The sequence below is a fragment of the Centropristis striata genome, chromosome 1, assembly GCF_030273125.1.
Source record: "Centropristis striata isolate RG_2023a ecotype Rhode Island chromosome 1, C.striata_1.0, whole genome shotgun sequence".
NCBI lineage: Eukaryota > Metazoa > Chordata > Actinopteri > Perciformes > Serranidae > Centropristis > Centropristis striata.
In genome coordinates, this window is record NC_081517.1 from 27,971,757 (window position 1) to 28,098,871 (window position 127,115).

The window sequence follows — 127,115 nt, forward strand, 5'->3', positions numbered from 1 at the left end:
TACTGCAACAGGGCTAGTAAATTTGCCTCCAACCTCCATAGTATTTATCTTGTTCAGAAAAGTTTGTTAGAACTGCCACATTTTCAAAACGACTAGATCCTTCTGCTCCCCTTTTCCAAAAACTCGAGATAATGACAATTTATCATGATCCCTGTGGGAATTTTCCACTCCTTTAACTCCTCCTCCTGCTCAATCAGCCACAAACCTGAAACTCATTCGGCTCCACACCTGAAGCTCATTGCTACCCTCTATTTAAGCCTGTCAGTTCCTCTGCCCCATTGCCAGATTTTAGCTAGTGCTCCTGCCTCCTCTGCATCCTGCATTTGATGACTTGTTGGATTTTTGACCTTTGCCTGCTACCTGTTATTGACCTGCCTGATGTTTCTGTACCTTTGCCTGGAACTTTGCTTTTTGTCTTAAGTAAAGCCTTTTTGCCTAACTCCTGCCTCTGCCTACCTTCTGTGTTTGGGTCCGCCCTGATCCGTGACACAATTTTTCAGAGCAATATATACCAAATATGCATTTTTTTTGCAACGTTTCCAAATTCTATTCCTAAACCTTGTTAGAATAATTTGAATATTATACTTGTTGAAAATGAAATGTTACTGTCTTCCTCTCTTTTTCCTCTTTGTGATTTTTCTCCCAACAGTCATCACAGGTCACTATGCATGCGTAATTCACTAAACCTTGATAATGTCTATCTCTATGCATTAATATTAATCAGGTAATATGATTTTGATACATTGATTGTGTTTGTGTGTTAATATTGATGTAGAAAACTATGATTACTTTAATTACATATATTCCATTTGCTTAAACTAATTAAGATTCTATAATCACAAAAAATAGTATTGTCTGTCTTATATTTTTTAACCTTTAAAAGAACATGTAGATATTGAAGAATAGTTGGCTCTTGTTATATTTCTGTAGGTCATAACAAGGCAGTATGTTCGTCATAACAAGTTTGTTAGCAGGCCACAAGGCCTTGTCCTGGGCTGCAGTGATTGTTATGCCCAGGTGGCCTGATGTGTGACGGTATGAAAGAAGACTGGCGAATCAGCGATCAAGAGGGCGGGACTTCCTGGAGAAAATCGACCAGCAGTTTTGTAAACAATTGTAAGGTTATTTTAATGGGTTCCAGGGAGAGAGTCGTGGTTCAGACTTCACTGAAACACGTCTGTTTGTATTCAGGGACATGAGTTTTGAGCCCGGAGATTCTCTGAATATTTCCATGTCAACTCACAATTTACATAAGTACAATACTAGACAACTGACAAGATTTCACCCTCCTCACTATCGTGTTACCCTTGGTGGCTGCTCTGATGGCTCAGGTCACTAAGTAGCACACACACTCATACACAGGCTCGCAAGCATACGCATTCCTACACTTTGTTTTATTTTACTTTTAATATAATTTTGCTTCATTTTTATGTGTAACTATTTTCTTTTTCTATTTCATAGTTACTTGTTTTTAATGTAACTTGTAAATTTGAATATAGGTAGGCCCTGTATACGCCCTTTTGGGTTTCTTGCTGTTAACTTGCACCTTCCTTTTGTTATTTCTTTATCCTTTTCTTTTTGTCTTATTATTGTGCAAAATAAAAAAAACGTCAAACTTAGCTACAGACATAGCTCTTAAAACCAAAACTCTTTCAACATCATAACTATGCACCAGACTTTGTATTATTATTCTATTTGCATGCACATGGACAACTTGTATGCTTAAATCTGCAAGAGAATGTATGACTCTATTGCTGACATATAAAAGATAGACAATAACATAGACCCACATAATATATCCTTGTAGCCTGATTCATCAGTAAATATCCTCATCAATGTATCTGTTGTTTTCGGCTTACCTTTCTCCTGTTAAGTGTCTTCAACAGCAGCATTTTATCTCTCTGAGAGAGTGTGGAGACAGTGTTGTTTGGCAACAAGGAAGTTCCGGCTCACCGGATTTACAGGTACAACCAAACAGCACAGACAATCTTTCGACAACTTTTGTTCAAATGCGCCAGACCTGATGTGGATCTTATCTTGCATGTGATGTTTAAACAGTATTTAGTGAGATAAACTGTTTTACATTTTTAAATTCATACAGTATTTGTATTTCTTGGGTATAAATGAAATCCTTGCTCCTCACTGAATCTGTCATTTCATTTGCTCGCACTATTAGAGGCAGGTCCCACATGACGTAATATCAGTATATCCTGTTTGGCAGCTTGCTCGTGTTTAAACAAAGAAAGGTATGACGTGGGATTGCAAAACTTGAAAAACAAGGACATTTTTCACTCTGGAACAGGTTAATAACAGCTCTCCCTCTCACATAAAAAACACAACTTCAGCATGGTGCTGCTCAGGATGTGGTAAGTTATAAATACCTGTCACAACTTTACTTTTTTCAAAATATAATGTGCTTTCTTGCCTTTTTAACTTTGCAGATTGGAGTGAAAAGTCAAGTAAGTAGCTAAGCACTTAATAACTTGTATGTATATATATAACTAAATATGTAGTTCCACAGTTTATTTTATTTAGGTCAAATGGATTTACAGTAGAGCTTGGTATATAATATCATATGACCAGAGGTGTAGTGGTAGTTGATTGTAACTACTTGAGGGGACTGTACTGCTACATAGAAGGGTAGCTTAACAAGCAGTGGGTATACTCTCCTTTACATTACAATTACTTTTTGGCTGATAGGTGGGTATACTGTAAACTGCCAGAAAAGAGGTGGGTGCATATACCTTCCACTACACCACCGGATATGATGAATTTTAAAGGGAAAGTCACAATCCACTAATGAGGAAGATTAAACGTATTCATTATTTCATATATTTTTATGAAATGCCACAGCACAGTGGTCAGTGTCAGTACTTAAAGGGCAATGCAGGCTTTTTTTCATCACCTGCACAACCTCACGTTACGGATCTATTATTGCCCTCATCCTGGCAGAGTAGGGGATTTCCATGTTGATTCCAGGGAAGCCAAGAAATAAAAAATTGTTTCTCATGAAACCATATTCACTCTGATATCAGTTCTTCTGGGTTAACAACAGATTTCTTGTGTTCCAGATGCACTATGCCATCCTGGGAAAGGCGAGAATGTCAGAGAAAAACTGTATGTGCATGTGCTGTTACTTCTCTTGTTCTTCTGGTGGGACTGCTGCTGTTTGTTGTCATATATCTGACGCTCAGCTGGCAGGATATCAGTGAAGAGGTATTTAAGACTTAGAGTATTATTTACCACTTTGTATTTGACATAACACAAAATTAATCTAGAGGACTTAAAATACCATTAAGGGAGTTATTGTATATTTGTTTATTAGTACAAATTGGGTTTAAAAAAAATCAAATTTTTCTCATTTTTAAGTAAGATACCAGTCAAATGTTTAAGAACACCCCCCTTTTTTATTTGAATTGAACATTTCAGTCAGTCAAACAAGCAAACAAAAAAGTTAATAGAAAACAGGCCTTTTACAGGCATTAATGCCATTAATTTTTTTTCTGTGCTTTATTTCAAAGTACAGTAAGACATTACATCATTTCAATTTTTAGTAATAACTAGAAATATGGAGGTGTTCTGAAGCTTTTGACTGGTAGTGTAATTCAAAAAGTCAAACAAACAGTACAAAAGGCTCCAGCTTATTATTGTTCATTAGTGTACATCTCCATCTACTGGATACATACTGAACAACATGTTTCTCTTTATTTCACCACTTGCAGGATCTGACTCCTGACCTGAATGATGACTGCAGAGCCAAAGCTTCAGTTGTGACTGATAAAGCTATAGTGCAGAAATGGGACACCAGCATGAACTTCAGTCAAGCCTGGAGCAACGCAGAGCAAAAAGCCAGAGAGCCTGCACACAAGTATATAGAGAAACATCATTCTGCAGCCATATACATGTACACAGAGATTATGCTGCCACTTGCCAAGAAAAGCCTTGAAAATGCAGACAGAAGTGGAAAGCGACTTAAAGAGACATTTGAGCATCGTTCCCTTTATCGTTCCCTAAGTGAAGCCATTCAGATTCTGAAACACAGCCAGGTGACGTGTCATAGTACACATTACAGAACAGAGACATTTTTACATCTGAGCACCACTATCAATCTGATTCGATTCAGCACCTTTATATTAGGCTCTGACGGGTGGAACTTTACAAGAAATGCTTCATGTTTTGAAGTATACACATGTTTCGGTGCTGACATAACACATTACTCAGCGTTAAAACTAAACAGCCAGGTGCTGATTCCTCCCTATGAGGTTTTCAAAGTCACAGACACAGAGACACATTCACAGAGGTGTAAAGTTGTCTACAGACTGAAGAGCAACCTGAACTGTGTTTATGATAGAGAGAGCAATATGTTGCATCCAATATCTGCATTGCCAATGGTTGGATTTTGGCTTATTTTTGTCATCGTATGTATGATTATTGTAGCTCTTTTGCTCCCCTTTGTCATTGTGAAGGTGTTAGAAAACCATAAGAAAACAGATGTTTACCGTGCCAGCCCTCACTACCCTGCTGTCATTTAAAGGGCAAGCTCATTTAAGAAGATTTACAGTTTGCAGCAGTAAAACTCTGGCCCAGAGCAGGCTTTCCAAATTTGAATTATTCATCCACAAATTCCATACTTGCAGTGTATACATTAAAGATTTTTTTTCCATAACATCATGATGCAATATTTACAAATGGTGTTGGTCCACATGCCAGACTTAAATCCCATGCTGTAATAAAGTGCTCTGTTCATTCATAACATTCATCTATACATAACAACTCACCTAGTAACAATGTTAGGTGTGATCTGAGGAATACAATGGCCCTAAAAAAGGAACAAAAATAAATAATTTTCACTGTTATCATAATGGAACATAATTCATATGTAGTATGGGAATGGAATGGGGGAAACAGGTAATTAAGGAGTATAAAAAAAGTCAAAACATACCTGCCTAAACAGCAATACATAATAATCTTAGTTTTAATTGATACATTTTGTCAAAATTTTGGTGGTTCATTAAACATGATCTTACAAGTAAGATGTCACAACCACAATGTTAATTAAATTGGCAAATTAGACCAGCGAATGAAAACCAATTCTGAAGAATGACCTTGAGGAATATGGATGGCATGTATGGAACTGTCACTGTCTAAATATCAGAAAACGTTTTGAAAACATGTCAACATGTTATCATCCCATTCATTCATATTCATTTACAGTCACAAGCATTAATCAGTGTGATGATCCTAAGTCAAAATGAGGTGTTTCTAAAATCTGTTAGTTTGGATTCACTTGTATTTATACTGGCAGTGTAGACTTTGAACTAGAGCTGTTAATGGCTTAAATATTTAGTTCAATAGTTTATTGCAAATGTATCACACATTTTTTTTTATTACCTTTAAAGCAGAGATTTCATGTACTTAAAGTGACAGGTACTAAAATTGAATGTTTCAGACAGAGGGTGAATAAAGGTATCAGACAGAAAAAATAATGTGTGAGTGTAAACATGCCAAAATAAGAGTATAAACCTGAAAATGAGCATAATTATGTTATTAAATGTCTTTAACCAGTTCTTTCCAGTTACCCTACGACTTCAGGCAAAGGCTCATCATGGCACTACCTGTGTTAAAACAATTAGTGACAAATGCATCGACCCCTTATCTTTGACAGCCTAGTGTGAACACATTTTAATGACCAGGTGCATTAGCACAGTTATTGGTGACACTTAATGTGAGTTCAAATGCAGTTGTCCCTGTCTGACCAAATAGACCAACCCGGAAAGGTTTAAACACTGTTTTAACTGCTCCAACTTGAATAAGAATTCATCTGTATATTTAAATAAATACAGCTAACAAGGCAGATGAAGCTGGGCTGCTTCTGTCAGAGGGTTCAATAGGTTGATGACAGCACAACTTGATACCAAAATAAATAATTAAACTTGAATACTGGGCTTCCTCAGAATTACTGAAAATGCTCAACCAATGTTTGGCACATTGTCACTGTTTACTGATAACCAAGGAATGATATGATGTGATGAATCTCACACACACCCTTCACAACCCCTTAAAGTAGATTCAACTTAAATCCTATATGCTACAGCACAGTGGTTAGTTCCGGTAGGCTCCTTAAGGGGAGCTGCTTTTTGTTGTTGTTAATGAGTCACACCAGGGCAGATACAGAGTGACTCATTTTGCTATCAGAAAGGCCCAAACCTGTGTCAACTTCCTAGACACCGCCCTTGATTCCAGGGAAGCCAAAATGAAAAACATTTCTCATGAAACCATTATCAATGATCTCAGCTCTTCTCTTCTCGATGCCTCTATGCCCATTGCTATTTTGTAGGCAAGAGACAAGGCTTTGAATTTGATGTGTGCTGTGAGCGGGAGCCAGTGCAGAGAGATGAGGAGCGGAGTGACATGTGCTGTCCTGGGCTGGTTGAAGACCAGACGTGCAGCCAGGAGAGGCTGCAGAGAGGTCTAGCAACAAAAGAGCTGATGATTGACCAGCTGCTCGAGCCAGACGCAGTGATTCTGTTACAGGCAGGAGTGCAAAATGAAGTCTTTCCATTTTAAAATCAGTCAGTTTGGATTCACTTGTCTCTATACTGGCTGTGTGGACTGTGAGTGTGTTTGAATTAGGGCTGTTAATGGATTAAATTATGTAGTTGCATTTGCTATAGTTCATTGCAAATGTATCACACAGTTTTCTGTTTAAAATGTACAATTAAAGGAGATCTTTTAATTATTTAAAGAGACTGGCACTAAAATTGAGTGTTTCAGACAAAGGAGGTATATATATTTATATCATAGATAATTATAACAAATGTATATAATAAATAATATAATAATTAGATCGATTACAGTTATTACAAAATTCAGCTGCTCGTCTGTTGACAAAGACCAGAAAGAGAGCTCATATTACACCTATTTTAAAGTTTCCTCATTGGCTGCCTGTGCGCTTCAGAATTGATTTTAAGATTATTCTACTGGTTTATAAATCTCTTAATGGTCTTATCCAGCCTCTGATTTACTTTTATCCTATGAACCCTCGAGGACCCTCAGGTCTTCTGGGAATGGCCTTTTAATAATACCAAAAGTTAGAACTAAAACCTTACGGTGAGGCGTCGTTTTGTCACTGTGGTCCACGTTTGCAGAACAGCCTCCCTGAAGACCTGAGGGCCTCAGAGACTGTTCATATTTTTAAGAGCAAACTTAAGACTTATCTTTTTAATTTGGCTTTTACTTGAACCATTTTTCAATATTTTTTTGCTCATGCATCTTCGTGTTACATCCTCTCTTTTATTTATTTATTTGCTAATATTTATTAGTCTATTATATATATGTATATATATATATATATATATATGATCATGCTCTACTTTTTAATTATTTATTTAATCTAGCCTTTTCACTTTTTATTGCTATTATTATTTACTTTTTTTTAATTTTATAATACCTTACTTTATTTTGATTTATTTTGTCTAATTACTTTCTAACCTGCCTGCTACCAGTGTTTCCTCACTGCTCCACGTTGAGATGGAGGGTCAGGAGTGGAGGGTTGGGGATGGGCGGAGGGTCTTTGCTTGTTTCTATGTTGTTTTATTATTATTATTATTATTATTATTATTATTATTATTATTATTATTTTCTCCTTTTTATGTGAAGCACTTTGTGTTATATTTCTTTCGTATGAAAAGTGCTTGACAAATAAAGTCTGATTCATTGATGATAAAGGTATATTCAGACAGACAGTTTGAAAAATAATGATGTTTTTGAACATGAGCATAAACATGTTTAAGTAGAAACCTGAAATAAGACCAACTGAGTAATGTAAACTTACAAGCTTATCTTAGACACAATTGCACAGAGAGATTTCACAATGACTTGTTGATTGAGTAGGACAGGACTCAAATAACAAGGTGTGAGGTGAAAGAATCTTGGCCACAAACAGTGGATAGTTTGTCTTCTTGACTATGCTGTTTTAGTCTGGGTACAGTGACTCACACTACATATATCAAAGAAATGTCAGCCACAAAATATGCTGGTAAGCAGGATGATGCCATTGTGCATGTATTTGAATCAGTGTGATCATTTGAGATGATAATCAAATGAACATAGGACCGACTGCACCCACATTTCGCAGAATGTTGTTTTGTGTGACTTTATATGCCCCAGAACTAAATATATCAATAGCAAGTAGTATTGAAACATTTACAGTCAAACTATAGTTGCACCTGATCATTTTTGTAGCCAATTTTAGAAAAAAATGACTGTAGGTTTTGGTCGCAGCCAGTCACCACAAGCTTTCTTTGATTTGATGTGATGTCTGATTGGCCCACTACCACAGCAGCTACAACCCATACAGTCTGTGGTGTGGTGAAGCCAAGCATGTGTATTTGATGGAGTTGACAGCTCAGTGTGTAATGTTTTCATTTAAAAGTAATTTGGATGCGAAGGAATGGTGGGGGTGTTATTTGTAGCTGAATGTTTCCATTTACATGATGGATATCAAATGTAAAAAAGACAAGATTTTCAAGGAAGTACACTTCTGATATCTGAATCAGCGGTACAGGTATAAGTACTGGTATCACCATTTTGTAAGCAATGCCCAGCCCTACTCTTTACTCACTGACCTTTTGTCAATGTTAGACAGGACTTCCCTGACAAGGTTCCTTTGAAAATATTCAGATAACTACGTCAATAAGACGATGACATGACAGATGAACAGATAAACCGTCAAACAATGTATCAGCACTGATTATATCAAGCCCGTTGGAACAAGGCATATGCTACAGCATAGTTGAAGGTGGATATGGCTGCCATTTGCCACGTAGCAACAGCAATGTTAATCAACAAACATATCTCATTATACGAAGACTTCATTATAACAGGTGGATTCCTTTGTTCCTCTGACTTATTATGAAGACGCTCTGCACCAACACTTTCAGTCTGGGAATGTTTTTAATACACTTTACAGGCTGACCACAGTGTACAGTCATGGTAAAAATTATCAGACCACCCTTCTTTTCTTCAATTTCTTGTTCATTTTAATGCCTGGTACAACTAAAGGTACATTTGTTTGGACAAATAATGATGACAACAAAAATAGCTCATCAGAGTTTAATTTAAGAGCTGATATCTAGCCATTTTCCATGGTTTTCTTGATAATGATTGTTGTTATTATCAAGAAAACCATGGAAAATGGCTAGATATCAGCTCTTAAATTAAACTCAAATGAGCTATTTTTTGTTGTTACCATACAACCTTTAGTTGTACCAGGCATTAAAATGAAAAGAAATTGAAGACAAAAAGTGGTCTAATAATTTTTCCATGTCTGTATATGTGATTGAGCTGTCAGTGAGTTGTGATTCTGTGTCCTTGATGGAAACAGTATTGCCATCTCTTCCAGCATATAAACCTTAATATTCTTGTTCATGAAAAACTCTTGTCACATGGGTTCTGGAGGAAGCCAGGATACCTTTTCCCCATGCTTCCAGTCTTTATGCTAAGCTAGGCTAAACATGCCCTGACTCCAGCTCAGAAACTAATGCAGAGACATGTTAAACTAGTTATTTACTGGAACCAAATTGCTCATAGAGTACTAAATGTTTAGCTACGTGACAGAGGGATCCATCCCTCACACATGCCTCATGCATGCATTAATGAAAAAGCATGCAGGGTATGTGGGAGTTCTTTTGTGAAACCATTCTTCAGCTCAATTGCTCAAGACGGACCTAACTATAAGAGGAAGGAATGAGGGCACACACTCACTGTCTCTCAGCACACACGCTCGCACACACACATTCAGATAACACAGGAAACACACAGGTCTACACACAATATAATCTGCCTGAGTGTAAACATAAAATACTGACATAGGAAGAGTGAAGCGGTGCCAGTATCTGACTGGCTGCTAAAGAGCAGAGTCCACACAGGTAAGAGTGTGTAAAATTTATTTAAATTGTTAATTGTGAATTTTATCTTAAAATTGAATTGATTATTGCACAATCCTTTCTCTAGTAATATTGATTTTTTTTTTTTTAAATAAAATGTTAGTCTTTTAAATTACGTCAAACATTGATTTAAAAATATTAACATAGTAAGAGATGCTTTTAAAGACATTTTTTTTTAACTGTAAAAAAGTAAGAATACAGTACATTAAATAAAATGAGCAAGACATGAGATACTTTTTCTCTTAATTTTTTTGGATTACATAGAAATTGAGAAAATATTTTCATCTGTGACTGAACAATATTTACCATGTCCATTACAGCCCTGAAACTAAACTGAATTTAAAATCCTACAACAGGAGCACATTCTTTCATAAATGCTCGTGTAGCACTAATGATATCTATTTTCTGTTAGTACTGTATTTGTTGTAAAGAAAAATAAAGCCAGCTTATTTTTTCTCCCTCCTGCTCTGTGTATTGGTTTGTTTTTCTCTGTTTTCCTCAGGTGTTTTCACTTGCCACTTGTTGCCTCGTTACACCTGGTGTCCTGCCAGTAACCTCTTTGTGACTTAACTTGTTTTTCAGTTTGTAACAACCCGTTGTGGAATTACTGCACAGTGGGACAGATAGACTACCTGCTTCCATTCAGTTTTGGTTTTTTTTGTGTGTGAGCAACAGCAACACCAAATCAAAACGTGACAACGGAGAGTTGAACACGGACAGAAAGAAAAGAGTTCGGACAGTATCCACCTAAAATTCATCATCCTCCTGTTCATCCTCCATCATGGCTGCAAGACAGACAGGCATGTTGCTGTTGGCAGTGATCCTCTCCCTGATAGGCCTCATTCACAGCTTCCAGCCACTCTTCTCGTTTGATGGGAACTCCACCACTCACCGTGAAATTACAGAAAGGGCGGTCCTCAGGAAGACAGCTGAGGTCTGCAGAGACATTGCGGCCTCTGAGGGACGGGACTTCAGCCTGACTGTGAGTTAAAAAGCCCTGATGAAGCAGATAAACTCCATATCTGTGTTCTATATCTATTATATGTTTTAAAACAAGAACAAGTGATATTTTTTCAATTAAGATATTGACCTCTATTATTGCTACAGATACTATTTAGTCCTTTAATAACTGTATGATGCTGGAACATAAGACGCTGAATAATATAGATTTTTGAAACATGCAGTCAGTTATTCGCCATGTCTTTGTCTTCAGATTGATGACAGCCTGTCAGCTGACAAGGTCCAAAGGGCCTGTTCCTCTTCAGGTAGCTCTATCCTCTCTACTGTCATGTTCCAAACGTCCATCGCCAACATGTACTTCAGCAACGCGAAAGTGGACGTGGTCTTTGCGCTGAGTGAGGAGCACCACTTTGATGATGAGACCTTCCAGGGAGGACGGGATGTCATCACACAAGGTGCACACAAAACACAACACATCCAAATAACTATATATATATATATATATATACACACAAAAGCCACAACCCCGATTCCAAAACAGTTGGGATGCTGTGTGAAACGCAAATAAAAACAGAATTCTTTCATTTCAAATAATCTCAAATGTATATATTTACAAGAACAAAATTGTTTCAGTTTGAATATTTAATATTTATCTTTTAGTTGAATATATATTGCAAAGGATTAGCAAATTATGAGATTCTTTTTTTTGGGATCACATTTCTTTTTTTACATTTGGTTAAAGATGAGCAAGTGGCAACGTACTGTTACTGTTCCATGATTTTGGTCATATCTTTTAGGAATAGTAACGTTCAGTGGTGCTGAATTAGGAAATCTACACTAAATACACAAACTGCACAAAACAATTTAGCCAGCTGGTGGGGAGAATATATTGTGCTGCAATAGTTTGAAAATGTGTAGCTTCTATACATGTGAATCGTCTGATAATAAATATCCTCTGCTCAGTGCCAGGGGTAGCAAAAGTCAGTGTGTAGTACAGTATAATTTCCCATTTTGCAGTGCAAAGTGAAGCTTCTGTTTGCACCTAACTCTGTTTTCTATTCTGTTGCTTGCAGGTGTGTCTGCTGTGAAGGCCAGTGTGAAGCTGGAGAACTTTGTCGCAGGGAGGTGGACTCTTGGACGAGTCTGTCACACCCTACAGGTGGGATTTATCATACTTTCACTGGTGTCATTATGGATTAAAAGAAAAGCAATAATGTAAATATTTCATTTTCTGTACATTAAGGATTTCTACAGCCACAGTAACTGGGTGGAGCTGGGGAATAAAGCTCCTTACAGCACTCTGATCATACCAGACCAACCTCTTGAGAACCTGGCAGGTAGGATAATGCCATCTATGGTTAGAGTGCGTGCTTTCAGCAGCAGCTCTTGTCCTGCTGCATGGTCACACTGCCTTTATACACTTGACTGAAAAATCACACTGGGCACATTGTCAGTTTATCTGTCATCTGTCAGTTAACAAACATCCACCCTGCCATGGCATGCATGTGTACACATATAAATCCATACCTGAAAACAAGTACAATGTGACTCAATACTCAGCACTGACCTACAGCCTAGTAACCACACAGAACATGCTTTGTTTTTTCAAACTAAACTACCTCACATTTTTGGTTCATATTCAACATTCTAGAGGCATTTCTTAATTTTAAACCTAACTTATCACCGATACCCATAACCCACTGTTTACCTGTAGCCTAATATAACAAGGGGAAACTTACACCTGTAATAATAGAATAGATACCCATTAGTTAAAATACAGTTTAAGCCCTTTGTGAGATCTTCAATTGTTACCTGCTCATTCCAAATCTTTGATAATGGACGTGGCACAGAAAAGAGGACTCAAATGCACGACTAAGATCTGATTCCAATAATCAAAAGGCATTTATTCAAAAGTGAGGTCGGTACACAGGCAGGGAGTCAAACAGGCAGAGGTATCCAAAAACCACAAGCAAAAAGGCAGAATCCAAAGACGAGCAAGGTATCAAAAAACAACAGCAAGACTCTGACTGTGAAGAATGCTGATAAGTGAACTATCAAGAACAATGAACTGGCAACAAGACACAAAGGGGGTTATGTACAGGCCTAATGGGGAGTGATGGGAAACAGGTGTGGGAGATACAATCAGGGATCACAGACGAGGAGGGGGCGTGGCAGACAAGAACCTGAAACTGAGACAGGGTTGAGTGATCAAAATAAAACAGGAAAGACAAGACATGGGACATAAAGGAAAATAAAATATTAAACAGACAGTGAAATTATAAAAATTTTCACATCTAATTACCTAGCACCACCTACATAATTAATTGATGCTTACTGTGGTGGTACACCATTAGTACAAAAGGTTACACTCCTGAGTAATTATATTGTACATTGTGGACTACAATCAGAAGTGTTAATTACATATTTCTCTGTAGTTTTAAGGAACGTAATGTGTAAAACAATGTGCTTGTAAAATTTATATATTTTATTAAGAAATAACCATGCCAGGTTTAAACTTTTTTTGTTGCATTTCCTGCAGATCTTAGTACTCCAACCTGCAGAAACTGTACAGGAGGAAACTGTGACAACAATCTTCTGCCTGACCTGCTGCAGCAGGGGCTTCTCACATCAGGCTACTTCAACATCTTCTCCTCCGCAAAACCTGCAGGTTACTTTCAGGAACCATCTCCATTTTTGTTGTGTTCTACTTTAAGTATTTAGCGAACAGATGTCGGTAACATAAACATATTCTCTCTGCTTTAAGGGAAATGCAGCCACGGTGGCGCATTCGACCGGACAAGCAGGCAGGACCCAGTTGGGGGCATCAGTAAAGACGACGTTGGGTCCAGTCATGGTTCACTTCACCACAAAGCAGCTGATCTGGCTGTGAATGCCACAATTGAGCTACTGGAAGACGTCAGAGTAGCTGTCGGAGACAAGAACTTCCTACGGTAGGAGCCACTCACACTTGAGCCACTGCCACTGTTGGGTGAATGTAGGGTGGATGGAGACCCCCCACAAAATATGCAAACAAATATACAGTCATGGAAAAAATATTAGACCACTGTTTTCTTCAATTTCTTGTTTATTTTAATGCCTGGTACAACTAAAGGTACATTTGTTTGGACAAATATAATGATCACAACAAAAATAGCGAGATAGAGTTTAATTTAAGAGCTGATATCTAGAAATTTTCCATGGTTTTCTTGGTAATAAAATCGTTATCAAGAAAACCATGGAAAATGTCTAGGTATCACCTCTTATATTAAACTTTTATGAGCTATTTTTGTTGTTTATCATTATATTTGTCCAAACAAATGTACCTTTAGTTGTACCAGACATTAAAATGAAGAACAAGAAACTGAAGAAAACAAGGATGGTCTAATATTTTTTCCACGACCGTAGATTAGCTTTACCCAGGACAGCTGGATGTCTTTGTGGATGATTTTGTTGCAAATCATAAAAACATGCCTAATCTAAAAACTTTATGCACAAGGTCAAATAATCTTTGATCACTCCCAGATGAAGTACCCATGATCAGCTCGAAATGGTAATTATGTTTTGTCTCTGCAATGTTCCTGCAGATTGATGGGCCTCTCCCAATCCACTGTGCTGTGTTTTGTCATCGACACCACTGGCAGTATGAGTGATGACATAGCCGAGGCTAAGCGAGTTTCCTTTGAAATCATTGACAGTAAGAGGGGAACCCAGCAGGAGCCCTCTGCCTACATATTGGTACCTTTCAATGACCCAGGTACAGACATGTTTGTAGTTTATGAGAGAAGACTGTTAATGTTTGGGTAGAATTCAGTAGCATCAGCTATACCTGTCACATCTTACAATTAAACTATGTGTAGTGCCACTGTGACAATTAGGAAAAAGTTTTTCTACTGTTGTATACGTCCTGTGTCTACTTTGGCAACAGTTGTCATAGTAAAATGTATGATAAAGTGAGTAAGTTTTAACTGTTTATATTCTGTTTCCAGGTTTTGGTCCTCTGATTTTGACAACCAATGCAGACGTCTTCAAAGACAACATCAACAAGCTGTCTGCAAGTGGAGGAGGAGACATCCCAGAGTTGTGCTTGTCTGGACTGCAGGTGTTGACAAAAATATTTTCCTCTGTTGTTTTCTTGGCATCATTAGTATATAACAAAGTTGTGCAGACCAACAAAACAATATCATTCACTGATCAAAATGAATTATTGTCCAGCTATACTTTAATCAAGGTAAGGTAAGGTAAGGTAAAACTTTATGTCCCCAAGGGGCAATTTGGTTTACAGACAGTAGTCTGTAAAGGAAAAATACAAATACACACAAGTGTATCCAAATATTGCTCATTGCACGGCATAATGTCGTGACATCATTGCAATAGCAATAGCAGCAATAGCAGATGGGACAAAGGAGAACCTGTATTGGTGCAGCATTTAGGGAGACTAAGCCTTCGCTCTGAAGGAAACAGCTGGAACTTGACATGCAAGAGGTGAAGAGTCAAAAACAATGGTCCGAGCCTTAGTCAAGTCAAGTCAATTTTATTTATATAGCCCAAAAGCACAATTCACAGATTTGCCTCAAAGGGCTTTACAGACTGTACATGGTACGACACCCTCTGTCCTTAGACCCTCACAGCGGCCAGGGAAAAACTCATCAAAAACCCTTTTAACAGGGAAAAAGAAGAAGAAACCTCAGGGAGAGCGACAGAGGAGGGATCCATCTCCCAGGAAGGACAGACGTGCAATAGATGTCATTGCACAGGGCAGATGAACAGAGTAGAAAAGAGAAGATAGAGGTTGAAGGGAGGATAGATAGAGGGAGGGAGGATAGAGGGGAAGAGAGACGGAGAGAAGCAGCCTTGAAAATGAGCCTTTCTTTGTATATCTGCTCAAGATTTTTAAGGCAAACACCAGTTATCTTACAGCACAGCCTGACCATTTTTTCCAGTTTGTTTTTGAGATGTCCAAACTTAGGTCAAGGTATTAAAGAACTATAGGGGGGAAACTGTTGTGCTGGGACTCTTCACCCGTGAGCGTACTCCGGTTAGGGAATAAGGACACCGTTTTGACTTTTTCTTCTTTATCTTTCTTAGCAGCAGGTCAGTACACACACATTATTGAATACATGCTGATTCTAAGGACAGATTAATAGGGTGTATTTGCTGGTCACAAAGGGAATTTATAACACAAGGTTTGTTATGTTGTTTTTCGTTGACTTTAAAAATAATAATAATAATAATCTTGTCCTGTCTACAATTGACAGCTTGCCCTGACTGCTGCTCCACCCTCCTCTGAGATCTTCGTCTTCACGGATGCTCCAGCTAAAGATGCTCATCTGAAAAGCACCATCACTGCTCTCATAGAAAGCAGTAAGTCAGTGGTAAGAGGCGAGTCTTGGACATATTTACTCTACAAATGTCAGTGCAATCCATACAGAAATGATAGAATATCCTCAAAAAAGTATGGACATGTATCCAGGTCTAATATAAGATCTAAAAGCATGATTTTCTTATCTTTTTATGCTCTAGGTAAATTTCATGTTGACAGATGTCCTAGCCAGTCGACGGCGCCGCAGGTCAGGTCAGTCATCAGCTGGGTCATCACGTGCCATGAGCCAGGCAGATGCCCAGCTGTACCGTGACCTAGCCCAAGCCTCTGGAGGACAGGCCATTGAGGTCACCAAGTCAGACCTCTCTATTGCTACAAGTGTAATAGAGGATTCAACAGCCAGTGCTGTGGTAAGAAGGCTAACAAGTAAATATCCTACCAGACTGAAGATGGTACAGTACAGTATTTGTAGTTTCTTCTCCTTTTATCTTTCAGGTGACAGTGTTTCAGAGAGTGAAGAATCCTGGAAAGCCTGATAATTTTACATTCACTGTGGATGGATCACTAAGGAACATGACTCTCTACGTCACAGGAACACCATCTCTCACCTTCAGTCTGACCAGCCCCACAGGTTATTGCTAATGTCCTTTAAATGAAGTCTGATTTTCAGATGCCATCTGACTTCTACTCCTCAATCTACTAGTGAAATATCTTAACATGTTTCTCTCTGTTCCAGGTATATCTCAGAGTTCCAGTCAGTCAAGTGGTCCTCTGGCATCCTCCACCACAGCAGGAAACCTACGTCGTTCAAGCCTCAACGCTGAAAATCAAACAGGATCATGGGAAATCAGTGTTAACTCAAATGACCCCTACTCAGTCAAGGTCACAGGTCAGTAATAAGATAGAGATCACATACAGCAAGTGACAGTTAAATGAGATTTTTCAAAAGATTTTATTAAGCAGGTCTTAGTCTAGTACAATTGTCTTTGCCATTAACCTGTTTTGATCTAATGATCTGTTTTGTGTGTGTGTGTGTGTGTGTGTGTGTGTGTGTGTGTGTGAGAATATCAGGTCAAAGTTCAGTGAACTTCATTTTTAACCTTGTGGAAGCTCACGAAGGAGCCCATGGGGACTTCAGTCTGAAGGAGGGACGTCCTCTTTCAGGTCAGACACTTTCATAATTATTCTCATCTTCATTATTACAGTTTGTTCAAATGCAATATTTAGTCTTTTTATTCTTCATTGCCCTCAAGACTCATCATCTGCCTTCAAAATCGTCTTTTACAGCCCCAAAATTGTCAATATTCCAACTCATCAACACTATTGTGTCTCATGCAGAATCTCTCAATCTTCTTCAGAGCTTTCACAGTGATATTCATCTAGTTTCCCCTTTCTCCCTTGTCACAACTTCCAGGTGGTAATGCCAGCCTCTTGGTCTCTGTGACAGGAAGTGACACAGTGAAGGTCACAGAGGTCACTCTGTATGACAGCTCAGGGCCAACAGAGGTCAACGGGTCACTGCAGGCATGTCACCATCACACTTAATGAACTTAAATGACCATACCCAGTAGCTAAAGTGTATATTTAACTTAACATTTTACACTGGAATACTTTTACATTTTCTACTTTAAAGGTAACCATTGATTGAAGTTGATATAACTATACTCTCTGGCAGCTGATCCCTTATATCGTCAACACTGTAATATCCTTAAATCCATAAAGAGTTTAAGCTAAAATATATGTTTTATCAGTTTACATTACATGGCTGCCACAGAGTAATATTTCACTAGTTGTGGTATACTGTAGACCAGGGGTGGGCAACTGGAGGCCTGGGGGCCAGATACGGCCCGCACCATCACTTGAAGTAGCCCTCAGTACAACTACATGCGTTTGAGCATGAAATCTTAAAAGTGCAGTGTAAAAATGCACAAAATTACTTCTTGCAATTTATGTTGGTCTGCTGTTCTTGCACTGAAAAAACCCCCACAGTAAGTGGTTATTTTTTATTTGCTTCAAATCTTTTGTATTTCTATTTATACTGTTATACATGCATTTGAGGATGAAATATGTTAAGTTACTACACTGTAAGCAAATTTAAAATAGCAGTTTGATCATATCTGGTTAAGTGCATGGTCCTATATGTGGCCCTATGGTAGTGTTCATGAAAAATTGTGGCCCCCTCCAGCATTTAAGTTGCCCATCCCTGCTGTAGACGTTTATAATATTGTATGCAATAAATGAGATTGCAGGCAAAGAGTAATACATTTTACAAACTGTTGTCATTCTGACTATTTCACTCTCTTACCTTTATTTCTATTGTTCGCAGTCGGTAGGTAGTGGTTCCTTCCTGGTGACCTTCATTGGAGTCCCTGCAGGGGAATTTGTGGTTCGCCTGAAAGGAGAGGACAGCGGCTCCACCTCCAGGAAAACATCAACCGGCTTCCAGAGACAGGCCTCCACACAGATGAAGACCTCCAGCATCTCTGTCACTGTGAGCCCAATCACTTTTTTGAAAAAAAAAAAAAAAAAAAGTGTACTTAGAGCTGCTAGCATGCTTTGTTTTATTCTCTTCACCCTTCTTTTGTCATCGGCCATCGACAATCACTTCTTATATTGAGATATTTTTATATCATTGTTGGTTAACTGGAAACATAAACATAAACAGGACCGAGCATAAGGCCTGACCTTGTTTTTCATCATATTACTTGTAATTTCTAGCTTCTTCCGTGCGTCTTTGCACTCAAGGCTACCATTATACAGGCAAATGTCCATAATTTAATTAATAAGATATGTATAACTGTATTTCTCTTATTACTCACCTCACTTTTTCAGACCCAAGCCAACACCACCAGCATAGAGCCAGGCTCCTCCATCTCCATCCCTTTCACAGTCGCCACAACCACCAACGGAGTTGTTAACGACTCTGCAACCGGGACGTTCACAGTATCAGCCAACAATGACCGCAGCTATGATTTGACCTCACCCAGCACCATCTCCGTAGAAGCTGGCAGTGAAGGCAAAGCCAATGGTACCGTGACCTTGACAGTACCAGACAGTGCTGCTTCAGGAACAGATGTGACTCTTACTATTGCCGCAGAAAACGCTGCTGCCACTGACAGCAACTATGTTCTCCTCAGACTGTCTATAGCGGCCAAGGTAGGGGGAAAAACTCATGTACTGTCGTTTGGTGTGCAATAAAAGGGAGCAGGTGGTGGTACGGTTAAAAAAATTAGGGACTGGAGAAAAGTTTTAATGGCAAAAAGTACTGTAGGCTATATGCAACATTTTCCAACATAAATACATCACTGTTAGGTCACTTGTAATTAAGAATGTGTTGACAATATGATACATGTTAATGTTGTTACAGGGGTTACGATCAATATATTGCCTTTTTTATCACAATATATTGTTTTTTATAACTCTTCGTACACAAAAAGTTGACTTTAATGCAATCAGAAAAGTAGGATCTGTATGTATGCATGTATCACAGACCCTATAACATCCAATATCAACATTTGGTGCAATCTGTTGCAATCAGATACAAATTGTTGCATGTATAGTTGGGTCATAAACCTCAATTCCGTGACCATTCTCTGGCTAATATGTTTTGACGACTGATTTGACTTCTATACACCCTTTATAAAAAATTTAGCCCCCATGTCCCTCGCAAAAATGTCGGCATTTTTTGCTAGAGGGCCAAATCCAAAATGGCCGCCGGCATCATCTTAAAAAAGTATTTAAAAAGCATTGTTTTCATCAGAGCACCAACAGTTATGTATGAATACACTTTTTGTGGCAAATTGACCATGAGGATTGTGATTCTGACATCATTTTGAGATTTAGACATCATCTTGGCCCTGAAATCCAAGATGGCTGCCATCTGGTAGAGGAAAAATCATAATTTCTAATACACAAATTTATTTTTTAACCAGAGCACCTAGAATGATGCATGAAGATACTTTTTGTGGTAAATTGACCATAAGGATTGTGATTTTGACATAATTTTGACATTAAGACATTGTTCTGACCCCAAAACCCAAGATGGCCAACAGCTGGGAGGGGAAAAATGTAAAGTTTAGAAGAAGATTAGTCCGAATCAGAGCATTCTGCCTCACTAGACTCTAAACTCTGAGTTTTGATTCTGGGTGCTTCTTTGACTCTGGAGCACAGCACCAGACACATTTAGTTTTGTCATGGATCGGCCCTAGGCTTGATCTCAGACGTTTGGAAGCTGGAGCCACAGGTGGGGAACAAACATCAGACATAGATGAAGACTGACGTTGGCTTTCGTCAAAGTCTTCTTTTCTCTGTCTTTTGTTGGCTTGCTCCAGCTTTTTGGCGTTTGAAAATGTCAACATACATGCATTATGAACACATTGTCCAATGGGACCTTTATCCCAATCAACAGTTGTGTAGACATCTCCATACTTGTCTAGACCCTTCCATAGCAGGGCCTTTTTCTTTAGATTTGCCCACCTCTCCATTGAGATAATTGAATCAGTGTCTTTATCACAAAGCCTGCCACACAGAAGAACACATGGAATGCCTGGCATGTTTGCAATTGTCAATTCACTTTGCCGTCAGAACAGAAATGAATAAGTGAGAGTGAGAATAAAGTGAGTGATGATATGATTGTAGTGGGTGGGGTTTAAAAGAACCTTCGAGAATTTAGTCAAACAAATTACATTATAAGACGACCTTGTGAAATTGCTGTTTATTTAAAATATATAAATAAAATGTACTTTATTATTTATTGTATTAATTTATAATACAATATTATGTATTTAAAAATGAAATATTACATAAAACATTTTTAAAACGTAATTCATGAAATGACACCTTCATACATTCTATAACCATTACACATTCAGTGGCATGTTTCAGTAGCCTGGTCCTACCAAACTCTTGTACATATTTCATAATGTACAGAGAGTCCGGCCACTTTCCATTGCCAAGCGTTAACTTCCTTGAATGCGGGTACTCTGTTGAAGTTTAAAACTATTGGATCTGCCCAGAGCCACTCTGGATCTGCCATAACCAATCGCTAACATCGTTCTTATTTTAGCGAATGCTAACATCGTTCTTAGCTACTCCCCCTGTTCACTGATTGGATCTGCAAATTTTTGGCCGAAGAAAACCTGTGAATATACCACAGACACAGACAACGTACTGAAGGGGGAAATGAAAATTGAGAGGAAGTACGTAGGAGGGCAGAGCCACTCTGTACCTTGTCAGTGCTAGGGAAGTTATTCACTTGCTAGTTTGTCATGAAAAAAGTAAGCAAGTTACAACAGGTTTTGCTAGGTTTAGTGCTAGCAAGACCTCTCGTTAGCAATGTTAGCAAGTTTGTTATTAACACTCTTGTAGTTCGAAGCTAGTAATAAGTGCTCTTTGGCTTCTTTACAATGTTATTGTGATAGCTATGTTGGCTAGCTTGCTACTTAAGTTCCACGAGTGTCAGGATTGTCCAGGATTTGTAAGACATTTAGCGATAGTTGACTAGCTGTACTTTGCTCATTAGCATTCTCACTCTCACTCACTAATATCTGTCTTTCCGCTGTATGCAGTGGAGCCCGCAGTGGTTAACAGCATTTCTCTGGTTCATGTGATGGTGCATACCTTTGTATGCTACAGATGTAGTTGCAAACATACTGAATTGGTCCTTTTTCCAGCTCTCGACAACTAGCTTCTATGATCGTGAGCATACCAATTCCTCCATGGTGGGGCTTTAATATCAGAATTACAATTCTTATGGTCAATTTTACCAAAAATAGTGTCTTCATGCATTATTCTAGGTGCTCTGATTAAAAAGTAAATTTGTATATTAGAAATGATGTTCTCGCTCTACCAGATGGCAGCCATCTTGGATTTCAAAGCCAAGATGATGCCTAAATCTCAAAATGATGTCAGAATCACAATCCTCATGGTCAATTTCCCACAAAAAGTGTATTCATACATAACTGTAGGTGCTCTGGTAAAAATAATACTTTTAAAATACTTTTTCAAGATGATGCCGGCGGCCATTTTGGATTTGGCCCTCTAGCAAAAAATGCCGACATTTTTGCGAGGGACATGGGGGCTAAATTTTTTATAAAGGGTGTATAGAAGTCAAATCAGTCGTCAAAACATATTAGCCAGAGAATGGTCATGGAATTGAGGTTTATGACCCAACTAGTAAGCTATTAATTAAAGATCAACACAGTGGTTTTGAGAACCAATACAGTACTTAATATGCCAAAACTCAAATGAATCAATATTTTCTTACACTCCCATAATGCCAAAAGTAAAATGAGAGCAGAGGAGAGATGCCTGGTTCCCTATGATCCCCATGATTCTGGAATAATGACATTTCTGTTTTGGCCATTTATTTCCTTTGATTTGATGGTGTTATTGATGCTTTTTGGTGACAGTATGTTTAATGTGTTTAGGTTTGTCATTATAGTGGAGTGGCTAAGTGATATAATCGTTCAGTTTATGATACAAGCGTGAAAATTGGCATGAACACTCTCCATGGGTCACTTAACAAGAAAATTGTCCGAGACATTTGAAATTTTAAGATGGCGGCCATTTTTCAAGATGGTCGACACCTTAGTGAAGCAGTTAAGTGATATAATGGTTTATTTGGTGATACAAGCATACAAATTGGCATGAGCAGGCTCTGTTGGTCACTTGACAATAAGCCACCCACAGTTACTTGAAATTCCAAGATGGCGGCCGTTTTTCAAGATGGCCGACACCTTAGTGGAGCAGTTAAGTGATATAATGGTTTATTTGGTGATACAAGCATACAAATTGGCATGTTAAAATACCATTCAGTTAGTTTTTTACTCTGATTCCTTCTGTTTTTCTAACTGATTTTTGTTCTGCCCCATTGCTGCCTTATTTTTTCATCTCTCCCACCTCGTGTTTCTGTGTCTCCAGGTGGTAGACATCACCCGTCCAACATGCCAGGGTGCCAGTTCATCCACCAGCTGTCCGTCCTCTTCTTCGCTCTGTTCTTCCTCCCAGTGGCAGTTCATCGCTAATCTCACTGACGGCACGAATGGAACTGGCATCGAGAGCGTCACCATCCGCAAAGGCAATGGTACACTCAATACAAGCACAGTGATTGGGGCAGGGGGTGAGAACATTACAGTGGCTTCCTACAGCGCCTCCTGCTGTTCACAGGATGTCGAGCTGACTGCTGTGGACAAAGTAGGAAATGTGGGGACATGTACAGGACAAGCTAGAGCTCTTACCACAGCTGCCCCTGTGACTACAGCTGCAGTTACCACAACCAACTCCACCACCTCTGGAGGGCACACTTTGAGCATGTCACACTGTCTCTGGATCGGTGTTGCAGTTTCTCTCCTTTGGAAGTAAAAGGGATAAATGGAAATTACTCTGTGAATGTGGGATTTTAGTACATAAATCAAGGGTTCCTCGGAAAGTCTTTGATAGCTTTCATTTTTTCATCAGGTGTATTTGAATTCAATTTTCACTGCACAAAAAAAGACTAAACACAGTAAAGCTATCAGTAATAACTAGATGCCATATTAAACTTCACAAAAATATTTTTTTTTTTAAATGGGGAGTATATGTAGAGCCTTAATATATAGTCTGATTTCTTATCATGTATATCTTGGTGGGACATTTGAGAAACATGTTTGTACTAAGGGGATATTCAATGTAAAGAGAAGGAAGCAATGTTAACTAACGTCTAATATTCAGAATTATTTAAACTTCTTGGTTTACAATGGTATGTAGATTTCTTCATCTATAATTTACTTTGATGGCAATATTTTAACTCATAGCAGCCTGTCAGCATTCAGATTGCAGTGCAGTGTTAGACCTGGTCTGTCAGTAACCTCTGTGTGCTTGACAACTGCGTATCTGTTTCCAGCAACCCATTGTGGAATTTAGACTGATCACATTACCCCAACAAAAATCTGAAAATTGTTGTCCCTTACCCTTTTGCCTTCAAATTTACTTTCTTTAATTCATACACGTGTTATGATATGTAGTGATGGGCGGACTGGTTATTTCAACAAAATCAATTCATTTGAGTTAAACATGTAATTTTTCATTTTTCAATTTCTCCATGATATGTTACTACAACTACTCCTGGTACTACAAATACTTCTTGAATTACAACTCCCCCAGTAATTACAGCTGCAGCTGACACAACATCCACTGGAGGGCGCACTTTGAACCTATCACACTGTATCTGGATCAGTGGTAAAGTTTCTCTCCTTTGGATATTGAAGAAACAAATGGTAATATTTTTTTCCTTGTATGGAATTACCCTAAGTAATCTCTGAGTTGTCTTAGTAGTCTTTGTTTATAAGTAAATTATCTTTGTACTTCTTCCACTATTGACTGATTGTATGATTTTACACTTCAGTATGAAACTTTATCCACAGAAACATCCAACTGAAAACAAAAAGGCATTCAGAAAAGCATCAATAGTCTTTGATTTAAATAGTGTTCTTCTCATAATAGTTGGGTCATAAACCTCAATTCCGTGACCATTCTCTGGCTAATATGTTTTGACGACTGATTTGACTTCTATACACCCTTTATAAAAAATTTAGCCCCCATGTCCCTCGCAAAAATGTCGGCATTTTTTGCTAGAGGGCCAAATCCAAAATGGCCGCCGGCATCATCTTAAAAAAGTATTTAAAAAGCATTGTTTTCATCAGAGCACCAACAGTTATGTATGAATACACTTTTTGTGGCAAATTGACCATGAGGATTGTGATTCTGACATCATTTTGAGATTTAGACATCATCTTGGCCCTGAAATCCAAGATGGCTGCCATCTGGTAGAGGAAAAATCATAATTTCTAATACACAAATTTATTTTTTAACCAGAGCACCTAGAATGATGCATGAAGATACTTTTTGTGGTAAATTGACCATAAGGATTGTGATTTTGACATAATTTTGACATTAAGACATTGTTCTGACCCCAAAACCCAAGATGGCCAACAGCTGGGAGGGGAAAAATGTAAAGTTTAGAAGAAGATTAGTCCGAATCAGAGCATTCTGCCTCACTAGACTCTAGACTCTGAGTTTTGATTCTGGGTGCTTCTTTGACTCTGGAGCACAGCACCAGACACATTTAGTTTTGTCATGGATCGGCCCTAGGCTTGATCTCAGACGATTGGAAGCTGGAGCCACAGGTGGGGAACAAACATCAGACATAGATGAAGACTGACGTTGGCTTTCGTCAAAGTCTTCTTTTCTCTGTCTTTTGTTGGCTTGCTCCAGCTTTTTGGCGTTTGAAAATGTCAACATACATGCATTATGAACACATTGTCCAATGGGACCTTTATCCCAATCGACAGTTGTGTAGACATCTCCATACTTGTCTAGACCCTTCCATAGCAGGGCCTTTTTCTTTAGATTTGCCCACCTCTCCATTGAGATAATTGAATCAGTGTCTTTATCACAAAGCCTGCCACACAGAAGAACACATGGAATGCCTGGCATGTTTGCAATTGTCAATTCACTTTGCCGTCAGAACAGAAATTAATAAGCGAGAGTGAGAATGAAGTGAGTGATGATATGATTGTAATGGGTGGGGTTTAAAAGAACCTTCGAGAATTTAGTCAAACAAATTACATTATAAGACGACCTTGTGAAATTGCTGTTTATTTAAAATATATAAATAAAATGTACTTTATTATTTATTGTATTAATTTATAATACAATATTATGTATTTAAAAATGAAATATTATATAAAACATTTTTAAAACGTAATTCATGAAATGACACCTTCATACATTCTATAACCATTACACATTCAGTGGCATGTTTCAGTTACCTGGTCCTACCAAACTCTAGTACATTTCATAATGTACAGAGAGTCCGGCCACTTTCCATTGCCAAGCGTTAACTTCCTTGAATGCGGGTACTCTGTTGAAGTTTAACACTATTGGATCTGCCCAGAGCCACTCTGGATCTGCCATAACCAATCGCTAACATTGTTTTTATTTTAGCCAATGCTAACATCGTTCTTAGCTACTCCCTCTGTTCACTGATTGGATCTGCAAGTTTTGGCCGAAGAAAACCTGTGAATATACCACAGACACAGACAACGTACTGAAGGGGGAAATGAAAATTGAGCGGAAGTACGTAGGAGGGCAGAGCCACTCTGGATCTGCCATAACCAATCGCTAACATCGTTCTTATTTTAGCGAACGCTAACATCGTTCTAAGCTACTCCACCTGTTCACTGATTGGATCTGCAAATTTTTGGCCGAAGAAAACCTGTGAATATACCACAGACACAGACAACATACTGAAGGGGGAAATGAAAATTGAGCGGAAGTATGTAGTAGGGCAGAGCCAGGCTAATGTTTCATTCACTTGATTGTTTCCACGATATATGATGTTTCCACGATATTCAATTTTTTTTAGATGTACCTGTACATTTTTGCTCTCCCGGATGGTGGCCATTTTAGTCTTTGGAATCAAAATAATGTCTTAATGTGACACTATGGAACAATTTTACCTTGTCAGTGCTAGGGAAGTTATTCACTTGCTAGTTTGTCATGAAAAAAGTAAGCAAGTTACAACAGGTTTTGCTAGGTTTAGTGCTAGCAAGACCTCTCGTTAGCAATGTTAGCAAGTTTGTTATTAACACTCTTGTAGTTCGATGCTAGTAATAAGTGCTCTTTGGCTTCTTTACAATGTTATTGTGATAGCTATGTTGGCTAGCTTGCTACTTAAGTTCCACGAGTGTCAGGATAGTCCAGGATTTGTAAGACATTTAGCGATAGTTGACTAGCTGTACTTTGCTCATTAGCATTCTCACTCTCACTCACTAATATCTGTCTTTCCGCTGTATGCAGTGGAGCCAGCAGTGGTTAACAGCATTTCTCTGGTTCAGGTGATTGTGCATACCTTTGTAGGCTACAGATGTAGTTGCAAACATACTGAATTGGTCCTTTTTCCAGCTCTCGACAACTAGCTTCTATGATCGTGAGCATAAATAAAGTAAATTTGTATATTAGAAATTATGTTCTCGCTCTACCAGATCGCGGCCATCTTGGATTTCAAAGCCAAGATGATGCCTAAATCTCAAAATGATGTCAGAATCACAATCCTCATGGTCAATTTGCCACAAAAAGTGTATCCATACATAACTGTAGGTGCTCTGGTAAAAATAATACTTTTAAAATACTTTTTCAAGATGATGCCGGCGGCCATTTTGGATTTGGCCCTCTAGCAAAAAATGCCGACATTTTTGCGAGGGACATGGGGGCTACATTTTTTATAAAGGGTGTATAGAAGTCAAATCAGTTGTCAAAACATATTAGCCAGAGAATGGTCACGGAATTGAGGTTTATGACCCAACTATAATGGTTGAACCAGATGCATGCTGAGTCAGGATCCCCATCAGCTGGTGGTAAAGAGGACAAGTATAAGATTTTCAGCTGCACAGTGTGGTTTTCATGGATAAAACAATAATATGGGCTTATGTGAAACATGTGTGGTGAACATTAAGAATAACAACAATGTTGCAATAGCTAGTAAAGTTTATTTGTCGATTTCAGAAAAAGTAAAACAATAATTACAACAAAGAGCTAAATTAACCTCAAAGGGAAGTAAAAATATAACAAATACAATAATAGATAAAGTGGAAGAACTAAGAGCGACTTCCAGCAGCCGAACACGAATGGCACTTCTGGGCCCTGTTACATACAGCAGGATTAATGTAGAAAGCTGGATGAGCCAAAAGCCACACCTGATCTCCAACACGGAGTGAAGTACAGCTTACTCAGTGATCCTGGTTGCTGAGACAGGTCCCAGTTATCAGGAAACAGCACAACAGCCTGGCCGAATGCCATCTGCATAAGGGGGAGGGGAGGAGGAGCGAAAAGCTTGGTCCTTTTTTCCGAAGAAAGAATGTGAAACTAATTTAGATTTTCCTTCAAATAATACAGCAACCACAAATTCAAAGTACAGCAGGTTTACTAAAAAAAAAAAAAAACAACAGAAAAGCCAATCACCTCTCAATTACCATGGCAAGTCAACGTCAAAGCAGCCACCCCACTAAAAAGAAAAGCTTCATTTTGTTTTACAACGTGTACAAATAATTTTGCCCTGCAAGGTCACCAAAAGCAACTGGAGAGTCAAAGTGCACCACTACAATGAGGAATCTTAATACTCAAGTGAGAAGAGTAAACGTAACGGAATTCAGTATCATCAATTAGATGACAATGACTTCATAGATAAAGACATATCAAAACAAACCTTTAATTCATGTCTGTGGAGACGTCATCCCTATCGCAACACTAAAGAATATCCTTCTGTCTGTCTGAAATCTTTGAGCACATTCATGTCACATCAGAAATGCAATGTAAGAAACCTACTATATCAGTCATTAACAACAGTATTTACAATACCTAATGTTACTCTTTTAAACAGAGCAGAGATTAACAATTGGATATTATTTTGCATTATCTTTAATAGCCCGTGGTAGATCAAACATATCCCTGGATCTCTGTGTTCCTGACAAGAGAGATGGTCATGACCAGAGTTGTGAGAATGTATAATCGATACATAATAGATCGATACAGAGGGCCAGTAACTGGTATATAACATTTTATCCTCAAAAGGCAAAGACAAAAGCTACAGTTACAGATAAATAGCTACAGTTGTTTTGTTTTTTAACAAAAGCAAGTGAGAAACTGTACATAATATTAACAATATTTTATGGCAAGACCACTGAGGACTCTCCTCAAACTGCTCCCTCCAAAGTCGCTATGTTGTATTATAGAACTTTGGTCCAACAAACCTAACAAGACTGTTATGTAACACATTTCTTCATTGTCCAATAAGGTGTCAAAGACTGGAAAGTGCAAAATGCATTTGCGCTGTAAAATTAGAAGTAGCTGGTATGAATAGGGAAACAATGTACAAAATGTACTAATTTACTAAAATATAACAAGATGTTAGCCCTGATACTTGAGTCTGATGATGCAGTTTGATCTGATTATCTAGTAGTTCAGCGACTGTATTACGGGGCTGCAGCCCAATTTAATTCTTGTTTAAATGCAACATTTGAGATGGAAATCAGGCAAAGAAATGCAATGAAATTCTGTGTTTCTATTGATGAAATATCAGAGATTTTGGTTTACTCACATGTAGGTGACGATACAATAGTTGCATGCAGAGGCACTGAGTTGAAAGAGTTGGTAGGCCTATATTCTCTGTGCATGCTCACGTTTCACTCAAAATCTGCTTTTTCTATTATACAAAATTAGTACAGAGCTTCGAAAGTTGGCATTCATTTTTTTTCTCATACAGTTGCATCACCAAATATACTGTACTGATCCATTCATTTACAATATATACATATATACTTCACATAATATGTATATATGTTCCATGCAGCATATAAAAACCCTTTCTTTGAGTAATATTAAGTGGAAAAGGGTGGTTCAAAGAATAACTTGCTGTCTGTATTTATTTCTCCTTTTGGGCTTTAGATGATAACTAGCAGCCCCAGCACAAATAAAGGGGCACTGCAAAGGATGTTCCCATTCCCAAATCATTTCCTGCACTCACCAAAGCACTTGCTCAGTATCAACCAGCACTGGCAAAGTTAAAAGTATCAGCACTTTTGCAAACACGATGCAGCTAACAAAGAACATACTCAAGTCAGCTTGATGCATGTGCCCTTGTCCTCAAATTAAGCTTCGAGTTGTCATTACCTCTACTGTGCACAAAGATCAGTCAATGCTTAAAAACTCCCCAAAATGGCATTGTTCCTATGTATGACAATAAAGTGATTTGCTGATTGGATAAAATTGGATCACGTTTATGTCACATGAGAAGTCCAGCATTAGTTTCAGGCAACATTTACATAGTTTTTTTTGTTGTTGTACTGACCTCTCAGTCAACTTGAGTAGGATATATGCAGTAATAAACTTCAACAAATCTAATTTTAGAATCATTTAACTGTCATGCTAAAACCGCAAGTGCAGATATAACAACAGCTTAAGGTACAACGTTACGTTGCTAATATGCAAACGCTCCAAGGTTACTGCTGTGTAAACATTCCAAGGGTTAAGTAGACTGGTAATGTACATACAATAGTAGCTGTATTGTAATATCTGTGGAGGTATAAAATGTGGCTGTTTGGCAATAAGCAGGGAGAGAAAGGTACAGTAATATCCCTGCTTTCGGAGTGTGAGCCAGGTAGAGTTGGGGAGACCTGAGGTGTAAACTCTGATTGTACTGATCTTGCATGTGTTTTATTATTGGGAGTTTGGGGGAGAAAGGATGGGTGCAATCTGATCCGTAGGACAGTTTGGACGGCTTAGAAAATAGGTGCTAAGTGGTTCTGCTGTGAAGATATTTGACTTTCTGGTGTGTTGTACTTTTACATATTAGGTCTACTGTGCTACTCTAGGATGTGTCATTGATTTTAATTTCTAATTTAATACAGACAGCCGAAAAAATAACAATATTTGTCAGGCATTAATTTACGCACGTTTTCGAAAACTAATATACACCACTGGCTCTGTGGTGCTAAGGCAACTACTTCATAGTTCAACGGCTTCAAAGCAATCAGCTCGTCTGATTAAAAGAAACATAACTAAGGTAAGAATAATTTATTCATATAACAAAGAACTGCTGCTCAACAAAAAATATTTACGGATGTAATTTGTTTTGATTAGACATCACAGGTGGCTGTTATAATAGATGAGACGTGTGGCTGGCTAGACTCACAGGAAGAGGATGTCAGCCACATCAGGGTGGCTAAGCCTACAGCTGCCTGGATGGTATCTGTGACACTGATGTAGACTTCTATTGTGATTGTGACCGCTGTGTGTCCAGGATTATGGCAAATCATTGGATATGGCTAGAGAACTTGAATGTCTGGCCACTGGTGTTTCGAGGTTAGGCTAGTCTGGTTGGGCTACTAAGACAATGGGGGAATAAGTAAAGCACGGGGTGGGGAAGATCCCAAGGTCCCTCTACTGCTCGTCCATCTCAGCAATATCCGAGCTGGAGGAGAGAGGTGTGGATGATTGGACATGGTTTGAAACTGGTAGTGGGCTCACATTAGAGCCCTGGGGGACACCACTTGGGTCAGGGTCAGGAAGGGTCAGGGTTTCTGGAGCAGACTTTTTGCGGGGTCGGTCTTTGGGGACAGAGAGGGACTCGGGTGCATCAGTGCACATGGGGGTAGAGGGCGCGCTGGCAGGGCCGGTGAGGGAACAAGAGGACAAGGGCGTCTGGCTGATGGAGATCGATGGTGGAAAAATCCCGATCTTCTGGTTGGTGGCCTCCTGGATGGCGCGCTCAAACTCTCTCACCTCATCCATTGTCATGTCTGGATTGTAAAAACATCAATTGAAACCAATGAAAGGAAGAACTTGGAAGACATTTTTTTTTCTACTGTTAAAGACACTTTTAGAGAACAAAAGGCTAAAACTGTAGCTTTCCATAACTTCAAGTCATTAGAGCCACAGGCATACCCAGAAAAACACACTATCAGAAGAAGGTTGAAAAGAACATATTCTTGTTCGCTCACATTTGGGCTGCACTATTAATCAAAATCTTATCAAAATCACATGAGCAATACAAATGGCAGATTTATGACTAGAAATACTTGACACAGAATGCACAGCTGCATCTCAAACTTCAGGTTTCCCTTAAAAAGAAAATTTGGGAGGGGTAGAGAGGAAAAGGTTAAAAAGTCAAAATTCCATTCTGATTTAAGTTTCGTGGTGCTGCAGGAATGTCCAGCCTACAAGTTGTATTTTACAGACTTTGTTTTGTAGACATAGTTTTACTAGACACCAAAAGAAATCACCACGACCATTTTAAACTATTTCATCAATACAAATGCGAATATTGATGCAAAAACATTAATTCCCTCCAACGTTGTGAATTATTAAAAATAATTGCAATTAGTGAGCAAAGGTTGCATGATTTGGAAAAAAAATACATTTGTCTTGTTTTATTTACCGAAATTATTCTAGTGTTGCCTTATGTTTACTAGATACCTTTTCAAATCTTTAAAGAATCTTGGCAGACTTGAATTATCTTATTCTTGACAGTTAATGTATGCATTGTTTGACTCAATGTAGGACAGAATGAGTGGATGTATGTTGACAGTTAAATGCAGCTGTGACAACAGTCACCAACGGGTCAAGTATGAGACAGAGCTGGGGCAATGAGGTAAAGAAACAATGAAAAGGACACATACACTTGCTTTGTCATGGATCTCTATGTCATCCAGTGAAGATGGGTTTGTTGTGGAATGCTCTTGCTGCTCATCCCAAACTTTAATGTTGGTTTTCTCATGCATTTGTCTCTCGTAATCCCGTACGTCATCCAAAGTCATATCTGGAAGAGGGGGAGGGGTGGAACGAGGGTCGAAATGCTGTTTACTCCTCTAAAATGGCGCTCGAGTTGACAAACAAGCGGGGAAGGAGAGGGTTAGGTGGAAAAGGTGCATTCCATTGGTGAGTATGGTGTTTTTTGTGATTAGAGCTTTTGAAAGTGAAAGCTTTAGAGGTCAAAGTGCTAGCTTCCCCCGAGCCGGAGAGTTTACAGGAGACAGCCAGACAAATCCGAGCCACACCAGGAAGGAGAAAGGAAGGTCAAGGACGTTTCAAGATTAAGGAAAAGCCTGAATAATCCACACCCAAAGAAGAGGTTGGATCATTGGAAGCACAAGGAAGTAACACTCTATTCTCAGAGTAAAATCATTTGACAGGTGCAAAGATTTAGGGAGTGTTTTCAAGCATCCAAGGAGTTGTGGTATAAAGGTTAGTGGTTATAGAGAGGAGGGGAGAGGAGTATGTTTCACGGCAAAGATAATGGGCTTGTTATCTTTACGCCCTGCGGCTATGGAAAAAACTCAACAGCTGAGAGTAAATGTGTTGCAGCCACTTATGGCTGCAAACAGAGCTGCCTCTTGTGAAACCAGACTCTCAGAGAAACAGACAAAGGCAGTTTTCATGTTTCAGTAAGAGCATCATTCTTTTTTTTTTTCCCTTCATGAAATTGCAAGTTTAGTTCACAAGCATAAATAAGTATTATTTTCTTGTTACTTTATATTTGGGTTTAATATGAAATAAAGTAAAAACAGTTTACTGGAGTCTCAATAAAATGTTTAAATGAATTTTTCCAACATGAAACATGAAAGACTGCAGTTTATCGTGCAGGTGTCATTTGAAACAAACACGACACAGCAGTCAAGTGTTTGCCATTAGTGGTGATACCAAGAGGAGTATCCATGCTGTAGGAGAACAAGCAGGGCTGGCAGTGACAGGGTTAGATGCAGTTGGAATGATTCTCCATGCAAACTGACAGACACAGATATTACACAACAGTGCAAACATTTCAAATAATAGTAGTAACATTACACTTTAAGAAGGGCTGTAAATCTAAGATACAAAACATAAAAGTACATAAAAGTCTTATAAACTATTTATGTTCACATATGCAGATGTTCACAAAAACAAATATAAGAGATTGCTTTCATTTAATTATTAAACAAGGAATCTGTATGTGTGTTCATCCATCGTACTTAATACTTGTGGGGTATATTTGAAACCATATTTGGTGGACGAGTCGATATCCAGTGACCATGGACCATGTGGAGCCATTTGGCCAATAGGTGGTGCTATAGTAGCATCACCTCACTACAAAGGAGGGAAATTCTGTCTGTCAGTCTTTCTGCGTATGTATGTATGTATGTATGTATGTATGTATGTATGTATGTATGTATGTATGACTTTCTTCCATATTATCCAATCATCCCATTAACTTCAAACTTGGTATGTAATGTGTATTGCTGAGGATCCATGGATGTTTATTGGATACAGGGTTTTTGATCTGCGGTTCTTGAGATCGGTGCAAGCAGCACTTCCAAGGGCCAAAAACGGTCCTGTCCAAACGGGCAGTCCACTAGTCTATGAATTTGTATCAAAAAAATGAATCTTACTGTGTAGGCAATGCATTCATGATGACTTGGTAAGGGTAAATAGCTGATGGCACGAAAGTTGAAATGTGCCAATGAATGTAAATTAGTGTTTACTGTAGAAAAGGGCTGATAGACCTACCAATCCACTCATCCACCCAGGCAAATGCCTGTCTGTGTCCCAGCAGCAGCACATCCCGAACCACCTGTAACACAACACAATGACAGGAAGAAAGTTACTTGTGCAACTTCTTTTTATCACTTCATTAAATAAACACAATAGAGAATTGCATATTTTACATTATATCGTTATAATAATCATTACATGATCATTAAAATGCATATAAAAAGTATTCACCCCCCTTGGATGTTTCACCCTTTTGTTTTTTCCTTTTACACTTGAAATCATGGTCAATATAATTTGGCTTTTTTGACAAGAATTTGCAAAGAAAAACATCTTTAATATCAATTTGAAAACAAAATAACGTCAATTAATTAATTGCCGTTATTTTGTTTAAATCTGTTTTCACTTTGATATTAAAAACGTTTTTTCTTTTTTGCAAATTCTTGGTAAAAAAAGCCAAATTATATTGACCATGATTCCATGTGTAAAAGCAAAAAAAGGGTGAAACATCCAAGGGGGGTGAATACTTTTATAGGCAGTGTATATCAGAAGTAAAGATTTATTTCTGCAACTTAAACCAAAGGTTGAAATGAATGTATGACCAAAGTGAAATATCATTAGCATTAACCCCACAAGCGACCTCTCACCTTGTGTACGAACTGCTCCACACGTGTCTGCAGACCCCACACCTCAAACTTGACGGTGACCAGTTTGTACGAGCACATGATGGGATCCTGGGTGTCCCTCCAGCCCTCCTGAAGAATCCCTCGTGATGTCTTATCTGACTTAAAATATCGCAAGTCCTGTGAAGGGAGGGGCAGTTAAAAACACACGCACATTTAATATTACAATAATTAACCCAAACCTTCAGGCATGGTTGTTTCTGCACCCCAGTGGAGAGGCGTGAGGGAGAGCCTTAAATTAGATGCCTGACTGAATGCAAGTATTAAATACCATTTGCATTAAATTAACCCCTCTGGTCCCCTTGGAGGATCTTAATACAGACTCATTAGCGTAGAAGCAATCTGTTTTTACTCGCTCTCACACTTAAGACTTGGAAGTATGAAAGGCTTTTAGACTCCAGACGAATGCTGTGAGGTAAATAAAGCAGCAAATGCTAATGTGCACTTGCTTATAGGCCTTAGTGTTTGTGCCTTAAAATCAAATTTAACAGTAACAGTAGTAATAATAATATCCAATAACTTTCAAACTTGAGATGACTGGATATAAAACACTTTAGACAGAGAGAAAAATATCTGAGTAAGATCACAACATGACACAAACTGAGATCATACATTGTTTTATTAGTATTATAGAGCATTTCCAGATTCAACACTACACTCACACCTCTCCAATAGTGTTAATTCTCAGTAGCCATGCGCATCTACACACTCACACCTCCACAAGCTCACCTCAGACTCTTTATAGTAGCGCTCAGGGATCTCATCGTAGGCGATGTCGACGAAACAAACCTCCCTCTCCTGATCCTTCAGCTCTGTGTCAAAGATCTGAAAGCAGAACAGATCGGTTTGCCAACGCTCGCCACAACTCGGCCTGCCAATCAGAGTAGCCTCTCCACAAGTAAAAATAAACCTCGGAAATGTTCCTGGTTACATCATCACATATGTTCCTGTGTGAACCTGCCTTTCTGCTAGACTCTAAAGTTGGAAATTATTCATACTGTTACTAACGCTCGACTGTGCATCTTGTCCCTCTCTGTCCCCTTGTCGCTCAGCCAAACACGACACACATGTTGTACTTGCTAACACAACCATCAGGTGGTGCTCTGTGCCCATGTCTTATATTTGTCACGGTGCCAAATGACACAGTGCTGATTGTAATTACTGGGTCATATGTTGATAAGACAAATTTGCAACTTTCTTACTTCCTTCTGAGTTTTTATGAAAGTTCTTATTATAACTTATTATTTCTCATGCTGCTGATTATATGGACCTTCTTACTACAATAAATCAAGTATGAATGCATATGCTCTTACGTAAATGAATATATATATTTCGCAATTCATCAATTCATCCATACATATGCGGCCTAATTATATTCTCACACACATACAGTCTCATGTGAGCGTACTGGGACAGAGCTCACTGCAGTGTCTGCTGTATAGCTGCAAGGGGAAGTGTGTGTGTGTGTGTGTGTGTGTGTGTGTGTGTGTGCGTGTATGTGTGTGCGTGTTTGCATTTAAAGTGAGGTTAAAGGCCACCAGCTTCATTTAAGAGATTTATCTTTAATTTAACTATGTAAAGCGAGGCTGCTGAAAGATTAAAAAATGAATGGAAAAAAATCTGATCCCTGCTGTACTTTCACACATTGTGAGCTGTAAATGTATTATTACAATAAGGGCTCATTTTAGACTAACATGTCTCAAAAAATGTATTAATCATTTGGTGTATAAAAAATAAATCTGTCATCCCAGTTTCTCAGTGTCCCAGGTTATGTCCAAAAAAATGTAGTTTACTATGATATAAAACATAGAATGCATGAAATCTCCATATCTTAACAGCATTTTGTGCCATTTTCCCCCCAAAAAATATATTTAAAAAAAGTATGCAGTTACTTTTCTGTCCATTGAACAATCTATTAGACGAAAACATTTGTTGTAGCTCAAATCACAACAGGAGTCTGAAGATGAAAAAAAAATCTTGAAATCCTTCTCTTCTCCTTCTGCCCTCCAAGGGTGCATTCTGTCATTTACAGTGTGGATGAGTGTTGCTGGCACAATAAGGGTGATATGTCAGCATGCATGAGTGCAGCCAAGCGACAGGAATGGAGACTGGGATGAAGAGGGAGAGAGGGAAAGGAGCAGAGGTGGATGAGAGGAGAAACTGAGGAATTAAACAAAGAAAAGGAGATGCAGCAGGAGGAGGGGGTTTGCAGGAGCAAGATAGTGTGTAATAAGAGGAGAGGGATGGAGTCACAGGCAGAGAGAGGGGATCAGAGAAGAGGAGCGGGGGGGGGGGGGGGGTGGCTGGTGAATGCAGAGACTGGAAGAGAGGTGGGGGGAGTCAAACGACAGGGAGGAACGGTTATAAAATGAGAGGGAAAACATGGGTTTGTGTAATTAGAAGGGTCCTTGGTTTATTGATGCATTTCCAAACAAAGTAAAATGGAGTTTGATGTAAATTATCCAAGGTTTAAACAATAGACCATATTACACTGCAACTGGAAAAAACTTAAGTAACATTTTATTACTTATTACGCAAAAATAACTCCAATAGACGCAAGTTATGTGTTAATTAAGGGGTAAAAAAGACACAATGAGTTGCCATGTTGTACCAAGACAGAGGGAGAGGAGAGAGGAACAAAGAGAAAGTGGTTGGCAGAGTGAGAGGGTAAACAAAAGAGAAGGACAACAAAAGACGAGGAGAAAATGAACCACAAAGAGAGGACAACACGTTGGCACCCTATGAATGACAGCATTCCCAAGTACCAATCAGTGACACATACGTACATGTAAATGTAGCACCCCTTAAGGCCATTCAGTGTCATTTTAAGAAATCCAGACATAACATAACCCAAAAAGGATTAAAAAAAAAAATAATCCAACACATAAAAATGTTGGCAAACCCACAGACTATATACCCTGAGCTACAACCCAATTTAATGCTATGCTAATACTATGCGCTATTCTAGTGTGCTTGCCAGAATTTGTTGGTACACTTCATCTAATCAGTTTTCCACTGTGAATACACGACTAAACAAAGCACAGGCAGACAGTATGTGGTCACTACAGTGCACAGCAAGGCATGTGTCCTAAAATGCTCTGCAGCTAGAGCCTCTGAAAGCTGATAGTAATCCCTATCTAAATAAAATATTTCATTGGACTGCATTTTATTATCCTCAAAAGGGAAAATACACAGAAAGCAGACCAGGGTCACCCATGGCATGTATAAGAGATATTCATCAAATTAAATTCAAATAGATATTTTTTGTGTGAATAAAAACATGAGGGCAAAGTGCATTTGAAAAGTATATATATATATATATATATATATATATACAGGAGGAATGCACTATATTCTGATGAGGAACCTCTTCCCATTTAATACAATTTAAAAAATGTGGGTGGTCTTACAGGTGCATCTCTACGGAAGCTCTAAACGGCCATGCATTCATATATTCAAGACGACATATGTTTTGTTGGAAAACAAATGAAATTAACTTGTTATCACGAGAAAAAGCATAGGGGAAAAAATATATGAATGCATGGCCATTGAGGGCTTCCGTACATCTCAATAAATTAGAATATCATAGAAAAGTTTATTTATGTCAGTATTTCAATTCAATTACACACAGAATGAAACATTTCATGTCTTAATTTATTTAATTTCTTCTAATTATAATGATTATGGCTTACACTTAATCAAGACCTAAAATTCAGTGTGTCAAAAAAAATGTAATATTACAAAAGACCAATTTTAAAAAGTAAGTTTAATATGGAAATATTGGCCTCTGAAAAGTATGTCCATCTATGTGCACTCAATACTTAGTTGGGGCTATTTTAATTACTGGAAATGGACTTTTCCATGATATTCTAATTTATTGAGATGCACCTGTATTTCCGGTCTGGTGTCTGAGCTTAATGCGGTTTGATTTTACGTGAACTGGCTGAAGCTGCATTGGTCATTTGACATGTTCTGCCAAATTAAAAAGCAGCCTACATCAGCAACCTGTGCCAGCGAAGTCATGGTGCTTAATCCAACTTGTATTTACAGTGTTTTCCACACATAGACCTGGGCGCACTGAGAGCTGCCTAAAATATTTAGCAAGCCATTTCAGCATTTTCATTTTTGTTATCTATCAGTGCGGTGCACATGAAGCACTTTGTGATTTTTTTATGGGTGACAAAACAAAGTGACAGAGTCAGTGTGCAAATATCAAAACATATTTGACAAAAGAGGTAATCATGTACAATTTTCATGACTCAAAAGTAGCCCGTCTTGATTGGACTGACTGAAATAGCTGTAAACATCACAAATCAATGATATTTGTGCAGTACTGGTAATTGATGCCACAGAATCTGCCTTCCCTCCATCTGGAAAGCAGATGTATCAAGTCTTGTGCAAACAGGGTATTGGACCTCAGTGTACGTCACTGGAAAGGCAACTTTTCAGGTGTAGTGTTTTGACATGATCCCCTTTTGTTATAATAGCTCGTAATAGTCTCTAATTTGGGCGTGGATTATGATTCAGTTTTGCACACACACACACACACACACACACACACACACACACACACACACACACACACACACACACACACACACACACACAGACACAGACACAGACACAGACACAGACACAGACACAGCGAGCAGTGAATGTGTCCTCTGCATTTAACCAAACCAGTAAACACACCATGCTAGAAACATACCACTGCGTCCAGAGAGCAGTGGTATCTACCCTGGGCGCAGGGGTTATGTGCCTTGCTCAAGGGCACTTCAGTCCTTGACCTGTCAGTCCTGATAGGATTCGAACCTGCGACCCTCCAGTTACAAGCCCAATTTTTGATTCTCTTCCTCCAACCTCTAGGCCAATGACCAATAAAATATAAAAAAGCAGTGAAGTAGTAAAGAGTGGGAGTTGGAAAAGGACAATACCGCAAAACAAAAGAGGAAGAATGAAACATGCACTTTCCCATTCTGCCTGCTGTGTAGTTCAGGAGTCCTTGGAGAGATTGCAAGAGCAACATGTGCCTGAGGACACATGCTAAAGCTTAATGTGTGAGGGTGTGTGTGGGTAAGAGTGTCAGCGCATACGCATGTGTGTCTGACACTGGATAGTGCTGTGGAATTTAGCATGTCATGTAATGTTGCTGCAGCCTCCATACAAACCGTGCATGATGTCCACTCACACACCCACTCATTTCCTTTTCACACATCCAAGATTTTCCTCCCTCTCTTGCACCATTCCTTCCTTTTCATTCCTCCATCTTTGAATCCTTTCCACTCAGTAAGTCTGTCCTTTTGCTGTTCTTTCTTTTCCAACTGATACACAGTGTCAGGACACTGCAGGTGGCCAGATGTATGTTATGCCATCAACGTGGAAAAACATGACATTTGCTCAGCGAGTATGTTGTTATGTAAAACACAGCTGCACTCATATCTTTTCACAACATTCTTTATGGCAAGTGCACTTCACATACTCATGAATTGGTTATACAATGTCATGAAACATGCAAAGCTTCTTGTTTGTTTGCCCTGAAGATGTTGGACAAAAGACTGCAGCAGAATCATTGAATCATTGTGTGTGTAGACGGTGAAATTTATGTGCCACTCTTATATCTCTGCTCACATCTAAACCAAATTACACACACAAACACATGTTTATGCAACAGAACTGTGATTCGTCTCAGTTTTTATCCATTAGTGTATTCGCTGTAGGCGACTTCTGTTACATTTAATAAAAAAGTATTTGATTTGTCGCCTTGTCACGTCAAACCAACTAAGCATCAGTCTAAAGCATCACTGCATATTTAATGCAAAGAGACAGTCTGTCCATTTCTGTCCTCCTCTGCACTTTGTGGGTACAAGTATGAACGACTCAGAGACACATCAAAAAGACACTTTAGGGAAGTTGGAAGCCATTTCTCACCAGATCAAGGAAAATTTATAGTAAAATATGAAGACACGGCAACATTTAAAGGATGGTTAGATTTTTTAAAGGGATGTTGTAGTTGTAATTTTGATAAACAGGCACCATAGACTAGGGATGTGCGTTTGGAAGGAACCTGCTAACTCGAGCATCGTTAACGATCAAGTAATTGAGTAAGCGCTACATGCATAAATGGGCAAAATAAAAGATATATATACAGTACTATGCAAAAGCCTGTTTTGATAACGGACACTTTTTATTTTGAAAGGAGGAAAAGAGACTTCCTGTCGATCGTAAAACTAACGCACTTAAGATTAAATTAAAGATAACATCAAGGAGTTCAATTTTTTATGTTTCAGCCCCTGAAGAGGCATGAGGTTAGTTTTGACAGTAATCTTTAATATTTAAGTGTTTGTTGTTTAAATAAGTTTTGGATTAAATTAAACCTAGTAATTCATGCTAGCAAGGTTTGATACAGTAAGCTAGTATTTCTCAAATTAATCCTCTTTCGTATTTCTGTGTGATTTATAATTGTTATTGCAATTTTCAGTTTGCAAACTGTAGCTTTATCCAACTTGATTAATCAGCTCATTGGCTTATTCATGTACGGCCGCAGAACTAACGATCGGCCGTGTTTCAGTTCAGTGAGTACTGATATGCAGTCATAGATAAAATTAAAATAAAAAAATATGCCGATTGATTAAATATTTCATGTAATCAACCAAATTCTTTACGATCAGTAATCAATCATTGATCCCTTTTTCCCATCCCTACTATAGACACAGAAGCTAAGTAATGTACTGCTGTGGACGGTGGCAGCAGCAACACATTTTAGCCACCTTGAAAAAAATAATATCATTAAGTAAACACTAATTAGAATATTTTCACTCCTTACTTACCTTGCAATCAGCCAACCCTTTACAAAAGGGAACTGAAGTCATTAGCTGTGGCCACCAGACTCCTTTGTCAAAAACAGTAAGTTTTCTTTGCAGAACACACAAGTCGCTGGTCCACTGCTGTCTTAATCAGTAAGTTTGTTTGTGCTATTGTGTGACTTTTGTAATTTAAAGGTGATTTTGGATCCAAAGTCTCACACTAACACAAACTAACTAACTATAGGCAGCGGTAGACCTGAAACTCCTGTGTCCTGTGAGGCTAAATTACTGTTTTTGTCAATGGAGTCTGGAGGCTTTAAAGAGAGAATAGATAACAACTTCAGTTCCTTGTCAGAAAGCAGAGAAAGTATCAAGGTGAAGCTGTGAAAATATTCCAAATATAGTGTAAACTTAATCTGATAATGATTTTTATGGGGGTGGGCCTTGCTTTAGGTGCTTCTGCCTCCGTCCTCAGCACTACATTGCTTCGCTTACGTGTCTGTACTCCTGCCTGCTTTTCCAGGTGATGTGACTGCCATCTACATTAGGTAATACACTGACTATGGATAAGTACCCCGTACAACCCTACTTCAAAAAACTCCGAACTATCCCTTTAACATGCTGGCCGCCCACCATGATATATTTAAAGCAATGTGTTTGTTGCACACTACCCTACCATTCTTCTTCCTCTCTGTCCAAGCAGTGGCAGCCTTTCATTTGATGACTAATGCTCCTATAAACTGGAGAGTGGAATAAAATATAGAGAGAAAGAAAGTGAGGAGGCTAACAGCCCAAATGAAATTAGCTGTCCAACAAGTGGAGTGGTTTTTGGCAGACTCTCAAGGCGCATAGTATAGTTGGCATTATGATCCGACGTGATTGCAAATGAGGGTCTGTGTGCTGCCAAATCTGCCCGGATGGGTTTATTCATGTTGCCTTCGCAGAGGTCTTGTTTTCCACCATATGTCTGCTATGAGATATTTTGTGTTTAAACTGCCTATTTTGCTGTACAGATTTCTGTATAAGGAGAGAAGACAGGCAACAGATTTATATTAAGCTGACAGATTAAATCGGAGTTAGGGCCTGACTGATTAACTGACTGCGCTGATAAAGGCTTATTGCAGCAGTATCTGTATCAGCGCATGGATCCATCCCTCCTCCTGGACAGACGGACATTGTATGTACTCATATCACACTCCATTTCAGAGTGTACCATTTTGAAACAGACCACCCCCCCAACCACTCAAAGCTCTTATCACACATATACTCACATTGTCATTGCATCCTTTGTTGTCCTCGTATTTTGTTTCTATGTGGATGGAGAACTTAGGCAGGAATGAGCACTGTGGTAAAGAGAGACAAATATGTGAAACGTCGTTGTAATTGTTGTTAAATTGCCTGTTTCAAAACATTTAAATAGCATTTAAAGAGTCTGTCCTGCATAAAGTTAACAGTCCTTCCTGCTGAGGATATTTTACGTCTCAACTTTAGTTTATGGCAAACAGCTGTCAAAACAGGGCAACTTATGCTGCATGTCCACTGCATTTCCACAGATCCACTTTCCACAGGTTTGAATCGAATCTGGTACTTTTTCTGCTACCTGCTCTGTCAAAGTTTAGAGCGAGCTCAGCTGATACTAGAGGGTGGAGTTAAAAAACCCCAGACCAATGAATGATCAGAGAAAATCTGCATTATAGCACAGCCTTTAATCTCTAAATAACCAAGGTACCATCAATAGCAGCACAGTATTTTTATTCACAATGGCAGCCCCCAAAACTACGCTGTACAATTGACGGAGTACAGATGTTTCTCTGTTTGGTTTCAGATTAAAAGGATTCAGCAAGTGTCACGTTTGAGATGATGTCATGGCAGTTTCACGTAGTGGTGCCATGACATTCAGCTGAGCCGTACCATGCAGTGGAAACACGGCATTAGTAATACAATTTGCTGTAACCTCTTTAAAAGTACTGTATAATTTAACACTGACTGTCAAAGTTGCTGTTTTTTGTTTAGTGTCTCTTTCTCTTTCTATGTTCTTCCTATTGTATAATGCAGAACAAAAGTCCAGGCTGTAATAACGCAGTTTGTCAATTTCTATCTCCTTGTCAAAGTTAACAAAAGCCAATACAATTATTCATACAAGTCTTTTTGCTAAAAACTAATCTTGTATCTACACTGACTCATACATGAACACAAAACGCCTCCACGCATATAGAGACATTATCGAGCATTCTGTCGCGGCAACAATGTTGTTGTTCCCCTCTTGTCCCTGCACCCTAAACTGGCGTGACTCACACTGTCGACATTTCTCACTCTGCACAACAGAAGCCTTATAGCTGAGCCTAATGGTATGCACGTGTGTCTTAAAAATGTGCCGATGCTTCATGTGTTTCAAGTGTTAATCGCTGTCACATAGGCAGTTGTGCTTATTAGCAAAGACACGCTCACTGCCGTGTGTGTGTCTGTGAGGGCCGAAGTTGTTTTGATCACTGCAGACATGGAAGATGCAAGTTTTAACAAACCTTATCCGTGTACGAAAAAAACGCAAGATGTTCGAAACAGCAGCAGAGTAAACTTCTGCAACCAGCCTTATAGCTTCTATACGGAGTAAACCACAACTCTTTATAATGTAAATGTTTGTGTATTTGCATAATCTAGCATATTACAAGCTGTCAGATCAGTCAGTTAGTATGACATTTCGTAGCTCAATCATGGTTTAATCCAATCAATAAGCTAAAGAGGGTGGCTTTTGATTAAAGCTGCACCAATCAATCTTTTACTTAAGCAATGGCTATGTTAAATGTGAAAGGGCTCATTTGTCGTGATAAACCCACAGATCGAGAATGATCACCCAACTTTGCTGTCTTCCTCAACTCTACACAACATGTTTCAGCTTATTGTCTTGGTTTTATGAACCTCATCTTTACTGTTTTGATTTACTGTAACCTTGTTATTTACTTAACTCTAGCCTCAGCAGGCAGCTGTGTCCAGCAAAATAAGCTCTGATAAACTCACTGTATACAACTTGCCCAGGCCCTCATGGCAAGTTAGCAAATGTAGTGGAGAATTTAGCAGCTAAAGAACTAAAGAATGATAACATATTCTTTAGGAGTTGTGAATATGTAACTTAAATTTGGTGAGTCGCCAGAGTGGCAACTCCAAGTAAAAAACAAAGTTTTATGGATTCTTTTAGATGTGTAAAGAAGTGCTTGTTTGCAAGCCTGTTGTCATAACACGTAAACGCAATTATTGTCAGTGTTGCAATTTTGCGTTGCTAAAATAATTCAACACTCAAAAGAATGTTCAATGCCACGATAATAGCACTAGATTTAATTCCCTTTTTAATATCTTACTTTTAGAAAATGTACCCTCAAAAGGTTTCACGATAAAATAGAAAAAGTAGCGTTCCAGTAGTATTTTCCATTCTAAACAACAATGCTGATGCATGGCCTGTGCATTTTGTGTGCATTCATAATTGTAATAGGCCATGATTCTCAATTTTGAAGACATATCTGATGATCAGAGGTATCCTTTAGTGTTTTTCACTCAGTGTGGCATCTGGTGTACCGTAATAAAGTCATGCAGTGTAACATGGAAGATACTTACTGTGTATTCTACAGATCAGGGCGTTGGGTGACACAGACGGGTCAGAGCGGAAACACAACACAGGAGAAACACAGTTAGTTATGTAGCTTATTCAAATTTTCCACAGCATGAAAGGAAATGATAAGGCCATGATGTAGATCAAATGTGTGAAACATAGAGGAAGTACTTAGTAACTTTCACAAATCTCACATCATCTGCTCCTTAGTGACTTTTTCTTCTACATTCTCTAATTTGCTTGCATCAAAAAGAAATTCCTTTTATCTGTACCCTTCAGCTTGTAACACTTCTCCCTTAGATCAGGATCATAAAAGCATCACAGAAATGTGTCCTGGGCACTGCAGCTCTGATCGTTGCACTTGTGACTACTGGTTGTTTGTAATGCCAGTGATATATGAAGCAAAGCTTATTCCACTGCTGCACTCATTGCAAGCTGGCGTGGATAAAAAGCATTTGCTTCACGGAAAAAACTGTAAACTTCGGCTTGGACATGTTTATATGTCAAACTGCTTTCTCACACCATGACTTCCTGTTAGACTCAAACACTGAAAAACAGAAAGCTGAGATTGTGTGACAGATGTGTCAGTTTTAAGGGCTCTTGTGACTTGACTGTATCACCTTTTAGAGTTTAAATTGATACTTTATTGATCCATTTTGTTGTCTTTAGAGGTCATTGATTTTTCACATTTAATTTACATTTTGCTTAAATTGCTATAACATCACTTATTTCCAAAGATGCTGCATCCAGCTCAGGATCCACGTGATAAAACCCTCACATGTCCTTCAGACATTGCATTTGGAGTCGTTGAAAAGTGAGCATTAAAGCTTCCTGAATTATATAAAACATGTCTGATGATGCACTGGAACATTGGTAAAAGCTCTTTCCTCTTAAAAATGTGTTAAGATGCAGTGGATATGAGCAATTTTCAACCATGTGCTAGAAATGTCTCTTCCTCTTCTTGTGACTTGAAAGCTCATACTTTCTTTTCACACGCTACTTTGACTTGCTAAAAACATACAGTAAAGCCTTTTTTAGCAAGTGCTTAGTGCTGAGTAAACTGTGTCTTGACTGACACTTTCAGCATACTGAAGCCTGTTGAGAAGCTGATCTTAAAGAAAGTGGTTGTGCTTCTTGTGATTGCTGTTCTACACTATTCAACACTAGGGTTGCCAAATTCTTAACATTTTCGAAGAAATTTCTCTGAGAATTAACTGAAGAATTTATTGGATGTAACGGGACTAAACCGGGAATTTACAAAATTGAAGGCTGGCCCTTAACAGGGAACTTAGATATAGTTAGGGAAAATATATTTTAGCATAGTCTTGACTAAAACAACCAGATTTCATGTTCATGTTCAAGTTCACTTTCGTCCCCTTAATGAGGCCACGCCCCCTACATGCACTGTGCATTCTTCAATCATGTGTTTAACTTAACAATTTAATTTTTGAATGGGTCTGGTTGGGGGTGAGTAATATTTACCTAAACATTCATGTTTTTGTTGTTCAGTGAAATAATTGATTGTTCAATAAAATAATTAAAACTTGATGAAGTTCCACTTGCAAATAAATCTGTTGAAATGTCATGTTTTTTACTTGTATTATTTTGCATGGATGTCTTATGACCAAACAAATATAGATATGTTAAAGTTAATTTAAAATACCCCCAATTTCCAGTAAATTCCCATTCCCATGGAAAGTTTCCATTTTGGAATATTTCCAAAATTCTCCAGCTTAATTCCCATGGAAAGTTTCTGGAAAGTTTCTGGAAATTTTCCACCCTGTTGCAACCCTCTTCCATACTGTGCTGGAGTGTCACAGTATGGCTTTCTAATGGTTTCATCAGATAACTGGATTTGATATGATGTGATTTTGAGTGTTAGGCCTATGCGCAGTAATGGTCATTAAAAAAACAACAACACAAGACTGATTAGCTGCCATTCCAACACATTTACTTTACATGCTCACCTGTTATGGTGTGAGGATAGTAGTTCCATGCTTTCTCCGTCACGTAGAAGATTTTAGGAACCACTGCTCGAGCCCAGCTGGGTAATTTACTGCAGAGAGACATTGAGACAGACAGAGACAGATGAGGAGAAAGAGCTTGTACCAGCGAGGGAGGGATGGGGGGAGAAATTGCTTCCGTTATCGCAGCAATCATGAAAAACTTGTTCCACTTGTGAAGGGAAAATCGCATCACAGTAAAAGAAAATTGAAACTGAGGGATGGTATGAAGAGAAAGCTTCCAAAAACTCTTATTCAGGGAAGATGCTACAGGAGACCAAACACATATTTCTCTGCACACCAGGCTATCTCCATGGTTACTAAAGACTTTCAAAATCTTCCTCCAGACACATTTGAAAGTATTGAAACATACTCTGCTATGATTAGTATTTGTTTAACATGGTTTTCCCACTTAAAAAGTAAAAAAACAAAAATAAATTGGCAACTAGCAGATGTAAAAGAATGGTAATCTATTATTTGTTTGTATGTTGTTGTAAACATAGATGTGTAAGAAAAACTGAATACAGCGTTGGAAGCGGGGCCCTGTTCATTCCGATGAAAGTTTTTTCAGTGGCAAATGAAGCCTAACTAGTTCGACTTTGATATTTAAAATTACACAGATCTTCTGTAGCTGCCTTACTATGGGCAAGGAAGAGCAAGCAAACGTTCCTTTTCTCTTCACCGCTCGGTCTCATGAATCTGGATCTGATGAAAAGTGAACGTTTCAACTTTTAGGGCCTAATGATTAAAATAATGGCTATATAAGTGTACATATTGCAAAGTTGATTTGCCTAAGAAAATGTATCTGCTCATTTACAGACATCACTTTCACAATATGAGTAGGCCCGTCATGAAAACAAATTTTTGACAATATAGTTTCCCAGAAACTATGACAATAAACGATATTATCTTTGAGTACATCCTTTTCCACAGCAATGAATTTTTAAATCTCAAGAATATTGAACATTCAAATTGAAATGTTGAAAAGAAATATTTAAACATCCTTGATAAATGAAACATAAATAAACTACACTTAAAACAAATAAAATAGACTCTCAGGCTCTGTTAACAGAAATTGCACTGATATAAGTATTATATTTTTATATATTCTAAATAATATATAAACAGCTGTTTGGGAGATTCTTTGGCAATTCCAACAGTCTGTCAAACATTTGCAGTATTACTAAAAAAGCACAAAAGTCTGCGTTATAACGCGTCCACTATGAGAGTGGCATGGCTCATTTAAGAGGCAGGACAGTGTATGTGTGTGTGGAGTGAGTGGAAGAGCAAGAAAGAGCGAGTGGGTGATTCTGGTGACAGTAAATGCAGCGGGGGGCTCTCAATGTCCAGCCGGGGCTTTTGTTCTCAGCTGAGTGGGACGGTCATGTTTTAAAAGTACTTCTTGGTTCGTTGTATTGCCAGTTTGCGTTGCTACTGTTCTCATACAGGCAGGTTGACGTCGAATCCAGAAAAAAATATTTTGTCCAGGTTATAGATCGAGCATTAAGTTAATATAGTAATTATTGTGGCAGGCCTAAATATGAGTCTATGGTAAAAAAGTATTTTTGGGCTCCATGACATCAAGTTATTGTGTGAAAGCTTGCCGTTGTTCCTAGGGGGCTTTTTCTTAATTGGCAATGGCTGTCACAGTGTAAATAGTTGTGAAGCAATATCTGCTTACACTGCTGCTCATGTCTTGTATCATATAAAAACACCATATGGACATGTTTAAAAAGGTTTTTAAAAATCAACTTTTATTGGAGGGTATTTGAGGGCATTTTGAACCAACTTCAACTAGAGATATAAAAACAAAACAATGGGTGGTGGGGGCGGAGTTATGTGATGGACTATTTCTTCGCCGGGTGCAGGAACTTCCTGGAGTATTTACCATACAGATATGAGAGTAAAAAACACAAAAGCAAATAATCATATTTCCAAATGTTAAACCTTTACTTTAGTTGCAACCCCAGACTGGAGAGTTCTCATACCACTTTTCAACCAAAGCAGTTCCAGGGGAAGATTTGGAGCTGCTGACTAGTCTTTAACCAGTTCTTAATTTTTCGACAGACAAAGAACCGGCTCTCGGTCAGGAAAACTGGTTCCAGAGCGACACCAAGCCTTTGCTGGTCTTGAAGCACAAACCACTTACGTCAAGGGCTGGGGGCGGTGTTATCGTGACCAACAAGACCAAGTAAAAGGTGAATCATTCATTTTATTTTATTTGTTTAATCACAATGTGCAATGAGTTCTTTTTGCAGACTGAACCTCTCGATCATCTACCAGGAGCTCATAGATTTACAGTATATTGCTAATTAGAGCTGGGCGATATATCAATATAAAAGATATATCAATATATTTTTAAATGTCATATGAAATAAGATCATATCGCATATATCGATATAGTTAAAAAAATGTTATTTTATATATAAATGCTGCCCTTACTAGGGTTTGTCATATTTACTTCTTTTGTAATGTTTGTTATTCTTTTGTCGTATAAATATATTTATTTCAGAAAAAGATTGGCCTATTTCATTTCACAGGCTATTTTTATTTAAGATGTTTTTTTTATTTAAATGGCACTTTATGGAGCTTTGATTTGAAAAAAATGTACTCCTGTTATACAGTATTTATGTTCACTTAAATAAAAAGTTTCAATAAAACTACTTGTGACATGTAATATTTGGCTTTGACTTTCACTGAATATTTGCTCTCACTTTGTGATATACATCATATATCGATATTCTGCCTAAATATATCGGTATATGACTTTCGGTCCACATCGTCCAGCCCTATTGCTAATATGTGCACTTTGTGAGTAACGCTTGACATTCTCTCATCTTGAACTCTGAACTGACTGTAATTGTTGCTATGCAGAGAACTTATTTATGAGACGCGTCAAACATAGAAGTCGATAGGCTTTCATACAGCCTGCCTTCATCACTGCTTCCTTTGATTGACGTGGAAAACAATTTCTTAAGGAGGACAAAAATGGCGCCCACAGCATCGTGACGGCTGTGAATAAAAACAGCCATCGACTATCACATTGTGTGAACGTTGGCAGGCTCTCTCACACACTCCCCCCCCCCCCCCTCTCTCACACTCTCCCTCCCAACAAAAGAGACTGACACTCCTCCTACACCTCCATCTGTTGATTTCTCCCATTCCCTCCTTGTTCTTTTAAATATATTTGCCAATGGCTGCTACAACAAGGGGGAGGGTGGGGGCCCACGTTGCCAATCGTCCAAGCTTGGTGGGTGGCTGCTCGGAGTTTTAATGCCAAAGCCTGTGTTTGTATTTAGAAAAAATTAATAAAGAACACCCCAGTTTAGTTGAACACAACCAAGGGAACGCAACACTTTATTCAATCACAAAACCAACCATCCCCTCTCCGCTCTTAATGAAAGTTATTGACAGAACAGGCGTGGAATCGATGTTTAGGTCGGATGGGACCAGGCCAAATAGTGAAGTACAGCACAAGGCAGATTGTGAGAGCTAATGGGGCGGTTGAAGCGTGACAGAATGAGTCCAGATTGACATCCCTGCTGGCAAATTAGAGCTAAATGTTGAGTTTTTGTAGAGCCAGATGGATGGCCAGTTGAATGGGGCAGAACAGTGGTTAGTTATGGTAACATCCTATTAATCAATATAACCTTATCTGATTTGATTTTGCAGAACTTGATTTAATTTCACGGCTATTAGTTTAATTCACCGAAATCCATCTCACATTTTTCTGATACTGCAGCTTTTTCTCAGTTTTTTTGTGCTTTTCTTTTTTTTTTTTAAATCTCCGAATAAACACAGGTTGTATGGGACTGTCCATGTGTTTATTTTGCTTCCCTTACTGAATATAAAAAAAAAATCTTAATAACTAACCACTTTTCACTTTTCAAGACAGGACCGAAGCATCGCTTTGAATTCCAGCTAATGTAACCCTGAGAAATGAACATTTTACCCAGTCACTCTGGAAAGGTCAGTGTTTTGTGTTCTTTCAACGAAGCTGTGGATGTAAATGGATTATTTCTTTATAATAACATTATTAAAACTCCCCCCACGGGTAAAGAGAGCTGTAAGTAAGCTGCTGTTGCAATCTTGTTCCAAAAAACAAACAAAGGAATGCATTGTGGAAATAATTAACTGGTCTGAAGCACTAACAAAAGCACAATAGAAACTTGGACAACAGTCTAAGCTTGTCTGGAAGGTTATCACGGTATTGTCTGTTCAACACTTCGCTATCAAAGCATTGAGCAACTGTAAAAAAAATATAGTTTTTTTGTGAATTGAGCAAGTTGTTAAAGTGTTCCATTTTAATTCCTAATCCTTTTATTAAATACATTGCAAATCGCGTGCAAATACCTGAATGGAAGCCCAACTTATCTCCGTTTGCTCCCTCTGCCTTCTCCCACTTCTCTCCTCTGAAACGCAGAGCCGTGCTTACTCAGCATAATTAGTTCCCTGGCATAGCGAATGCTGACGCAGTTATTTGTGCTTAAACAAATGGCCTACAGCATCTCTGTCCCCCCTCTGTTCTCTCCCTCACTTATCCTTATTTTTTAATTCTCATTCCCGCTGTCATTTTCTTTTCTTTACACATTCTCCATCCTGTTCTCTGCCATCTCTCTTTGACTCGTGTGTGTGTGTGTGTGTGTGTGTGTGTGTGTGTGTGTGTGTGTGTGTATGGGATCACATGTGTATCTGCATGCGCAAACACACCTATCAGTCCACACAGAGGCCCATGGGATGCAGTGTAAAGAACCAGTATTGGGTGATATAGAACTGTGATGGATACGTGACTCAGGGGACCTGCTTGTAGCGTAGAGCATGTGTGCATTTGTGTGTTTGCCAACTTTTCCATCCTCATTAAATGACTCAATGTAATCTTAGCCAGTTGATAAGCAGATACACTATACTTTGTACTTCAGGTTTTTCCAGCTTTGAGTACAGTCATGGCTAAGGATGCAATTTTAGCTGACTTTTTCTTTGAGTAAGAAAGTTCAGAAAAAAAACTTTAGTATCAGCGATTAAAGTACCAATTGTTACTCAGCCCACTGCTGTAGTGTTTCAGTCCTGCACTCCCCGGAGATAGTGGTTTTGTGATGCCTTATATCTTGACTTTATTGTTTGAATTTCTGCTGGCTGGGCTCTTTTCTTTAACTGTCCAGCCATGGTGGGTTATGTTGTTCTATCCACCTTCACTTAAGAGACCATATTGCAGGATCACTCCAGCCGGGATCAACCAAACTGGTCAAGTGTTAAGGTAGATATTAGGTAGGTTCAGCTCTGAGGAGACAGAGTCTTTGTCCTGTATTTTACGCAACAAGACCTCCAACCTAAACGACAGAATAGACCGTTTGTCAATATCACCCATAATGACCCATATGAGCGTTTGTCAAAATAACCCATGTGGACGTTTCAAGGCTCACGGTACCGTGGTGCTTTCCAAAAGTAGCACACACGTCATTATACATACACGTAAAGTTCGGGTTGTAAAAAAGGCTGGAGGTATGGTGAATTTAGGCTACAAAAAAACAGTGACCTAAGTTTAGGGCAAAAAGGGGCGTTCCCGGTGGCACACCTGGTAGAGCGCGTACCACAGAGGCCCAGTCCTTGTAAGCGGGCGGCCCGGGTTCGAATCTGGCTCGGAGCCCTTTCCCGCATGTCTTCCCCTCTGTCTCCCCCTTTCACTCTCAATATCTCTCCTATCAATAAAAGCTACAAAATGCCCAAAAAAATGTCTTTAAAAAAAAAAAAGTTCCTGGTTAGGTGTTATGCTGGTAAATGCTGGAAGTGAGTTACGAAGGTGACGTAAGCAATGTAAGCAATGCAAGTTATGTTAAAAAAAACAGAATTAACAAAGCATGACCCATGGAAATTATGTAAAAAACTGAAGTTATGTAAAAAATTGTTTATCTTCTGTTTTCACACGGGACACCCTATAATCCTGGGAGAAAGTTTGTCTGTTCGACCCATCCACCCTGCCTCCCTGCTGCCCCGATTGTGATATTGGCCATTTAAACTCCAAATCGCTGTCGATTATTACTACTCCGTCCGCAAAATGTGAATCGTATTTTGCTGCCTGTACAAACACCCTATATTGGCGTTTTGGGGGGGAGACCAGTCTCATTTTACGTCATCAACTACACAGTCTCTCATTGGTCATTTATGCGGTCAACTATGTTGTGGCCTGTGATAGACCTGAGTACATTTAAGAAAGACATCAAATTTAGAAAGTTTTATTGACAGTCTTAACCAAATTTGTGTTAAATAAAGAGTACAATAGAGTGCAACTCCACACATAATTTAACCAATAATTTAAAGTTCAACAGTCATCGTTCCACTGACCTGTTGAGGTAGACTCGTTTCTCTGTGAACTGTCCTTGGCCGTGTGCTGGGTCTTCATATGGTTCGTTCTGGACGACCTCCACTCCTTCCCCTCTGTCACTCTGCTCATGGCTGTGTTTACTGATCATGTACAGCTGCCCAATCCGGTACTGGAAGATAAAACACACAGACAGGATAAGTTCACAGGTTATTGTCTGACAGCAATCACTTTAAGAAACTTACAGCATACCCTTGAAACACTAGTGTAACAAGCTTGGGGCATGCTGCAGTCAGTTGTTTTCTCAATCAAGTTTTCCAAACTTTACATTGAAATTTAAGTATTCAAGTATTGAGTTACCACCACAGCCTTCATGAAAATCTCAAGAGGTGTCATGTAACTATGGGAAGTCACCTAAATACAGGTAGAAATGGAACACAGTAGACTGTAACATCAATAAATGTTTAGACAAATATTAAATGTGAATGTATGTATTGTTAAACTGTGCATTTAAGGCCTTTAGATGCAATTCTAAAAATGAAATTGGGTCTGAAGTAAATCTGTATGCAGCTTCAACTGAAAAAATAACACCCTGTCTAATTATCATCAAAAACGTCCCACTTGGATTTCCTCATTTTTTTATCAGAACAATACTTGCTTATTAGTCATTAAGCAAAATCATAAGAGGAACACCATGGAATTCAATCCAAAGCTAATGTGATGCACTGAAGCAAAATTGTTTTAATATTTTTAGTTTTCTTTCCTGAGTACATTTCTGCCTTCTAATGATAAATACTGAAAGATCTAAAGCAGTGCCTCAGGTTCAATAATATGCATTCACTTGAATATAAATGGTGGTGTCTTTAATTATGAATATACTATTAATGTGTCAGTACTACCTTGAAACTTTAAACTACTTCAACAGTAGGCCGACAGAATATGGGAAGCTGTACTCGCCAACACAGTAAAAAGCAGATGTTTGCTTGACCATAAATTGCCTGTCTGCTTGGCCCTTTGTCAACACTCATTGTTTATTTATTGCCTTATTTTCCAGACTTAGTTGAGAAAAAGGTCAGAAAACAAAGCAAAGTCATGTCAGCGCCTGCAGCAATAATGCTTCTTCCATGAAAGGCCAGACGTACAGTTGATTTGTGGCGAAGCGACTTCTGAATTAATGACCAAAACTCTGTGGCATTTGTACATATTGGATGTGTTCAGTTAATTAAATACACTGGCCATGCAATAACAGCCTTTAGTTTAAAATGCCCTGCAGCATGTTCACTTAATGCAAGCGATAGAGTGGATTGACTGATTTGAAGGCGGCACGTCTGTGATCTTTATTCTTTGTGTTCTAAATCCAAAGCTTCTGTTGGAGACAAAAGACCCAGAAACAAGTAAGAAAGATATGAGAATGTATGAAGGGTTTCAAAGAAGGAGAAAAGGAGCCGACTGGGAGTGAGAGATGGATCAAAGGAGGGCAACTTGAGGAGTTTTAATGAGAAGGAGGGGCTAAAATTGAATAAAAGACACAAAGAGAAGACACAACGTTCCATTTTTGACTACAGATCGTTACTGAGAGAGAAAAATGAGGCGTGATGGTTTGATGATGGCCTGTGACGCTCATAATCCTTTTATCTGTGAACAGGCTGTGAACGAGTGAAGCTTCACTGCTCAGTCACCATGTGTTCTTTTCCCTTTGTCCTCCACATGTGTGCTTCAGTTTAAAACGGAATTTCATTAGTGAGCGTACAGGACCTTAGTAATGAAGGAGAACTATAACAACCACATTCCCCGAGATTCTGCATCTCTTTTTCCCTGACCTTTACCTGTCACGGCTGTTGGCTGAGCTGTGAAATGCTGTCAGGGGAAAATGTACGGTGCTCACACAAAATAGCTCCCAGAGGAGGGGCTCAAAATGGTGTCAGCACCTGGTGCAAATCTTTGATGGATACACAGATTTTACAGATATGTGCTAAAATAAATGAAACAATTACGCAAGTCGTTAGAGCAGCACGTGGAAGGATGCACGACCACACAGCTAGAACAGATACTATCATGGGGAATTGGCCTATATACACGGTTGCCCATACAGTTGGAATAATTTTGATTTTAGACACAATCCTCTGTTAATTGTGGTTTAATTTTCATTGTGATACATCTGGAAGAGATTGATAAAGTTTTGAGACTTTATACATTTTATCTGTCAAGAATAAAGCACATTGTCAAATATTTTATTCCAAATTCATAAGCAACTGTGAATTATGGCTCCTACATTTTAAAGGTATGATATGCAGGAATTTCCTAAAAACAACAATGTTTAGGCCTAAAGAAAAATAAAAACCTCTCAATTATGACTTATTACCCACTAAAAATGTGAGGCTGTGACTGACACCATTTTTTACTGTTACTGTTTTACTAGGACATTTCTGCACATCACCCTTTGGGCACCAAGCTATTTAAATAATGGACACAGCCAGAAAAAAAGGAAATATAGCTAGGCAAAATGCCAAGCAGACAAAGCTAGTTCTAAATTGAGAGTAAATCTGGGGTTTGCTTTCACTTTTTATTGAGCTGGGAAGGAGGGGTCAAGTTTGAATGTTTACAAACAGTAAGCGACAATTCCTGCATAGTATGCCTTTAATACTTTCATGACAATGTTCGATGCTACATGAAGTAAAAAATAGCTGATTTCCAGCTGAATGAAGCTGAATAATTAAAAAAATGTCCAGCTACATTAACAAAGCAATGCTGTAAAGTCTGTTAATTATGTCCGGTGGAGGAAACACAAACATTCCCCAGCAATACATCCCCAAACATCTGCCTCATTATGTACACAATCTATGCTTTAAAGGTCACAAACCCAGCTGCAGCCCTTTGGCTCCGTGTCCTCTATACTGATGTAGACGAGTTGCACTGTGAAACTTTGAAAGGGCAAATAATGCGATGACTCACTTCCTCTGTATCTGTTTGCACCAAGGCCGCTGCTCTCTAGACAATGGTCTACGTGTAAGATATGCAGTGTCAAAAAAGGACACACACATGAAGAAACACACAAAAAGAATACCAGACCTATGAAAAGGTTGTCTGAGTACAAAATTCCCCGACTAGAAAGACAGACACAGCAGTAGGTTAAGATCAGAGACAAACAGATGACGCTAACATTATTGTTTTGGCTTTTGTTTTGCAGGTGTAGTGCTATAAATTACAGCGATGTACCATTGTACCATTTCCTTCCTGTTTTGGCCACTTGGGGGCAGCAGAAACAAGCTGTAAAAACAACACGAACATAATATTTATTAGTCAATACAGCTGATATTGCCTTCTTGTTAGCAAACAGTTGCATATTTACATCAAGCCCATAGGAAGAGTGCCGGGCATTGTTGCTGATTTGACATATCGGCGAAACAGTGGAATTACAATTTCCAGGTGCATCACGTGATGCCGTTGGACTCAGAAATACTTTTCTGATAGACGAAGAATAAGTATGTAGAAGAAACATCTGTAAATCAACAGATCACCCATCACAACCCCTAAGAAATGACTCGTTTTACTCTCAAAATGTGATCCATTCGGTCCAGTAACATTTGGAAAGTCTAGAAGAGCCGTAACAATAAATAGCTTTATTCACATTAAAGTTATCAGAGCGCTAAACTGGAAGTAACCCCCTCAGCCAGCAGAAGTCTTTAGTGTGCAAGTCCTGTGGGCCCAATAGAAGAGCAACAGAAGATCTGGCTATTTTTTTTTACGAATGGACGGCAACATTTTTTGGCATCATGCGCCACTGAGCAACTTTCATAGGGAATAAGCTGACCCCACCTCCAACCATGTATCCAGTTATCTATACATCCATGATCTTCCTGTTCAGCAGATATGTAGCAACATAAACTTTCATTTGGAGTCGTGTTTTTGCTCATCTTATGAATCCTATATTCATTTTACCAACTCCTTAGGGAAATGTTTAACTCTTTAGCTGCAAAATGTGCCACTATGTTCATGCAGCTAACTGCTAACTTTGTTTGTTTGTTGCTTGGTACTGTTTGCTTCCTTCCTCCAACAATGAGCTCAAAGATGCCACAAAGCGTTGTAAGTGAACTGAAGTCAAGTGATTGTTAGACCAAAGTCCTTGTGGGTTTATCCATCACTACATGCAACCCTTTCAGTTACAAGAAGTCATGTCATCCATTGTTAATACAAACATGTTAATCATGGTTAACTTGTGCTTAAAATATTCTTAATCAACTTGAACACCAGTGGAGCAGAACCAAGCAGACACTAAAAAGTTCAGTAGCAGTTCAGTGAGTGCAGTGTAGCGGAGGGTTGTCATGTTGCAAGATTATGAAATGCATCAAGCAAAAGGACATTTTCTGCACTTGTGGCACACCTAAAGGAAATTTTGAGTGTCGGCAGCATCAGCTGAGAAATGACCCGTACACAGTGCAAGGCTCTGTGCAGCACAGCCAGTAGTGCAGTACTGAAATTAATGACCAATCTCCATGTGTTATCTAACACCGATACAAGGGTAGCCTGTTTGTCTTTTAATGGTTGAGTTTAATACTGCCAGTTATGTGTTCACTGTTGAGACAGTTCAGAGTCAGTCACAATAAATAAATTATCGAGACTGTCAAGAAAATCAGCACTGAGAATGTACACGCTTTCAAATATGTACGAATTCAAACATGGCCGAGCTGTATTAGAAAAACTTATGTAATGCAGAAAAAAAGGCCTGATGAAACATATATGAGCTGAAGTTATTACATTACCACTACACAGTGTACTGTAACAGCCAAAACACATTGCATAACATGTTCTTTTAGCATCACCTTCTGTTGATTCAGTCTCTTTTCTACTCAATGGCGGCAGCACCAGCTCCATTAATAAAAGTTCACCTTTTCATTGAAGTCTCGAAAGCAAAGGCAGCATTTCTAAAAACAGCTCTGGATGGTGGTGAGCGAGAGCCTGCCAGGTTAAGAGCTACTGTAAATAATGCAGATGCTCTCCACTCCTCTTCCTCATGCCACATAGGAAATGAGGGAGGTGAGTGGGGTGGATTTAAAGACACCGAGGCAGAGGACAAACTGCGGGGGGAGATTAACAGGAAGTAGAAGAAGGATATTTTGAGTCCTTTGCTAATGAGTGAGGACACAGTTGCAGAAAATGAGAGAAAGGCACAGAAGGACGGACATAAGGCTGGATATACAGGGTTATAGAGGCAGTAAAGAGTGACATCAGAATAATTTAATGTCCGTTTAGACAAGAGATGTCCTTTTAAATCTGCTTCGTCATCTATGAGCTGTAGCGCTCATCATTTTCTAAAAATATCAAGGACGTGCATACATTATCTCAACCTCTTATGAGGGCCAATGTGATTATCTGAAATGTTTGAGGACACCATGATGAATGTGCTTGACCGTGAACAGGATAATATGCCGCGGCATATTAGGGAAGGTTTTTCACAACAACAAATAAAAGCCTGTACTGACTAGTTGAATGACCCTGTTATTTTCCCCCTCGTTGAAGCAGAACAGGCAATCACTTCAGAGAACGCAGCAGCACTAAAGTACTACTTGCTCTGTCTCTTGTCTGGATTCTTCACAGTGTGATCGATCATTCAACTACATGACGCAGCCAGCACAAAGAGGCCAGGACTTGCCTCGTCTTTATTCGATTTGTCTGATGACGAGGCACTTTGGTTTGTTTTTGCTCATTAATCAGAAGCAATAAACTAGAGTGTGTTGTCATCATCCCTCCCTATTACACGGTCCTGTCTGGTCTAGGTCATAGACATCCAAAATCCACTGCTGCATTCTGTGGATTGGCTGATTTAAGGGACAATCTACAATTGTTTGTTGCTGAAGCATTTACCTACAACCACTCCCAGGCTTGGTGTTGGCCACCCAATAACAGGGGTTTGATGCAAGGGTACAGATGATTCCGGCCCAATGCCCAGGGGGCCCAAGGAAACGTCTGCGGTGGTCACTGTCTCATGAAACTATGTACGTCTTAAACCAATACTTTTCTGAAAACATACAGTGCTTAACACATTTATTTGACCAGTAGTTTATGCCACAGCTGTCCTGAATTAGCAGCAATGGTAATTACCAAAATCAATCACCGAAACGATATATTTTTAATGCTAAAATATAATTATTATTGTTATCCATGAACTTTCAAATGTACTTTTTTTTTTTTACCCAAAAAACTGTTAAAATAGTAAAGCACGTTATTATTTCTTGATTAAGATGTCAAATCATAGTTACTTACTTGCATTCCTGAACAGGAAAAATTAGTTTTAGTGGTTGAATGTTTTGCTTGATTCATTTCTGACTTCTCAGAGAAGCCCAGTGAGCCAGCTCAAATTTGAGTATAAAAAGGTGAATTTAGTTCGTTATTTACCAAATACATAACAATAATATTTTAGTTTCAAACAAGCTCTTGAAAGATTTCTAAAATATTCATGTTTTCTTGTTTTTATGACAGGTGGTCTAATACATTTGTTAAGCACTTTAAATCGGACGAGGTCAGATAAAAATCACCTTACCACTCTTTACCTTCAGCTCTACTGTGTGCAGCACATCATTCATGATGGAGCTGGGTGGAGCCGTGAGCTTTTGCCGACAGTTTGAGGATCCAATGGATTTTTAGAGATTTATTCACAAGCTTCTAATACTTTTAATTATCTGTGGGTTGTTGCAGATATTCAACTACTACTGGTGACCCAAAAGGGTAGTGATTTGTGAAAAATAAAAATGATAAAATATGGAGATAAGAGGTTTCCGCTCAACAGTGATAATATATAATATATAATAATAAGCCATCAATTTGGCTTATCTCAGTAAGTGATTACAAACACTTTCCTTAAAGGGAACTGCTGTGTGACAAATTGTTTTTCTGCATCTTTGCCCTTGGTGTATTCATATTGCACAAATAGAACAAAAGGCATTTTGACAGCCTGTTATTCTGCCAGGTTAGAGCTTTATAGCCGTGAGTCTTAACACACTGGATTTCATTTTCTTCAAATAAATGTATTCTTTTGGGGTGACATCTTTTGTTCATTCTGTACCATACAGGCCTTCGAAACTTCAACAGTCTGTTGTTTATCAGTCAACATTTGCTCTTTTTGTAGAAAGTAGTTTTCTGCTTTTCACATCAATGGAAACCTTTGTTATATGTCGCACCTGCCTCAAACTGTAACGAGACTCATGACTTCATGAGAGATTCGTTCAAATTGCAGAAAGAAGATTTTTGCATCATTTTTGCAACTGCCCACTGAATAAAGAAATGCTCCAGATTTCAAATACACCACCCTAGGCAAAAAAATTATGGCAAAAATGCCAGTAAGTGTTTGACCTACCAAGTTCATATCAAAATCTCTGGATAGTTTAATAGTAAAATAAATGAATACAAGTATGTATTTGCATTCAGCATGTGGTACTCACCCTTAAAAAAAAAAAGCCTGATGATGCACTCAATCAGTTGTGTCTGATCAAATTTCAATTATTCACACTTCAATTTTTCAATCCATTACATTTCCATCTTGTTTTTTTTTCTGCCAACCTGAAGTGTTTCTCTGTAATGGAACAGGCCTTGGCCAACCAAGAAGAAAGTGTTTGATTTACTGCAACAAGCCCTTCAGCCCAAATAGTTCCATTCATTAACAAAAAAGAAAGAAAAAAAGAAAAGAAAGGTTGTAGAACTGCTCACATTTCTAAGGGCTTAAAAAGGTCTAGACTAGTTGTCAGACAGCCAGACATAGTGCTGGACTGGAGAAACACAATATGAATAAACAACATCGCAGCGTTAAGCTGCATCAATCAATATGTGGTGTATCTGGACTCCCTCAGCATTTCTGGGCAGTCGATAATGATACAGCACCATCATCAAGAAAAGGGAGTAAGGGGTGAAGAGAGATAAGATTTGGCTTCATTTTATGGTCAGGAAAACTACAGTACTGTTGTGGAGGGGGCGAGAATGTAGGAAAAAAAGAATTAAAAAGAGAAAAGAGAGGAAAAAAATAATAAGCACATAAAACAGCTGAAGAAAGAAATGGTGAATCAGCAGATAGAGATGAGAGGATAGGAAGAAAATCGGAGGAAGGGAAGAAAGAGCAGAAAGGGAGAGGAGGAGTTACGATTAGCAGGCTGCACATCGCTGTATATCACTACATTTTCAGGCCTCAGTGCTCACAGGATGGGGAGAGGGAACTCAAATGAACGAGAGCAATAAAGCAAGACAGGCGAAGATGGATAGAGGAAAGCGTAGAATAATTTTCCGTCCATTGAGAGATGATCTCTCTCGTTATTCTGCGCGACAACATCACTCGTCAAAGATATGGAGGTACTTTGGCTTCAATGCCATGCTCACACAAACGCAGCGATGGAAGCATTTTGAGTTTGGCTTATGATTGTATGCGGAAGTGGGAACTTGGATTAAAGCCCAACAGTTCACCACTTTACCATTTAAACAACTGAACAAGAAAAAGTCTGAGTTCAGTCTATTGTCTTTTGTTGTTCCATTAGGGTCATGAAGTCTATCACAATATGATTTCAATTTGTAAATATGAAGCTGGAATTTCAAAATAAAGGCATGTTTTAAAGATGATGATATGCATGGATATTATCACTTTGCATCAGTGATATTGGATCACTGAATCCATATATTGGTCTATATTAATGCACCATTACACCCTAATGTACTGTATGAATAACTGTCTAACTGTCATAATTGTCTATTATACAATAGAAATATATGTTTAATAGTCTCTGTTGTTTAGCATTGTATACATTTTTTGGCATCCATTTAATTTGACATAAGTGACATGATATTTCCTGTGAGGAGGTAAAAATAAAATGGAAAAACCCCAAACTAATCAGCATCGTTACAAATTAGGGCTGGACCGAGTCAATCTCCAATGGCTGCCAATCATCGACAATTGAGCCCAACTTTGTGTTTTTTTTTTTTTTTTTTTTTTAAATGTATTTTTTTTGGGCTTTTTCATGCCTTTAATGGACAGGACAGCTGAAGAGAGATAGGAAGCAGGGGGCAGAGAGAGGGGAATGAAATGCAGTAAACGGCCGTCCGATGCGGGACTCGAACCGGGGCCAGCTGCAGCGAGGACTGTAGCCTCTACACATGGGGCGCCTGCGTAACCCACTACGCTACCGACCACCCAACTTTGTGGTTTTTTAAGACAAAAGCTAATGGTACAATTACAAACGTAGGCTACTTATCACAGTCTATGGAACAGAATAATATCTGGTGAAAGAACAGTGTGACTGACATAATTTTATTCCTAGTGGTGGTTATAGCTCCTGTAGTGGCGCAATACAGGCAGCAAGACGATGTAATATTATATAGCTGAAAACATTAAAGTTCGCTAAGTAAAAATTCTAGTATCTAGTCACAACCACCCATTCAGTAGACATCACCCAATCCTATAACAAATCAATGTTTCTGATAGATATCCTGATAGCCCCTTTCATAGTGCCGTTTCATATCGGGACATTTACGGCTCTGTAACATCTCGCCTCCACTATGAACGTGCACGAATCGGGATGCCAGGATCAAATGACCATTTTTCCGCCTCCAGAGGTCGTCACAGAAGCAGAAATTGGTGGGACTGTTGGAAGCGGGACAACTATGAACGGGCCATCAGGGCAAAGCAGGATATTTGACATTGCGCGTGACGTCTAACACACACCTCCCACTTGGATTTTATTCATTATGCGTTTTAAAAAACGCCCTCAATGGGTTTAGTTGCGGACAGAATTTTCATTAAGTGAGGTGAGCCTCTCAGTGGATGTTAGCAACTGACAAATAAGACCTTTAATCCAAGTTGAAATCTTATGCACATTTAACTGTGAAAAGCGATTAATGTGAAGGCCGTAATTAAATTAAGCCAGATGTTTTACGAGCTCATTGCTTTCACAAACACAGCTAATTGGTTCATCTGACTGGCCGCAAATTATGTTTTATGGGTGGGAATGAAATTTGCATTCACAAATGGGACACATTGTGATCCATCATGGACTGAGTAAGTCCAACCAGTCACAACCAGTTATTGCCAAACGGAGATTCCCACCAGAGAGAGGCAGCAATACCTCAAGGAACTACATTTCACCAAATAAAATAAAAAATAATAATAACAATAATAAAAGATGCTCTTCATCTTATTCAGTGAGAATAACTATATTCTATTATATTACATTTCAAGCGTAACCTTGGCAGAATAAATTACCTTGTGCATACAGAATGACTCTTATGAACAACAAAAGTATCAGTGAGGACATAATTAACTAGCAGTCAAACAGTCAGCACCCAGGTCAGCACACCTCTCCATTTGAATGTCAATGTGGAGTAATAGCTACACTAATAGCTCTTCTAATCACTGTGTTCCACTTGTAGAAGGGCCGCACTAATGCCCTCTGGGAGCACCATGGCAGTCCAACAGAGAGACCATTTTGTGCTTGGCAGGTATTGAAACACTCTCAACTTATAAAGGGCAACTTTGGAGGGAAAAAAGAATCCCTTCTTGCCCCAGAGCTCATGTGATTTCACTTGCTCATTTTCTGCCTGGAAGAATGAAATAGCTATGGAGATGACTGTGAGAGGATAGAAATAGTCCTCGGCTCACAGCCTGTATAAATGAGCTCAGTGTCCTTTCGGTGGTTACCGACTGAATGAGTCTGTGTGGGAAGCACGTATGTACATAGTGCTATAATGATCATATGCTGAGGACCTGTGGTAACGCAAGCAGAAAGGTGGGCCATTTTTTTTATTGAGATTTTTTTTCTAGAAGACAACCCACACATAAATAGTGTTGGATGCTTAAAACAACAACAACATGCATTTATGTATAGCTGTAATAGCAATAGCTGTTACCTATACATCCCATAGCAAACAGCTACTATATACCTATAAGTATAATGAGCAAAAAGCAAAACTGGCATGACTAAAATTTTAACAACACCCATCCTTAAAACTGTCAAAATGCACCCCCTTACTTTCCTTTTCCTGAAGATGTAATATTTCAACATCAAAGTATCTGATCTAATCTGATCTGCAGCCAGGACTGATGCATGGCCAGGCTGTGGCACCCATTAACAAAAACAAATGAGTCAAATTCTGGGGAAATCTTGTGCATCGACTAACAGGGAAAAATCCTGGTGCTTTATTACTTCTCTCAACTAATCAGCTGGTCCCCCCTCTCACCCCCACAAACACTCAGCCCTTCATACTGATGGATGGCTGCATTAGCAGGGCGATAGTGGCCTGAGTAATGAAGGAGCGGTAGTGGGATGTGAACAGAGGTGCAATATTAGACCGATATCAACATGAGGAGAATAAACGCTCATCCACTGCTGGAACACACCAACATCTCTTTATGATAATTACTATATAACCATAAAGTTTATCCATATACAGGTTTACAAGTTTCCAAATGGGCAAAAATGATTCTAACAATTTACTGCTTTGTGTTTGGGATCCAGGGGTCTTGTTCACCAAAGATTTTCTGTCATTTTTTATTTTCACAATGATGGAAAGATCTGACAGCTGTCAGTCATGTTGACAGATTGATTCAGTGATTTACACACCTTTCCAGTTGGGTGGCCTATAGTTTTTTTTGCCAAAATTCACAACGCACCTACATTCCAACAAGATCTCTAACCTAAACAGGAGGAAGACCATTTATAAATACCACCAAAACACGACACATATGAGCATTTCGCGGTACCACAGAGCGTTCTGAAAACAGCACACACGTCATTATACATACAGATTTGGTGCGCGGTTGTAATAAAAAGATGCAGTTTCGGTAAATTTAGGCTACAAAACCACTGATATAGGTTAAGGGCAAAAACATCCTGGTAAAAGATAAAAGACAGTTTAAACAGTAAATAAATGTACGTAAATGCAGGAAGTGAAGTAATTACGAGGGTGACGTGAGCCACATGAGATATGTAAAAAAAATTTGATTCACTTACCACATGCCACATATGTTGGATAAAAAGTAATTTACTTACTTATGAATCACGTTCTCCTGGATGAAAGTCCACTATTTGTTCAACCCATTAACCTCGCCTCAAATTCCGAGTGTGATATCCGATTAAAACTTAAATCTGAGTCGTATTTTTCTGCATGTTTAAAACGCCTTATATAGATGCTTTTGAGGGTAGACCAGTCTCCTGCATCCAATACAGCCAGTCATTCTCTCGCTACTTCTTTCTTACATTAAATAAGAAAAAAAATGTTTTTATGCCTTTCTGAATAAAAACAGGTCTGTTTTACTTCCAGCACTGTGACAAAGCCCATTTTAATTGCTTGTTGAGCTTAAGAAGAAGCAAAATTCTCTCAACTCATCACTTAATCCTTGAAAATCACCAAATTTGGAGATGCAAAGTTTTCTTCGGACAGAGGGGATAAAAAAAAATTAAAATACTTATTTCAAAAGAAAAAAAAAAGCCTTCAATTTCTTCCTCTGCTCTCAAAGGTATGTTGCTAGTTTGCAGCCTTCCCTACATCACACACACACACACACACACACACACACACACACACACACACACACACACACACACACAGACACACACACAGACACACACACAGACACACAGCTGGCACAGCTATGAGCCCATCATTTTGCAGTTTCATTACCTATGATGGCAAAGACACACACAGCCACACACAAACACACACCCAATTTTCTTCCCCTGTTCTGTGCACATTTAATCAACTGGGCGGCAGAGTGCAGTGCACTGGGCTGCTCTCTCCAGATAAGATTATCCTTCAGCTGTAGGCCTGACAGTCAATAGGTGGACCAGGAGTGTAATTAGTGTGTGTGTGCATGAAGGAAAGAGAGAGTAGACACAAAGGGCAAATGAATGAGACAACAAAAAGATGGTAAAGATAATGATTGAGTAAGTGAGAGAGAGAAGAAGACAAAGTTATCTGAGCACCATAAACACAAGAAAGCATCGAGGAGGACAGAGAAACATCTTCAATGCATTTCTTTCCTGTCCTCCGAATGAAGCATCACATTTTCCCACCTTCCCCGCTACCTTTCCTATTCATTTGTCTGAGCCAACCTGTTATTTCAGGTCATCAACCAATGTGTTCTGTATATGCAGAAGTAAAAACCTGATGCTTTTATTGTGGTGACTAATTTCACACAGGACTGTGCAGTTTCAAAGAAAAGCAACGGAAATAAAATATTGATCCTTTTGGTTTGGTCTTTGTAACTAGTTAACAAATGTTCTGTGCAGGCTTATAACAGCTCAAGTGATCCATTAGTTTTTACACAGTAATATAGATTCTGACAAATCATTTGGGTTCACAGGCAAAACTGAATAATAATCAATTGTATTCAATTACCGAGAAACAACATTCCTCTATGTGTGGGAATGCTGTTTGAGTTAAATACTGACATCAGTTTCGTGACAAAATTTAATTGAAATTGATCCACTTGTTAACACTTCAGTCTGGACCGAAAAAATTCCAATGTTACACCTTTGGATTTTTATTGGTATTTTTTAATGTTATGAAAAGACTGCAGGGACGTGGTTTTAAACACAACAATTTGTAGTTGTAAACACATGGTTATTGTTGTGAAACAGAACTATTGGTTTGGTTTTAGGGAACAAAACTACATTTGAGAACAAAGAAAAGATCAGGTTTTGGGTTAAAATATTTTTTTCCGTAGGTGATTAGAGTTGTGACATAGAATTTGAGATAGTTTGCATGGAATAAACGTCTGTATGTAACTTCAAATAACAACGCTGACTGGTTGGTTTGACAGTGGATGTGAACAGTGGCTTCCTGGATGAAGGTTATGTGTTTTTGACCCATCCATCAACTCATACTGCCTTTCTATTAGGGCTGGGCGATATATCGATATAAGAAATAAATCGATATATTTTTAAATGTGATATGGAATTAAACCATATATATCAATATAGTTCAAATTGTTTTTCTTTCTTTATGTAAAATGCTGCCCTTACTAGGGTTTGTCATATTTAGTTCTTTTGAAATGTTCATTATTCTTTTCTCATATATATTTATTTCAGAAAAAGATTGGCCTATTTTTTTCATAGACTATTTTTATTTAATGTTTGTTACATGTTTTTATTTAAATGTGCACTTAATGGAGCTTTGATTTGTAAAAAAGGTACTCCCGTTGTTATACAGCATTTATGTTCACTTAAATAAATGGTTACGATTTACAAAACTACTTGTGAGATGTCATATTTGGCTTTGACTTTCACTGAATATTTGCTGTCACTTTGCGATAAAAATATCAGGATATATATCGTATATCGATATTCAGCCTAAATATATCGGGATATGACTAAACAAAGAAAATCATCATGGTTCAAAAAGTAGTGCATTACTTTCATAGGTATATGCATGAACAGTGAACAGCAGCAGCCTGTCCAGTTTTACCTCACAGATAAATGAATACTTGTAAATGTCAAGATTCAACAAGATTTTCAAGAGAAAGGAAAAGGGAAATATATTTAAAAGAACTGATTTCAATTGTTGTATATTGATTTTGATGGCTGTTCCCTTGCCCTTTAAGTGAAACAAACTGTGCTGAAGGGCCCACCTGTGACTCAACCTGATACCTGTCAGCTTCAAGTTTCTGCTAATGTGGGATGAAGTGCCGGCCAGCTGAGGCATACACCCAGGACACAAGCCTTCCCTCGGACAGAGCTATTATTATTCATCATATCGTCACACATGCAGACAGGCCTGTGCACACACAGATGATGCACAGTTCACATTTATACATACAAATCAAATGCCAGAGACAGTTAGATGGATGTTTTCCTGTGACTAAGATGTGAGTCATGACAACATGAAGGAAAGAAAGTACTGGAAAGAGAAATGTTTAATCCTCGACTTAGATACGTGTGTTTTTCATCAAGGATTTAACCAGGTAGAAGTCTCAAAAAGTGAACAATCTTTAAATGTATTTAAAAATCAATCCGTTGTTAAACTGTTAATACAAAGACTGATAAGTATGATGTGATTGTCTCAAGATCACCACTCTAAATTGGTATGCACGGGCATGTGGATGCAGGTTGGCAGATCTACATGGAATACAAAAGGTAATCTATTACCGTCCCAAGAGCAGAGGATGAAGTGTTAAAGACTTGCCAAAGTATTTGGCTGATATTTTCACAGTGAAAATTCCCCTCAACAGCAAATTCAAATGCCAGCTTGTCAGGATAATGTTACACCTGTCTGGACTGAAAAATGCTCGTAACAGCAGAGGAAAATCGAGTGAAATCCCCTGACCTGTACAGAGCTGGGCTGGAGCCCAGTTAGCTGTTGGCATTGAGGTGAAGGTCATGGTAGTGTGCTATGAATTGTAGATCGGCGCCCACAGCTGCTGCAGCCTGTGTGTGTCACAAGAGAGTGGTGTGAAGAGCACTCTGCAACATGCCACCGTGTGGTGTGTGTGTGTGATTGTGTGCGTGTTTGGAGCAGGGGGAACAGGGGCAGAACATATGCTCAGTGCTTCCTGTGTCATTGGCTTTGTCTTTTCAATGTTGACACATTTACTGTACATTGACTGTGTGTGTGTGGGTGAAAGAGGGTGTTGTTACTCTTTGGGTGAAACCCTGTACTGTGTTGTATGCCCTAGTACACAAACACCTTTTTCCTCACCCACTTCTACATAGAAGAACCACTAAAACAATCCTGTATCCCTCGCAGCTTCCTCTACACTTTGTATTTTGTCGTTTTTCCTCCACCAGCCCTCAGTGACACAGCATTTTGCACATTTTCTGTCATTTTCACAGTTTGAGTGATTATCTAATTGACTGTATTCATTAACCGATTACCGAGTCTGCATTTAGAACAATTAATTAAAGCCAACCCACATTTACTATAAAAAAGATGGATGTGCAAAGCCTTTGGGATGGAATGGAGGTAAGCTTTAGGTCAAAGCAACCTAATTAATTTCCTGCTGCTAGTAAATTGCATGTGGATTTCAATTTCGTTGCTGAAATGAACATTTATATAACAGAGTAATCACAGGTAAATTACATTTCTTTATGGTTCTGAGGCTTTAAATTGGGAGAAATAGACAGTCTGAGCCTGTAGATGAAAATATGAAAATTATAAAATCCACTGGAGAGACTCTTCATTACTAAAAGCACATCCATAAACCCACATAGTCCCCTTATTGTCTTTTAAAACTACTCAGTGGTTCCCAACATGAAGGTTAGGACCCTCATAAAGGACCCCACATAGGTTTTGAGGGGTTTACAAGTAGGGCTGAACTATTAATAAATGTCTATAAAATTCACAAGAGAGCAAACAAAATGACATATTTTTGTAGGCAAACCCATTAGTAGCATCTTCATGGGGTCATTTGAGAATACACCTTTTTATTTTGCATTGGATTTTAGATCATCTGTGGCTAACACAAGTTCTCGTTTTGTTCAGCGGGATAATCTTCACAAATGTATAAATTATTGTGTGAAAAAATATTGCGAATTAAGTATTGTGAAGTTGCAGACACCACAATGATGCTTTTAATATATTTGTCAATGAAAGAGAATAATGATGCAAAAGTGATAATTCCGGCCAATATCATAAATCATATCACCATTGCAGTGTCAATCAAAAATAATCACAATTAGATATTTTTCCAAATTGTGCAGCCCTAGTTGCACAATGAGGAAAAAATCAAACTGCTACACAAATGCTATGTTAATCTAAGCTTTGCACATCTATTTATTTATTTGTTTGAATTGCTGGGTCACTTTGCATCTTAAAGACTATAAGAACTGTACGAATAATACAAGGAGTAAACAATTATTATTTGAACTAGGTAAAACCATTAGACTTATGCTGCTGGTGCAGAGGGGTTGTAAGAAAACACTGATTGCCCAATCCTGTTTATACAACAATACACTGCAGAACAGTTTTATAGAGAACACAGTATTAGGCAAAGACTACGTCAGCTTTCATATTTTATAATACTACAATCTTCCCTTCAAGAGCTAAGTGCACCTGTTGCTGTGGGATGGCACAAATCCAAAAATATAAGTGGAAATCATCTCATGATGAGAGCCCTCCAATGGACTCATTTTTATTTCATGAAAACATTCTTAATTGTAATCTTATTGGATGGGCACTGTCTGGCTATGGTTTAGGCTCGGATGCTGAAGACTTATGATTCAAGAGGAATATGAAAATGGGAAATCTGTATAAAAATAAAAAATAAAGAAAGCTTTTCAGCAGGGCTCTGATATAACAAATCTATGACAGCTTGATTTTTGTAGCATTGAGAGACATAAAGAGGAAAAAATAAAACGGATGGAGAGCAGAGCCTCAGGCACATTACAAAGAAAAATGGATACAAGGAGAGGGGGAGACAGGTGGTAATATGAGGAGAAAGGCAGGACCAGGCCAAAAAAGACGGACACGGAAGGGGGGGAGATAATGGAAGAGAGAATAAGTGAGAGAAAAGGCCTAAACCAAGACAAATGACATAAGTGATGGAGGGAAAAGTGATTTGAAAGACAGACAGGCGGAAAGAAAGAATGTACAATGAATGTGAAGTGAATAATAAAAAGAGGTGCTCTGTATTAAGGTTGCAAACAGGGTGAGGAAGTACATACTTTCTGGTGAGAGAGTGAGGCAATGGAAAAGGCAGCAAATGATGGAGAGTCAAGACAAGGAGTGGGAAAGAGTAGAGAGACTGAATGAAGCATAAAGGGGGATGAGACAAGAAAGAACAGAACCAAGAAGGAGGAAGAGGATAGTCCCTGTGATCGTGCCTCCTTGTCCTCGCTGGCCGACACGGGGACTGTAAATCCCCACGAAACTTGAGAGGATGTAAACAAACCATTAGCCCTGTTCTACCAGAGGGAAAACTGCCTAACACTACCCCCCCCCCCCCCCCCCCCCCCACACACACACACACACACACACACACACAAGCATAGTACACTGTTCACATGCAACAGGTGTAAACGTGCAGACATGCTCACCTTTGTTACACACAAACCAGTGTGCATTCTGCAGGAGAAAGGGCATATATACTGTATATATATATATAAACACACACACAGTGAAGACAGTGTTTATACAAGCTCTCCATATACATTCACCTCTACAGAGCTCCCCTTCACTGCTACTCTGTCTTTTTCTGTAAATGACTCACAATTTGTCCTGGAACACAGTGCGCCACCAGCTCTGAAAACAGAGTATACCTGTCAGACACTGAGCACATTTCCCTGCTAGACTCTCTGAAAATGTGTCAAAATTAGTTTTTTTCAGTAATTTTCTACTTGTGATCTCCCCACCTTATCTTTTTTATGTTCAAATTGTAGCTCAGAGCTACAATAATCATGGCTTGCAAATACTAGCAGTTTAAACCCACCGGTTTGATAGCTCTCACATCCTGGTTAGTTATTGAAAGTAAATGTCTTTTTTTGATCAGTCAGTGTGGACAGATTACCAATGGTAGGGCCAGGCATACGAACATAGGATTGGGCCATTTCATCAAAATGACACAAAAATGTCTATTGGATTTATTTTTTTCTACAGGAGCAAGAAAAAAGTGTGCCATTCACACCAGACATCATAAAAAATTAAAAAAATTCTGTCAGGAAGAATCTAGGTCTGATCAGCTACCAGAACTGCTTGGTTGATATTATTGCCGCCAAAGTGCCAGTTTTTAAATCCAAGGGTTCACTTACTATTTCCACCAGCACTATGAATGTTTAATGGATGCGTTCAATAAAAACATGAAATATTATAATTGTTTGTGTGGTAAGTGTGGTTTGCAAAAAACTAGTCGTCCAACTGTGTTTAGCTATAATTATACATGAACGATGCTTTATCATTCTGATACTTGCATATGGGAGTGAAGCTGGAGCAACCCATAGAGGTGTTAGTTTGCCAACATAGAGTATGGACACAAAATATAGAGCATATTTACAAAAACAGGCTATACTATTATGATCTATATAATTATCAATGTATGAAGTGACAATGTTGAGATCAAAGATTTTGGCCATATTGCCCAGCCCTACTAGCAGCATGGCTAAATGCTGGCACCATGGGGCACACAACGAAGAGTCCTACATTATACAAATGTGTAATTTAAGTGACACTCTGAACACAACTCGTCTACAAATCAATGCTGAAATGTATCTCTTGTGCATGTGCAGAAGACAACCTCTACACAACAAACACAAAAAGCTGTGATTTACAGGGAGGCAGTGACAGTGGCAGTGAGTGGACACGGAACCCCATTAAAGAGCCATAAAGCCTGGTGAAGAGGAAGAGGGGGGGGTGGGGAGCGACAGAGTGCCCTCTGTGTCATCAGGCAACCCGCTAGCCACGAGCTGAAGGCTTTTATATTCTTTTACACAACTCACCACATTCTGCTCAGACCTACCTGTCTTGTTCTCAATGTACCATTATCCCTCATATCTATATTCGTGTCATCTGTCTTCTATCTGTCACTTCATTCGCTCCTCTAATATGTCCTTTCAATTTCACGCTCTCTCATCATATAACTTTCCTTTCACCTCCATGCCATTCTCTGGCGCTCTTGGACTTTCAATCTTTCTTTCATTTTTCACACTTTTCTATGCCAAAACACTAGTTACACTTTCTCTTCCCACTGTCACTGTGACCACAGGTGGTCACACTTCGTGGATTCTGGATCATCACAGTAATTGTAGTAATTTCATTTTCTCACAAGTATGTTTGGACTTAAAGTGATGTTTTTTCTGCATCTCTTGAGGTAAGACTCGAGACATAAGTCTGCGATGTGAATGTACATGTGTGGTCGTTTAAAGCATTTCCTTTCTTCTGTCTCACAGCTCAGAGGTACTAGCACACATGTGCAACACACACACACACACACACACACACACACACACACACACACACACAACACACAAACACACAAACACACAAACACACACAAACACACACACACACACACACACACACACAAACACACAAACACACAAACACACAAACACACAAACACAAACACACACACACACACACACACACACACACACACACACAACACACACACACACAGTTAGTGCAAAGTGACCACAGCAGGCAGGAAACAGAGGCAATGCAACACAGTGGTAGCTTGGGGACATATGCACATTGTTTCAAGTACATCTGCATTTCCCCATTTTACAAATCCTTTCCTCCACTTGAAATATTTCTTACATCGACTTGTCTTCTTGTACTGTATATCTCCACTTACTTTAACTATACGACTCTTTACACTCGGCTCTTCAATTACAACTTCTACAATGTGAGTAACACTTTCTGTTTTCCAAAGTTGCTCTCAAGTGACGTTTTCTAATCAGTGTGAACAGCAAAAAGAGAGGAATTTTAACGTTACAGAAAATTTTAATATGCCTATCTCTGTTTTACCAACGCTCCTTTGGCCTCTCATTTAATACACAGCGTTCAAGTGGCACACCTTCTTGTAACAAGACACGAATCCCTGCTGTGCTGAGCGGATATGCCAAGTCAAACCAATTCAAGCCAAGCCAGCACATATGTATAGAAAAGGGGGTCTGGAGTCTCTGCAGATTGACTGGCAACCTCCCAATGAAAAATCTATCAATCAATCAATCTATCAATCTTTTTTTTATCAAACTCCCTGCATGAAAGCAAATAAAGTATTGTTTTAAAGTAGTGAGGACAATGAGAGCACCTTCTACATTACAAGGTGCAAGAGTCAAGAGAAATAGTGTGTGTGTGCGTGCGTGTGTGTGTGTAAAATGAATAAGTCACGAGTCCTCTCCAAAGTCATGTTTGAAAGTTGAATGTGACACTTTGTGATGAATCGCAGACAGAGTAGGTCAAATGCTTACCCAGAGTGCATTGCATGTAAGCCCGGTTATGGGCTTCAAGGTCTCTGGACCTACACACAGTGGGGCTTGGTTTACACAACAAGGGTACACACAAATGCACACGCACACAATAAACAAACAAGGTTCAAATGCACAGAAAGTAAACTTCTTATGGTCTAATTAGTTAATAATGAATTATTAATATTCCATTATTAAAATGCTGAAAAATAGGAATCCCCCATGACAATTGCTGCTGAAGATCATAAAATGTAATCGAAAGCTCCAAACAGCTCCTAAATTAATCATGATGCTGTCTCAAAGGTCAAGAATGAACTTTAAATCTCAACCCCAAAAAATTGCTGTTTAAACATAAACAAACATAACAGGTCCCTACTTTGCAGAAGCCGATTACTGAGATTAATAACCAACAAAGTTTAAAATGTCAATGAAGCCCTTTTTGCCTGCATGCTTCTCTGTTGTTTCCTTGGCTGCACATCACTCAGTGTGCTGTGCGCAAACACAATATGATTTATGAGTTTGTGTGTGGGAAAGGAAGATGGATAAAAAACAAAACAGTCTTTGTGAGTGTATGCAATAAATGTTTATGAATCTAATGGCGATGAGTGTAGGAGTGCAGGTGAATGGTTTATACCGCACAGGGAGGTTGTGAATGACGGAGAGAGAGAGTGACTGAACATAACTTAATGAAAAGGTCAGGATGGGTGATGGCAGCTTTGATGGGAATCCCTACTGGGAATCAGTGTGTTTGTGTGTGTGTGTGTGTGTGTGTGTGTGTGTGTGTGTGTGCGTGCTAGCAGCAGGGCCACTACTGTACTATTTTTAGCCGTGCTGGTTGAAGTTTGACTTCAACATCGGGGACTAAGGACAGTCAATTTCCCTGCCTCCTCCTCTTTCCTTCCTCTTTCTCTTCCTGCGCTCTCCATGTGTCCTCGTGTCCTTGTGCTCTTTTATACAATCTCTCTCTGCTTCCTCTCTGTCACTCACTGTTGACAGTCAGGAAACCACATTTACTATCTTACCTTCAAAACTGGGCATTAAAAACTGAACCTAGTAAGACAACATTGTTTGATATCTATGAATGAATAGGGCAGTCGATAGCCTTAAAAATCCATTTATAATAGACACAGATATAGACGGATACAACAGAATAACTTTTTTTTTTTTTTTTACAACAGATGTGTCATGTGTAGCAGAGAGAAAGGCAAAAATGTAATTAATAACATTAATAATGGATTTGTTCCATGGAGTTGTCCCAGTAAACCATGTCAGTGAGACAGCATGCACAATACCAAAGCCCTAAAACTGGTTCACCAAAATGGAATGCATCAATTATTAATGCTACTTTTGGCAATTACCTATTTTTTGAGTATTTAGACATGCTTTCTGCACAGGCACATAAGTCCAACATGTAGCAGAAGGATGAACACAGCTGAAATAATTTAGTTAAGGCTGGCTGCAGCACTCTTTGCTCAAAACTGGACCTAGTTCAAAAAACCCCATTAGAGACAAAAATGTAGGAAAATAGGGTCCAGGTTGATAAATACCTGTGTTTCGCTTTTAGTTGTGTAGCAAAAACAAACACCAATATTAAACATTTCACTGACTGTCTTTCCCATAATTAATTTTATTGCTGGGACACCTCTATAAAAAGGTGAGTTTATCCTTTTATTTTGCTTTACAGTGGAGTTCATACATTTTTCATGAGATTTTTAATGAGATGTCACCTTGGCCTCATGCCACAGGTCTCATCAGTGCCCTAATGGTCATTAACTTAAAATCCAAATCAGAGTATAGCGATCACATGCTTGCAGCACCAACTAAGGAGCAGTTTGAGACACGCCCTGTGTGCAGAATCTAATTGGACCAGCTGTGCAAACACCTGCAGGACAGAGCTATTTTGGGACATGCTGGAGACCACTGCTGTGGCTGACCGCTCTGAGTGCCAGTGAGGTTAAAACAGACGGTCCATCCCTTTGGAAACTAAATATTGTTTTTATGTCCCATCAGATATAAGGTAGCAATGGAAAGGATTACCTTTCACAACTTCATTCACGCCTTCTAACAACTCAAGATGGATGTTTCCAGCATTACTGAGCAACTTACTCATTATCAGAGTTCAACAACTGACTGAATTGGCTGTATGAACAACAATTAAAGTTTAGTCATCTCTAAGTATTTGGTGCCAGTTAAAGCTGCCAGAAATATATATACATGGTTGGCCATAAAGTTATAATAAAAATATTTTTTAAATCTTACCATGGAATGATTGTGACTATTCCTGATAGCAATGGTGGAATGTAACTAAGTACATTTACTCAAGTACTGTACTTAAGTACATTTTTGAGGTACTTTACTTGAGTATTTCCATTTTATGTAACTTTATACTTCTACTACATTACATTTTTAGGCAAATATTGTACTTTTTACTCCACTACATTTAGCTGAAAGCTTTAGTTACTTTTCAGGTCGAGATTGAACATAAATACATGATCAATTAAAAGTTAATATACATTATATTAAATTAAACACTATAACAGTATATTAAGTAGTTAAAATGAGCCCTATCTTTACAAAATTAAAGTGCTTATTAAGGCAGTATTAAGTACATTTTGATGCTGATACTTTTACTTAAGTAAGTTTTGAATGCAGGACTTTTACTTGTAGTGGAGTAATTTCACAGTGTGGTATACATACTTTTACTTAAGTAAGACATCTTAATATTTCTTCCACCACTGCTTGATATATAAAGTGTATATATTCTCAAAACTTTATTCAATCAATCTCTTACAAACATATTACATTGAAAATGAAACAACAATAAACAGAGGATTGTGTCTGAAAACAAAATTAGTCCAAATTTGTGGGCGACCATGTGCAATTACCAATAGTCAGTGTGAATAGTATTTACAAGCCAGGAACTTCTATCAGATATCAAAACATTATCTTTGCAAATCGCAGCAAAATTATCTTTCTCGTTCAATAATAAACACACAGGTGTGCTGACCATACACACACTTCTCTCTGCCCCTCCCCATCTCTGTCACTCTTACTTTATCATCCACTGACGTCAATGTCACCCTATCATGACCCATGCATTACTGATGCAATGTACTTGTGAGTGGCACACTGGGCCATTGCATAATGACAGTTCAGATAGTGTTACTGTCCACGGTGGTGTAATTCTACACACACTAATGATCCCCGATGTAATGCAACAGCACCGGCCAGTCAACTGAGGTTGACTTTTCACCAGACATGCTCACAGGCGATCTTCTGGCATCAAGCACATTATTTTAGCAAACATGATGAAGCTCTTAACTTAAAAAAAAAAAACATGTAAAATTGTAAATTCAAACACTTTGTCTGTATGGTTTGAATGCAGAATAGCACAGATATAATGCTGTATTGATATCCAATCATAGATAAGTGATTTGTTAGAGGTTGTGAACTTTACGAATCCTGGTGTGGAACCAGCTTGTTTACAGCAAAACGTTTGCCAAATTGCCAAGCTGAGAAGAATCAATAGTGAATTATTGGGTCAGCAGAGGCCTAATGGATACCAAGCTTGGGCAAAACATGCAATATATATTCACATTTTTGTAAGAACCCACACAAGGATTGCCAATAGACAGCTCTGGCAGTGAGGAGGAAGGGAAGGAGGAATTTTAAAATAATCCATACAAATTCAACTGTGTGGCCGAGGTTAATTATTGATTAAGAAAGGCTTTGATATTATTTGAATGGATTAATAATTACACTTTAATTGAATCAATATATATCCCATATCAATCACATTGCAAAAATCCTGACCGCAGAGTATCTTGTCATGAAACCTGACGTAATTCTATAAAATTAATGTTTAGACGAAAGTAATTACTTTTAATCATCACTTGTGACCCACTGAAAGTACGTGGCTGTGTATGTACCTGCAGAGCCCCTGCTCTCTACCTGTATTTCTCTTTCCTTTTCATATTGCTGTATTCAAAATATTTCTTGTTGTTTTTTCCCGTCCTTCGCTCTGACTCGACCACCAGCTGTCACTCCTCTGGTTCTTCTCCCTGGGGCTCTTTTCTAAAATCTCCTGTCTGGACACAAATACTACATTTGCAAGCTAGACTGAAGATTGCTACACTCCCAGGCTGGTGACTTTGTGCAGGGGAGGAGGGGTCGACTTTGAATGCTGCGTTTACAAACCAAAACAGACAAGTCCTACTCATGGCCCCCGTTCAGACCTAATATACATCTTGAGTGATCTCATCATAAGTGAACGGCCCTAAGTACACGACTTCACACCTAGCATTGGATTGCGTCTACGCATGGTAAACACGTGGCTTATACAGCAGGTGCTGCAGAAATGGAGCAGGAGCAGCTAAACACTTCTCTTGCATGGTCTGATAAAGATATATATAGAGAGAGTAAGACTCTGTATATTTCAATGTGTTGCTATAGCCTATTAAAAATACACTTGCACCTACAGGGACGCAGCAGTGCACAGAAGCCGTTTCCATGGTTACCACACATAGAGTGCCTGGCATTTACTCCTGGAGCGCTTGTATATCTGTCTATTCACATGAGGAGCGCTGCTAAAAGATCGGGCCAGATTCAGCCCAGACCATCTTTGAATGAGCGCTGAGCGATGTAATCTGATTCTCAATGCATCCTAGGTGTAATCACACCTGAGCTGTCCTAACCTAACCCTAACCTAAAACACATCACAAGATCTCCAACTTAAATGACAGAATAGAGCGTTTGTCAATACCAACCATAACGAAACATATGAGCTTTTGTCAAAATGAGCGTTTCGTGGCTCACGGTATGCTGAGCATTCTAAAAATAGCACACACGTGATTATACATACACGTACAATTCACAGCTGTAAAAACAAAAGGCTGCAGATTCAGTGAGTTATCAGTGAAACCACTGACCTAGGTTAAGAATCGCGACAAGGCCTGATAAAAGACAGTTATAACAGTGAATAAATGTACGAAAATGCCGGAAGTGAAGTAGTTACATGGGTGACGTAGAAAAATTAAGTTCCGTTTAAAAAAACATGATTCAAAAACCACGAGCCACAGAATTTATGTAAAAAAAAACGTAGGTTACGTAAAACTATTTACTTACTGTTTTCACATGGGACACAAACCCCGTTCTCAGTTGTGATATGCGCTATTTAATTTCCGCATCGCTGTTGATCATAAGTCTGCAAGATCACGGTGGAGGACAGTCTAAAACATAATTGCCTTATATTGACGTTTTGATGGGTGACCAGTTTCAAAACATATGTTTGTGTCAGGTCTATTCTCATAGCAGTGCAAAGACGAGAGCAAGAAACAACTGATATGTTGGTATTTTCCCGACACTGAAATGCACGTTAGATATTTTTGAGTGCAAAGCACACATGCCATGTAGGACACAAATAATGTGACTGAAAGATGATGATTAATAAGCACATTTATATTCTACTTTAATCATCCCTTGATGAAATTGCGGATTGCGGTTAGATACATTTGTGCTGACCTTTCACATCTGATCTGGTATGTGTGCATGTAAGACCAAGAGAAAGAGATCTTGAATAGCTGCAACCCTATAAACAACACTTTTCTGGAATGTAGCATTGATATATTAAAACTATATAAATAAATCTAAGATAATCTATCATTATTGACTGACATTATATTGATATAAGGCCTAGCCGTATTTGGTCGGCATGTATTTAGGTTTATCCTGATCTGGACCACAGTGGAAAATTCCATTTTTTTTTTTTGTAGTTGGTTCATTTTATGGTCACACTGCCTAGATAATGTAAACCAGCGCAGTTTAAATACTGTCATATAAACTCTCAAGGAGCTTATTTATGGGAGCACAATTTAACGACCAGTTATCCTGCCAGGTTTGACATTTTGGCCTCAAAAGGGGAGATCAAATTAAATCTGTCTCCAGTTGCTCTCACTTAAACAAAACACAAAAGTCTCTTGTCTGCACTCTGTCAATTATATCATTGTACTGGTCATAACAGGTAGGAATGGAAGAAAAAACAAACAAACTGAGCATCAGTCCAGAGTGCAGTTTACCCGAATTTTTATGAGGCTCTGGAAGTGTTGGCTGCTGCTCAGGCTTCAACACTGGCCTTGTGATGCCCATAAAACCTTGCGTTTTGGATTGGATTAGGTTTTACTCTTGATGAATGTGGAAAACGCTTCACTTGGATAAGGACTGGGAGTTACACTTGGATGTGCCATTAAACGCCCTCCCAGTTTAATTGGCACTGTTTCCTCTGAACTAAAGCGCTAACTGCTCCAGAGTTCAAATAAACTGCGACAAAGACTACTGATGCAAACACGCTCTGTCACTTTTACTATTACTGATTTAGCTCTTGGAAACAATTACTGGAAACAATTCTCCTCAGATCTATTCCATCTCAGTTTTATGCTTCTACTGTCGAACAGACGACATGTGCTGATCTGAGAGCAGACCACTGTGCACTTAATGCTTGTGTAACTTTGTATAAATGTGTCCCTGATGCCACATCCAAGCAGCCGTGCAGTTGACCGATAAGGATAAAATGCCACTGCGCACTTGTTAAGGCAAATTCACTCACTCGCACAAACACACACACAAACACATACACAGTCACAGTCACAAGGACTTTGTGGCGCTACCAAGGCAACCAAAACACAAGAGCTAATTATAGTTATAGCTGTAGACTCTGGGACACAAACTCATACTCAGGAACACTCACATGGACAAACACACAGAGCAGCAGAGTAATTTATCTGCTGTGAGCTTTCAATGAATCCTCATGCTTATGGGTTTTGTCTCATACCTGCTGCTTAATATGATGCTATGTTAAAAAGTGTGTGTGTGTGTGTGTGTGTGTGTGTGTGTGTGTGTGTGTGTGTGTGTGTGTGTGTGTGTGTGTGGTTGTGTGTGTGTGTGTGTGTGTGTGTGCGTGTGCGTGTGCATGTGCGTGTGTGCGTGTGTGTGTCATTGTTTTTGTTAGAAACAATACTGATTTGCCGACATGTGTTTCATCATGACACAAGTAATACTGGTGCTGATAGTTTTTTTTTCTTCAAATAATAAAATATAATTTGAAACTAATCACAACCAGAACTCCAGTTCTTCCCAAAGCATCAGACTTCTGTGGTGCAAACAGCACAAAGAACTTTGTTTATCTCTATTCTAATGAAAGCATTGTATGTATACAAAAATGCAATATGAGGCCTCACAATAAAATGATGTAAGCCCCCCACATGAATTTCCACTATCCACTATATATATATTACACTATAAGCCGAGGATCACTGCTGTTTGGAATTTTTTTTAATGCTGCTGTACTTTGAGGCTCTTCTATCCCCTGCTTGACCCAAGGGGACCTTAAGACCTTCATGGGTCTTAAGTATAACTCTGAGGTACTTGTACTTTACTTGAGTATTTGTATTTTATGTAACTTTATACTTCTACTCCACAACATTTTGAGGCAAATGTTGTACTTTTTACTCCACTACATTTAGCCGACAGCTTTAGTTACTTTTCAACTTTTAACATTAAAAGATGATCAATTTAGAGTGATAAGCCATTTTTCTATACCTCATAACAGTATATTAAGTTGTTAAAATTAGCCTTACCATTAGAAAATGATAACGCTCCTTACATAAAAGCATCAATATTAATAATCCAATCTATATTTAGAATATACTGTAAATAACAATCTTAGTGGGTCCGTTCTGCATAATGAGTACTTTAACTTTTGGTACTTTAAGTACATTTTGATGCTGATACTTTTGTACTTTTAGTTAAATAAGTTTTGAATGCAGAACTTTTAATTGTAGTGGAATATGTTCACAGTGTGGTATTAGTACATTAGGGGTCATTGAGGTAGTTAGGGGTCATTGCTAACTGGCGCAACACGGCAACTTTGTGATACAGAGCTGTTTTCAGTCTGAACGCCTGAGCACTATTAGAATACTTAGATGTGAGTTGCTATTGCTAAGCTTAAAGATTGTCAGTAAATAAAAAAATATAAGAATAATCAATTATCTTGCCTGTCACCCCATCCAGCTAAAGCCAGAGTCCGAGTACAAAATCGAAACAAAGAAAAAATAAAAACGTCTTCAATCTTCAGCTCAAACTCTTTCTGCTTAATCAGAAGTGTCATGATGCTACTCCAGGATGTCTCTTTGTGTTCGGGTGTAACATAAAACTCTCTCCAGCATTCTTCTATTGAGAAATATACTCACACCTGCCCTGGCCGTCCTACCTTACTAAATAATCAAATTATTTCACAATTCAAATAAACAACTTTCGTCTATTGTTGCGTGAAACCGACTTTCCTACAATACCACCAGAGGCAGTGCATTTTCTATTAAATAGAGTAATAATGTAAACATGCATCGAGGCTTTCTGTAGATGTCCCAGTGTGCGAGAGAGCGGATGTCAAAATATGCATGAGGATATAAAAACATGTGTTAAACCAACTAACTGACAGAACAAACAGCACTCAAATAAAATATTTCAATAATTAGACTTCTGCTGCCGAGTTCCCACGAGTATTTCCTTGGGTGCTGCACCAACAATCACACTGCTCAGTGGTTTGTGGTCTGAAACTGCAGAGAAGACAGGACGGAAAGAAGCTGAAAGCAATAACTGAATATATATTAAGCTGTTCTGTTGAAAAACAAATCAACACTGCATGTTTTATCAGCTGCGTTCTGCCTCTGTACAATAACTTGGCCTTTTTAAAGATGAACATTTGCTCACATGTATCTATAAATAAATAAACTCTATTTCCTTCAACTGTGTCTCTTTCTCCGTGCCTTTTATTATCTCATGTCTCTTGAATCTAAATCCATAGAATGACCTTTTCTAGGTATCTTATTAACTTCATCTTAATCCATTTCTGCTTCTTTATCTTGAGAGAATGCTTCCTTTAAAACCTTAGCAGCAACACATACTGGAGAACAACTCATTTCCACTTGACATTAAAGATACAATATACATCTTTTGTGCCCTGAAGTGCACCGTTTGCACTCCTTTGCTTAAGTTGGTCAGGTATGCACTCCAACACCTGTCACTCCTCTTGATAAGCTGTCTACCTTGAAATGTTTTCTAGCCTGGAGGAGAGGTAACTGCCGTCTATAAATCCCCCAGAGGCAAAAAAGTTATTCTCATTTCCAGCAACACTTAAAACACCATGGATACACTGTCTGGCAGACACACATTAACAGTCTTTAACATGTGCTGCAAACATATCACAAAGGTCAAGAGTCAAATCTTTACATGGATGTGACTTCACTGATTTCAATGGTTAAAAAATAGTGCAAAAATTAACAATATTATACACACACTCGGGGTGGGCGATATGGCCCTATGAAATATCCTAATATTTCAGGGTATTTTTGCAATAACAATATTCTTGACAACATGACAAAATACTGACGAATATATATAGAAAATATGATTTTGATGTAGAAATGAAAATCAACCATAATCTTAATATGCTTTTTTAAAATCATATGAAAAATATACCGGTATTATCATGATTGATACGATATAGCACACCCCTAACACACAGGCAGACAGGGACAGACACAGACAGACAGATGTCAGTGCTTAAAGCAATCAGTCACTGCATCATGTGTCCTGCAGACGCTTTCCTCTCAATAGAACACACACAGGCTCTGCACTCTGGCTGCAATGAGAAAAAACAATCCAGAAGAGAAAATGACGTATGTCACACATGACTCGGTTGCCGAGCTGGAGATGTCAGCATTTCCCACAACAAAATGCGAAGTGTGTGTGTGTGTGTGTGTGTGTGTGTGTGTGTGTGTGTGTGTGTGTGTGTGTGTGTGTGTGTGGTGCCAAGGCCAACCACTTGGGCTGTAAACACACTTCAGTACCTTGGACAGCTACAGTTTCCTCACAGAGGGAAAGTGGGTGCAGTGCTGACACTGCATTAATTCCTCTTAGCATTAATGATAAAGAACTGATCAGGTTGTGTCTCATATACAGGTATGTGTGCTTTGGATTAACAGTACAAACCAGTACTTATGAAAGCTTATCTACGGTATTACAATGTGCTTAAATCTGAAAACATCCTTCACTTCACAAACACCCTTCACTTTCATGTATAAACACATGCAGTAAATACAGCACATTTCTACCTTTGGGATACTTCAGTTGGATTGCACTGTTTTTGTCAGTCAACCTCTGAGTTCACTCCAATCCAGCAGGTAATTTGCTCTCAAGTTGACATGGCAGATGCATAGTGGATTACAATTGTGGATGGATTGATAATAATTAGAATTACAGAGCCCGCCACTGTGAATTTAATCCTGTTTAAATTGGACTTAAGCCTGACAGTCTCCTGATGGGTGCAGAGTGCAGTGAACAGCTGCTGGCGAGAAAGAAAAAAAAAAAAGGGAAAGTGCATCCTCTGGTGCAAAATGATTGCACATATGCTGGGCAAAGTGCAGTTATGCAGTTTGAAAAATGGATTAAATGAGTAAATGGATTGTAAACTAGAATATGGGAATGCATAAATGGATACTGCCTATTCCCCATTAAATGTATCGATTTTCAGGATCCCAGAGAGAGCATCAGCAATGCAGCCATAAGACTAATGGTGTTCTCACTTCATTTGTGAAAAGCCCTTTCGTTGTGATGTGCTGCTGTTTTTCTCCTTCTATCTGCATGTATTACACACTGCTAAATGCAACAGGTTCACACATAAGAAGAGGCTGATGAAAAGCCATCTGGGAAATGTGATTTTTTTTTAATTACAAACTGACAGAATGTGTTGGTTGCACAAAATAAATTAAAATTTTCTTTTAATTTTGGTGAACATTTCTGGTATCCTTGTTAATATTTTGTTGTATTGTGATAAAACTGTTGTTTGTGTGTTGGGTTTTGTCTCACTTATTGTTATTACTTTTTTTTTTTTTGCACCGGTTATTGTTTACTTTTATCTGATCTTGTTTTGTAGCACTTAGCACTTGGCAGCCTACATGTCGAAGTATCCTTGAGTAAGATACTGAACCCCAAATTGCTCCCGATGCTGCGTTCATCGGAGTGAGAATGAATTCCCATTGGTGGCAGGTGGCACCTTTTAGGGTAGCCTCTACCACCAGTATGAATGTGTGTGTGAATAGGTGAATGAGCGCAGTCTGTAGTGTAAAGCACTTTGAGTAGTTGCAAAGTGACTAGAAAAGCGCTATAGAAGTTCAGGTCCATTTACCATTACCATATGTTTACATGAAATGTTATTCATACTTATAATAGAAAAAAAAATTGCTATTGTGTATCATCAACACACTGTATTTTTCTATGCTGTTTTCTATCACAATGTCACAAAAAATGCTGCTGGACTGTGTTAAGGCAATATTTACATCATATGTTCTGATCCTTGCATGTGGAAGAACAATACTGAAAAAAATAACAACTTCACCATACAGTTATTTCGTGTAGACTTTTTTAAATTATTAAACAAACAGAAAACACACTATAAAGTCATATGCATCATAACTCTTAAATTAAACTCTTATGAGCCATTTTTTTTATCATTTTACTTGTCCAAACAAATGTACCTTTAGTTGTACCAGGCATTAAAATGAAAAAATGCAATGAAGAAAACAAGGGTGTTCAAATATTTTTGATCGCTTCAGTAGTCCAATCAAAATAATTATGATTTGATTATTCATCAATGCAAACGAGCACTGTACAACATTAAGTACATTAAAGCCTTTGCAGTGAAACTAAGTCACTCAATACACAGAACAGTACAGACAGATAGTAGTATAAAGTGTATAAGTATCCGTGGAGAAGTGAAATCACCCTATAGTTTCTCTGTGTGATACATATTTAAGATAAGAAGCGTCTATCGTGTGCATCTTTATGAATGTGGGCACAGAGTCTGCTTTGTGTGTAAAGAGCAGGAGGTTGTTTAAAAATAGGTCCGTATGTACGCAACATGGTCCTCAGCTTAGATGTTCGCTGTGGGATTTAACAAGGAAATGTCAGCAGCCATCGGTGTTGAGAGAGGGAAAAAAAAAGTCTTTGAAACATATGGGACAGGTGGGGTCTCAGGGAGGCAGCAAGTTAAATGGAGGTAAAGTTCACACTGACAGACACACACTACAGGACACACACACACAGGCTGCTGATGGTGTTTTAATCAAACCATGTTTGATCCTCACTTACCTGTGAAGAGTTCCTGATGGATTAATACAGGAACAATAATAATAACCCGGCAAAGAGTGTCATTCCAGCACTACATTATTAAAATGCTCGAACAAAGGTTATTATATTTACCACAGGAAGCTAGAGCTTTTCGTCTCGAAACTCAAGTGCAAAATATACTGCAGCCACTTGATATGTAGCAGGCAATCAAATACATCTGAGTAAATTAGCAAGCCTTTTTTTTTTTTACATTTAGAAATCTTTGACTTCCAAGACGTTGATAGTCTATTTGTGAATGCTGGTGAAGACATGAACCTGTATTACCTCATTATTATCAGGTTATCACCTCATTTATGTCACCATGTTGGCATTTTCAGCCAATGATTGCACTGATTACACTGGTTACCAACATATGAATACATAATTACTATCTTTAAAATAATTTCCCCTTCATTATGCTTTGGTAACCCAGAACCGTGTTACATAATTGTTATAACTTTGGTAATCACATGGTATTACTCAATTATTACTTCTTCATTATCAAACTATTACCCCACAATTGCCGCATTCACAGAGCAGTAATATATTGTCATCCATCATTTCAACAATAACTTCAGCACATTATTTTCAGAATGTTAAATGAAGGAATCCATCTTGTGTTCAGACGCATCAACACCAATGACTGAAACTCTGTTCTGCTCCATTTTTGTTTTGTTTTTTGCTAAAAATTTCTGTTCATGCATACTGCCAATTGCTTGACTTCAGAATGTTATTTCTGTTCTTCAACTGCTGCCCATTTTTGTCACAGAAGCAGACCACACAGCAATACTGCAGAGAGAGAGAGAGAGAGAAAGAGAGAGACAGAGAGACAGAGAGAGAGAGGGAGAGAGAGAGAGAGAGAGAGAGAGAGAGAGAGAGAGAGAGAGAGAGAGAGAGAAAAGAAGCTGAGAATGATCCAACTCAAGTGTTCTTTCTGGATTAGTTGGATACTTTGCTGACGCCTACACTTTCACAGACGACCAACCAGAAACATCACAAACTTTTGAGCTACAACCCCTTTGACCTACTGCCTAGATAACAGAACCACAAACATATTAGACAGAACAAACAAACCAACTAAAGACTAAGAAATAAAAACGCTTGAAGTCCCAGGAACAGTGGAAGCATAGAAAAGAGCTCAGCTGGCACTGTATCAAGACACCAAGGCTTTTCCAAATCGCCTCTCTTTCTTTCTTTTTGAACATCACAGAGCATTCCAGGAAGCAAAGAATGGACTTCATTTTACAGGGTCTGGCTAATTGGATGTTGATGGTGTTTGCCATGGCAATGGGGATGGGTAAAGGTCAGAGGTGAGGAGAGGTGCCGCAAAACATGCCTGTACATCAAGGTTGGGATGCAGAAAAATGTGATAACAGATATTATAAATTCTTCTCAGATCATTACCTTGAAAAGTTATAATCAGGAAAAGGTCTGCACACTCCTGGGTACGCAAACACAAAGGCCAAAGAACATAACAACAGTCAGCAGGGCTACAGTATGTTAGGAATGTTGAGCAACATGATCATTTTGTCACATTAACACACACTTTCTCTTCCTTCCCTGTTTTCCAGATTTCTCGTTTGTGACTGGGTTCATTGTTAGTGGCCTCTACAATTACAGGCCACTTATACATAAGTGTTTGTCCATATGTTTTGGGTTAATCTACATGAATCCCATGATTCCTATTTTGCACGAATATTCTAGTCTAGTCTAGGCATTTTAATCTGGGGTTTCCATGGCCATTTCCATCTAATGTCACAGACATATGATAACACGGCAGCGATCATGGCTCCAAGAGTATATAACTTCACCTCTTGAACTGAAGGACAGTTCAAGAGGTGAAGTTAATATTTCAAAGCAATGCAAAAAAGATCAGCTGCAAAGAGCACTGATGAAATGAATGAACTGGCCAGTTTCTTTCTCATCGTCCATTAGCATTAGAGCAACTTTTAATGGAATGGAGTGGCTTGTCTGTTTCTATTCACAGTAGTAAACTGCAGGTCACACAAACTGGTTTTCCATTAAACAAATTACATTTGAAATGTCACTGGCATTGTGAATGTCAAAAGCAATGTTAAGAGGAAAGGCTTTTAGTATTTGACAAGTATGTATTGATCTCTATTGTAGCCATTTTGATGTTTCATGCCAAGAAAATAACATGATATGCCAAGACTTGACAATTTTTAAAGTAGTCACAGCTGAACATTTTAAACATTTAATCAAGCAAATGCATCAGAATTTAGGGAAAGAAAAAAAAAGTGAGTAAAACTCTACAACCACTTGGAATGCAGTAAGATCTGCAGTGCTAGCGGATGTGTGTCAGTCACATGCAATGCTGTGTGTCCCTCAGGCCGTGTGACAGGACAGGCTGAGGGCTGCAGAGCCCGTGTGGCAGGCAGACACAGAGGAAAGTGTGTTATTAAAGCAGTAATGGGCTCTCCTTTACCTCGCCACCTGCAGGTAGATCAATGGAGCTCTCTTTATTGAGTGTCCATCGCAGTGGCTCCCCTAAAGGGAGATGGCTGTGAACGTGTGTGAGCGGGAATGAGACAGAGAGACTTTGTGTGCATTTGTGGCTGTGTGATTCAGATGTTTTGTACACATTTCTGTCAGCTGTCTTGGAGTGAAAACTGATGCAACAAGAATCCCAGACATTTCCGTCAAGGCACAGCAGGACATTGCTGAGCATAGAGCCCCTCTGGCATACTGCTGAGTAACAGAAAAATAAATAAATATCTGTGTATCAGTGTGGATAAGCCACTGAAAGTCCATGTCCAAGCTTCTCCAAACACAGTAGCGTTCACATTTAAGGATATACCATTGGACACTCCTTAAGCCTACATGAAAAAATATTAATACCAAATCAACTCAAAATGCAAGATTCTTGAAGAATTATTACCTAATGATTCAGCTTGATGGAACGTTTTTAGCCTTTGAAATCCTTATACAAAGCAAGAATGATCAATAAACCAACTTTATACTCTTGCAGCACCAAACATCAGAAAGACAAATTGAGCTAAGACACAAAGTTAAGCTAAAGGTAAACAAAAACAAAGTTAAGCTAAAGGTAAACAAAAACAAAGTTAAGATAAAGTTAAACAAGGTTAAACTAATGCCAAAAAGACAAAGTTAAGCTAGTGCCAAACAAAGACTAAATTAAGCTGATGCTAATGCGAACCAAAGACAAAGTTAAGCTAGTAGACAAAGACAAAGCAGGCGGCAATCTCCGTGTCTGAGCATGGAGGCCACCAGGAAGTGCATAAAGCCTGCAATTCACCGAAAATTCCAATAGGGGGTGCTAAGTTTGGCTGCAAAAGAAATCTGCCCATTCATTTCAGTGCTAAATTTGAAAACTTCTCACTTGATTTATTACCTCAGAAAAATTTTTCAGGGACAACATTATGGTCTCAATCGCTAGTAAAAAATCTTCTTCAAGACAATTTGATGTCAATAGTTCTAATAATGGCCCCATTTAGAAGAAAATAGAAGATAAAGAATCGTATGATTTGGGGCGTTTCTAGCATTGATTGACAGTTCACTGACAAGGCGAGCCGTCACCGGGAGAGAAGCAGAGCGTATCCACGGCAACGTGTCAATAAAGTTATATATAACGTTATATAGATAGAAAAGAGGACGTTTACTGATTTGGTGTCATAACTTTGACCCTTTCACTGTATTTTCACTTAATGACAGTTTATTTGAACGTTTTGTTCAGTAAAAATGTCTTGTTCAGAGTTTGGCTGGACTAACAGACACTTCAAGGAGTCGCTGCTCAGTTTTCTGAGGTAAGAAAGATACATTTTGTTTTTGTTTTTTGCTAGCCAAAACTAACATCCCAGTTAATGCTCCAGTTAATGCTAATATGAATTAGCAGCGGCTTCTCTCAGTCAGGTTGCCGGTGTAGAGATGCGTGTAGTCAGTGTCGTCAGATCCCTCGCGCTCCGCCACAGTCCAATTATGGTCTGCTCTGCGTATCGGAAACAATATGGCGACGCAAGATGGCGACGAGTGTAACGCTGAACTCGAGGCTTCCAACGGGCAGTCCACAAACCAATGGGTGACGTCACGGTGACTACGTCCATTATTTATATACAGTCTATGAGACAAAGTTAACCTAACGCTAATGCCAAACAAAGACAAACTTAAGCTAAAGCCAAACAAAGACTAAGTTAAGCTAACGCTAATGCCAAACAAAGACAAAGTTAAGCTTATTCCAGACAAAGACAAACTTAAGCTAACACTCATGTCAAACAACACCATTATGAAAAGTTAAATGGAGTTAAAAAGGACAGTAAACATTAGACTAATGTTTGCATTGTGTTTAGTAGAGTCACTAGTGTCCATATGGCACACCATCAGACATGAACCATCGCAGAGGGTTTTTCTTGCTTGTATGAGCACATCAGATATTTGCCAACTATGCATATGTGTGGAGCAAATGGACAACTCTGAGGAGCTGCTGATGGCCGCTATAGGAGAAACCCGCACAGAGCAAAAAGATCCAAAGTTTAAGTCACGATTCCATGTCCATGTAAGGGTCCATGTGGAAAGTGTTATTGGGGCTTTACATTCCTAAAGTGGTCTGAAACATTGAAATGCCAATTTTGTTACATATCTGCTGGATGTAAAAACAAATAAATAATGGCTGAAGAGAGCTGAATACAACATTGGAAGCAATGCCCATTCATTCTAATGAAAGTTGCCCAGTTGAAAACCCATGTTATTCCATGTTTTTCCCATAGAAAAAGATCACTGGTGTTTCCTTAATCCTCGCCTCCCAGTTGTTTGGTCTTTGGGTCAATTTTACATGGAGTAGGATAAATAAAAATAAGGGTTATGTAATTTTTAGTACTTTATGACATTAGTATACCTGCAAAAAATAAAGTTGATCAGCTGATTTAAAGACATGTCTTTCACAACATGCCCTATGGCATCATGTGACGAACCTGGAAGTTGTAATTACACAGTTTGACCCGTATGTCATATTGGCTTCATAGCCCAGCGATGTCCCTAGGAGCTCAGTACAAACAGGCTACTGTTTGCTATTAGCATGAGCCATAAAAACCTAATAAGGCAGTAGGATGGTAGCATTATATCTTTCAGCCTGTGTTAATGTTCTGCTGCCCCCTATTAGGCCAAAAACTAATGCAGACAACTTTTCTCTGTCACTCTATGGGCAGTATTCTGCTGCAGTGTAATGCACGACAAAGAATGTCCATCCATTATGAACGTATCAGTACGAACAGTCCTGCTATGATGTGACCTGTATACAGGCTCACAGAGCGGGAGAAAGGGAAAGAAAAGGGGGCACTGCCAGAGAGCAGACAGCTACTGGAATAAATGGATTAAAATGGACTGAAATGGTCTTACACAGCTAAAGAGAAGTGCATTACAGGTTCATATGGGTCTGCTTTTTTCAGAACGAGGGTAAGTTGGTGCCTGTGAACCATTTATGTGTCAGAGAGAAAGAGAAGGAAAGAGAAAGCAGCAGAGAGATATGGAGGCATGAGGTGGTGCGGCCAAAAAGGCAGCCAAGACAAGACATTTCAGTCCTTGTAAATCACTTGAAAGACATTTATTAGTCAATGTCTGGCTCTCCTTTCAAAACCAACAGTAGCCTTGGATCACTTCTACAAAAGGGAAACTCTGGTTTAGCTAATCCCAGGTGGATATTTTGACATATTGGAGAAACTATATCTTTGGAGATGTTGAGTTATTTTTATGACCAGACCAAATGAGCCCAGCAAGAGCCTGTTCAGCTGGTATTTCCCACCGGTTGGATTTTAATCTTCAATATTACTTGTTTATCCACATGAAAATAACAATAAATGTAATCATATTCATGCTGCACTGCAGAAACTGCTCAGGCTGAACACAGTGGCACTTCTTACACAGAACAGCTGTAAGTTGAGTATAATTTTTTGCCCTCTATTGTCCCCAAAACAATGACAATAGAGGACAAAAAAAGATGTCTTTGTAGTCTATGTAAACAGTTACTGCTTAAAACTGTGGGAACATACCTGCATCCACCAGCTGCCCTTTATTTGGTCAACAAGCACAGAGAAGCTGACTTGTGCAGTCAAAATGTCAAACTAAGAGGCAATATGCTCATTGACCAAAAAGGCTTCTGCCTGAATGTCCTTGACCTTCTGTCTGTCTGTGTTTCTGTAGCTAAAGGGGAATTAACCGTGTTTCCATAACACTGTTGCTAACATAGACAATTGATCCAAGGCCAAACAAACGACAGAAAGGAGGCACATGAAACAGAAAGGTGAGTAGACATAACAATATTAAAAGGTGATTGAACAGACTGAACATGTGGAATACGGACACTTGTAAACATTCACATTTTACATTAGTGATGTGTCTCAGAGCATAAATAATGTTCTGTTTTCAAAATACCTGGTGATCATTTTCATTCAGCACAACACAGCAAGCTCACACTTTCAAACCAAATATATAAACTGTTACCTCACACACAAAGCATTGTATATCTACAAACACTGTGCAAAATATGAGCATGGCATGCTGCCTCATTTTGGGCTAAAACAGCAGACAGTGATTTGAAAGAAAATATTTTTTTACCACAAACACAATTTCCCGCATTTTGCCTGAATTTTGACAGTAAACAACCAAACAGACTCAAAGACTCAACTGAGTATATAAATGCTTGACAGGGAGATTTTCTGTGGTTTGAGGAAAACTCTTTTTTACAGGATATGCAAAAACTAGGTTTATCTGAGGTTTTGAATAAGTCCCCAGAACATTTTTTTGCCAACTCTGGTGATAGGGCTGTCAAAACTGCCAAAATCCAATATTCCTTGTATTTAAAAAAAAAATCCTAGGTTTGAACAATTGCTTTTTGCACCTTGTGTCGATAAGAGGGCAAATCAAACAATGACAGACATAACTATTATACTACTAACTATATACTAAGTATATTTATTTAAACATTAACAGGATTGACATACTTTTACATTACAAAATTAACAAATAAAATAATGTTTGATTGAGTAAAACTATTTAAAGAGCATAGACACCTCTTTATGTTCTTCCAAATTATTAACCAAAAGTCTGTCATTTAGGTTCCATTAATAGCTGTCAACGTCCAAATGTTTGGATTGAAGGACAAAAAATAAAATGGTTCTCCCTCTTTTTATATGCTTACACCATAAGAGTATGGACCCACACCCATGTGTGCCCATAACTGATTTTTCCGTGACACTGAACAAATTTGTGGCTCCATAAATCTGATCATAAATTTAAACAGGGCATCAAAGCCTTTTAGGCATCATTTTTGTTTTACGCTGCATGACTGCATGCCTCAAACAAGCCACACATAAACAATTATTGCCTAAGACATGTCTTATTTCTCCAATTGACAGGATATACTGATGTGGTGCATACAACCTTCAGTTAAAGCCTAACTTTATGGTTATTGCTTGATATTATTGTTCTGAACTTCCCAGCATCACTTCCCCTTTCTCCAAGACCACAAACACTAAATTACCTTATTTCAGCTGTACACACCAACACTCAAGGGTACTCCACATGTACTGTGTTATATGCTGTATTGGGGCCAACTTTCTTTTTGGCACCACCTCTGATTTCTACAAATTACTTCCTCCCAGCTGTCAACATTGTCAGAACGGCTGTAACTAATTTTTTCATCCCTCTTCCAACCCCCCATCTTTCTTCTTCCCCCTTTTCTCTATCCTCCCCTCCTCCTTTCTTTCCATCTCCATGTCTTCAGTAGGAGCAGTGAAGCCACCCAGTGAAGGAAGGGGGGGAGGTAAACAAACAAAGAAGGGAACTTGCGGTTCAGCCTCAGCACATGGTTCAGCCCTCTGGACCGGATCCCACTTCCCTGACCGGCTGCTTGCGTCATCCATCTGCAAACATGCTGCAAATGTGCTTTTCACACACACACTCACACACAACCCAATGGCTAGGGTCAATCCCAGAGACAGATATAGTAAATTCGTGCAAAATGACAACCACGAGGTTAATACTAATCCTTCGTGCTGACATCACTCCAACTTCTCAATGATTGCACAAAGCACAAGAAAAACCAACATCATTATAATTGGGTCAGCTTGTGAGACAACCACCTCTCTTGTCTTTTGTGGTTTGAGTGTTTGGAGAGATTTTGTTTCTTTGGGTGTTTATTTGGTGGTTTCTTTTTGGTCCTTTTGTGTGTCTTAGAAGTCATTTGTGTCTCTTTGTGGTGTTTTTTTGCATTTCGTCATGATTGGTGTCTCGTCGAATGCCATTTTGTAGGAGAAGGCCAGAAAGGGTCCTGACACTTTGGGCCCCTGGGCCTGTGCCCTTTAGGTCTCTTCATTAATCCATGCATGTCATGATATAATGGTGTATTGTCATAAACTAACATGAAAGGAAACTATACATTGTAAGGATGTTTAATGTTTTCCAGCAGCTAAAAAGATAAAGAACAGATCACCACTGCAATTTTATTACACTATCATCAAACTACATCAGATAAATCCAACAGTAAACAGCTTTAGTTTTTACACGTTGTGTTCACTGCATAATGCAGTGATAACAATATTTGTCAAGCACAAACCTACAAGAGCCAGATGAAGTGCCAAGTGAGATCAACCTCACAGTAACAGAATGCAAATGGTCCTCTATTAAGGCCTCTCAAGCGAAGCTTTCAAAAATATGCACCATGGTCCAGTTATACCTCCTACTGACGTCAAAGTCCTATTAAGGCCAAATCAGCCCAGCAGCAATGCCTCTCTTCCCCCCTTTATTTCAAGGAAATCACCCAGCTTTTTCCAAAAAATCTTCACTGCTGATTCTTGGCCAGCTTGTGTATGTGCTTGTGTGTGTGTGTGTGTGTGTGTGTGTGTGTGTGTGTGTGTGTGTGTGTGTGTGTGTGTGTGTGTGTGTGGCTGTAAGTGATGACATCACTAGGGGTGCAGAGGGGAAGGAAGTTGGAAGGAGAACATGTTTGGAGTTAGACGGAGACAAGACAGAGCCATATCTTATTAATTACCCAGCAAAGCATTCCTGTGTCGGAGAAAGGTTAAATGCTGGCTTGGCTCAGTTTTACTACCGTCTCGTTCTTTCCTTCTATTTGTCTGTCAAACAGATAAAAGGTGCTACTTACATTTATTATTTTAGCAAAAACAAGTGTCACACATTTAGAGATGACGGAAGCAGGGAGAGGTCTTGGAAAAAATGACTTCCAATGTGTTGTCCTATTCAGGAAAACTACAGACAACAGGGAACTCAAGGCAGGGTATGTATCATCAACCTCTTTTACAGCAATAAGCAGGGTTTGTATGGGTCCTTGAAAATGCTTGAAGTTTAATGTTGTATTTTCAAGGTTTAAAAAGTACTTGGATTCTGGATAAAGTGCTTGTAAATGCTTTAAGTTCTTACTTTATTTCTCTTGTAACCTGACTATAGATAGTCGCGTGTTCAATTGAAAAAATAATAAATTGAATAGCCTATCTGAAATGAAGAATGTTCTGCCTGGGTCTCACGTGCACCTCCGCTTCTGGGACTGATCTGCCAGTTTAACGTAACGCCGCCCCCAAGGACACACACGACCTGGCACACGTCGGACCAACATGCCGGGAGGTAGCTGTTTTAATGAGTGCTGGCTAGAAAATGCTACATACAGACCATGAATAATACGTGGACCAAATCCTCATATGGCCTGCTGCAAAGTCTGCAAAATAGAGGTACAGCTTTTTCTAACCATAAGTCTGCACTCTCGAGTCATATGAAAATTAAGGCATAAGCGTATACCTTAGTTAGCCTTGGCTATGATTTGTTTATGCTAACGGCTAGTAACAGGATAAACGATTGAGAGATAGACTGACACCAACCCACAGGTGGTTGACGCAACATATTCCAACGTGTTCTCTGTCTGCTGGTGGGAGTGTGTGAGTGTATGTGTGTGTATGTGTTCCCCTTGGACATGGAGTCGCCAGCCAGTGGTGAAAAGTAGCCAGCTAGGGAGGTCCGGGGGGCATGCAGACCCTGGACTTTCACCTAGGGTAACTCGGTTCGTGTCCCACGTAAAAACAAACATAAACGATGTGGTTTAAACATCGCTGAACTTCCATGCCTTACGGTTTTACGCAACTAAGTCTCTTTGAGTTGTCACGTCGTCCTCAAAACTACTTCCCTTTCAGCATTTGCATACATTTATTTACTGTTTAAACTGTCTTTTATAACGCCTTACTAGAACATTTTTTGACCTAAGCCTAGATTAGTGGTTTGTAGACTAAATTCAATAAAACTGCAGCCTTTTTTTATTTACAAGCGCAAACCCTACGTGTATGTATAATCACATGTGCATTATTTTTAGAAGGCACCGCGGACTGCGATCCGGGTCGTTTTGACTAAAGGCTCATATGGGTCATTATGGGTTGTTTCAGCAGGTGCAAGTGATGTCGACTGCGGTCAGAGGCACCGTTTATGCTTTAACCAACTAAGCCACAGCGTCTCAATCTCATCTCAATCTAACACTTTTTGTGCCTTTGCTAAACAGCCTGCTTCCCCTTTGACAAAATTAACCGTGTGTTTAAAATAGCAATTAGTACATTTAGGTATGATGAGGACATGATGAGCTCCTGCTGCCAGTAGCAGGCACTCATTTTGGTAACACTGCTGTGAGTCATACTGCATTAATAGTGTACGGCTGTCACAAAATTCCACGGCACACCTGAACTTGTCTCATGGCACACCGTTTAGGAACCACTGACGTAGAGACGCATGTCTAAAGAGCGTTCACAAATCTGTTTGTCCATATCACTAAAACAACACACAAACACAGCCAAATCGTTCATGTCTGTTTCGTTCTTCCATCTGTATTCAGCCGCTGTTCTATCTGTCAGTTATTCCACATGAAGTCTGCTGTGTCTTGCTTGTTAATGAGCCTTTTTGAATTACAAATGCAGAGTCAAAACATTCAGCGAGACGCTGATGCAAAAAAGGCAGAAGAGAAAAAAAACGCAACCTACATAAGCTGTTTGCTGGTCTTTTAATGGTCTTAGCTGAACATAAATTGCACAGATGCTGGTGATGATCACTGATCCAGACACGGGGGGGAGAAAATGTCAAAACCGGCTTTAAAAGTAACATATCAGTACATAATCCTCAAAGCTCAGCAACCATCATGAGCTTTGACTTAACTCTTTTATTTGTCTTTTTCTTCTGTAAAATCCTGAATAGGAAAGCACCACACGGAGGAAAGCCTGTGCAATTCAAAGGTCAGGATGAGAGGTGAAGCTAATTATTGGGTAGGGAGAGGATCTTTTCTTCACTACACTATACTTTGTTGATGTGATCTGTAAGTACACATATAGAAATGTATGCCTTGTGCGTATATAACAGTGTGTGGGCCTCCATACAGTATTGACTAAGTTCCATTTTTCACACATCAGAAAAAGATTCAGAACCCCTACCCTCCCTCCTCCCCCCAGTGAATTCTGGGATTGTGGCACAGGGCTTAGAAGAGGGTCGTTCTCAGGAGAGAAGGATGTGGGATGAAAGTGATTCATACTCATAAAAAAAAAAAAAACATGCAAGCATGCACACCAAGAAAAGAAATGTGTGGGAAGTGATCATCAGTGTGTGAGCACCAAACAAACAGTACATTTTGGGTCAGAAAGCAACAAACAAGAGAGTAAAAAATAAGCACAGGTTGATCAATATGGGATGAATCATGTCAGTGACTCCAGAAGCCTGTAGAAGCTACAAGAAAAAAACTCAGGCGCTAAATCACAGAGACTTCAATCACCGAGAACAGAGGCTGGCTGTGTGAAAATAGATAGGTGATAGAAAAAAAACCTTGTTATCAATACTTAGTCGGAAGAGAGATGCCACAATTATTTACTGGAAATGTCTGCTTCTTATAGCAATAGAGGAGCAGGAGTCAGATTTCGCTTATCATGTGTCAAGAGTTATTCTCTTTACACATCCATGGAACTGAGGATTTGGTGTTGTGTTTTTCGGTAAGTGAAGTTTCTTGATGGATAGAAAGCTTACTTGTTGCTGAAGTAAACAGCTGGTAACTTCAGCTGTGGCCATTTGGCTCAGTGAGCCGTACTGCCAGAACTGCTCGGAGCACCGGGGGAGTGTAGCTGTTTACACAGCTAGTGCAGCAGCTTTGGACAGCAGGAGCAGGGCGAGCAGGCAGAGGACCACGGACATTATGGAGTTGCCAATAAGAAGAGATGCCGCCGGACAGGAGTACATTTTGGACTGGCTTTTTACAAGCTTTATGAATAAAAATGCTGCAAGACAGACACCAAGCCGGGCCCTTTGCTGTTTGGCTAATATTAGTAAGTAATATTAGCTGGTTTGCTACGTCTTGGGTTGCTGCATTTGCTTGACGTTTGGCTGTGTTAGCAAATTTGTCAAGTAGGTTTTGATCATGTAACCTAACAAATTCTAATTTATTTAATTTATGTGGTGAATCAGTGAATTGCACTCGGAAATTGTAGGGATTTTTGAAAAAATCCTACGTAATGTTTCAAAATAAGTGCTCTACAGATACTGAGCACTAAAAATGAAAAACTTTGTGAAATGTCAAGTGTAGTCACACTGGTGTTGCATTGAATTTATTAACCTCACTGAGGCATCCCTCCATGGGGATATTATGTTCATAAATGTAAAAGGTAAACAAAGATTAGCTTGTAGCGGTAAAGCTTGTTCAAACATAATTATATTCCAGATCCTGCACCACTCCTCCCATGAAAAAAATGTTTCCTTGGTAATGACAGCAGCAGTTGATGTGTAACAATAGCCTCTTATAAAAAAAGGTAAAATAAAATAAACAGAGGATTCATTTCAGTAATTGTATGCGATTTCTGGATTGTCTGAGGGGCTACAAGGGGCAGCCGACTTTACCTAGAGCTGAGCAGGCTGCTTGTTAAGACCTCTTTAGGTCTATTTAAAGAGCCAACACATCTGCCCCTCAGTTTGCCTTTCCAGGGCAGTAAACCCTGGAAAGTGAAAGGACAGTGACCTGTGATGAAGGAGAGGGGAGATAGTCTTTATGAGATGCCCACTTAGATTGTTTGCACCACAGACTTTAAATGAACAGAATGGGACTTGTATACACAAATCAACCTTCTCAAGTGCTTTTTTTATTCTCTCCACTTGCTAGTACACTTAACATGGCTGTCAAGAAACATTACACTGTTGTTAGGGAAAATCTTTGGAACTGAAGCACACACAGTAAGCGCTGTAAAGCTGTATTATGCAATTTTTGCGTGTCAGTGGCTCCAAATAGCATCTGTTTGAAATCTGAAGACTTTGATACGTAGAAATCTTTTACAACACAAGAGTTGACTGCAACACAGCAAAATAATGTTCACCAACCAAGCTGGTGCTTGATGCTTTATGTGGAAGGGTGCCAAGAAGAGGGAAAGAAAATTCGAAATTTCAATAACCTGATATAAACCTCCATATTACTTTTTAAGAGGTGGATGAAATGTAATTTCTTTGATTTTTATTCCTCACATTAATAATATTTAGATAAAATCCTGGTCAAGGTATTTCATGATTCTCTACCTCACTCTATCTTGGCACGTGTGTTTATTTTTTGGTATTTTAATGAGGGACAGACAGGAACTAATAACCCCATCACTTATAACAAGAGTCTCTCTGTAGTTGGCAGTCTGTCATCGACCAAGCGCTCTACTTTGTAGTGACAATTTAAATTCCTGTTGCCTCAAATCACACATCACAGCGTCTGCTTAAGAATTTCTTCTGCTTCTTTACTTTAATACTTTGGCATCAGATCTCAAAGTCATAGCTTTGATAATCACAACTGAAATGCTAAATATTTCTCTAGTAGACTGGCCTCTGCTTTCTAGAGGTCACTGAGTGCACTGGAGTCAAGAGTTAAACTCTCTCACCAGTGTGTTGTGGAGCTCGGGCGGGCTGGGATGGCAGTCAGAGAGGAATCATAAAGGCTGCACTTATCAGACTTGTGAGACAGACTGACTCTAAGATTGGACGTCTGCCCATTCATCAGCATTTCTAATTGAGCATGTCTAACCAAAGTTGGTGTGGTGAAGTAAAAATGAGCATTGGGAGATGAGATGTTCAAATGAACCCAGAAAAACTGGCTTTAAAAAAGACACTTTCCTTTATGGAAAAGATGTTTGTGTTTATCTTTGCAGTACCCTAGTTTTAATTATTGTTTGAAATAAACCAGTGGGAGTTGAGGGTTTAGAGGGTCCCTATGGGTCAGCTTGCTACAACTATGTCATGTGCAATCCTTGTTACATAGTCAGGTGATTTCACCAGGACAACACCATGTCTGTCCTAAAGCTGATATTACTTTTTTTTGCAGGCTCTATAAAAAACAGCTCTGTTTTTTTCTAAACAGTCACTTTGTCAACGGTTAACCATTAATCTCTTAACAACTGAGAATATTTTTGACTGGTTATTCATGTCGCTCTAAAGAATAATTTGTATCTTGTTACACACATCATTAACAGCTTCTAGCTAGCATTTCGGGATTTAAAAAAAAAGAGAAGCGAAACATGTTTGAATGCCCAGCTCAAAAGAGAATCTTTCAAATGTCAGCACTAGTTTCAGCAAAGTGTCACACCATCAAACAAAAAAATACTGAGCCCGATCACGGAAAAAGGAGCATAATCTATTCAAAATGTCATTGGTAGTACGCAATTTCTTTTAGCACTTAAATGCATCAAAACTCATGGCTTAAATGATGATTTTAAGCAATTTTGAATATGATTTTCCAAATATAATAAGAAAAAAAATTGCCAAGAGTTAAAAAAAATTTTGAAATTAAAATATTGATATATAGTGCGTACGCTGAAGGCGCTGAAACCTGATATCTGATATCCAACTTCTCCGCTGACTTTCTGCTGCTGCCACACTGGAACTCTGTCTCTCTTGTGGTTGGCAGGGTCTGCTTTGTGAAAATCAATGACAGCAGTTGAAATTACATGTGTAATAAGTCAAAAGTACTGACACGTTTAGCAGATAATAACAGTGGAAGGAGCTTTAGTTTGAATGATTTACACATGTATGACACATGGCATACAAAACTACTGAGAATAGATCTTGTGGTATCAATGTTAGCAACGATTGGTAAAGATACTTATATAGTGTTGGGGGCGGAGTTATGATCAGGAAGGCTCCAGTGCATCATTGAGCCATGGTCCCCACGCCCTCAAAAAATCCTTAACACAGAAATGGGGGAAAACAGTTTAATGGTCCAACCCCAAATTCAGTCTTTTAACATGTTTCCAGTTTTTTTTTTTTTACTTTACCCAGACTTTAAAAGTACAATATAATGGAGACACGAAATACAAAAGTCATTATTGTCTGATTAAAAAACATGGATTTTACTCTAATCCTTTCAGATAAACTGACTGCCTGGAACCTTCAGTGTGATTAACTCTCCTGTTATCTCAATGAATAGATAAGATCACTCTTCTTTTTCCACCAAACATTATTCCTCACGTCCCCTCTGTTTCCCTGTGCACCATGCAGTCTGCACACACGCACACACACACACGCCAGTCAATACATCTTAGCAGGCATTTTCGCTCCCTAATCCTCTAAATCACACCACAAATCAGCCGTGGTCAGGGCTGACTCAGTTCAAAAGGACACTAAAATAGGAAAATACACACACACACACACACACACATCCAGGCTAAAACACACAAACATATCCAGGCTAAAACACACACACACACACACTAGTAAGGAAGAAAATCAATCCTCATTCTGATTTTTCAGAGAAGGGTTGAGAACGTGACCTCCCTTTACTTTACAATCATGTGAGGGACAGTAATTCTGTCCTGACAACCCCCCCCCCACACACACACACACACACACTCTCTCTCTCTCCCTCCCTCCCTCCCTCGTCCTTTCAGTCAACTGCGAGCTGCAGCTGAGACACACTGAACATCACCCTTCACTGTGAAGCCATTAAGATAAGACGAGTTTATTAGCTTCATTTCAGCCAGCAATCAGCGAGTTGATGATCTTGGTGTTCCTTCATCACAATTCCCTCGTGTGGAAGTGACAGAGGAAATATTGACCTCCCATCTTTCCCCAGGCTTGTAGAGCAATGCTGTCCCATGAAAACCTTGTTCCTCCAAAGAACTCAACCTACTGGGAACTGAGACAAACTGGCTCATTTTCCAGCTGACACCAGCGCAGTTCTGAATCTGTGCAATTGCCCTAGAATTGCCATCATGGGAGTTATTCACTATTTGTGTAGTGGATAGTTCTACCTGAAAAAAAACTGCACACAAATGCATCTAGTGTAAAGATCAAGGGCTTCTGAGGTCAGAATATAAGGACCAGCACTTGAAATATTTCTAGTTAAAATATGTTTAAATTAAATTCAAATTCAGATGTGAGAAGCGAAGCCCGTTGGCACCTTTGTTCTCCTGACTTGGATACATTAGCTGCTGCTGTGAGACTAATTGCTGCACAGTAGGGTGAGAGCCATCAAGGATTAGAAGAACATGATTTTTTTCATGCTTCTCAGTAGGAATCTTGGTAAAGAAACATACAGTAGTAGCTTATGACACCTTTAACGGACACAGCTAGAGACGCCTATAGTTCTTTATTAAATGGTTTTTATTAAAATGTGTTTTTTTCCAATTGACTCAAGTGCACACTAGTCATAAAGAATATTTTTTAGCTGTGCTAGTGGCAGGGCTCTAGCTCCAGAGATGTCAGTCTGTGTGTTTGTCCAAAGCATTGATCTATATTTCAACAACTATTGAATGCACTGGCATTAAATTCTATACAGACATTCATGATACCCAGTGGATTTAACACCCTGGTGATCCCCGGACTTTGCCTCTAGCATTACCAGTAGGTTAAACTTTTCACTTATCCTGCCAAATACCTTAACATCCACTAGATGCTGGTGCAAAGAACCATGATTTCCAACAATCTATCCTGATGTCTTTGGTGAGGTCTGACTTTTGATCTAGCGCCACCATGAGGTAGATATTTGTGGTTTGAAAGAAATGTCTCTACAACTATAAACATCAGTTTATAGAAAATGGGAAGAGGAAGGAAATTGGCCATTCTTAATGAAAGTAACAGCATCACCAGCAGCAGATCAGTGGAATCGGAAGCCTGCTCCTTCAAAGACGTCGAGAGCTCTGACAAAGCTGTTCTCCAATCCAACAAATCCAACTCAGACCAGAATATCCACATTTGTACGTATCATGGAGGTAAGCTAGTCCGTCGTCCCCGTAGTAGTAATTATGAGTGACGGCAATCGCAATCTTGGCGGGTGGGAGGGCTGCTGGATGGTTTTCAAATAGAGGTCAGACTTTCATCCAGGAGAACGGGGTTCGTATCCAACATGAAAACAAAAGTAAATGATGCACTATACCTTGATTGTTTCCCTTTTTCTGCAAGTTGCTTTGGATAAAAGTGTCTGCTTAATGACTAAATGTAAATGATTTAAACACCACAGAACTTCCGGGCCTCATGTTTTGTGCATCACGTTTTTACGTAACTGAATCACCCTGTCACGTCATTCTCATTACTATCTCACTTCTGGCATTTAAGTACATTTATTTACTTTTTAAACTGTCTTTTATAATGCCTAACCAGGAAGTCTTTATGCCCTTAACCTAGAGTCAGTGGTTTTGTGGCCTAAATTCAACCAAATCGCAGCCTTTTTATTCTACCTACACGAACCGTACATGTAAGTATAATGACATGCATGCTATATTTTGAACAATCCTCTCCATACCATGAACGATAGGTTGGAGATCTTGTTGCCTGTATTAGATAATAGTTATGATTGGCCCACCAGCGCTCAAGCTTGGAAATCTGTCCAAAGGGGAGGGGGACCAGGTGCATGTGACAGAATGCGGAACTCATATTTTTTATTTTTTTTTATTTTTATGGTTCCCAGGCAACATCAGCAGTTCGCAAACTTTTTTGTGTCAAAGACCCCAAAATGGATACACATTAGAGTCATTGATCCCCAATTGATACGGATATCCATCTGAAAAGATTTTGGCTGTTAGATATGATTAAAACCAGAATACAAGTAGTTCATGTTGTTGTCACTCTTAGTACTCTTAATCACATTGGGCAAACTTTCTTTAGTGAATAAATAGTGAAAATAAACCATTCCTCATTTTTCTGGGCACCCTTGAAACTCCCTCAAGGACCCCTGGTTGAGAACCACTGTTCTACATGTCCTCTGTATCTAACCCCAATTCTTAAGACGAATAAATACCCCACTGAAATCAAACTCCAAGTAACATTAAGCCACCTGAAAGTAACAGAGTGGTAATTTTGTTTACCTGGAATACCAGCACAGCCTATTTAACCTGTTGTTATTGTGTCTGGATGAAACAGAATACATGCAGCACGGCAGGAAGCGCTTGGTGCTTAATCCTAGACTTGAGGGAAGGTAAGACTCCATCATCTGCCTCATTATTTGACAGTTATCCCAGGGATGGTCTTTCACTATAATCACTATAATCCACTCCGCTATGGGGGTAATGGTAGGGATGGATGGCAGTGGTTACCATGGAAACGAGCAATGATAATGAAGTGTGTCAGCATATAGCTATCTATAGCCAGTCTAATGTGTGTGTGTGTGTGTGTGTGTGTGTGTGTGTGAGCGTGTGTGGGCTGAGCTGATCGTTCTTCCAAAGATGCTCTGCACCTGTGTGTGGGCTGAAGGCATAGCAGAACAGCATGATGACCAGTGTGCGCGAGAGTATTCTTATCCTGAGTGTAAAAGTATCCTCCATAGCACACTGTGGAAGCAAAGCTTTCAAAACTTTTCTAACAGCAAGCACAGAATAGATTATATAATCGATTATATATTAAATAGCACACTGCATTATGTGCACACGTGTAAGCATAGGCAAAACTTTAAGTTTTTGAGTCTACAGAATTAAAAGAGCTTTTGAAAACAAAGACACATAAACCCTAACATATACATTAATTATCTTATTTAAGCTGTTGGAATTACATTGGCAACCAGTACCATACTTTTAATGTGTCTGTAAGCAAGCCACAGTCTCCCTGACGCAATATTAAAGAGCTGCTCAGAAACCACTGGCTGCATTAAACCATAGATGACTTCCTTCTCGACTCTTCCCACCTTCTTCATATTTCATGCGACCACTCAAACTCAAACTCGCATGGAAGCATCTTCCGAACCATTCTCTCACGATCTCCATCTGTCTGCCCTCATCCTGTCTTGGTAAATCTCCGGTAATTCTTTCCATCTCAGCTTTCTGCCGTCTAATAGGAGGAGGGGGGGGGCAAAAATGCATTAAAATAAGTGAGAAAAGGCCTCTAACTTTGCTGCTCCGTCTCTTCTTCTGCTGCACATACCGTCTCTGAGTCTCTCTGCAGAGACCAGCAGCTACTGCACCAGTACAGGTTGTAAAAAAGCATAAGCTCCGTGCTGGTGAACACGTACTCACTCCAAACACACACGTAGGTGAAACTACAGGAGGGCGAGAAAGGGTCAGCAGAACATTATGTGAAATTTGATCAGATGACAAATCTTCATAGCCTCCAAAAGAGGAATAAAGGCAAACAGTTAACAATACTGCCAAAGCCCTAATCAGTGTCAGAGCATGCACTACATGGCTGGCCACTGATACCCAAACCAAATAAACACAAGGCCACTTTAAAGCCATTTTCACGCTCAAGTGAAAGCGTTATCAATGGAACATTTGCTGAAGTAATGCAGATAATATAAGCCTGAATCATGCTTTGAGCACCATGATGTGTTTATGTGGACCTTGTGATAATGTCTGTCCTAAGCCTCTTCCAAGAGGGTCAGATTCTGGGATAAGCAGAGGATTACAGTCCAATAAGATGGGTTTGATGAAAAAGAAAGATCTACTCTGCATTATTTTCATTCTGATCTGACTTACTAATGCCAGTGTCTGCCTTGTTTTGGTCACTTTTGAGCACTGAAGTAACAGAACGTCTGGGTCTATAGGCTATTATTCACAAGGTCACAGAAAATTTACAAAAGCCCAGTATTTGAGTTGGTGAAGTGTGTTTTATATTTAGACAACCTTCAACAAATGAAAAAGTGGAGACCAATAGTCCTGGTTAACCTTCCCAGTTCGAAAAGCAGCCCAGAGCTTGAGAAAAACAAACAAAAAGTATAAAAAGACTGGACGTCAAAATAAAGATGGCACATAACTGATTTTGGCAATCAGCCAAAATTGGAGCATTGTAGAAAGATCTACTCTAAATGGAAACTCGTGAAAAGTTATGGCTTTGAACTATAGCAGCTAAAAGTAACAGATAGTCAGGTCTCTGTTCTCTATTAGATCAGCAGTCTCATAATGATACAGGGCTTTATGGCACAATCATGTTTAGTACCATTCAGCACTACATTCAGGGAATACCCACAGAAAAAAAACAAAATGACCTGCAAATCATAATAATGCCCCAAATTCCCTTTCTAAACCATTTCTTGGCATCTCATCCACAATCTAAATTCACTCACTGCTATGTTTGTTGTATTGTAATCTCTGACACTTTATTCTGACAGCAAAGTGATGTGTTTACTCTGTTTATTATGTTAAACCCCCCTCTGCTTTTGGCACGGAACTGTTCAATAATTCAGGGTTTGTGGAAAATTGTTTGTGGCAGGACAAATAGTAATGGGATGGCCTGCAGAGTGTGTGTGAGCATGTCAAATGTAGAAGCTGATGTGAAGGGCAGAGCCCCGCTGACTTTTAGAGAAGTCATTGTTGAGTAATGTTACTCCAGTGGTGTAACACTAGTGTAAAACTAATCAATTTCAACCGTTCCTTTATGTATTAAGCCTTTAACATGCTTCACACTGTGAGAAATATATAGATGATGGCTCACTTCTCACAGAATGTATATACTGCAGGAGGCTGCGATTCATAAACTCTGGAAACGTGGGTGTAAAATATGAGAGGTCACCTTCACACATTCGCAGCTTTCTTAAGGGTCATTATGGAGTCTGGATTTGGATTTAACATCATCATCCTGGTGCCATAAAATGCCACAAACTGGGGTTAATGGATTGAATAGAATGAATTGGCTCACTGTAATTGTAATCACTTTTTGTAGAAAAAACAAGACAATGAATGGAATAAGACTTTTTTTGTCCTTACTATTAGTGGGGTATTTTGGTTGGTCATTTTGTGAACCAACATCCATTTTTTTCAAAATTAGATCAACTTTAAACAGCTTTAAACTGTTTTCAGTCTTAGCTGTAGGCCACTTAGGTTCCGCTTTTCGAACATAATCATATTAACATGTAAGCCAATGATTAACCAATATTACCAAGGCATGTTCCTGACAACTAATTTCCCTTATGTTTAAACAGAAGTTTAAGCATGTTTTTATTATTATCCAGTAATAAATAAGGATTAGAGAGTACACTACTCTAAATTATCTGTATCTGTGTGCAGGGCCTAAATCATAAGTGTGTGTGAGTGTCACCAGAAGTTGGTATTTTATGCCTGAAATTGATATTGGTTTATCAGAAGTAGCATATTTATTACATATTTATAAGAATTGACTCAGAATTAGCCATCAGATTAATGTTTTTTGACATAAGTATTTACAGAATGCAGCTATCCAACTCGGATGTTGTGGATATTGACACACTGATGATACTTATGCTCGTAAAAAGTACATTATCTGCCCTGTAATACGTGTGTCATCCAAGTATTCAAAATGGGAGCAACATGTCAGTTTTAGGGGGGAGTGTGCCTTTACAACACCAACTATTCACACTCTTGACTCAACAAACTCATACACTCTTGTAGATCTATTATTGGCCAAAAGCTGCTCCTATGTGTGAATCTATAGTGTTTCTACTGCTTGTATGCACAGCTGGGTATTGCTCAACAGTGTACTGTGTGCATATATCCCACATGACTAAATGTGTTTTTTCCTTTCACCACTGTGTGATTAATATGAAACATGAGTGTCATATCATTACAGTATCATCATTTCATTGTCATCATCTCTGATACTGTATGACATTCCTGGGGAAATAAGTACAACATGTTGGCACTGACATTCTACACGTCAAGGAGAAGGACAAACTATTGTGATTCTTGGCATCGTTCCTGTCAGAGTTGCTCAACCAAAGCCTGTAAAACCTCCTCTGATAAACAACTAAAGAAATGTGTGCGAGTCCACTTGTAGGTGCTTGGCTGAGTGCAGCAAATGAATGTCTGCCATGTCAAGTGCTGTAACTCATTCTCATCTCCTATCCGGCCTTTCAGTCTTTTACCATATTTGTACATATTTGGGTGACATTCGTTATATAGAGCAAGGTCCATTGATAATTATAAGAAAATATCTCATATAGATATAAGACCAAACCATTTGACTTTGCTGTGTACAACAAAAAAAAGTGGAAAGTTTTATTCTAACCTCAGCATGCTGTTTCAGCCCTTCCAAAGATACAGTGTAAGCGTGTGGAACCACAGTGGAGACAGTAAGCAGTTTTAGTCAAGATGTCCACATTGAACAGAAAAGAAGTGGCTTTGGTCTAAAGAATCAGCTGCTTTGTCTCTATTTTCAGCCACACGTTACCGATTTAGCAGCCGCCTTCAGAAGGTGGCTGCCGGTAGAAACGTCTCTCATCCCTCCTGTGATTTGCTGGTGCAGCGGAGAGATGATGGAAGAAAACACCTTTTTCTCCATGGTGACACAAGGCAGTTTATACTAGAACTTGAACAGAAATAGGTTACAGCAGATACAATTTAAATGAAACTCTGAAATTATCCATATATTTATCCAGGTAATTTTGGCGTCATGTTCATTCATTCATTATCTTTGAGAGCTTATCCGAACTGGGGTCACCGGTGAGCTGGAGCCAATCCCAGCTGACATTGGCCGAGAGGGGTACACCCTGGACAGGACGCCAGACTATCACAGGGCTGACACATTCACTCTTACGGGCAATTTAGAGTCAGTTTAAACCTAAGCTGCATGTCTTTGGACTGTGTGAGGAAGCTGGAGGACCAGGAGAGAACCAACGCTGACACTGGGACAACATGCAAACTCCACACACTCGGACTCAAACATGCGACCCGTTTTGGTTAGAGGCAGGTATGTATAACTCACTTCGAGACTTTTAGGTACCAACCGAATTGCCTCCATAGTTTCAAGCGTCAAAATTTGTTGTCATTCAAGAGCAGATTTCAGTGGCGTAAATCTCATCTCATCTTGTACAAAGATCCAATAATGATACATGTAACATATAGTAAAGTATGTAGGAAAAACAGTACTGAAATATTAACGTCAAATTAGTATCCAAAAAATGATCATGAAAGAAATTCAGCTGAAGGCAACTTATCAGTACCAGGGTCAACATTTTTTTAATGATACCAAGCCCAAATAATGAGAACAGTTACAGCAAATCAGTGTTTTATTACGGAGAAAGTACACACAAAAGAGCACAACAATCAAAAGGCAATGACGCTTGGCTGACTTTTTTCTAAAAAGCAATTACAGGCTGTTATTTTTTTCTGTGTGTTAGGAAATATTGCTACTCTTCAGCAGCAAGCTGATCTCATCATTGGCCTCATCTGAGCATCTCAGGACTGGAGTGATGGAAGCTGCTATTGACGTGCAGGTCGCTCAACATCTAACGGGAAAGACTGACAATGATGATGTGCCTCTATGTATGTGTGTCTACATGTCACTGTTCAATAATAGAAACAAGAACACTCAAAGTGTTTGTGTGTATGAGAGAGAGACAAACAAAAATCTGTTCCACAGATAAATGAAACAGCCCCTCTCTGGAGTGTGACTGTCTGAAAGGTGTCACGATCTCATGTCGCTCTAGTGTTATGAAACAGCCTTTCTGTTCACCCACACAAGTGCAGCGACACACAAACACACACACACGCACACACAGCCATCTAGGAAATGAGAATGGGCCTCATCCGTGGATAATGGTCCATCACATGGCATGATGGTTTCCTCTAGAAGAGTAAATGGCAGTAAATGGGATGTTGATTGAATCACAACATTGTCATGTATACCAGATGGCAAAAAGGGCCTTGCACCTTACCATGACACCAAAGAAACAAACAGGCGCCATTTCCCTAACAAACCCTGAAGAGGACGGGAGGGGTGTAAACATAAGAAGAGAAAACAATTCTGAATGAAAGGGTAGCAATGTTTGTGAATAATAATATTGCTGTCACGTCTGATACCTTGAGGCTTTTAAGTCATATTTAGGCTTGGTTAATGCGCTGTTCAGTTCATGGTGTAATAAGAAGGAAGCTAAGAGTTCAACCCAAAATCCAAGGGTGGATCCCACAGTGTTGGCACATATCCACCTAATTGACCAAAACTCAACCTCAGTCTCTGAACAGAGACAAGAGAGAAGAATTTCCCTACAGGGTCAGTAACGTCTCACTTTACACAACTTAATATTACATTTCATTACATCACGCATTCTGAATGCGGGAGAACGCAGCGCTCCAAGGACACTGTCTACTTTAATTACCTTGGCTAAGAAAAAAAAACAGTTTGATTTGTCCAGAAAGAAGTCTCCCCATACTCGCTGAGTTATATACCACGTTTGTTCTCACTGCTTTTCAGCTCTCCCCGCCTGTGGATACATGAAATTAACTGCTGGCGTCATGGAAACATGCTCTGGGATTGAACAAAGGCAACCAATCTTGTTAGAGAGCCCTTACTAAAAGGGGTTTTAACAAACCAGCAATCGCTGAAAAGTTGTTGTTTTCCTCCAACATGAATGACGTAACCATGGGGAAGAGGGACGACTGCCAACACTGATGAAACCTTCTGCCTTTTGTGAAAACTGACTCAAATAACAAACTGTTTTCATCCACTTAATAGTGCCTCGAGCCATGGAAGGTAGTGTTGTGTGAAATGGTTCAAATTGTCAGTGTCATCCTTGAGGGCTGAGATGATGTCTACATCATCAACACTTCTATGTGTATCTGTGATAGATAATCCCTCGTGGATGATAGCACAATATGACACAGCAGTTCTAAACACGGTATTTCACTTCCACTATAATTCAGTACCACTACATCAGATGCTGACTGCACTTCTGCATGCCAGCTGCTTTTAGACAAATGGTTCTGGGTTATGCATGCGTTTTCACCTTTGCAGGTGCAGGTGCACACTTTGCACCACACAGTGTGGACCCAGGTGAGGCTTTAGCAATGGGGTGTTGCAGGATTGAGTCCTAAAGCCGAAAAATGAGTTTCAATTTTGTGTGTCTGGCCCCCTCACCGCAAAGTCAATGGGTTTTTTAAAATAGGCTTTTGGTTAAATGCCTTAAATGAGATCTGTGGTTAACACAAGCTGAAGAGATGTTCCTGTTTTGTTTGAAGACATAAAATGGCTAAATAAGGGTACAGAGTTTATCTCAGACATTATTGTCTTTGTCAGCTTTGTGGTGGTGACGTTGTAGTCAACATTAGCTTTTTACTTGGCGTTTGCATTTACGCTGAAAAAAAATCCTAAAACTGGGGGTTGTCCTGGGTTGGCCTACAAAAACATGTCATCCCCACAACAGTATGTTCATTTACATTCGCAAATTATTCACCTGATGAAGCTTTAGCACTTGAAAAAATATATATCTATGTCTTGCAAGTTAGACAGTATGCAGGAATGTTCATCCCTCTCCTACACACCTGTCTATGAAATAGATCAAGTTCAAGGTTAGGTTTTATTAAAAGGGGTTTGACAATGGCATGTTTAAAAACAGATGGAAAATTTCATTAGTTAAGAAGCTATTGATAATCATTAAATACTGCGCCCAACTGTGTCAGTAACCCCTTTAAGAAACTGGGTAGGTACGACAACAATGCTGCTAATTCATTTGGGAATAGATTTCATTAAAAAGAGACAGTGATAAAAGAATGAAAATTGCTCAAATTACTTTAAATGTCCCTACTGGCACTGAAAACATGGCTGGGGGCCTAATTTGTTGCTTTACGTCTTTAGCTCTATTTGTAGCCAGACCATTCTCCTATGCTGACACAGGAGAATGGTCTGGCTTCATGAGCCAGCAACCCAGGTGTCTATCCTGCCATCCATTCAAGCAGCCAGCCCAACATCCTCCCATTTATACAGTCACCCATCCCAGAGCCAAAGCATCCATCCTCTCTCCCCGTCAACAGAACCAAAACAAAAAACTTCCCTGTGCAAAAGTCATTAAAGGATCCCAAAGGCATACCCACATGCTACCTGTTTTAACATTTATTCAAAAACTGCACACACACTCATAAATATGCAGAGTGGAAACAGAGAAGCTATGTTTAATTCTGTGACTGAACCAACTGTTCCGTCATGTTAAAGTACTTTCCTGATTTGAACAGAGTGCATGGTGGTCAGAAATGGTAACACATTTTGGATTTACTGTGCATTAGGCAGCCCATGATCCCCCAACACAGGTCTCAGGGCAGATTAGAGTCTTTCACAATCAGATGGTGCCATAATCCTTCAGAGATAACACCCCATCAAACGGTTATTCGGCCAATGGGTGCGACCGCCAAGTGATTACTTCAAGTAGATTCAAAACTCATGAACGGTTAGTTAATTCAGCTTTCAACGGGTGTATTTCACTGGCGTCCACTGAGCGTCATTATGCTCTGAGTAACTATGGTTAATGGAAAAAAAAAAGTCTGGCCTTCTGCAAAGGAGACCTGCTTTGGTTTTGATTTGGATTTTGAAACCTTATTCAGCTGATGCCCTCTGGGTCTTTGTTAGAAAAAGCACAATTATAAGTAAATCTCCGGTACTTGTTTCACTGCGCAGATGGAGCTATTAGAGTGTGAAGTCAAAGTTGTGATGAAAACTTCTCCTTTATCAACCAAGACCATGTTAAAGGGTGTATGCAGGTTGTGAAAGCAGGCGTACTGCAGGAGAAACACAGTGACTCAGGTCAGCCAAAGGTTGGGCGATGTCAGCGTTTTTCTCATGAGCTTGAAAAAGGGCATGTCAGCCAAAGACAGCGAGGTGTAAGTGAGAGCTACTGCAGCAGAGAAAGACATAATGGTAGACAGACACAGAGAGCAGGAGAAGGAACACATCTATCTGTGTCTCCCATGATGCATCACCTCTCTATCCCTCCCAGGGAAAAAAAAATGGGCACGGTGGCTGATGAATGGCCCCGCTCACAGGAGTACAACAGAGCAGAGTTATCCCCAAAGGACCGAAGAGGGAAATGATTATTTCTTGGCTAAGTGGTTCTGGTTAGGGTTACAACTAAATCTTGTCTGAGATGGAACTTTAAACTCAAACTCAATCACACTGTGAGTGAACTGCTGCAAAGTTACAGACTTTATCCAGACTTGAATTTCTTGATTTGGTTACACTGAGTCATCATGGTCCTTCCTATTAACCCATTAATGCCTAAAAGGCCTGGAAAAAATGCCTGTAAAACCTCTGGGCGATTTTAAAATAACCCCCTAAAACCTGAGGTTTTTCTGGAAATTCAACAGAAGTGTCAACACCTACTAAATAATTGATTTTTCAGCCTCTGTTGCAAATAGAAATTAAATTCAAAAAGTATTTAAGAGCTTATACCCGTTATATATCTGAGCTCCCTCCGATAGTCATCTTCTGCCATGATTTCAGCTCTGAAAAAGTCCCATGTTGCATTGCGACACTCCCACATGTATTCTAATGCATTTCATTGGCCAAGAGAAAGAGAAAATAGGTGGAAAAACTACAAATACTACAAAACAACGTATCCGCTTTCCCGGCTTTTATGGTAGAATAATGCAACAGCGCCCCCGGTTTTAATGGTAGAAATGCGGTAATGCTTTCCCGGCTAAAATGGGTTAAACATTAAACTGAATAGCCGCAAATATTCCATGTGTAATATTACCAAATGTAATTTTTCATTTCAGAAGCTATGTAGACCACAGGATGCCTTTTTAAAATGCTCAAGAGAGGACAATATTCTCTGGGTAAGATTTAAACATTTTTATAGGTCATTAAAAGTACCACAAAATGAATAATCAAGTGGAGAACCTTGCCAGAAATACCAGCTAAGTACAGTCATGCATAATTCCCACCCTGCCTTTGATTTTTCTTGGTTTTTCCAGTGTATAGAGAGGATAATTGGACAGATTCTGGCTCTGATTCGCTCCTCCCAACAATCAAGGGGGCGTTCAAGATGGTGCTGTAGTGTGAGGGATTTACACACATAATGTTACCAACTGGATCAGAGTCTCCACTGTAGTGTGAAGGGAACAGCAATGGAATAATGAGCACAAACCCACAATAGTCAGAGCTGTGTATTGGCAAGATTCTGGCCATACAATGTGCATCATGACACAGGGGTTACAACTCAATATGCTATGATAGATTGTGATAGTATAAGCAGGGCTGTATATTGTGACATTTTAAAACTAGTTTTAGGAAAACGGTCATACATTAAACATGAAACTACAGCTGGCATCCAGTTAGCTTATGCATAAAACTGAAATAGAAAAGCAGCTAGTCTGGTAATATCAAGGATTCTCCATTGTTTTCACTGCTTACCTGGCAACCTCAAGTTAACAACAAGACTCCAGATGACAATAGAACTTTTTGTTACCACACTTGTATGATTCAAATGATTCAAAATGTAAAAATGCCGAGCTAATCCTTTAACAAAAAGAAACTACTGGTGATTATGTAATTAAAAGGTTTCTCCCAAAGGCTCCACAAAGAGAAGGGTAGTAATCACTTATAATTCTTTGTTGTAAGTATGAATGGAGAAGCAATGACATGCCAGGCACACACCCAGACCTGCATGCCGTGATTAAGGTGACAATGCTTTCTGGTGTTGCTAAATGATTTCTTCAGTAGGTATGGCATGTGTTAAACTTGTATAAACACTGCATAGAGAGCCGATCCAACATCTGCAGCAGTAAGGCTGTGATGACGCAACACAGCCAAGCAGCAGACAGTAATCTCTTCCCAGAGACAATACACAGAGAGACGTGACCTTGCATGTACCCATGACTCCAAATCTACGCACGCACACGCACACACACACACACACACACACACACACACACAAAGTATATTAGTGCATGACCCTGGGGAATTTCAAAGAAAAAAATCTCGGAGAACTTCCCGCATCACCCCCACGCCTCCCCTCTTCTCTTCTCTTCTCTTTCCGTCCTCTCTGCCATCCTTCTGCCCTCATCACCTAAACCCCTCAGCAGTCAGCACAAAGAAGTTTATCCTTACTCGCCATCCACCCATGAATTTTTTCATCCATCCTCTCCCTGTGGACGGACAGGAAACTCTAACTTAACTTTTAGGAGATGAGGGACGTCACTCATCTCAATGTGTGCCGGCACGATAAGAAAAAAATAGAACAAACCAAAACCTCCTCTACATTTCCTCCCTGGACCATTAAGGCGGCTTCTTTCTAAGTTAGAACTGTCAACAAACTGCTTCCTGGGATTGATCCAATGGGGCTTTATCTGTGCAAAACGACAAATGGAAGCAAAGTGCAGTATCTATCTGAACAGTATTGGCTAACCACTCTGCTTCTTGTTTGCTAAAATGTCAGACTAATGCATCTATTGCCTTTTGAAATGTTACAATGAGTACAGTGTGAACGTTTCTTCCATAGATGGACAGATTGCACCTCACTTCCAATTTTATTGTATTTCAAATAATTCAATAGAGTATTCTGTTTTTCTGTATTGTACGTATCCTTATGAAGCAACACCATGGCTCTACAGCTTGACTATAAAACAATAACAAGAATTACTGCCTTGTGGTTGTTTGCCTCCACCAGCCAATAAAGTTGCATTTACATCAATGTCTGTCCAGACTCATATGTAGCCATGACAGTAGACAATGCTTCAAATATGGATGTTGCTGCAAAAAGCTACACAATTTAAAACTGGATGCAGCTTTACACACAATTCAGCACCAACCAAATGCAAAATATGGTCATGACATGATTTTCCCTTCTCTTCCTGCATTACGGTGTTCAATACTGGCCAGAAAAAGTGGGGTTTTTTGCAGAACATTATGATGCCGTAGTGAAGTTGACCTTTGACCTCTTGGAAAAAAATGTCACCACTTCGTGATTTTGTCCTGTTCAGACATTTGGTGAAGTCTTGTCATAATTAGTTAAGGAGTTACGGCCAAAAACGTTTCATGAGGTCACAGTGGCCTTGACCTCCAAAATCTAATCAGTTCATCATTATGTCAAATTAGACATTTGTGCCAAATTTGAAGAAATTCCCTCAAGTAGTTACTGAGATGTCTTGTTTACCAAAATGGGACGTGCAGTGAATAACCAAACAACATTTTGCTTCCAGACACAGCTGTTGCCAGCGTGGAGGCATTAAAACATCTGATAGCAGATTTATTAGCAGTTTTAAATAGTCCTTTACCATAATTTGGATGGGCATATACGCTTAAGGTTTGGTCTGCATTGTGAGTGACGGAGGTGTTTTTCTGTGTAGCAATTTTCAGAGCCAGGAAGTTGCATATCGGACATACAGCAGGTGGTGAAAGACACAAAGAAAGAAAGAACTTTTTGAAGCAAAGGAAACATTTTAATCCAGGCATTAACTGGCTGCTCACTTTGGAATAATAGTGGAATTCAATCCTTAATAACATTTTGTACAAATATGTTTAAAGACTGAGCTTTTAATTAAATTGTTGCTGCTTCTCATGAGAACCATCTGTTCACAAGTTTAATGGATGTGACGAGAAGGCGCTCACTCTCCTCTGGGCTTGAAATACAGGCAGGGTGAAGGCTCAAGGTAGATTTATTGAACAGAACAGCATGTGTGAATGCAAACACCCACATAACATACACATATCATTCACACGCACGCACACACGCAGCAAAGGTATGCAAGAAAACAAGCTAGTCACCCAAGTATTAGAAGACGATGTTTCCCTTTGACCACAGAACTCTGCATGAGTCAGTGGTGTAACGCCTTTTTCACTGCTTGTGGCGGCCAGAGAGAAAAAAAACCCTTCTTTGAGCCTAGTTTTAACGGCCTATAAAACGAAACAGGGTGCATCTCGCTCCACATCATTCCACCGGGATCTCCTCAATTCCTAGAATGCCTTATAACATTCCTACTATCTGCAGCACATTAGGTGTTGGAGGAGACCATTGCAGGAGATTTAAGGACAGGAAATATAAAAAGAGGTGTAAAAGACTTGAAAGCAAGCAAGTCTTTTATCTCCCTTCATCTCTGCCTTTCCTCTTCTAAAAATAACTTTGTTTGAATAAAAAAAATGCTCTAATTATTTGGCCCGTGCATTGCTTGTTTAAGCTGTATGATGTTCCTCTAGAGAAAAGCAAATCTCACTTGAGTTTTCATCTCAGCATCTGAACTGACAGGATGTCAGAGGAGACAGTGTGCTGCAGCCAGGTCATTATTCCACCTGACTACCATTGTCGAAAACCCAACAACAACACCCACGCATCACAACACCGCAAGAGATGAGTAAGAAAACAATGACATGGGTGATAATTGAAAAAGGTGCTGTCTTTGGCTGCAGCGTGCATGCCAGGACAAGAGAGTAATCATCTTCATGTTCTAATTTTAGACTCAAGTCGTGAGACCAAATAGACAGATAGGCTGAACACAGATAATGGCCCTTTATTTCAGTATCAATCAGTGCAGCACAAGTGCAACTGTTAGTGGTCTAAAACACCACACAGAGTCCTGCTCTGCATAATGTTAGTGCCATCATGTGTAACCAATAGGGAAGCATAAGTTTAATGCAATGCAATTTATGTGTAATTGTGTGCAACAGTGTGAAACTACAGCACATGGTCTTATAATGTGGTAATGATGGTGAAAGTCTACCAAATGATCATACAAACTATTACATCTATGATAGTTGTTTTTAAGTGTGTCATAGGGTACAGAGTGTGTGTTTGTTTAATAAGATTCTGAAATGGGCTTTATATGGGATTCATTAAGTTTTATTACACTTCAAAAATTTGGAGTGACATTTACTTTAAAAAAGCTAGGCAAGTTTTTCCATGTAGAAAGTGTTTGTAATCTTTACTCGGGCTATTTCTAAGTAATATTTATTTAATAGAACCACTTATTTTTTATGAAAATACACAAGTAAATTGCAGATTCACAGATGTCCCTCAATTACATTTTGCTTGGAAATATCAACTAATTAAGCCAGTGAACTGGTTTAGTGAATATTACTTGGAACGAATGATTCAATTTACATACAAAACTGAGGACACATAATAACAAACAATCACTATGTAATGCACTACATTAAAAGAAACTGCTTTTTAAAAGTAAAAGCACTGAATTCGTATTTCTTTGTAGAATTTATATAGATGATTGAAATAATAATTACAGGGCCAAAAAATCTTTTTTTTTTTACCTATAGCGACGCATGTGATGAAACAAAAAGTAGTCCATTTAGCGGAATGGTTTAAAAGGCACCATAGAGTTAGTGTTGGTGACAGGAAGAGAAAGACACAATATAAGGGTCTATGTTTCAATGAAGTGCTTCAAGTTCATCTGATTTGTATTATTTCTCACACTCCATGTAGTAACTCCTGCCACATGTGTGGGACAGCAAACCCAACGCTTTCGCTGTCAGACTTCTCTCAAACATAGTGGACCTCAGTCGTGGTGAGAATTACACAAAGAAGTAAAAACAAGTAGTAAAATGAGTGGAAAACTCACCTCCTCCACTGTGAGGGGCATGCATATCCTGTACTCCTTCAGCAACATCTTCCCCCTCCGCGCGTCTCTTGAATGTATTCACAATGTGTCAAACCAGCCTAGTAAAGGTTCCCTCCGCCACCCGACGGGATGTGTGTAATATCTGGAGACGTGTCAGCGCATGTGGGAGGATGGTTAGCCCGAGTTATGAAATACTGCCCGAGTTACGGCTGACTTCTTTCATTGGCACCAGTGGACACTCTCTCCGGCAGGGAGGGCAGAAATGAGCTCGGTTCAGGATTGTCCCTTCCTATCACGCTGATTAGTTCAAGCTACGAGCAAACAGTGCGGAACAGGACCGGAACACGTAGGATTTGGGGCTTCAAAATAAGAGTGTGAAATTTTCGACGTAAAAAAAAAAAAGCACATCAATTCTTCCAAAAAAACAAAACAATGCAGATGTAATTTTTAAATCAAAGTGGAGTCAGCATTTCTAACGCAATATTCATTAACACTCTGAAAACTTCAGCTATTATGTCCTTTATAAAATCTGTTAAAAATCTTCACCATGCCAAGTTGGTATCAGTTTTTTCAGCGTTACCTCACCCATATGTTCTGATAATTCATTTTTAACTTTGACTTACTTGATCAAAATGTTGAACCCAAAAGAAACAAAGGAAAACATGAAATCTGATCTTGAAATTATGTTTCAAAACACAGAATTTTAAATATTGCAAATATGAATACAGGTTTCAAATATTACATATAACAGGTAATACTAAATATATTTGACAATATCTCCGACACAGCAACACAACACTTTTCAAGCCAGTGCATTGGTGCTGGTGCAAAGGACAGGGTAAAAGGCCATGGATGTAGAGAGAGAAAGGCAGTGGGAGCAAGACTGACAGTAAAAAGCAGAATCTTTCTACAAAATCACTGACTCTAGCCTACCTTTAATTGGAAACCCTGTGTCAAAATATTTTTTGACACAGGAGTAGTATAAAAAAAAAAGAAGCCATGTGGTACTGCAGAAATATTATTGTCATGCATCATTACATTTTCTCCACTAGAAAACCACCCTAGAAGGGCACTGCATCAACCTTAATGTAATTTTATCATAATTCATCTATGATAGCCGCATCAAGGGCACCAGGGGACGTGTCCTTATTTAATTTTGTTTCAAGACAGATTCAAGATATTGTTTTTAGACATGTCTACATAGAGACACTATGTAGACATGTCTAAAAACAATATCTTGAATCTGTCTTGAAACAAAATTAAATGGACAATAAATAATCTGCCACTGACCTGCCTTTATTTTCAGCAAATTTGATGAAAGTAAGATATTGTCACCCTGTTAAAATAATCACCTAACTCATTTTTTCAAGTTTCGCAAGAAACACAAAAAACTGCCATGAGCCATGACCAAAAGTGTAACTTAACATTTATTGATCATTTCACTCAAAAAGTACGTAACAAAGGATGGCCATTGGCATAGTAATAACACTGTGTGTAAATTATGTAACTTAAGAGAAATAAATGAAATGCAATTTTTGAACATGCCTTTGTGACTTAAGCAAGATATGGTAACACTTTATTTTGAAAGTGTCTACATAAGAGTCACACAAGCCTGTCAGAAACATGACATGACAAGTATCATGAGCATTAATGTTACTTCAAAGTGTCATTAATGTTCATGACACATCCCATGTCATGTTTATGACACGCTCATGTCACTCTTATGTAGGCACCTTAGAGTAAAGTGTTACCAATATTAGTGTCAACAATAAAACACTGATAATCTAAACTGATAACTAAACAATCTCCCTCTAGCTCTTCTTTACTGGATTCTTATCTGATGCCTATGAATGTGGCAAATAGTCAAAGAAGTGATGATCTTAAAGGGGTAACATCACATGATCTGATCAACTGAGGATGTTGGCGATTTTACCTTAGGTTGCCGGCATCATGAGGAGATGATTTAGGCAAAAAAAAACAATTTTGACAAAAAATGACTTAGGCGATTATTTTAACAGCGTGACAATATTAGATATTTTTTCAACATAAACATTTTTGTATATTTACTGTTTATTTTCAAATATGAAATATAGTGAGCAGGTAACCAATTAAGTTTTATTTTAAGTAAAATAGCATACGTTCCCAGTATCTATTCTCAGTATAATTACTGACTGACTTTTCCTAGTATCCCTCAATAAGACTAATATTTTGAAAAATATTTGACCGGATGTGACATTGCCTTATGCCGGGTAGCTACACACGACTCTTTTCTGGATACCGTTAGAAGTAAATGTCCATGTTGCTGATTAAGAAAATGTGTTATTCTCAAAACGGCTTTCCTTGACGCCACCCTCCTTTGTAGAGTCACATTTTAAGGTTGTTGTCTTTGAACTTATGAGGACGTAACAAGTCCTTGAGTGAGAGGAAAAGGGTGCAATCTGCTTTATCCGGTTCTTCTTTCACTTCTTGTGAAAGCAGCTTTGCGCAGGCATCGGAAAGTGTAAGCGGGTAACAGCAGCCACGTAGCCCCCTCTGCTCGGCCTGCTGAAATACGACGCGGTACTTTGGTGGAAACATCGGCCGACTGAACCACAGCTCAGGAAACATCAGTTCACTGCTGCACACTCCCCCTACATCTGTCTCAGCCCTCTTTATTTCCGTCTCACACAGTGGCCTACACATAGTTCTTGTCAGGGCGCTGGCTATAAAAGTTAATGAGGAATGTTTTCTTGACATGCGGTAGCTATGAGGGTGTTTACATACGGATAGTGAGAAATAGCACCCCAAACATACATGTAGGCATGGCAACAAGAGGGCTTTTCATCGTTTCTATGGACAAACTGTGAAATATCTCTGGTTACCACACCTACAAGCTGAAGCTCAGACAGAACACAGAAAGTCCCAAAAACAAGTAAAGCTGAATCCAGAACAGGCCTGACAGTCCCACCAAGGAAGAGTATCTGCTGATTTGTGGCCTTTGTTGAATGCAAAGTCTATAAAGGTATTTGCTGAATAACAGTGAAAGTTCAGGATTTGTTGGATATGAATGTATCAGCCATCAAATGAGGCTTAACATGCACTAGTATCATATGTTTCATTTCAAATCCAATAAGCCATGAAATGTGGAGCACAGAGGCACTGGCTAGGCTACACCAGAAACGTATAAATGAATGAATGAATGAAGGAGTGATCTTTATTTTCGGCTATACTATACATCTTGAAAATCAAATTTCACACATTTTTTGGTAGCCCTGTGGTAGTCACAATGAAAAACTGTTGCCCCCTGCAGCATTTAAGTTGCCCATCCCTGTTCTATTCTAATACTAATATCTACTAGTATGCATCCTCTTTGCTGCTGCACTGTAGCCTGTAGATCTTAAATACTGTTGAACTGTCATTCACTCCAAGACAAATCATTTTCCTGCGCTATTAAAAAAATGATTAAGTTTAAAGAAATCTTGCTACCTTTTTCCCACCAGCTGTTCACAGGTCTGCTCCTAAAGAGTTTTCTATAGTTTTGGATTTCCCGTGGTAAAGGAGGGCCTAAGTCAGTGACCATGATATTACTGCCTAGGCATTAAAAATGCTGCCTTCAAGGCCAAAAACATAACCTACTTTAAAACACAGCTGAGTGAGATAAGCCAGTGGTGTCATCACTCTTATGGATAAAAAATAGTTAAACATATTCTGTTTGAATCACGCTTGTCTTTTAATCAAGGGAGGAGTTGCACTGCTGGCTGCTTGACACTTGTGATTTATTTGGGTCAATCTACACTCAGCAAAATTCATGCTCATATTTCTGTATTGAAGATGCTGACAAACAGTATTTTGCAGTGTCAGCACGCATTCAGCATTTCCCCCAGAAATATATTCATGCAGGGTGGCATACCTTCTGAAACAGCATTTGAATTCAAACGCTAACATTTAATCCCCAAACTAATGTGAGAGCAGCTCCTGAAAGCAGCCACCAACATATTTTTCTGAGACAGAAATTAAAGATTAATTAAAGGAATATGCAGCAGAAATAAAATATCTGCAGACTTGATTAGTTGTTTAGTGGGAAACCCCCCAGAATGACTGTTGAAATTAAGTTTATATCTTATTAAGAAAGAGACAATGAAGTTATCAGCTAACCGAACAGCAGTTGTTCTGGGTGTGTCTTAAACAAAGATATAATATTGACTTCTTGTATTTCCTGCAAACATTGATTGATTAGTCCCATTAAATACACATCAGTCTTATATTAAGGTTTTCTAATTTTTGTTCTTGTAAATTGTCTAACATTCACAGCACATTAAATGGACATTATGAATTAAATGAGTCACAATGAAGGAATTTACATAATAGCACCTCATTGCCGCAGCAATAGATCAAGAGCCACATAGTGTAGGAGGCTACGCTTACCAATGCTCACTGAAAATAAATGCTTCTAAAAAAATATATTTGCATTCAATTTCAATGTATTCACGTATTTGGCTTCAAAGCAATTAGCATGAATTTAAAATAGAAACAATAAACCTGATGACTTATATATATCCATCTATAGTTGCAAGAGCTTGGTGCTTAGTATATGGTATATTAGCATATTAGTTAAAGAGACTGTATTATGCACATGGGCAGGCTAACACGTGGTGTACTAGACCACAGTAGATTACTTCAGTAATGGGCTGATTATGAAAAAAATTACATTTGGGCACTTTTAGGCCCTTTCAATAATCCATCCAAGCCTAAGTTATTTTACAGTAAAGGGTTTCTGTAAGACTATGCACACTGTACATGTCAGTGACATTTGTGTGGCCTTATAAAAGGTTGAACTACACTGCAGATTCTTAAAATAGCGAGTAAACAATTTCACGGAAGAAACAAAAGGGGAAAAACCCAAGTAGCCTTGAGGTATTACAAAGGCATCCTATGACATCTTACCACAGTTCTTACATTTGATAGACATGTATTACATAAATAAGATGTTCTTCAGAGATGCCCTAAGACACATCCACATGCAAAACACAAAGAACAGCTTTTTAATATACCAGGCCTGTATTTAATTTTTTGACAGTATCATTATCATAAAACCCTGAGGCTTATGGGCCATGGGGCAGTGATGGGCTTTCATGTCAGTGGTATCTCTGCTCCAGCAAGCCATGACCTAATAATGACCTAACTATTTCAATAAGGTCTGTGTTGATTAGAAAGCAGATTAGAGTCTGATGTCATCTGAGCTGCTGTGTCGCATCAATAATACCAAGCAAATCTGTAAGCTCTGAAATAGCCAAATGCCCCACTTTTTAGCAGAAAAAACGCTGCATTTAAACAGGGGATGTGTGAGCTGTGTTGGGAATGATTGGTTTGTCTACATCAATGGAGCTAGAAATAGTAAATGAATGCTTCATCAGATTCTCAAATATTTGCATATATATGGCGCTCTACAGCCTGTTTTTGTCATCATTGATATTGAGGATAATATTGATGATCATAATGGCCATTTGAAGCTTCAATCAGTCCCCTTCAGCTGAGCTTTTCATCACATTTTTTCAATCAGAGTTCTTGTTCCATATTGGACCTTCCTCTCAGTGGATCCAAGTCATGTTCAGTTTATTAGGTCCCTGAGGTCTGAGGCGGCTCTAGGATCAAACTGATTTTAGCTCAGGTTTTTAGGGTAATTTTTCTGCCATGCACAAGAAAATTACTGACCCACATTAGCTTTATTCATGGGGGCATTGGAGCCATGCAAAGCAGTGAACTGTGTGAGGACAGGAATACACAATGCAGACATTCAAGGGACACCTACTGGTGGACTATGGTCATTGCAGTCTGTGTCCATTCATGTGATCCATTCACAAAGTTCTTCATTCATCTTGACCGTTTGATTGATGAGTGTAGGACAGCTGTTACACTTCCAAAATGTGCTGGTGTTATTATTGTCATCATTCTGTTTGCATTATCAACCTCCGCCTTCATCATCATTGCCAACAAAGCTTTAACATTTGGGTTTTGGTTCTATTGAAGTCCAAAGCATGAACTCAAAGTTAACCCTAAGTTGTATTTAAGATGGAATATAAAACTGTCTAGTCGCAATGTAACAATATACCCCTAAATGTTGAGTGTGCCTTTGTTGGTGTTGTTGTTGTTTGTTTGTTTTGTTTTTGATATACAAGCAAAAAAAGTAATTCAGGACTGTCAAATCAAGTGAACTCATTTATCCTTTTTTCCCCTTTTTTTATATCTTCTATCATTTTTTATTACATTTATATTTTTTATTACAGTGAGTCAAAGAGAACAGGGCGTCCCTTTTGAAGAATAAAAAGGTACTTATTGTAATTTCTTGCTAAAAAAAATTGATTATAAGAAAGCACCTCTTTAAAGTCAAAATTACTGCCTGAATAGGAGGATTAAAATAGGTCATTGGTGAACGCTGCCAATCTTTGTTAAGTCCAGTTCAGTTGTGACAGCTTTTTAATAAAATGAAACTGATGTCTGCCTGTAAATGTAAATCCACTTGTTCAAACTAATTTAAACTTCACAGTGTCTCCAACCATCCATTATTAAGATATAAGTCAGAATTAAAGGTAATTAATTATGTATATGTAATAAAACCCCATAATCATAATATATGTATATCACCAAAATATCACCAAAATATCACCTTTCCTTTCCTCTCAATTTTAAAGTAATAGAAAATAAGGTGAATGTGATTACTTATAATTGGGCACGGAAAATGAATGTATATTGTTCCCACATTGCCATTGAGTTCAATATTCAATCATTCATTATCTTTAACTGTTTATCTGCACTCGGTGAGTTCAATATAATATAGTTTATTTATTTATGTATTTATTTATCTTTTTAAGTTTTAAGTTCCAAAAATTGGTTTCAAGCACAATCTGTATAAAATAGGACCGGAGGTTGCTGCTTGGTTTTAACCCACTGGAGTCACCAGTCACACCAACATGATCAAATCACATGACTTCTTCATGACATCACAACATAAAAACCAAGCAGTGTCTCAATTTCCGTCTAAATTACTGGCTTAAAACTCCATGTCAGTTTTTGTTTGATGATTAAGGTTAAGTAAAACCAGCGATCAGGTCAAATACATTTAGCATAAAAATACAAAACCAGATGTTTACCTTATTTTACCTCTTATGTGCAACCTGTGTCCACATTTACAAGATTCAAAATTCTTCATTTAGCAAGTTTGTAGTTTGTAAGTAAAAAAAAACTATTTTCAAAAATCTGATGGGTTTTTTTTAATGTGTTTTTGGTGTTCAAATAGTTGATCCAGTAAGCTATAGCTATAAACTTTCAGGTTATACAGGTGAGGTTATGCTGTGTGTATATATATATATATATATATATATATATATATATATATATATATATATATATCTATATAAGACATGGTAAACATTTTTTAAGTTGTATACACAGGCAGAATGAAAAGGATTCAAAAACAGCGAAAATAGCCCCAGACTCCAGAGCAGGGTTCTCAAACAATATTGTGACGATATTGTGTGGCCTCCACCTCGATATGAAAGTTTAATGTGAGTTTTATATGAATGGCACTTTACCGTGTTGTGTGTGGAAGGTCCCTTTAATTACTTTCTTTGGTAATTTTGTGTCTTTTTAGGTAATGCTGTCTTTTTTTG

The 127,115-nt window shown here is 38.8% G+C and overlaps 4 protein-coding genes across 7 annotated transcripts in view; 2 read left to right on the forward strand and 2 right to left on the reverse strand.

The window, feature by feature from the left end:
- LOC131974746 (ecto-ADP-ribosyltransferase 4-like) overlaps window positions 1-130 on the reverse strand; it is a 2,754-nt gene extending 2,624 nt beyond the window's left edge. The window contains exon 1 of one of the 2 annotated variants that reach the window (XM_059337193.1): window positions 34-130. In XM_059337193.1, coding sequence (XP_059193176.1) covers window positions 34-39 — 6 coding nt within the window. In that variant the 5' untranslated portion in view covers window positions 40-130. The remainder of the gene's footprint in view (window positions 1-33) is intronic. The other variant, XM_059337201.1, reaches the window with a different exon arrangement.
- LOC131974763 (T-cell ecto-ADP-ribosyltransferase 1-like) lies at window positions 110-5,655 on the forward strand. 2 transcript variants are annotated; one of them, XM_059337221.1, is made up of 4 exons: window positions 110-1,964; window positions 2,303-2,366; window positions 3,072-3,216; window positions 3,723-5,655. In XM_059337221.1, the coding sequence occupies exons 3-4, from the start codon at window positions 3,079-3,081 to the stop codon at window positions 4,530-4,532; spliced, it is 948 nt and encodes a 315-aa protein (XP_059193204.1). In that variant the 5' UTR covers window positions 110-1,964; window positions 2,303-2,366; window positions 3,072-3,078; the 3' UTR covers window positions 4,533-5,655. The 2 variants fall into 2 exon arrangements, with proteins under 2 accessions (XP_059193204.1, XP_059193197.1); XM_059337214.1 differs by lacking the exon at window positions 110-1,964 and having other exon boundaries at window positions 2,248-2,366.
- Window positions 5,656-9,770: 4,115 nt separating this feature from the next.
- vwa10.2 (von Willebrand factor A domain containing 10, tandem duplicate 2) lies at window positions 9,771-24,581 on the forward strand. Of its 2 annotated transcripts, none has more exons than XM_059337182.1 (18): window positions 9,771-9,929; window positions 10,530-10,929; window positions 11,161-11,362; window positions 11,981-12,066; window positions 12,151-12,244; window positions 13,447-13,575; window positions 13,672-13,858; window positions 14,492-14,661; window positions 14,894-15,006; window positions 16,163-16,279; window positions 16,428-16,637; window positions 16,723-16,858; window positions 16,964-17,116; window positions 17,299-17,391; window positions 17,642-17,751; window positions 18,554-18,718; window positions 19,060-19,383; window positions 23,149-24,581. In XM_059337182.1, exons 2-18 carry the CDS (start codon window positions 10,729-10,731, stop codon window positions 23,587-23,589), a joined length of 2,931 nt encoding a protein of 976 aa, XP_059193165.1. In that variant the 5' UTR covers window positions 9,771-9,929; window positions 10,530-10,728; the 3' UTR covers window positions 23,590-24,581. The 2 variants fall into 2 exon arrangements, with proteins under 2 accessions (XP_059193165.1, XP_059193156.1); XM_059337173.1 differs by having other exon boundaries at window positions 9,810-9,929; window positions 10,450-10,929.
- A 3,154-nt stretch (window positions 24,582-27,735) lies between these two features.
- On the reverse strand, window positions 27,736-119,792 carry LOC131974777 (cytoplasmic phosphatidylinositol transfer protein 1-like). The gene is made up of 9 exons (XM_059337234.1): window positions 119,470-119,792; window positions 53,717-53,865; window positions 47,342-47,430; window positions 45,380-45,387; window positions 43,045-43,116; window positions 35,700-35,795; window positions 34,935-35,090; window positions 34,306-34,369; window positions 27,736-31,562 (listed from the first exon to the last, which is right to left on the reverse strand). The coding sequence occupies exons 1-9, from the start codon at window positions 119,515-119,517 to the stop codon at window positions 31,204-31,206; spliced, it is 1,041 nt and encodes a 346-aa protein (XP_059193217.1). The 5' UTR covers window positions 119,518-119,792; the 3' UTR covers window positions 27,736-31,203.
- Window positions 119,793-127,115: the final 7,323 nt, after the last annotated feature.

Excerpts from the sequence above, each read along its gene's own strand:
- LOC131974763 (XM_059337221.1), top strand. The coding sequence starts at position 3,079 with ATGCCATCCTGGGAAAGGCGAGAATGTCAGAGAAAAACTGTATGTGCA. Across the intron at positions 3,217-3,722 it reads GGCAGGATATCAGTGAAGAG|GATCTGACTCCTGACCTGAA; the intron begins GTATTTAAGACT and ends CACCACTTGCAG.
- vwa10.2 (XM_059337182.1), top strand. The coding sequence starts at position 10,729 with ATGGCTGCAAGACAGACAGGCATGTTGCTGTTGGCAGTGATCCTCTCC. Across the intron at positions 10,930-11,160 it reads GACGGGACTTCAGCCTGACT|ATTGATGACAGCCTGTCAGC; the intron begins GTGAGTTAAAAA and ends CTTTGTCTTCAG. Across the intron at positions 17,392-17,641 it reads GGAGGGACGTCCTCTTTCAG|GTGGTAATGCCAGCCTCTTG; the intron begins GTCAGACACTTT and ends CACAACTTCCAG.
- LOC131974777 (XM_059337234.1), bottom strand. The coding sequence starts at position 119,517 with ATGTTGCTGAAGGAGTACAGGATATGCATGCCCCTCACAGTGGAGGAG. Across the intron at positions 53,866-119,469 it reads TGCCCCTCACAGTGGAGGAG|TACCGGATTGGGCAGCTGTA; the intron begins GTGAGTTTTCCA and ends TTTATCTTCCAG. Across the intron at positions 31,563-34,305 it reads CTGGGTGGATGAGTGGATTG|ACATGACAATGGATGAGGTG; the intron begins GTAGGTCTATCA and ends TTTACAATCCAG.